Source organism: Pseudorca crassidens, chromosome 2, assembly GCF_039906515.1.
Source record: "Pseudorca crassidens isolate mPseCra1 chromosome 2, mPseCra1.hap1, whole genome shotgun sequence".
NCBI lineage: Eukaryota > Metazoa > Chordata > Mammalia > Artiodactyla > Delphinidae > Pseudorca > Pseudorca crassidens.
Window position 1 is genome coordinate 104,544,171 of NC_090297.1, and position 132,676 is coordinate 104,676,846.

The following is a 132,676-nucleotide window of genomic DNA, read 5'->3' on the forward strand; positions in this document are numbered from 1 at the left end:
AGTGTGAGGATGACGTGGCCATACATGCTGTTGCTCTCCAGACATGCGAGAGGAGTTGAAGTGCTGCTAGGGTTCCCGCAATCTTTCCTGGGATAAATATGGATGAAAAGGATATGGCGTAATGATGTATGCCTTATGTGTCTCTATGATGCTGCTTCCTGTAGCGCCTTCTGATGGCCAGCACTTTTTTTTTTAATCAAACTGAGTTTCCACGTGGTTCCAATGGCACCTGGTTCCTTGGAACTAAATCTTCGACCAAGTGTTGTTATTTCCTAATATTCCAGATTCACATCTGCTGATATGAGATTTCCCTGAATTCCACAGGTATACTGCATCGTGTAGCAGTGGGCTTCTGAACTTCTTTGGAGCATCAATACAGCCACCCTGATTACAATCACTGGTCCTCAGCTTATCCCATGTATGTGTGAAGCAGTCTTGCTTTAATCATCTATCATCACCTCCAGGAAGTCTTCTCTGAACTCTGGATTGAACCAACTACTTCTCTTCTGTGCTCCTGCAGCATCCACGTTTGTCTCTACCATAGCATTTCTACAATACACTACATTAATTGTTTCTGTTTATGGTCTGTCTCCATACTAGAACGTGAACTCCTAAATTGTAAGGACTATATATTACTGACATCTAGCACCATGTCCTGCACAAAATAGATTTTCAGTACATGTTGATGAGCCATTGTTGAAGGTTTAGTTGAATGAGTTTGGGTGAATATTATTTCCAGGCCTGTGAATGAATTCTACTCCAGAAATTCTTTTTTGCCAGTATCACTTTGTCAGGAAATGTTATATATGGCTTGTGTTGACACTCAAATAGAAGGACACACATCCAGCTAAAGTTATTACCACAGAAAGACTAAGTAGTTTTAACACTCAAAGGGTAACTGTATTTAGCAGGTCTTGTGGAGGCCATGTGGAGGGAGATGACTGACTACCCCCCATGCTTTCACCTTGTTAAGAGACAAGGAATTAGCAGCCACTTTGGATTGGCCTTTAGTTTGGTCTATAACTCAGTATCTTCTGACCGCATCTTCCTTAAATCCTCCCAAAAGACTCTCCTGGGATTCATACACATTATGAAATCCAACTGTCTGATATGACATATGGATGCCTCACCCTGTATATCAGATTTCCATCCACACACCCCACAAGTGTGTTCGTGTTCCTATATTAGATACAGACTGGGAACCCCAGAGATAATCTTCTTTCCCAATTTCAACAACTTCAGCTTGCTTGAGGGATAGTTCTGTTCAGCTACATAATAGAGAATGTCCTTGAGTGATTAAGTCTGGAGGAGTCTTGCATCCTGGTGGTTTGAGGGGAAACAAGTCTTTCCAACTCTGGATCCTCTGGTTTTTGCCCTGATATTTTACTAGGGCCTCAATATTCTCTAATTCTGAATGGTTAAGGAAGACCTTTCCAGGCCATGTTTCAGAAGAATTAACCCATGTTAGAGTGAGGCTTGGAGAGCTTTAAGGAAAAGATGTACGTAACCCCGTATCACAAAGAAACAAAATCAGCATTTAGGAAAAAGGCTCTACTGATGAAGCATGAAACCCTGCTCAGGCCAACAGACTCTGCAAGTGGGAAACGGATCTTGTGGCAGTTTGCCTACATGTTTCTGGGAACCATTTCTGGATGAAGGGATTGTTGAACCAGTTCTCCTTGGCAAAGAAGACTAATTGGACCAAGATGGTGGTTGGCTTGTTCTACTGGGTGCCTCACTCTCTGAGCTTCCTCTCTGAGGCTCATCACCAGCAACACTCTGAGCCCAAAAGCCTGGGTGTTGTCTCAGGGTCAGGCAGAGCCTAGTTCCAGAAACCCAGCTTGGGAGTCACGGAGAAAGATTTTACTGGGTCTTTGGCTATTGCACAGAACGTCACATGACAAGGCTCTCTGTGCTCCTACTTAGGGGTAGGAAGGGTCATTCCCCAGCCCTGCAGAATTACAGGCTGCAGAGAAAGTGATCCTGATACTCTAGAGCTGGCTTCCATATCTGTGTCTGTTTTGAGATGGTCTCAGCCTATGAATAGTGATGTTACTGGCTAGGAATGCCTGGGGGCGCTCACCTGGGCCCTACTACTGTGACTAATCCCCACAGACTTTTCCCCAGCCAGAACCAATGTTGTGATTGGACCAGCCCTTGTGGTTCTTATTATGATTGCAAGATGCACCTCAGCAACAACCATCAGGAAACTTTGAAAAAAAAAACGAGTTTTCTTCACAGGTCCTGAAAGGTACATGGCAAGCCCAGGGCCACACAGCCAGATCATGGAGAGAAAGAGAGAAAGAGAGAGCGTGGACCTGGGGTTCTGCCTTTGTCGGAATTGAGGGTAGGGTGCCTAGTGTTTTGTGGATTCACTAGTTACTGGTGAATTTAAAACATAAGAGCAGGAATTAAGGTACTGGAAGCGAGAAGCACAGTCAGTCAAGCCCTCAGTTATCTAGGTGACTGAGGATTTTTTAAAAGGAGAAATTTATGGATGGGGTGGCCTTTATCTGGTTGTATAGGTGACAATACGTTTATTGAAGATGGATGTCTTTGAAGTGGATCCCTTGGGAATCAAAAGCTTAATATCAGGCACTTACATTATAATCAAAAAAGCTAATCCTTAGGTACTTACACTACAATGTCCTATGTGGCATCTTTCTGGGTGAAACCAAATAAGAGTCTATTCCTAGGTATCCCATGCTCTTGAATTGGAAGAGTTAATATTGTTAAAATGGCCATATTACCCAAAGCAATCTACAGATTTACTGTTTTCCCTATCAAATTACCCATGACATTTTTCACAGAACTAGAACAAGTAATCCTAAAATTTATATGAAACTGTAAAAGACCCAGAATCGCCAAAGAACTCCTGAGAAGAAAAAGCAAAGTTGGAGGCATAACACCCCCACAAGACTTCAGACAATACTACAAAGCTACAGTAATCAAAACATCATGGTATTGGCACAAAAACAGACATATGGATTAACAGAACAGGACAGAGAGTCCAGAAATAAACCACACACCTATAGTCAATTAATATTCAACAAAGTAGGTAAGAATATACAATGGGAAAAAGACAGTCTCTTCGGCAAGTGGTGTTGGGAAAGCTGGACAGCTGCATGTAAACCAATGAAGTTAGAACACTCCCTCACACTATACACAAAAATAAACTCAAAATGGCTTAAAGACTTAAATATAAAACATGACACCATAAAATTTCTAGAAGAGAACATAGGCAAAACATTCTCTGACATAAATCATAGAAATGTTTTCTTAGGTCAGTCTCCCAAGGCAAAAGAAAATAAAAAATAAACAAATGGGACATACTCAAACTTAAAAGCTTTTGCACAGCAAAGGAAACCATAAACAAGATGAAAAGACAACTTACAGAATGGGAGAAAATATTTGCAAATGATGCAACCAACAAGCACTTAATTTCCAAAATATATGAAAAGCTCATACAACTCAATAACTAAAAAACCAAAACCCAATCAAAAAATGGTCAGAAGACCTAAATAGACACTTCTCCAAAGAAAACATACAGATGGCCAATAGGCACATGAAAAGATTCTCAACATTGTTAATTATTAGAGAAATTCAAGTAAAAACTATAGTGAGGTATCTCTTAACACCATTCAGAATGGCCATCACCAAAAAGTCTACAAATAATAAATACTGGAGAGGGTGTGGAGAAAAGGGAACCCTCTTGCACTGTTGGTGGGAATGTACATTGGTGCAGCCATTATGGAGGACAGTAGGGAGGTTCCTTAAACTAAAAAGAGATCTACCATCTACCATATGATCCAGCAATCCCACTTCTGGACATGTATCCAGAAAAGATGAAAACTCTAATTCAAAAAGATACATGCACCCCAATGTTCATAGCAGACTATTTACAGTAGCCAAGACATGGAAGCAACCTAAATGAACGTCCTTCAACAGATGAATGGATAAAGAAGATGTGGGGGGTGTGTGTGTGTGTATATATATATATATATATATATACACAGAGAGATATATGTATATGTATATATATGATGGAATATTATTCAGCCATAAAATGAATGAAATTCTGCCATTTGCAGCAACATGGATGGACCTAGAGATTACCATATTAAGTGAAGTAAGTCAGAAAGAGTGACAAATATCATATGATATCACTTACATGTGGAATCTAAAATATGACACAAATGACTTTATTTACAAAATAGAAACAGACTCGCGGACATAGAAAACAAACTTATGGTTACCAAAGGGGAAAGGCGGTGTTGGGGGGAATAAATGAGGAGTTTGGTATTAGTAGATACAAACTACTAATATGAAATAGATAAACAACAAGGTCCTACTGTATAGCACAGGGAACTGTATTCAATATCTTATAACAAACTATAATAGAAAAGAATCTGAAAAAGAATATATATATACATATATATATATATACACACACACATATATATATGACTGAATCACTTTGCTGTACACCAGAAAATACATTTTAAATCAACCATACTTCAATTAAAAAAGAAAAAAGAGGCTATTCCTTCTATACTATAAGCTCTCTAGGGCAGAGAACATGACTTATCTATAGCATTCTCAGCATTTTGCTCAAGTAAATAAATATAAAAACAAAGAAATGAAAAAGCCTGCTGTAATTAAGTAACATATTAATTAATAGTGCAGGTTCTGAATGGGACAGCTTGAGTGTGCCCTTGGGCAAGATTCTTAGCTTCTCTGTATATTTTCTCTTACCTACATTATGGGAATAATAATAATAGTATCTATCATGTAAGATTATTGTTCAGAATTAAATAAGATGATGTATGTAAAGCACTTAGCTGGCATGTAATAAGCACTTGATAAATATTTCTTGCTTTATAGTTATTACCACTTAAGAAAATCTCATTCTGCATTTTGTAAATCCTCAAGATGTTTTAGGAGAATGGGAAGGCACTCCTATTGAAAGATATATCTTAATGATGAACTGAACCCTAATGGGGTAAAGTCAACTTCTCCGGGTTGTTTTGCAAAACATTTGAGTAGCTGGGACCAGAAGCTAGCCCTCCCTTTATCTGCTGGGTTTATAGGAAAAGTAGATCTTAGAAAATAAGCCTAGACTGGCTCAGGGGCTTGCAGAGACTCCTAAGTCATACCTAACAAATCTGTTTCCCTTCCTTCCTACGTACTCAACTAGACTATATTTCCCAGGTTCTCCTGCAGTTAGGCGTGGTTAGAGTTCTAACCAAAAAATGGGGAGGAAGTCATGTAACCAATTCCAAGCCAGGCATATAAATATTTCCCATGTTCAAGTTTCCATTCTTCCTCCATCTGCTACCTGAATGGAAAGGTATCAAGCTATGTGTTGAAGATAGTGGAATTTGGAAGGAGCCTGGTTCTCAGAATCACTGCTTGGAGAAGAGCCACCTAACCAGGAAGCCCATGCAGATTGTGAGATGAGTGAGAAATAAACATTAACTTGTTAATATTTGGGGGTTTATCTGTTACATCATCTAGAGACAGCTTAAGGGGGATTTTACCTGCCCATGGGTGAAAGAGGAATGTACAGTGTGGCAAGACAGGGAGAGCTCCAAGATTCCTCTTCATGGCCAGGAACTTCTCCTAGAACGAGAATTGCAGGAGGGTTGCCTTGGCCATCCTTTGGCAGCTCACTTTATCTGTTTTGGCTTTATTGAATAAAAGTACTAAAAAGGACTCAAAATCTCTTTGGTTTTCTGTGCCTATACTGGGCCTGCATTAAAGTTTAATAAAAGCAAAAAGTATGAGTAGGAAGCATCTGAAGTAGGAAATGCCGTTAGGTTGACCCATAAAACATGAGTGCTAGGAGCAGTTGTAGGGATGGAAAATTTTCTCTTACCTTCTGGGTTCTTTAGCTGATTTAATAATTAAATTGACACAAGACAGATTAACAGAAGCAAAACAAATTTAATTCTGTCTGTACAGAAGCCCCCAGAGATATGAGACTAAAGGGCAAGTAGGGCAATTGAGGCTTACATGACTTCCTGAGCTAAAGAATGTACTAGGAGCCTGGAGCTTCAAAGGGGAGCAGGGCAAGAACAGCTGAAAGGTAAGAACAGCTGATGTCTGGTAGTTAGAAGTTTGCCCTGCCATGCAGGTAATCAGATAAAACAAGATGTCTCTGATAATGTTTTTGTTTTTTTTTCTTTCTGGTACAGGCCCCCTATTTAACTCATTTAGGTAATTAAGGGAGAGGTAAAAGTTTTTCCCAATCTGCTGGGTCTTGCTTGCCTTCAGCTGAAAATAATCCACACGCCAAAGTGCATGTTTTGGGTTGGCATATTCTGCTCCCCTTCACAGTAGAATAAGCTAAGAAGGAAGACATGATCTATGTTTTCTCAGCCTTAAGCAGCAAGTTTCACCTCTCTCCATCTCGTGTGGTACTGCTTTGCCTGGCCGAAGAAAGCAAAGGGCTCTGTGCAGAGCTGTATACAAGGAGCATGGCACCTGAACCTAACCCTGGGGACCTGGTGGGGTGGGGAGTGTTGGGGGGATGTAACTTGACTCCTCGATCACCCCCTAGTCCCCACTGGTCCTTTCCAGAGTGAAGGTTCCCACTGAGACACTGGATGGAATCCTGAACTGCCCAAGTTAGAGCGTTGGGCTGCACCCCACAGGCTTACAAGGCCTGTGCTTGCCCATCCTTAAGACCGAAGAAAGAGCCCGGAGTCAGCGACAGAGACATCAATGGTTCAACGGATGGGAGAGCTTACCTGTCTGAAGCAAGGTCCTGGCTTGACTGTGTGCGGTAGAGGGTCTGGCAAGTCATGGCGGCAGGCTTCGCTCCCCGGGGGAGGGGAGGGGTACTAGTTATAGGAGGAATTGATGTCAGGTGGGCTCATCGGTTACCAGGGAAACCAGCGGAGGAGCTCGCCCCTTAACAACCCTTTGATAAACATAGTGGAGGGTTCTGATCTAAAGCTAGAACAGTCCTTAGGTGGGGCCTGGGGCGAGTATGTAGGAGGTGTAGCAGGTACTGGTGAGGGGGTGGGGGAGGAGGAGGATGTTCAGAGAGCAAGAGAACAGCCATCTTGAGTGGCCTGACCACACACAGAGCTAGGACATCTCCTATCAGAAAAGGGAGTCCAGGAGTTTCCCTGGTGGCGCAGTGGTTGAGAGTTCGCCTGCCGATGCAGGGGACACGGCTTCGTGCCCCGGTCCGGGAAGATCCCACATGCCGCGGAGCGGCTGGGCCCGTGAGCCATGGCCGCTGAGCCTGTGCGTCCGGAGCCTGTGCTCCGCAACGGGAGAGGCCACAGCAGTGAGAGGCCCGCGTACGGCCAAAAAAAAAAAGGGGAATCCAGAGTCATCGTACTAGGAGCAGCAGGGAGAACATACGACTTAAGATTTTTGAGATTTGACTTAAGAGAGCGAACATCCTCTCCCCCAATCCCACTACCATAACTCATTGTCCCATACAGAGAACACCTGTCTTTGCCATGCTACTTCCCACCCTCGCATCTGGACGCCCTCCTTTCTCCTCAGTTTATGCGGTTTCCATGAATTCTGAAAGGACAATTCAAATTCAACCTTCTCCATGAACACCTCTCTTTATTATTGACCTTATAAATCTCATTTTGGGAAAAACACAGTAGTGGAAAGGCGTTGGTTGCAGCTCTTTGTTGCATACAAGCTGTGTTAATTTTGTGCACCTTACTAAACCTCTATAAGTTTCAGTTTCCCTATCTATAAAATAGGGAATGAAATACAAATCCTAGAGGGTAGTTGCAAGGATTATAGGATAACCTTGCATAATATGGAACACGTAATAAAGACTCAATGAAAATTTGCTTCATTCTAAAGTTCTGCCCCATATATGGTCTCTACCACCAATTTAATGCTTTTCTTATTCACTGTTTCATACACATATATCTTGACTCCTCGACCAGGCTGAAATCTTTTTGAAGGTAGAAATTTTTGCTATCTATTACACAGAATAGTTCTGAGAAAACTGTAGAATACGAAGCCATATTTAGTATTTTCTTATTATTATGAATATGATTATTAATTGGTTGCTTGATCACTTGTTGTAACCTTTTAATAAAGTCAGAGAGAAGGGATGACTCTCATCCTCTACCAAGTCATGAAAATAGAACTTCACTGGGACCATGTAGAAGACAGATTCAGATCTGAAGAGCCCCTAAATGGCCCTGGTCCCAGAAAGTCAGCAGCAGGGCTTTAGTAAATAAGTATCAGTGCTACAAAGCCTTTGGAAAGACAAAAATGCCTGGCTTCAGCTAATGCAAAACTAGCAGAGCACGTCTTCTAGTGAGGATATGGCTGCCCTTGTCATAAGCTGGAGTAAGCAAATTCTAAGAGAAGGTCTTCCTTTGCACTAACTCAAATGTCACCCACTTAGAGTAGCCCTCTTAGAAAACCCTGTCTAGATGAGCCTCATTCCCCAATCACTATCATCCTATTATTTTTAATTTCCTCAAAATGATGTTTGCAGTTTGAAATTATATTCTTCATTTTTTTGCTGTGTCACTCACACCAGACCATGAGCTCTTTGAAAGCAGGAGCAAGTTTAATTGTTCATTTCTATGTCTTCATGTCAAGGGAGGGCAGTGACTGATAGGCATTAAATAAGTATTTATTGAATTGAATGAATGAAGCCGGTCCCAGTCATGGCCCTCTCAGGAAATCAAATCTCCAGTTGACAATCATAAGCAGAAAAGCTTTGTGAAAATGTGTCTTTGTGACTGGTTTTCCTTGAGAGGACAACTCTCCTTTAGCTTATTGAATGCAAATTGGTACAGCAGAGCTTCTCTGAAATCCTAAGTACCTACCAATGAATCAAATATGTGTCATCAGACAAACAGCTCTGCCCTTCCATCTCAGCCCTCAAAACTTCCACTAATGATACAATATTTCATAGAAGAGGGTATTAGTCTGTAGGCTGCAAGAAGCTTCCGAGTACCTCCAATTTTATTAATTGCCAGGTTTCAATTGAGATGCTATCCTTTTCCCTCCAAAACTTACTTATTGTATCGACTTTTAAAATGTTATTTCATTCTTAACCCGTCATTCCTAACTTCCATAAAAATTCTGAGCATCCTTCAAATCTCAGTCAAGTTCTACCTCCCCAGTGAAAACACTCCCAACTTCACCTTCTTACACTGAATAACTTCTTTGAATTTTCAGAGCGTTTTATATCATTTGCCTCACATGCGCATGACTGCCTAAAAAGTGAACTCTTTTAAGGACAAAACTATGACATGTATTTTTTAAAAACCCCTATTATGTGTAATGGATGCTGCCAAGCTAGTTTCTAAAGTAAATTTTCATTAATCTGTCACAGAACGCTATGTGAAGAACAATAAATCTTTGATAAAGTGGGTCCCATTAATTTGGACTGAATTCGGCCACGTAACCATTTTGCACTATCCTTGAAAAGTGGGTTTGGCCAACAAATTCAACAGTAAGAATGACTATGTATTAGGATTCATATTGGGGCCTTGAGGATCAAAGGGGAACAAGACAGCCTTTCCTCAAAAACATGAGCATCTTAACTCAAAGAAGAATAATCTTTCAATAGCCCTTCGTATGCGATCATTGTGCCAATTGAAATAAAATTTCACCATTTCATTAAAGATAATTGGGTAGAGTATATTCTTGACAATTCTTTATCCAGTTTGTGTTAAAATAAATATTTTTATTACTTTCTCAGTTGCAGGTAGAAATGTATGCTACAATTCAAATGTAACCAGCTTAGATTGTTCTAATTCATCCAAATTATAGAAATTACCTATACTTAAAACTCTTAAATGATTATTGCTCTTTAATAGGAAATAATAAATAAAACAAGAAATTATTATTCTTACTGTTAAATGAAAATATGGAGGTTCTGTGTTGAGTTTGCTGCTCAACGTATCATGCTTATCTATTACCTAAAACCTCAAACACTGGTAGACCAGTGAACAATATTTGGTATGCTGCTAAGTCAGTAAGAATAACAATAAGCTTCATATGTAGTTGGTCTCGGTCTACCGTTATGAAGCGAAGTGTTGAATGCAAGGTTTTCAAATAGCAGTGTCGTTTTAAGTTTTGAGATGTCGCCCAGCGAGTTTACAATCCATGAAGATACTCGATCAGCTACTGTCCCGGCTATTTTAGCAACAATCTGATGGCTAATGGAATTAACTGGCATGCCACTCTTTGAAGTTATTCATAAAACCAAAGCAATGACTAATTAAAGTTTTTGCTTTCCCAACCCAAGTATGGTGGTCCAGCAGCCTCACTCTCCCCAAATCAAGCCCTGGTGAAATGGGTCAGTGGACTTCCAGTGTAACTGTCCACTGGGAAACAGTCTGAGGCAGGTGTAAGAGCAGGAGATTTTAAGTCCTGGCTCTGCTGCTTCCCAGCCACGTTTATGTATAGACAGGTCCCAGGTTTTATAACCCTAGTCTCCCATTTGCAAAACAATATGTCCTGCCTAACCACTGTGAAAATGCTTACAAATGGAATAGCCCTGGGCACTTTATTAGTCTCTTATATAAATCGTCATTCGATGCATGACAACTCAAAATCACTCCTCCTGCGCTGGGTGGCACATTCAAGGGGGAGAGTATATGTTTATGATTAAACATCCTAATCTGAGGTCCTAACCCAGCCTCAGAGACACTTTTGCCCCAGTCCCTTAGAATTCTTTCTTGATGGTCCGCGGGCGTCCTGAGACTGCTGGGGCTCCAGCAGAAAGGCATAATGTCGAATTACCAGCTCAATCACTTGCTACCTGAGGGCCTTGGTCCATTACTTTACCTTTTTAAAGTTGGTTTCCAAATCTATAAAAAATAAAAATAATACCTACCGCAGAATTGTGGGAGGATTCACGTAAGACACATGGTATGATATCTGGCACTTAGCGACGACGAGGATTGCTATTAGACTCACAGGTTTTTGCAGCTAACATGAAAGTGGGTATCCCACTGGAGTCACACCTGGTTTCAAGTCCTAGTTCCCTCTCTGACTGGCTGTGTGGACCTGGATAATTCACTCAGTCCCTCTGGAGCTTAGTAACTAATCATAACATGAGGACGATAATATATACTTCATGTGTTCTGAATAAAGATCATGTTACATAGTAGAGATGAGAGTGCTGTGCTTATTGTAAAGCACAATGTAAAGGCATCGGCTGCTGCTTGCTTTTTCCATATGAACGAACACACAGAAAACAATTGCAAAGATTTTATTTAGCGGCTTTCTGTGCTTGGCACTTAGAAACAGAGTTCCGTGCATAAGGGCAAATTTTTATACACCTTTTCTTCATACATATTTTACATACCCTTTTTATTGCCCCCTTTTTTAATATTCATAATACTGGATTCCCCACTAGGCACATAAATACATTTATCTACAACACCTCAAAACCAAAACTCTTAATAATATCTGTATTCTTTTACTTGGTATTATTTGCATTTCCACACCACTTAAAAAGTTTAGCTTGTACCAAACTTCGCTTGTTTTCTTATCATTAAAGGATTTGAAGGGGAAGGGAAAGATGAAGGAAAAAAATCCAAAACTTCAAAATTGCAATGAACTATTTGATTAAAAAAAAAATGGCGATCTAAGGGCAGGTCGAAGGATGCAGAAGACCCATCTGCAATTCTCTGGAACATGACAGGACTCCTCCTGCCACAGGGGTGATGGGCAGGTGATCCAGGTCAGGCGTCTGGACCTGGCATTCGGAAGGCCAGACCTCCATTTGTCACCTCTGTTCTTGGTATCATCTGTCGGGATTATAAAACCCTTCCTTCCTCACACTCCTTCTACTTCCTTTCCCCTGCCAGGCTGCATGCGCTGGAATCGGCACTTCCTGTGTGGCGTCCCTCTCTTCTGGATCACAATGGTCAGAACTGTGGCATGAAGACGCATTCCTTGCCCCGGTGCTTCTCACCAGTGCTCTGACCATGCAGTGTCCCAGAGAGGTTTACTCCTCAATGACTTCATGGTTCCTTCCATAACCTGTGGGGGAGAGGGGGAGAAACAAACCCAAACCACATTTCTTCGGTGAATTAAAACTCTCATCGTTGCTCTCACTTCATCATTCAGTCTTGCTCTCCACCTCTCTCTTGGTCTCTGTTCGTTCTTCTTTCTCTCTCTCTCTCTCTCTCTTTCATCTGCTCTTACTCCCCTTTTCACAGGCACCACTGGGAACATCAATGACCACACACCAATTGAAGAGAGCCAATGTTCAAAAGCAATCTTTCTCAGGAAGCCCGGTCCAGTTGTAGTACTGATGTCTTTCCACCCTCACTGACCGGAAGGGGTTCCAGGATACACGGTTCATTCCAGAAACAGGGTAAGCTGCAGAGGAGCAACGCTGGCAGCTACTGCTGGCCCAGTCCATCTACTGTTGTACCTAGACACATTTTTGGTGAAAGCACCCATGCTGGGCTTCCCTCCACAGAGTTCACCCAGTTCCGAGTCCGTGTGCATGTATGTTTGTGTATGGATGAGTTTGTGTATGAATATATATGTATGTGTGTATACATGCATGCACATATGATGTGTGTATGTATGTATGTATAGACCTGTATTCGTGTGTGGGTAATTTTCATGACTGCTACATGCTAGCATCTCCCTTAACATTATTATAAAATGATTATTCAGTTTCTTCAAAGGCCACTCTGGGGAGACGATGCTTTATAAAACTAAGATTTGGGAAGGCAAGAGAATGGCCACTGAGTCAGAGATGATTCCACCACAAGTATCCTTCAGTGGCTTAAATGTCTCTTGTTCTTGGGTATGTGCTTTCCTCCTCCAGTAAAAAAATAATAATAATAATAATACACAGTTCCTGTTTTTCAAAGGCGTTGGGCTCCCAAAGAGGAGGATCTGCCCATGGAGACCCTGGGGCCTTGGCTGCTGTAGGCTCGGTGGTGCTAGGACTGGCCACTAGACCATGTGAACGGACATCTGGGAGGAGGAGCCTGGGACGGCCCCATACTGCCGGCCATCACAGGTGTTAGTCGCCTGCTGATTATTGGCTGAGGGGCTAATCATGTGCATGCCATGCTCCATCCCTGTAGGCAGGTACTGCCTCTCTCCAAAGGCCCCATTGGAAGGAGAAGAACAGAGTAAAGTGCTTTGAGAGGTGCTCAGTTTTTCTGGGCTTGCAGCTAGCCTTGGGGAAGTGGGGAAATTGTATCCATATAGATTATAAGGGTTGTGGAGAGAGAAGGCATTGTAGGAGCTCTGCTGCATGTGGCTGCCCCCAAACATGTGTGGTGATGAGGAGCTGGACGCTGCATTGCCTGCCTGCATGACATACTGAAACTGGGAAGTGGGGAAGGACCCCAGCTGGCCACCGTAGGCTTCCATCTTGCTGTTGCTAGGCAACGAGGAAGGAGTAGGTATTCCTGAGATCAGGGATGGAGTCCTCTGGGGCATGAAGGTTTCGGAGGGCTGAGGGGCTGAAGCAGTGCCACTCTGGAGCCTGTTGTAGCCACTGTCACTCAGCCCTGGGTAGCTCTGCAAGGCAGCCATGTTGCTTCGGGCACATGGTGGGTAATCAGAGAGGTTTAGGTTACACAGCTGGCTCTCTCGGCAGCCCACGTTGAAAGTGTTGGGGGCCAGATGAAATGTTGGAGGAGAACAGGATGGAGATAAAAGATGAGAAGAAGCTGAAGGGGATGGTGTCCCAGTGCTGGAGGTGGTTGGGGAAGTACCTGTGCTGCCTCCTGAAAAATAAACCATAAAGACCGTTGAGACATGAGAATCACCTGAAGGGCTTGTTAAAACACAGATCGCTGATTCTACCCCAGAGTTTCGACTTCTGTAGGTCTGGGACAGGGCCCGAGAATTTGCAACAAGTTCTCAGATGATACTGAGGCTGCTGGTCCAAGGACCACTCTTTGGCTAGAGGATGTCCAGGTCCCTTTTATCTCCTAAAATACCTGAATTTGTATTTGAGAGAGTTGTTCTTATAACCTGGGGATATTAAAACTGGGTTGGTGGCCGATGCACCAACAGACAAAGGGCCAGTTCAACCCAGTCTACTTCAAATGTGTTCTCAGGTAACTTAAGAAGGTCAAAAATGACCTTTCCACGCCTCCCCTTTACTGGGCTGGGGAGCAGCAGTGCTGCACCCACTTCCTGTCTCATCTACTGGAAGTTGAAGGCAGTGGTGAGTGTCAGGGTTACTGGACCTTTCCTGTGAATTCCAGAATGGGCAGCTACTTTGTCTTCCACAGGGAATCTCCCATGATGGAATTTCTCTATCAGCACAAGGTTGGGACTTTCCCAGAATTGTTGAGCGCTGTGATTCTCAAGGAGCATCTTATCCTTTAGGTCACCCACAACTCATGCAGGGGGTCCTAGAACATGAGCTGCTATACAAGGGGAAAGGAACTTTTAAGTAGAAGGGAGCAGGAATAAGGTTTTTAACACTGAGAAAAAATGTGAATAAAATCATCAGGATTCCAGAAATATAGGGATACAAAGAAACCATCCACAGTGTACCAGGGAGGAAGGTCCAGGTGTGCAAGCTGAGAGGCAGATACCTCAAAGAGAAACCCAAAGCTAATTTTTAGCACAGGAAAAAAAAAACAAAAAGCCTTAGCCTACCTCCACAGATATCGTAGCAGTTTTGGCTGTAGAAATACAAATTTAGCTCTTGTTAATGGTTTTTTTCAGAGTTAAAGTTTTCACAAAGCCCAACCAATATCATCTCTTGCTTGGTCAAAAGAATTTCCCCAATGAACTTCCCAGGTAGAACTGGATTTAGATCTAAACAGCTCCTGATTTCAGAATCATTTCAGGAAATTCTCCTTCTCTGTTTCTTGTTTATATCTTAAATTCCCTTAAGAGAAGTAAAAAGATTTTTATTCCACAAATTGAGATATGGCCAACATTGTAAATGCCGTTGGAGAAGTAAGGCAGCACTGACCATGGAAGGAAGGGCATCAAGCCTGATTCTAGGTTCTCTGGCCTCCAGCCAGCTCCTGACCACAGGCAAGGCAGGCCACGTCTTAAATCTCCTCATCTGTGAAACAAGGGCTCCAACTGATAGGATTCAGTTTCTGTCCTTCTCAGAGTTTACGTCTGAGGATTAATTTCCGCTAAAGTGTGAATGGCCAGTAACAAGTACTTTCCGAGGAATCATTTAAGCACCAGGAAGTTCTTGAAGGGGAAAGCTAAGAAGGATGATGGAAAACACACTTCTTGTTTTTGTACCCCTGAGCAGCCTAGCCTACGGTGACTTAACGCGAAGCTCAGGGGTTCATTTTCTGCCAGCGTGGGGCTCCTCTCTGAGGCGTCCTCCACAGTTTCTCCCTCTTCCACCCTAAATGCCAGGCACGTCAGTGAAATAAGTGCTACGGCACAAATAGAGAAACTCAACTCCAGCTGTAAAGAGATTTGTGTTTTATGGGATGTGTATCTAGTCTCCTCTCTTTGAAAGTCCATCCTTGCCCTCCCAGATCTGGTGTTTATGTGGTCCTGGAGGAGACCCCCTGTTCAGCACGCTGTACCGTCCCGTGATAGGTATGCTCCATCAGGCCCGAGCCCTAGCCCTGCAGCAGGAAGTGCAAGATGGAGCAGATGACTTTTTACAACCCTAAATGGTTTTCTCGGATGGCCCAAGATGGAACGAATGGTACTGATTTAAGGCCTCAATTGGTTTCACTAGAAAAAAATAAGACGGGAACTATTAACAAGTTACAGGGATTTCTGCTGAGCAGATGAGAGGCACATGTTAAAAAGTTTGTAGTCAGCTTGCTTTGGCTTTCAAATGACACTCACTGGAAATGAGACTTGGTAGCCTGCTGAGCTTCAGGGGGAGAGAGTGCCCATACGAGCTAGTGTTTGAAGAGGGAGAGCAAGCCTGCCCAGGAGAAGGTCACATGGCTTCCATTCCCTTTGAAGAAGTGCTCTTGTGCACGTAAAATACTCAGTACAGATAACAGCCGTTTTTCAAAGTCCACACAGAGAGAGAAACTATGGCACTCGTTTATGCAGAGAAGCAAACCGAGATACTGAGAAGTCTTTACTCTCTTACGATCTAACAGCTTGTCAGCTGTTAAACAAGATTGGGCGTGCCGGCCAAGTGCTAAATAAGCAGAAGGAGGCAGGCTGCCCTCCCTGTGCATTTCAACACAGCTGTGTAGAGGCCTCTCGTCCTAGAAGAGCCAGGGCCGAGCGGGAGGCCAGGACACTCTGATACAGAGGGGTCAGAGCTGCCTCTCAAAGGAAAGCAGGCCTCCCTTTCCTGCGTGGCCTTCTCTTCTTTCCCTTATTCCCCTCTGTGCTCACTGGGTCCGGAAGGCTCTACGAGTCTTGATTTAAACTTCATTAAATGGATGACTGTGGACTACAGAGTCAGACAAGCCCAGTACTAATCCCAGCTGTCTTACTGATTACGGAACCTTAGCAAGTGAGCCTCTCCAAATAAATGGAATTTTGAATATTGACCTTGTAAGTATGTATTGAGAATCAGATGAAATAATACAGATTACAAAGTGCACACGGGCATAAAAATGTGTTTCCTTTTCTTTTCTCTTCTATCAGTGAAGAAGAAGTGAAGGAAGGGGAAAGGCATCTTAGGGCATTTGGGTCCTAATGGGGATGGCTGTGGGGTGTTGGCCTCTGTCCACAGAGATGAGCATCTCAGCCTCTCCACACTCTGGGCAGCATCATGTCACAGCCAACTGCCTGGTTGTAACAGGCTACAGGAGCCTTCAGAACTGTGAATGATGGAGAACTGGACACCCACCGGGCCCATATCCCCAAGGCTAATCCAACTCTGTTTCCTCTCCAAACTATCGGCCCCTGCCCCCTCACTCCCCACCTGGGATGGAAATCAGATGCCCCATGTCTCCACCTCTTCTCAGATCAGATCAAGCAAAGTGGAATTGAACACAGACAGGTAGGTTGGTGTCTTCCCCACTATCCTCAGAGGTCTTAATCCACATCTGAGAGGTGACTAAAATGTAATGCTCTAAGTAGCTGAAAACTCTCTGGCCTCTCAGGACCCATCCTCCACCACCGCACTTCCCTGCATCCTATTTTACCCACGGCCCAAAGTGAGAAGGTACCCGAAATTCGTACTCAACATTAACTTGCTCCAATATCCAAAGCTAACAGTCAAAGTGACCAAAAGGAATACATGTTTAGCAGCGATTCCATACAAGGGCAATAACCTAGAATAGACTTGTGTACCATGAAGACAAATTAAATGTGACCATGAAAATCCTGAATACCAAACCTGCTGACTTTTGCATCTTTAGATTGATCACTTCCAGACTGTAACATGGAGGCTTTCACGTACAGTTCCCTTTTGGGTTTATTTTGTTGTGCTTTCCGCCCCCTCACCAAAAAAAAAAAAAAAAATCGAAACACAGTGAAACACAACCCCATCTGGGCTAGCGAAGAATAAATCTCCGTGTAATTGCTCGGTGCCACGAACCGCACTCTTCTGTCATAGAACTTGATGGCATCTGTCCCTGAGGAGTGCTGATTCACTGTGTGTCCTTGAGTAGCCTTCTTCAAGGCTTTCAAACAGGTAAGAGGTGATATGTCAGCACCCTATGGACCGATCCCAGGGAATAAACCCAGAGACCATAAAGTTTAATGATCAGAACCCAGTTCATCCCAACTAAGGAATTCCCCTTCGTTGAAATAAGTGCCCTTCTCAAAATGCAAATGTGAAACATTATAGTGCTAATGGGAATTGCGTGCTTTCAATCCTAGAAAGATTCCTAGTGCATCCTTCTCCGTAAAATTTAAAGATATGCATAGATCCAAACCTCTTCCCTTTAGAATAGCTTTTAATATATTCACCCATTCTCATTTTTCACATTGGTTCTCTGGGTTCTGAGTCTCTCTGCTTTTTCAATGGCCCTATTTCACACCTATCACATTCCCTAGGTGGAATACCCCCCACTTTTTCACTTTCCATTAACTTGCTTGTTTTCTCTGCTACTTGTTTTACTGCCTTTCCTGCTGCGGTTTACATCTGTTGTTATTGTCATTTAGAACTAATCTGCCTCTCTCCTGGCAACAGTACCATTTTCCCACTGAGAGACACCCCCTTTCCCACTCTTACCCCTTCACCTGTACCTCCAGGGAAGGCATGTGACGCACGCCTGGACAATCTAAGCATCCCCACACCCTGCCACAGTAATTAATTCAATGGTATCCCAATTAGAGTCAGTGAGACTCAGTGAGATTGTGCTGGAAATCTTGAGAGAGAGGCACATGACCCTTGCCGTCCGATTTAAGCCTAAAAAGATGCAGGTGCCAGGGATGCTGGTAGCTATGTCACCACCCTGGGGAGCCCGAGAATGAAGTCAGGTGAGAGATGATAATGGCTTGGAGTGGGGTGGTAGCAAGGGAGACTAGAGACGTGGGCAGAATCAAGAACCTGGTAAAGGTTGGATATGGTGGGTAAGGCGGGAGGCAACCGTCTAAGGTGATTAATGGATAGTGGCGTCCTTCCCCCAGGAGAGGGCGCCAAGTCTGTGAGGTAAATCATGGACTCCATTTTGGACGCATTGAGCATAAGGGACTTCGGGCCCAAATAGAATATGTAACCAATAACCATTTGCCTTAATAGACTGAATTGAGATACTCTCCCCTCCTTGTCAAGACCTCCTCACAGGCATTATTGCTTGTCTCAGGGATAAACGAGATCAGCATAAGTTGGCTACCTTTGAAACATTATAATGATCACACAGTAGTTCAAAGACTCCATTCCCAATCTTTTTACTACTATGAATTTGCTCAGTATTTGCTATCTTTCACTGACCAACCTCTAATTAACACAAATCAAACTGATGAAAATCCCAACACCAACAGAGACCTTCAGGATCCTAATTTTTAACTGCCTGACAAACATTGAAAGACGCAAAGGTGTTGAAATCTAGTGACGTCTACCACCAGTTGAGAAGGGAGACCTTCTGTAAATGGCAGGTCTCCTTCTATCCACAGATGGAGACGTATGATCCGCTTTGGTGTTCTGGTCCAGGATGGCTCCTTTTCTCACAACAGTTGTCAGATCACTTGGAAATGCCACCCACAAAAACTCTCTCAGTTTTGGTTATGCAAATAGCTCCATTGTATGTGTATATATATATATATATATATATATATATCATCAGAACAACCTCACAGCAACATCAGGATATCATCAGAACAGCAGGATTGAACTTGGCTCTTATTTCTTTTTACGTCTTCGTCTGTGTCACCTCACTCCACTTCTGCCAACATAACTTACTTGTTTAGTTCATTTTGTCCTGCCACAAGGAGTGTTCAGGAAAAAGCCATTCCTGAAATATAATTCCTATCTCCAGACTCTCCGACAGTATAAACTCCTTGCTGATTCTAAATGAAGATGTCTGAAAATAAAACCATACCCTTGACTTCATAAAAATGAAATATGGACCTACTATTTAGAGTTCACAGTCAATTGCTGACACTAAGCCATCAACTGGATGAGTGAGCTAATTGTGTGTGTGCGTGTGTGTGTGTGTTAGTAAAAAGGAAGAAGGTGTGGTGGAAAGGAAAGTGCCCAGTAAGGCAGGAGGTCCTCTTTGGAGTTCTCAACTTAGTTCTGTCACCACTTAACTGCAGACATGTTACTAGGCTGCTCTACGCCTCAGTTTACTTTTGTGTTAAAGGCAGAGGATAATGAATCCCATGCATTCTTCTCCATCAGAAGGATGCTTTATAGAGCATCCATTCAATATGTTTTTGAAAATAGAAGGATCTGGACTTTTTTAAAACCATGGCTAATTCACCTAAGCACATTCCTTGAAATTTTATCAACAGATGGGTCTCAATGAAAGAGAAATTACAATGACAGCAAAGGCAAGAGGGGAAAAGCACCCTGAACTTCACTCAAGCAGAATGGCTGATCCAGTGTCCAGTAGCAGTAACAGCACAAAACTGTCCCAAGGCCACGTGTTTGACATCCAGATATTCATGTGCTTGAAGCAATGAGGTAATGTGGACACCTGGGTGGGTTGGTCACTTTGGATCTTCGGTTTGGTGCCAACACTGCCAATACTCTCTTCACCAAAAGGGAGTTACTACAAAATCAGTCTGCCACTGAAGCTTCCACTAGACGCTCACCACTCTTTACGTCTTCTAAGACACAAAACAGTTCAACACAGATGGCTGTGTCTCTTTTCTTCATTTTATGACTGATACCGTCCAGAGGTACTGGAACACTCAGTTTTTAAAGGAAGAGGGAATGCGTATTGTTACTTTTACATCCTTTGCTAACGTCAAGAAACCAAGCCACATATTTTTTAATAATGAGAATCTGGATCAAGTTCAGTGTATAGTTCAAAAATGTATTCCAATTAAACTATTTAATAGAGTCTTGGCTTTTCCTCTAGCCCCATTTCACCACCATATGTATCCAATAATTCCACACTCATTTCCCCCCATCAGCATAAAAAGGGACTCAGTGAATAAGAGTGACATTTTGGTCTGAAAGTTCAGTGTCTCTTAAACCATTGTTTCCCACATGTCAATAATAAGTCTTCAGATCAATAAATTTTCAATAGAAGCACCATGAAACCTGCTATGTTGTACACCTTAGCAAAGCAGGCTCCCCTGCAGCTTCCCCATGCATGCACCTGCCCAGTGGGTCCACATGCTGGTGAAATGCAGGTAGCCATCCACAACTATCACTCCACATCTGTATCCACGCACATTTCAGGTGGCTGTGCTCCAAGATTTAATCAGATAGTGACCCTGCCTACCTGAGCCACAGTGCCACCAAGTGACCTCATTCATTGTTCATTAAGTACTTCCTGGGTTCCGGGCCCTGGAGTAGATTTTGGGGACACAGCAGTGAACACAATGTCGCCACCAATGCTTGCTCTCAGGAACTGGCAATATCCCTGCCCACCGTCTCGTACCAGCCTCTGTGATACAAACTCCTGCTTAGCTAGAGCTTGGAAAGCCAACACATCAAGCAAAGGCAGATGAGCAAGAAGCCACCTCAGAAATAAATAGGGTCAAGTAAGTGTCTTTGCATGACACATTTTCATTTATAAAGCATGTTTATATATTAAATATATTAAATGCATTTACAAATGCATATATTGGGGCTTCCCTGGTGGCGCAGTGGTTGAGAGTCCGCCTGCCGATGCAGGGGACATGGGTTCGTGCCCCGGTCCGGGAGGATCCCACATGCCGCGGAGCAGCTGGGCCCGTGAGCCATGGCCGCTGAGCCTGCGCGTCCGGAGCCTGAGCTCCGCAGCGGGAGAGGCCACAACAGTGAGAGGCCCGCGTACCGCAAAAAATAATAATAATAATAAATGCATATATTAAATAAAGCATGTTATATATTAAATTCTTCACAAAAAAGAATCATCCCTCTTTGGGGTGAGGAAATGGACTCAAGAGTAGAAGTAACTCGCCAAGGGTACATAGAGGGTTAGTGGCCATCAAAGACGAAGGCCCAGATTTCCTGACTTCCATAAACCTCTGCCCTCTTAAGGGCCACGAGGGCATCAAAGCCACAGTGACACCCTGAATACATATGGACCCTGCTTCTATGACAGCATTATGAGGAGCAAGTCGCTTCATACGAAGGGCTTCCATTTCTCCTCCACTTATTAAAAAAAGAGATGGAAATCCTGGATCACTTGCCTCCCCGGATCCCTGTGAAGATGTATGGTCTAATCATGTTTTGAATAATTATTCATCAGAACAGCAATAGTTCCTGTCCCTGGTGCATTTTCTTCTCAGTTACATAAGGGGAATGAAGACAGTGATGATGTTGATGATGACAATGACAGTCAGCATGTACTGAGGGCTTACTATGTTTTTAAATGTATTATCTCATTTAATCCTCACAAGAATTTTATTATATCCTCCCACTATACAGATGAGAAAACTAAATGTCAGAAAGGATGAGGGACTTGGCCAAGGTCACCAAGCTAGGCCAGAACAGTGGTAAGAGCCTAACCCAAGTTGCCTCACTCCAGAGCCACTGCTTTTAATCACCATCTCCATCTTAAAACCCTGAGGGAGTTCAGTAATTTAGGTTACAAAACCTAATTTAGTGTGCAAACTGCTAGAACCTCCCTGAGAAGGGAATATACTATAATGTGTTATCAAGTCCCAGAAGGGGCTCCTACAACACAAAGCCCCAAATTCAAAAACTAGGACTCTATTAATGGCAATCATTTGACAGAACAGAAGGAGCTCCATCTGTAATTTTGATCCCTGTCACTTTGGGGCAAGAGGAGGGTGGAGAGGAAAACTCACAAAGTGTCTGACATTTTGGGAAGCTTTCACTTGGGTACCCAGGTGTATGGGTGCTGCGCCTTGGGAGAGCCAGTGGTTAGACTGAGAAAGGGAGTTGAAATCCGCCCATGAGCCATCTGTACACACGGCCACAGGCTTCCCAACCTGAGCTGCGAGAGAAGGGAGATTAGAAACTGGATGAAAAGCACAAAGCGATGGAAGGAAAAAGTCCACCTCGCCCATGCCCTTGAGATGGGTGTGGCTCCACGTCAGCAAAAAAGGAGAGAGCACAAGTTACAAGATTCAGAGGGGCTTGCGGCAGCTCCCTCCCCACTGTCAGACCTGAGCGACTTATCCCCATTGTCGGGAGCTACGTTGTTTCTCATCTACAAACTAGAATAAGAAAACCGATGAGGCTGCCATGAGTAATAAATGAAATTATTATGAAGATCTCCAAATCCCAAGGGCTACATGAACGCTTAGTGACAGAAATAATCATTTCACCACCATTACGTAACCTTGCTTTGGGAAGGGAGAGAGAATTTGGGGTGCCAGGTGAAACACTGCCTCTGAAACCTGCTTATTTGCACAAGTGGTGATGCCTTGGTTATTTACGGAGCTACCTAGTTCTCTTCATTCCAGGAGAGTCGGTGTAACTCGTGGCTTGGCTTGGGGCCAGATGTGCTATATTCAGTTCAGCTCCCATTCCCTCCCCAGCGCTGCCTCTAAGCAGAGGCCTTGCCCAGGGCTTTACCTTGCTGCTTCTGCATGGTGGTGAAATCTTCAAAGGTGAGCGTGCGCACAGGGGGTCTCCAGAATGCATAAGTCTCCATGATGGCTTCCAGTCCGGTTCTACACAGAGAAAAGCCAGCAAAGGAAGTTGTAAATAATCCCAGGAAATGCATGGACTTTAAAAAAAAAAATCCTTAAGTGGTTTGTCTGAGAAGCGGTATATGCACAGGCACTGAGAGATACCACCACCAGGGTAAATCAGTCTGGAAGAGCACAGGTACAGATGCCGCTGGATTGCAAGAAAAAGAAGAAATTAACCCAATTCAGATTATCTGCAAGCAAGTCAGAGCTATGACGGAATTTCACTTCAACCTTTCTTCAGAGAAGGTTTGGTCTGCTTGAAAAAAAATGTTAAGTGTGTTAAAGGTCAAGGTCACTGGTAGCATGAATAGAGTTGAGCAGAGACTAGCACTGACCATTTCTCTAGCACAGGATGCCGTGATCATCATTACCACAACACACTGACACAGCCCGTCCCAGAGTCAACTCCACCACCGGGTATGTGGAGTCCATGAAACTGTCATATTGCTGCGCCTTGAAAGGCTTCTTAAATCCTCTTAAACAGAGACAAGCACCGTAATAGAAATAGGAGAGGTAAGCACTCAAATATACTTGAGTTTCTGCTGCAACAAGAAATACCTACCTGAAGGCACAAAGAGGGTTTGGTCCCAGAAACTAGACCTCAAACAAAAAGACCAATACATTTCTGCAAATGTTTATCTGTATTTCGTAATATAATAACCAAACTGGTCTTTGAGAGTCATGTACTTGGGACTTTAGGAAACATCCCGTATTTTACCCATGTATTACTTTAAGGCTTCTGTTTCATTGACACTAGAAATCCCATTAATTGAACTATGTGCACACTGCCTAATTTATCCTTCAATAAATTCTCTCTATCATATATATGTGTATATATATATATATATGAGATGTTGACGAACATTGTTTTAACATAATTATCCAGGCTATCTGGATTATCTTAGACATATTCTTGCTGATACTCGGTATCCTCAAAACAGAATATTGGCTGGTGCCTTGTTTGAAGCTTTGAACACAGCTTCTGATTATTGCCTCCTCTTTAAAACTAATTGCTTCACTTCTAGCTAAGTGGAAAGAGGGGAAGTTAGGGTAGAGGAAGGTAGGAGAAGGAGGATGGAGAAGAGTAGGTGGCATAAGTCCTTTCATTGCAAAGTTGCTGGAAAGTAACATGGTGTCCCTTCCTGGAAAAGACAAGCTTTCCCTCTTGAGATGAAACTTAATGCTGCCTGTTCTTCTCCCTAGGTAATACATTTCCAGCATTCTCCTCAGTCTGGCACAGCAAGAATAAAGTGAGAAGCTTTACTTTAAGTGAGAACAAATAGCCCTTCCTTATAAATGACTATAAGGTCCCCTGAGGTTCTTCTGTGATGAGCTGCTGATACACTGATTGGCTCTTTGTGTTGGAAAATTTCCTCTCTGAACTGGCCTTACTTGCACAGTTAACTTTCTAACGTCTCCCCTGGAATCTTGGAGGCTTTAAATACACCAATGTTGGCAAATTAAACTCTGTATTTTTAGAAGAGGTTGAGAGGAGAGGGTGTTGCATGGTGTTTATTAGCTGTTAATCTGTTAAAAGTAGGAATAGAAGACATTTCCACATAGTCACCCTGCATTAACGCTGAATGCAGTACATGAAACTACTTGTGGGAAGAAAGAGTCCAGGCAATTAGGGAGCTCAGAATAATAAGAGGATAGGCAGATAAAGCCATGCTGAGCCTTGATGGATATAAAAAATAGATAGGCCAGGCTTAGCTCTTACTGCCCTGTTTTGGAATGTTGGGGGCTCACCAGAACATCTTAGGATTCCCTTTAATGGCACGGGAGGCTCACTGCAAATGGCAAGGTCTCTATTGTTCCACCTCCTATTCCATTCTTTCCAGCAACATGTACCAGTGATGAGGACAAAATATTAGCTCAAGGACAAAGAACAGTCCTTTCTCATTTCATAATAAAGTGATAGAAGACTGTGAGGTAGCTATAATACACCGATATACTTCCAATGTTATATTTATTAAGGGAATAAAAAAATCAATGTTGATTTTATTTTCATAACAGGCAAAAAGACTATGGCAAAGGTATTAATAATTTTATTTAAGTAGTCAACGCTGTATAGGATAGCGACCATTTATCCAAATCTAATGATACCATCTTAGATGGAGAGTTATCCAGCCTCTGTTTGAGTATTTCCCAAGGAAAATATTTTGTTTGGGGACAGATCTGTTAGAAAGTTTTCTTTGACCTTGTGCTGAAGTATCTGAGGTAACTATTTCCCTCTGGTTCCATTACCAACGGGTAAATGGTAAGAGTGCCAAACACTTTCCACATCCTCATCAGGAAGACCTTCCTTAACTGTTAAGAACACAATGTGTGACACACCACATATGGACACACCCATGGTCCATCCAGTCCAGGTGTCTTCACAAGAAGGGTCTTTTTGGTGATGAAGTTGGGTGAGGGAGATGACTACCAAAATCTAATGGCTAAGTCCACACATTCCTTATCATACTTTACTAATCTGTTGTGGATCTATCTTTCATAGATTCATCCTGGACCTTACTGAATCTATTTATATATTCAGGGTGGATCTCTTTTTTAGGGAATTAATCCTATTTGTTTACTATATGCCACATCTTATTTGTCCTCAAACTCCATTAAGCTTCCTTGGATAGATCTAATTGTTCAGTAGTACTAATTCTATTTATCAGGATTGGGTGGAGTGCCACAGCAAGACAAGTATTAGCTAATTCACTCTCCACCAGGTTTTCCACCTCCCAGTACTTAGCACAATGCCTATTACCTGACAAGGCTTCAATTGATAGGCATTAAATTAATAAGTAAAGGAATTATTTGTATTACTATTTTTATTTATTTAATATTTATTACTATTTTTATTACTGAGTCACAATTTCCTGAACTTTAACCAGCAATCATTTTTTCTAAGCCTAAATCTTAGGAAAACAACTTGATATCAAATCAAGAATCTGGGGCTTCCCTGGTGGCGCAGTGGTTGAGAGTCCGCCTGCCGATGCAGGGGACGCGGGTTCGTGCCCCGGTCCGGGAAGATCCCACATGCCGCGGAGCAGCTGCGCCCGTGAGCCATGGCCGCTGAGCCTGTGCGTCCGGAGCCTGTGCTCCGCAATGGGAGAGGCCACAGCAGTGAGAGGCCCGCGTACCGCCAAAAAAAAAAGAATCTGAAGACAGAGAGAGTCCTCTAGAACTGGTGACTTGGGAATTGCTTCTACGTATAGCTATTTGTGCCTTTCTTGACTCAGGTCCCAGAGAGGTTTCAGTTTTCCTTTGGTTTCTTCTTTTCTGGTCATGGAATTTCTGACCTTCAACAGAGTCTGAGTTCCCTAGCAGAGGACAGTCATTTATACTCTCATCTTCTCTTATAAGAATCCTTGCCAACCACCTGTTGACATCTTCAGCCACTTGGATGTCTATTCAAAGTTTATACTGAGCAACACGTTGTTTACTTATTCATCATCACTGTATCCCAGTTTTATAAAACTTTATCTCAAGGTTCTTAAAAGTGAATTCATTGTCTAACAGATAAAAAAAAGTGGTGTTAGGTAACCACATGTCATTAACATATTCCACATGGTGGGCCTCTCCGGGTCTGCTGAACACCAGAGACCTGATGTCATCTCTTAAGTTTCCAATCAAAGATGATCAAATTGGCAAGTGTCCCCCTCTTGCTTACTTTCCCCTGTTTGCTCCAGTGACAACAGAGACCATATCCAAACCCCCTTTGTTAAGTCATTTGGCTGTAATCACCTCTCTGATTTCCAGGCCTCTTCTCTTTAGACTTTTCAGTCTGCTCACTGGCCAAACCAACAGAATGTACTGAAGAGGAGAGAGAAAAGGAAGGAAAGGAAGCAAGCCAAAGAGGTCTTTTGCAAATTGATGATGCCTCGAGATCAACTGATTTGGAAAAATAGCCAAAGTGCAAAGAAATATTCTTCCAACCTTCTCATTCAAAAAAAAAGCTGGGACCATCCTTTTGAAGTTCAGCAAACATATGATAATTATAACAATTACAACTACATTCATGAACCTGTTAGGTAACACACCAATGCATAGTTTCTGCTTTTTATTTCTCTTGAGATAGAAAATTATTTTTTATGTTTCTTTCATTTATTTTCTTTGTAATCCTGACATCTGACTCTCTTTGCTGGTGATACCGTTAACAACAGGAACCTATGCTAGGGATTGATAAGATCACTGGTTATCTCTCAATAGAAGACAGTCAAGGACTAAAGGAAGTCTACTGAGATGGGGTCTTGAAGTCAAAAAGGGGTTATCCAATCAGGAAAACAATTATGTGCTAGGTTCAAGAGATATAAAGGCAAAAAAGACACAGGGTGTTTACCCTTAAGGAGAATCCTGCTCAACAAAAAGATAACAACATGTAAATGACTAATTTCTGAACTGTGTGATAGATGCTACACTGGAGATGTGTAGACAATGCCATGAGGCACTGAGCAAGATGTACTGAATATACCTGGAAAACCCAAGGGGGATTCCATAAAAGACCAGTTGTTTAAGGTTAATGTTACAGGGCACTCAGTAGTTTTCCACACAGACAAGAGGCAGAAAGAGCTTTCTTAGTAGAGTTAATAGTATATGCAAAGACGTGGAGGTATGGAAGAGAAGCCATGTTCTAGGAACTGAAAATAGTTCAGGGTGACTGGAGCTCCAGGTGTGAGATGGGGGCCGGGGGTGGGGGGAGGCAGGCGGACACCATGGGTATTTATTCCACGTGAGGCGCTTGGATTGTATCCCATGGGCGATACTATGCCCCTGAACTCCTTTTCTTTCTCCTCCTGTTCCAACATTTGAAAAGACACAAAACCAGAATATACTGTTCTTTCAAATCTAATCACCATGTGGCAACTTTCTAATCCTTTTCCTTAGACTGTCATTGGTCCACTGAGGTTAGGTCAAACCTTCCACACATCCCTCTCCTTCACTGGATCTGGAATTCGCTCCTATCTTTAGATTCCTCAGGGTTTTTATTGTCCAGAGATATTCTTAAAGACCTCCCAGTGGAGGTCTGCAAACTGGCAAAAGAGCCATCAATTCAAAACTTGGCTTTAGATGTACAATAAATATATCTACCTGATGAACTGGATGTCACTATGTGCTTTACAATGGTTTGGACGAACACGTGTCCAATGGACAGATGACTGGAGTTGAGTTAAAACTGTTCCTTGCCCAGTGATTCCCAACTTGGGAATCCTGTCCCCACTTGGAGTCTGAATAGGTAGCGATGGTGGTCCATAAGGAGTTTTCGCTGCCTCAAGAAGTACGAGAAAAATCCTTGATAACACAAAGCAGGCTGCCTAAAACGTTAAGTTTCTTTGCATTTGACTGGCATGGTCTCACTTTAACTTAGTAATACTAAATCACACAAGGGGCAGATTAGCATAGTGGTTAAGAGCACAAGGTCAGGAGCCAGACTGCCTGGGTTCCAACTGCAACCCTGCCGCTTACTAGTGCAGTGTTGCCTAGTTGTATAACCCTTTCACGCCTAAAGTCTCCCTACCTGTAAAATGGGGATAATGATATTATCCCCTCCTAATTGTAACTTAATAAATGCATATTGGTTAAAGACAAACTATTTCAAAACAAGAGAGAAAATACAATGAAAGCGTGAGGACCATTGGTCTAACTCAAGTAAAAGAAATCCCGCCATCTGCTCAGATTGTGATCTGTAACACGAGAAAACACTTTTCCTTCACTGGGATTCAAAGCTGTGTCAGCCCCCTGGCTCTGGATTGAATGTGGAAGGACCTCTACGTTACCTAATTTCATTTCTCATTCTCTCCTCTAAAAACAAAAAAACGTGTCCCTCAAGCCTCTTTAGGCCTCATTATCTTGCAGATATTTCAGATTCCAATATGTTAGCCATTAAACAGACGTCTATCTGTTAGATGACACCATCCCTGGGCAAGAGCCATAGATAATAAAACAACTGCCAACTTTCTCTGGCAAACCCACATGGCCAAGAGGACAATGGTGGAAAAGATTCATGACAGAGGAGGGAGAACAAATAACAAGGCAGAGAAAAATGTTAAATACTGGTTGAAAGACCGTAAGCCAGGGGACATGAAAAACAACTAATGCCTGGATGAATAGGAGGAGTCTGGCAGGATGCTGCTGCCAGAGTCCAGTATGGAGCCAGCTACCTTGAACTGCAGATGCGGCAAGGCCTGCAGGGGAGTCCAGCACTGATTACTTCCATAGATCTGCCGAATAGCACCCATGCCAGGGATAACAAGAGTATACACAGTCTACAGGGGCTAGTGAGACTGCCAGGAATGAGCAGGATGAGATTGGCTGGAAAAATACAGCCAATGGCTCTAGGGAGAACAAATGAAAATAGAGAAATTGAAAGTGAGAGAGATAGTTGGAAAGTTGTGCTGGTTGAAGGAAAGCGAGTGGTCAGCTCCTTGGCTCTAAGCTTGCCTTCAGGAGTGAGTGGGAAATGGAGGTGGACAAGGGCAAGCTATGCCTATCAGAGGAGTGAGACCTCATTCTCTGGATGTTGTCACTGGCTGGCTTTGCAAATTCTAAAAGGTAATACCTCACTGTACTCAGTCTTACCGTCAGTAAATGGGAAACGCTTTACCAATACCGATCAACTCAGAGGTAAAAATAGAAAACTTGGACCACAGATACTAAATGAAATGATTCTTACTATTATTTGTATGCGTATGATTTGATGCCTAGAAATAAATTTACAAGGTTGAACTATATGAAATTGCTAATATCTTCCTATTTTTGACCTACAACTAAGGAAATTTTGTATGTTCAGCTTAATAGCTAGATAAGGGTGTAGACAAGATTTGAGACACTTAGTTATACTAGAGAAATCTACCAACAGATTGATACTAGAGACCCACCCTGTACCTTGACTCCCAGAGAAAAGTTGTTTCTTTTGGATCTAAGCAAGGATGATCCGGCCCTGGGGCTAATCTTTTTTCCTCTTCCCTCCTGTTACCTTTCAGCACTCTAATTCCTCATCTCACAGTCCTCTTTCTGTCTGCATACTTGTCTTTGTGGGGTGTTGTGAGGAGGGGCTGGACCTTGACAGGAGTTCCCATCGTGCCAAGGAGGTGGCTCTTCACTCTGTGAACATGGCCTTGGGACAGCAGCTGCTTAAGAGGAGGCATCACAAACAAATCTTTACTCCCAAATACTTTCCCCACAACCAGTAGAGAGTCCTTCCTTTGGGTTAAGTCTTAGCCTCGTTAAGCATCCTCTTCCAGCAAGTAAATACATCCATTCCTGTGATGTACCGAATGGCTCCATTTTTAGATCACCATCCCCCGACACATGTAAGGGACACTAGGCACTGGAAAGACTGTCACCAGCCACATTCCCAGCAAACAGCAGTGCTTGCTGGAAACACTCTGAGAATTAGCTCAGACTCAGTGCCTCCTACACTTCAAGCTGCAAGCCCTATTGTTTTTTTAGTGAGGGGCAACCTATTAAAACTACTTTCCCATGTAAACCAACCTCCCCATAATACAGGGCCTGCCACTGGCCCTTTCTGACAGTCCCTGCCTTGTGGAACTTGAGTGTCCTTGTTCAAGCCTCCAGGGGAGAACTCCACAGAGACAAAGACACCCTCCAAAAAAGCTGCAGCAACTCCCTGGACTACAGAAGGGCCACTCCAAGGGGGAAACTGTCATGCAGCCATAGCAGTGGCTCCTGGAGCACCAGGCCAGTAAGGAGCATCTGGAGGAAACCATGTCACCTGGGACAATCCCCCTTGCCGTTGTTTTAGATACTATGGAAGCTGGAAGTACAGGTAAATCCCAAGGTCAAGACAGGATGAAGGTTGCTGACAGAGGAGAACCCAGGGTCACAGAGTCCACGGCACCTCTAAAACAAGTTCATAGAACCTTCACTCCACTTGACAGGTCATAACTTTAATCCTCCCCTCTTTACGTATGTGTTTTTGCTTCGGAGGAAGTCGCTGGGAATTATATAAAAGTTCCCAAGCTTACTCGGGCTTTCGGTAAAATCTCGGCAGCCGCTCCTCACAGGGACAAAGTTTTCACTTTAGATGTGGGCTGAGACCCACAGAGTCTTTCCTTATGCTCATCTGTCTATCCCCTTTCAAGTGCAAGGTCTCTGCAGCGGCAATTCTCCCTCTAGCTGAGCACAGTGGGCTCCCCAGGCACGTGGACAGATAGACATCCCGAGGCTGCTTCTCAACCGTGAGACTCAGTGCAGAGACGACTGCTTCTCTTCAGCCTCACGCCCTTCATCTTCTCTTTGTAAAGAACTGAACCATTGGGGTGGCCATCACCAAAGATGTCATTTGACCTCTCAGTTTGCTACTGAGTGACCTTTCTCAACCAAACCTCACTCTGCTTGGGCTCATCCTCTGCGAGCCCTTCTTTCCTGAGGCTCATGCCTCTGGAACTTGCTGGGTGTCTTCCTTCTCCAGGGAGCCAGGCAGCACAGACATGCACCCACTGTGCAGAGCCAGCTCAGATGGCCTGAAGGGTGTGCATGTCTAATCTACAGTTAAGCTAAATCAGTGTCTTCCAGCAGCAGTCCGTCTCAGATTTGAATCAAAATTGCCCTTAATCTTTCAAACAAAGACTATTTATAGATTCACTCTTTCTTCCTTTCTCGGTTAGTATCTAAAACTAGCTCCCCACTCTTTCTCTACCTGACTCACCCTTAGTTGGGGTAAGGCTTTCTCACTCCCGAGGTCCTGGTTTTTAACTTCTCTGCCACTCGTCAACTCTGTTCAATGTTTTGTAACTAAATGTATGATTATTATTTTACTTTATATACCTGGCACTACAGGAAAAGAAATCTAAGAACAGGAAGTTGAAAAAGGTAGACTTCTTTCTTCAAAGGTCTTCATTCTAGCAGGGGCCAGACAGAACCCAGGAACACAGACCACACGACAAAACTTATTGTCAGGCCGAGGGAATCTATTTTCCCCCAGGAACAAGAAGGTGTTACTGTCTCCTCCTTATAGGAGGAATCTCCCACAGGTAATGCTGGATATCGCACCATGGGGCTAGGCCTGTTAAAGGTAAATATATATTGACCCTTTCACCCAAAGCTATATTTGGGCCACATAATTTCTGAGAAGTCTAGAAGGAAGAACAATTTAGACATAAACAATTTCCCTCCCATTGCAGAGACAATGCCTGGAAGCAAAATCTGTCAGTGTTTCCACGCCAAAAGAACCATATGTCTACTACTCTTCTCCATAACATGAACACACACACACACACACACACACACACACACACACACACACACACACTTTGGTGGAGACTTCTAATGAGGGACACAATTACATGGGAATGAAAAGTAGCAGCTCCGTAAGTAAAGGCTGAAGGGTGGTGACCTTCTCACACTGCAGCGTGAGAATGACATTTCTTAAAGAATCAGGAGGAACTATCATGGGCTCCGATGACGGTGATATCACAGAGCTGACACAGTGAACTCACTAGGACTCCTGTTGGGGTTCTGCATGGCCCAATGGATATCATCCCTTGTCCTCATTTGAACTCAGAATAAATTTCCAAGAAAGACCTAGGAGACTGATGTAGTAGAGACCAAAATACCAGTTTTATTATTGATAAAAAGTGTCTGGAGACTATAACATAGGTGTGAAGGCTGAAGGAGTGAGCCAGAACTCCCTGAAATAAGCTGACTTCCCAGAGCTGCAGGCCTCCTCTGCTGGGCTTACCACACAGTGGGAAGAGCCCAGATGGTACACTTTCTGCAGACAAGCGGGTCCTAAAGAGTTCCAGACTCAGCAGTCACATCAGTCACCTTGGTTCCCACTGAGGGGAAGGAGAAAGTGATGGGGCTAGAAGCCAGGAATACTTCTCATGGATATCTCTTTTCATTCTAATAAGAATGGGGACTAAGTGTCCTGGCCACAGCTGCCTCAAGTTCTTCTCCACACTCAGAGGGCACTGTTGTGAACCCAGCCAGCTTCTGATTGCCCTGCAGTGAGAGGCTTGCAGGATGAGAGAGACTCATGAGAGGCATTTCAAGAGAGTGCAGTGGGCGGCTGTGTCCTCCCCAGCTTTCCTCTCACACTCCCTTCTGGAGCCTCGGGATCGCACTGGCATGGATTGAGATCGACAAACCTGAACGTGTTTTGGTTTGAGGTTTGGCAATTTCTGTAACTCCAAAGTATTCCACAAATGTTTTGTGTTCTACAAAACCAAAAAATATTGGCCAAGCACTTTCCCCCCTAATTTTTAAGCTCACGTGTTTTTCAAGGAAATGTAATCCGTATGTTTGGGGTACATTTCTATGCAACTCATCAAACCATGCTCGTCTGTACGAGTCATTTGATGTCTAAAATGCATGGGGAAAATCACAGATTGATGAGAAGCACTGTGTTAGCACAAGCAGGGCCAGCGATGGGGCACTGGTGGGCACTGCTGGGAAGGCGGTGAACTAACTGGATTCTGGTTTTGGCACAGGCCACCTCTTCCCAAAGATTTATAAATAATCCCCTATATCCTCAGCCATCAATTTTCGCATCTGCAAAATGGCATTAATAATTCTTGCCCTCATCCTTCAGGCAGCTAGTGAGAGTTAAAGTGTGATTATCAGGTAATTTTGAGCTTTTTAAAGAGAAAATATAAGGGCTTCAATACTTGTCCCAACAAGTTGATTTTAGTCTAGCTTCCCAGAGTGCTGGAGGATGAAATGGCTTCTACCTTCCCTAATTCATCCTTGTCCCTTCATGACACAGGTGACTTCAGTCTCCTCATATCACAGTTTCACCTGCTAGGGACGTTCAGCCTGACTTCCTGTCCTTGACTATGGAACCCTTTTTTGGGATATAGGAAGTAAATGACACAGTCATGGGGAAGAGTCTACACACACAGAGAATATAGGTTGATTTACGTGGAAAAGAGAAGGTTCTGGCTACTTGAGTAGGATCTTTAAGTGGATGAAGGGGGGTTAGAGAAAGAGCTCTATTCTCGGTATCTGTTGAAGATAAGTCAAGTTTAAACTGTTAGCATGATAAAGCACAAAGTGCACAGACTCTGACATCAGATGGACTTGGGTTTTCATCCCTTCTTCAATTTACTGTGTGACACTAGGAAAGCTGCTTAAACTCTCGGAGCCTGTTTCCTCATTTGTAAAATACAGGTTGCTTTAAAGATCAGAAAGAATGTAAGTAAAAGGTCTGGAACACAGTAAGTGTTCAATCACAAATAACTTCTATAATTACTGATATTACTTAAAACAGCCTGCAGATTTAATAGGACATAATGAAGAATTTCCATGCGATCAGAAATAAATAAATAAGGCACTGACATGGGCTAATGAAGATGCATAGTTTTGCTTTCCTGGAGTTCTTACAAAGAAGAGCAGCCCACCAGGCAGGACAGGCAAGTAACTGTCTGTCCTGAGCAGTAAGATATTCACCAGCCTTAAGGCAGACACAGGCCAGGGCCAAATGATGTGTCAAGGTCCTTTCTAGCCCAGTGAGAGGACAGAAGAACCTTGGGACTTTAACTGAGCTGTCATCACAATTTCCCAACCAGAGACAAATGCTTCAAGACACAAGGTCTTAATCTCAAGATTAAAGCGTGGCTCCAATTCCCAGCGCAAGCTCTAATGCTGGTCAATACAGCCACTCTATTCCAATTTTCTGTTCTAAGTCATGCCTCTGAAAAACAAGGAATCCAATGGGATGACAAAGCAAAGAAAAAAGAGACAAAAAGCAAGCAGTCTTTGGAGTGCCAAGAATAAAATAAACAAACACTAAATGCCACTGGAGATGCAGAAGGAAAGAAAAAGAAAGTAGTTGGATAACTGAAGTCAGTAGGGTTGGTCTCTGGAGACAGATGGTGATGTCTAGAGTGGAAATTCTTAACTTTTGGTCATAGACATTTTTGAAAATTTGAAGAAAGCTGTAAACCTCTCCCCAGAAAAATGCACACGGCTCATCCACACACACGTTTCCTTTCGATATCTGGGAACTCACAGAACTCCTGAAATGCATGCGTGGACCCCAAGCTAAAGATCTTAAACACCCTAGAGGCTTCTTTATGAAAGGCCAGCTTCTATTTGAGCTCCTTATCACTAACAAGTTCCTCAATAAGCCCAGAAGGCAGAGCCCTGAAAAGGAGGCAACAGGAAATGGCTCACAGGCATGTTTTGTGACCTGGACATGGAATAGAAACTAATTGGGAGGAAGAGCACTGTCTATCTGAAATGGAAGGAATAAGTATTGGCTTCTTCATTGGCTAAATTTTGAAAACAAAGGCCTCTTATTTTAAACAAAGAGTCATTAACTGGAAAGCATTCAGCCTGGAGTCCATATGCCTGAGGCTATACAACTAACCAGTTGCTTGACCTAGAAAATATTACTCAATTTTGTCATCTTCAAACCAGAAGTTCAAGTGAATTTTACTCAATAGATGTGACCTTAAAAAATTCTGAGGAAAATAAAATTTTAAAGAAATCTAAGTGTATTTTAAATATGATAAAAGTTTCATAAAAAGTGCTTTCATATTCATTTTGTAAAGAAAATGATCACTACACACATCTGATTTTTAGCATAAACTAGGTTCTAATATAATGTGCTACACAGTTCACGAGGTGATTCTAAATATAATATTAGATAGTTTATCTGAAAACTCTTGAAGAGAAAATAGCAAAGATAAATCCTGACAAACTGTGTCATTCAGATGTAAAAAAAAGGCCCCCAAATTAGGAAAATGTCTGAACATTAAAGTAAATAGTTATTGCAAGGTCTACACACTTACAGGACACATGTGTCATATTTGCTGTTTCAGTATAGTTCATATAAAATGAAATTTTCTGATTGAATAATCTTCGATGTATCTGCTTTCCCTGCCAATTTCAGCTCTCTCCTAACTCTCTGTGAATAACAGATTTTAATTTTATATATGAAGAATGAGACAGGAAGGATTTAGACAGAAGCAGAGTTAACCAGAAAAATACCACAGTCCCTAAGGCTCTTTACAACAGGCACAAATAGTCCTACAAACGTCACCAATTCCTAAGAGTTCCACAGTATAACAACCTAATCATAACGATGATGCTGGGTCATCAAGAAAGAGTGTTCTATAAACTCTCTTTACTAAAGCAGAAAACATCTAGTAGAGTTTGGAAACATTTCCTAGGAGAAAAATGGTCAATTTTTAAACGAAGTTTTAGCTCTTACAGGGAATACTTTTCTGAAAAATTTTATTTGTCCACAATTCCTTTTTCCTGATAATGAAAAATAAAGGAGATATTACTATAGTTGCTGTAGCCACCTATAGACACTTATCAGAAAAAGTTGCAATCTTTTAATGACAATAAATCACTGTCAAATTTGTTTTAAGTGACTAAATTACCAAGTAGGATGCAGGGAGAAAAACACCATGAGGGATTCAATCTGATGATTTACAGTGTGTTAACAAAGAATTTGGAGAGTTCAACCTTTGGGGGGCAGCTTTTTGATTCTTGCATTCATTTCTCTTTGCCTGTGGCAGCACAGTTGCCTAGCATGCAAACGTTCTCCAAAAAACCAGAGCCAGAAGCCACCAATGGGGCTTGGAGAAAAGAATGTCATATAGAAAAGAAAGGTCAGTGAGTCTCTTGCCCACTTTGCTCACCTGTTTCTTCCAGAATCTCTGAATCCTTTAGCAAAAGGGTTTCTGTCGATTTTTAATCTGGTGATCTGGAAACAAACAAAAAAAGCATGAATTGTATTTATATTAACTGACTTCTTTTTTGGTTGCTCCTAGAACGTTAGTAAAAATCACTCTGTCAACAACAGCTGTTGTTTTTATTTCGTTTCCTCTTAGTGTGAGATTTAGATTGAAGTTGATACAGGACTTGGTCCTGGCACACAGACGTCTGACCCATCGGACCCACATCTCCCTAAAAACCAAGGTTTTCCCAGTATGCGACTCTGTAAGCTCTCTTCTGCTCACCATCCTTGCCCCAAAATGGTGATAAATCACTTGCCCAGACAAGCAAAGGTGTCAAAATGGAAAATTGGACAGTGGTCAGATCCATAGTGCCTGACACACAGGAGACAGTTGAAACATGCTTGTTGAATGAATGAGTAAATGAATGAGTGAGCAAGTGAGTGAAGAACGAATGAATGGGTTCAGTCAATCCAATCAGTGCAATCAGGTCACCAGACAACATGCCTCAGCCTGAAAGAACCAAATAGTTGACTGCGTTTCCCATTTCACTTAAGTTGTGCCTTTCTTGCCGCTAGGGGTTGTTCATTTGATGACCTAAAATGGTCTTGTAAAAGACACAAAAAAGTAGCTGGACTTTTGTCAAGGTTGCATCCAAAGAAAAATCTACAAATGTGGGACGGGATGGGGCAGGACACAGTGCAACTCACCCAGTCTCCAAGTCCCACAAGCCAATCAGAAGAAACAAAGAAGCAGCTTCATAAGGCTAAGCAAATCCAGTGCAAACAGTTGTATGACCTGGGTTGGATGAGTCCTTAGTAGACATCTGGTTCGACCTCCACTCAGTGCAAGAGTCCCTCTCTATTGCATCCTATCTTAGTCCCCTCCCACTCTGCAACCGTATATATTACCCTCTCGCCTCCAGACTAGAATGGCCTGACCAACGAATTCCATCTGCGCTCTTGTGTTTCCGCCTTTAGCCTTTGTCATGGAAGCCATTTGGATACCTTCTGTCTGAACCTGATGTTAATGACTCGCTACATTCAAGCGATAGAGACTTAGAGGTGGGGGTTAAGGAGCTCAGGAAAGGAGGAAAGTCACTCTCAATAGAAGGTAATTCTGAAAGGAAGGGGATCTCATTTTCAAGACCCTCTTCCCATTTCTGATCACTGTAGAATTTATCACTAGGATGGCTGAAGTTGTTTCTTGGGTTGCAAATCTTTCCAAGTCCCTCTTCTGTCTCACTTCGTCAGAGTGGAATTTCCTAAAGCCACATTCTAAATAGGTCTTTAAAACGCAGTGTGAGATTCTGACAGACTCTGACTTGAAAGTACCAAAATTTTTTTTCCCCCTAAACGTCCTTTGCCTCTAGAGTGGCACACTAATAATGTAGTACTCATAATGAAGCAAAAGCAATTTTACATCTATTTCATAGACCAGAGCAGGAGCCTGAAGCGTTGGCTTTCTAAAGTCTAGCGTCTGCCCTGTGAGTATTGTATTGAGTTTAAAGATTGTCACTGCTTTTCTGTTGTTGACTTAAAATCAGTTCTTTCTTCCTCCATAATCCCCAGCAATAAACCACACACCATATTTTCTTTTCAAGTTGGGGTTATAATATTTTATTTTCTCCTTCAAGTTGGCTTATCCTGTCTGACTCCTTTATGATAGGGGTTTCTGATATATGATTGTGCTGCTATGTTTTGGGGGCACAGACCCCTGTAAATATAACGACCTTCTATTTCACGGTCCTGGGAGAAATGGTTGAAAACCAGTTCCCCAGAGCTCCCTGTATCACAGGCCAAGGAGTCTGCATGGAGATTTAATAGACAAATGACACCAAATGTTAGGAAACACAACACCTCTCTACTTGTTTCAAAGTTTTTATTGTGGGATTTGGACCGCTTTATGAAGAGTGTGATCGTGCTACTCGTTATTCATTTATTATCAAGTGCCTTTTGTGTGCAAAGCAATGTGACAGGTAGCACAGATGACAACGTGGCAGACAGTCAGTATACGGCTGTGTATCATCCCCCCCAAGAAATTTATAATTGAGGAGAAAAAAGAAGACATACATATTAATAATTACAATGTAAAACAGAAAGTGATAAGGTTTGAAATAAATGTAAAGTGCCCCAAGAGCTTAGAGGAAGCAGTAATTGCTCCGAGCTGAAAGGCTCTGGGGTTTCACTTTAGTGGAAGCACGTGAGCCAAGCTGGGAAGGATGCATAGGATTTTCATGAAAACTGCAAAAAGGGGAGAAAGGAACAAGGGAAGCATTTCAGAAAAAAGGTCCTATGTAAGCCATAGAATTGAAGTGGGAAGGAATGAAGCATTTTTGAGAAACACTGAAGATTCCAATTTGACCAGAGCACAGGGTACAGGAAGAGAAGCAGTGAGAAAGAAAGCTGAGATGCTGGCCTGAGGCCACATCATGAAAAGCCTTTACTACCCTGCAGACATTTAGATATCTTATAGGTAGAAGAGAGCAATTCTAGCTATCCAAACCAAATTATGATCCCAGTTAATGCTTGTGCTGACAACTTAGGCTCTATCTACAAATAGCAAGGGTAACAATGAGAGTATTTTGGAGGAATAAATCAATGTATTCACAACCTCAATAATCCTTAGTTTCTAATAGTCCCATGGTTTCCATATCAAGAAACTCCTGGTAGACTCAGTATAGAAAGGGATGCAAATGACAGCTTGCTGTCCTACAGGAGACAAGGATGTTGCATAAGGTGAATTCTCATCAGGTAGAAAAAGAAGTAAAAATCCTCCCCTTCCACTCCACTGGAACATGAGAAGAGAGGAGAGAGACAGAAGAGAAGCAATCAGTTAGACTTACATGTGCCTTAGCTTTCTACTCAAACCAAAAGCCAAGGGCGGTGGGGGAGACTCAGAGGAACACGGGCAGGGTCACCTCCATACACACATGGGGGTGGCTGCACCAGTATAAGTGCTGTAGGAAGAGGCCTGAGTTAGGATCCCCAAGCCTTCCATGGCCCTTCGGCAGTGGGTCAGGGACTCAGAGGTCCTCACATGCCATGACAGGGAAGGCAGGGTGACCCCGACATAGAGGTGCTACAGTGCAGACAGGAGTCAAACAGAGGCCCTGGATGAGAACTGAGGTGAGGCTGAGTCATTCAGGGAGGCCCAGGAGGTCCAACTGAGGCAAGAACACAAAAGCACAAGGTCAGCAGTCTCCTGCCAGTAAAACAAATCAACACAAGGAACCCCAGGACCAGCCCAGACCTGACCCCACTCCAGCAGAGGCCAGTGAGGCCCAGAGAACAGCACAGGGGTCCACAAGCAACCACAGTGAGGGCTCAGAAACCTCACTGCCTCCACCCCTGCCCATGCACCGTACATCTAGAGGCCGTCTGGAGGAGGAGGCGAGGCCCATTTGAATAGTTAATTTTCAACCCTCCCCTCAATTATATTTATCAACTAGGCTCAAATATGGCGGTCGATCTCCACCTCGTCACCTTAGACCAGGTCAGTGTCGTATTTTGACTAAACTACTCTAAATACTCTTCAAACTGATCTCCCTTCTTCCACTCTTTTCCCTGTCCAATCTCTTCATTCAGCAACCAAAGCGATCTTGGTTAACGCACCATAGTTGGACGATGTCATTCCTTCAGTGCCTACCACTATGCTCAGAATTCAATCCAAACTCCTTGCCTGGCCTTGCGGGGCCAGCATGCCCTGACCCCTGCCTATCTCTCCATCCCCACCCACCCTCCCCTGACTCTGGCCCCCAGGCTCCAGGCAACCTGAGCTGCTCTCAGTGCTGGCATGTGCCAAGCTCTTTTCCTGCTCAGATTCCTCACGTGCACTCTACCTCCAGACTGAAATGCTCTCTTCTGTACTCTTCATATAGCTGACTCCTCATTCTAAGTCTGAATCTAAATGTTATCTCCTGAGAGGCATCTTCCTTGACCCATCCCTCCAAAATAGGATATTTCTGCCACTCTCTTTAACTACACCCTCTTTAATTCCATCTTTACTCTTAACCCAGTTGGTAATTATACATTTATTTTGTTGTTTACATATTTACTATGTGTCTCTCCCCCTAGACTACAACTAGGAACCCTGTCTATTTGATATACCATTTTATGAAACAGAACCGAATATGACATGCTATTCATGCTCAATGAATATTTGTTCAGTGAATGCATGGAGTGAGGGAGTAAATGAATGAATGAGGATGCGGGAAACAGAAATCACCAGTCCCAAAGCCATCACAAGCCTTAGAGGATACAAATCAAACAACTCCCCCAATCCCATTTGCTTTCACTGTAGGCATTACAGACAAAAGTCTTGAATGTCTTTCCAGTCAGAACAAGGTCTATTAGTAACTTCCATCATAGCTAAAGCTATGCCACAGCAGTCATGCTCAAACTTGGTCTGATGATAATGAGGCAACATGGAAAATACAGAGGCTGTGGAAGCATTTTTCTTCCCTGATTTTCTTTCCATAACCTTATACTGATGTGTATAGTCTGAGTTATTGAAGACTATGGGATATAAGGGGGTAATTACTGGCTTGCCACCATTCATTTTAATCATTTTCCCTCACTATTTTGCCTAGTAACATAGAGGCAGTTAATAAATGAGGTATACCTCACCATGCACAGTGCAGACAGAAATAGCACAACCTACAAAGAAAATGAAACCTGAATATTCTCAGTATAATTTTACAGGACCAAGGCTCAAAGAGACTTCCCTTATTAACACTCTTATTCTTATTTTTTTTTACCATATTGCTTGAAAAGCATTCCATCAGGATAAAAAAAAAATTTTAAGCCAACATAAAAAAAAATTCTGCACTAATTTGATTGGAAAGTTAGAGCAAAACCGGCTCAATAGTTCAGGATCTAATGAGTGGCTCAGAAATCCTATTGAATTTGCTTATACAACCCTGGCTGTGGTTTCAGACTTCCTATGTAGTTCATGTAGCCAATTCTCATCAAGAAATAAGACTGTATTACCTGAGGAGAACATGGCTGTGTCATTTTGAAATCTAGTTTCCTGTTTGGAAAAAAGAAAAACAAATCAAGGTTCAGCAGTCTTTTTCCCTTAGAAAAGACAAAGACTCTGCAATGGAAATTTCCTGCTAATTCCATGAGGCCATATTGGCGTCAGCTTCTTCCAAGGAAAAGCATTAAGTGTAGGATCACCTTTATTCCCACTTCTACCACCTCGTTCTCCATGATGAGAGTCTGGGCATGGTGTACTTTCCTCTCTGCGATAAGCCTGCCAAGTTGGCACTCCAAGAGCAAATAATAGTAATAATAACTTCAGTATGCTAGCGGCCCTGGGAGTCTATGCATCAGTCAGCAAGGGTGAGAAGGAATGGGAAGGGGGGAAAGAAAAGCATAATCTATTTCATGAAAATAGAAACTCTTTCTTCATACTTCACTCCTACTTATATCCAAGGAAGCAGAACCATGGATACATAAGGAAACTGGTAGTAGAGGTATGCTGGCTAATTATTCAGTCATTTTCCAAGCATGTAGTCAGTACTATGCATAGACTATAACTATCTTAGAATTATGGAAATGGAAGGGTCCTTCCTCCTCATTAGTGGTTTTTGGGCTTCAAAATGTCATAGGCCAATTCTAATCCCCTCCCCTTCCAACATGTGAAGGATCAACAATGGCATTACAATTTTTTATTCTACCAGATAAAGAGAATTAACAGCTCTCTATTATCTCCTGCCATCATTATTCCATAAAATAAATGAGATTTTAGTAACAAACTGAAGCCCAGAAAGAGAAAATAGCTTGCTCAGAGTGACACAGGTAGCTAGTGGAGAATTTAGGACCAAAACCCAGGTCTCCAAATTCCTAACCCATTGCTATCTGTGGAACAGGACACTGTCTTTCCTTAGGAAGGCTAGGCAACAGCTCATTTCAGTTCCGTTCCCTCCATTGTCCTTCCTGACTTGTGCTCCTCCGAACAAGTCCCTGAGAGCAATGAGGATCTATCGCTGACTCTTCTCTCTTTCCTTTCTCATAGCTTTCCTAACCCTTCCCTTTAAAAAAAAAATGAAGTAAACAACTTTGCTTTAAAATATTATTTGTTCTCAATCTAGAAGGTTGAAGGAAATAAAAACACAGTAATCACTGAATATAGCTCACAAAAGAGAACAGTTTATGCTACCCAGCCTCTTCATGACAAGTCTGAAAATTATTGTTAGGTAACAGATCTGACTTACAGGATGCAGACCTCAAGACTCCTGGGGGAGAGACCTGAGGTTAGTTTGCTTTATTAGAAGGCACTGTATCCTATTAAATCATATCTACGCAGCTAAAGGGAATGTTAAACAATCACACTTGATTTACCCAGGGACTGGAGGCTTGTTAAACAGGCAAAAGCTGTTATCTAGATTTTAAAATGGGCAGAATTGAGAATGACTCATCTATTTTGAATGTCAGCACATCATGAATTCACTAACGTGACATGAGAACAGAGAGATCAAGGTAGTTACCTATTGAATATAATACCTTGGAGAGCCCACGTAGCTCCTCCAATTCCCAAGAATCTACTTTCTTCTTAATGAGCACTTTATTCTTTAAAATTGCCTCTATTCCCCACTAGCCTTCATGCCTGTGCAGGTGCAGGTATTTAGCAATGTAGGCTGACTACTGACAATTTGATGCCAGGTTTGTGTCAGTGACTTAATGCAGGTTCCCTCCTCTAGTCCTTATAATTCTATGAGGCCAGGACATTTTCAGACCAGGAAACACAAGTTGAAAGGGGTTAAGAAACTTGCTCAAGGTCACACAATTCACCAGTGAAAAGGTCAGAAACCAAACTAGATATGCCTACTACCAAGTCCCATGATCTTAGTCATGGCATCCTACCCCCACCAAACCACCACTGCCCCACTCAAGTCCAAATATAGACAAAATATTTATATGAATAGAATGTACTCAGGTGCAGGAACACTGTGAAATAATGCAGAGGAAGTGAAAGGGATTTCAGGTACCCATGTTTGGTCTTCACAGTGCGCTGTAGGTTTTTAGTTTTAGCTTGGGTTATACTGACCCTTCTTGGCCTCTAGAACCGATCTCAGTGAGGCAGTGGAATGGTCATTTATCAGTGTTCTAGTTTGCTCTACCAACTACGTTCTAGAGTCATATTTATTGCCACATCTGTCTGTCTTCATGAGAAAGTAACGATAAAAATGGCGGCTGGGGTAGTCTTGGAAAAAATCCAAACAATTTTCTGAAGAACTTAGACTTATATTCCCCCTTTCCTGTAACACAGTTAATCCCAGAGTTCCAGTTGCTCAAAAGCCATGTCTATATTGCTGCTCTGTCTAGCATCAGAGCTTAAAACATCTTGATTATTAAAGTTTTCTGTAAGGACTCCCCATGGTCTCTGCAATTTTACTATCTGAAGAGTTCGAGAGAGCTTAATAATTTTAAAATAGCGTCCATGGCAAACTAAAGCTCTTCTTCTACTTTAGATCAAATGCGGCATCTAAAAGGAAAGTCCAAAGTTGGGAACACTTTACAGCTGCTGAGAAAGCCCAGCAACCGTAGAGCACTTAACATTTATTGGACTAAAGGGTTGTTGTATATCAAATTCCCCTGAAGGTAAAAAGCATCTAAGGAATTTTATCAGGACGTGCCATGAAAGATAGAAAAATTCTTTCTACTGTATACGAACTAAAGATTGTATCACTCACCTCCATCTGCCTGTTACATACTAAGCCCTTGATAAATATTTAGTAAATCAATGTTTTTCCTCATTGCTTTCTTTGTCAGAGCACAGTATCCATTATAAAAGGTATTAAGTACGATAGTATACGTCCACTTTGCTCCAAGCAGGCCCAAAATAAAAGTAAGCAGACTTTCAAACTAAATAAACAAGCAAAAACTGTTTTAGAAAAGAATTCACTGCAGGATCCTACGAATTAGACAATTTACCAAAATAGGAAATACAATCTAACTTACAAAAATGAGATTCACACACAACTTTCAGAGAACTGCATAAAGTGAGATCACTTGTGAATCCAACCAGTCACCCTCCTCAGAAAAAGAACATTGTTTAGAAATGCCCACATTAATTCCAGACTTGGCCTCTCTCTTCCCCTCACCCACTCATTGTCTAAGTAGTGTCTCAATGTCAGAAAAAGCATCATTTCTTCCACACAATCTTCCCTCATTCCCCAAACCAAAACAAAAAAACAAACAAAAAACTGTGTCCACATCTCTGTTGTTAAGTTATTCCACTGTATTATCATTATGTATTTATGTGCCTTTCACTCAACTAAAACTCTTCTTTTCTTAGGGAGAAATGCCTTAATCTGCTAAGCTTAGAATATCGTAAATTCTCAATAAATATTAATGGAATGAATGAATATATTACTAACATAAAAACATACACATCTTAGGGTGTGGCTGGTGAGCACATGGAGGCCAATTTAGTCTGAAAGTGTAAATGGAAGCAGTGGGTCTGACATAGAGTTTGAGAGGCTTGATGACTTTGATGTAGCCTGATGGACGGCTCCACGGAGAGGATAAGAGGGAAGGAATGAATCAAACCTCAGGAATTTCAAGTGATGAGGAACATTTGCCAGGATATAGTAGAGATCATGAAACATGGGTACAAGTACAGAGAGACATGAAAATGACTTAGGAGGTTTGGTCCTCCTGGTCAAAGATCTTGCCTCTGATCTAAATCTAGACTCTGACAGCTGCTACTAGGCATTACCCCCTTGTCATCACCAGTGCCGCGTGTGCGCCGCCAGCCTGGTGTCTCTCATTCCAGCATTTCAGTGCCATGCAGAAGGACTAAGCACTTCTTACAAAAGGATGAGTAAACTCCTTTAAAAGCGGCTGCAGCAGGAGACTCTCCAAGGCAGCCTCTTACCTGCTGGTTCTGATAGGCTGTGACTGTGGTAAACACGGTCTCAGGAAAGTTGAATGTTTTCACTCCATCCCCAACAGGAACGGCTTTGGTGGGTGAAAGGTCGCTGCTGAAATCCTTGCGAATCACATGAACCCGAGGCTGGTATTTGTGCATAGAGTGAAGAATGATCTGAAATGAGAAGGGGAAACATTACTCCAGCGTTGTCTCTAAGGTCCCTACATCTTTTCCAGCTCTCATGCAAACAAAATTACAGGATAAAAGCGTTACAGGAAGAGCACAGTTTAGAGGTGGGATGTATGGGAAACTGGAAATCAGCGTACTTTCCCATGGCTGGAAGGACTAAGTGATCGGATAGCATCACATCACATGAAACCATGTAGCAAATATCCCAATCGTAGGTGGCGAGTGCAATATGTTTGCTTTAATTGGATAAATACTGAATGAATTGGTTCCAGTACCAGCAGACATCACTCCACTAAAAGGTCTCAGAACCTCTGCCATGTGACAGTTGTTCCCTCCTGCTTCAAATTTTCAGCACGAGTTCATCTGTCTTTAAATTCTACAAGCTATTATTTGCACTTTGTTATTGATTTTACGGACATTCTCTTATGTCATGTCAGAGTTAAGGGTATATGCGTCTTCTCTCTTCCTTGGAAAATTATCATTTCCCTAAAGATAGGAGCCATGGTTTTAGCTTCTTTCATCTCCCCATATCATCCAGTATGAATCCCAGCATTCAGTGAAAATTCAGTATGTGTTTTACTGCCAAAAATAAATTAATAACATCAGTTGCACCAATTATACCTGGCAAGCCTTACAACCTATTCTTCTCTTATAAATTCATAAATTTCTTGACCAATCAGCCAGAACTGTCCCCCCAACAGTTTCCCTGAGTTTACTGTCCTGTGAGTTATTCTATTAAATACTGTGATTTATTCACCATTTTAAAATGTGTCCTCTGTTTCTGTCGCTGAATTCTCCTGACTTGACCGTGAGTTCCTGGAGCACAAGAGCTCTGTCTGATAAACACAACCTGACTTACGGCAGATGTTTGCTAAATGTTAGATTTGTAATAAATGTAATTTCACAAAAGGAAAAAAAGACTTTTATGCTTACTTACTTAAAATGACTCAAAGATTCATTTGAGATTCTCAAAATCTCAAATGAATTTAAGAATCTCAAAAATATTCTTATTTTACATGTTTGAAAAAAGCCTGGGGCTAGTTATTTCTAGAGCAAAAGAGGGGGAAGAGGGAGGAAGAGGAAGATGGGATTATTTGACTCACATGTCCTTGATCATCCAATTCATTGTTGGTCAGCTTGAGTTTGTCGAAACTGACCACCTGTCTCATCCAAGTATCTCCAGAAGCTAGAGAATCAGGGTGTATATAAACTCTTGGGGGCACAGGGGAATCAGCATTGCCAGCCACCATCCACTTGGAGCTGTGATACACATATCTGAGACAGAGAGGGAGAGAGGAGAACTCAGACACAGATGCAGAGAGGGAATAGAGGCCCAGGAAACAATTAGGGACAGGAGGGAGGAGACACAAAGAGATGAGAAGAATGGAGTAGGATGGATTAAACAGAGAATACAGAGGAGAAAGAGAGAAGGGTGGATAACCAGGGAATATGAAATAGAGATGGAAATGGAAAACAAGATGGGTGGGGGAGGGCAGGAAAGTGTTGTAGTTAATGATCAAAGCTGCAGCTCTCACAAGGAAAACATTCTCACAGTCCTTTTTCTTTCTTCTTCCTCTCCTTGCCTTGCACCCCTGTGTGCACACAGGCATCCTGAACCCACGTGTTTAGCTATGGAAAAAGTATTTTACTGCAACCTTTCACCTTTCAAATGCAAACCATATAATCCATTGGCCACTTGTTCAGGATTTGGTTCCTTATTAAAAACATCTTCCATATTGTCCTATAAAACACAGCCATGTGCAGAGACCCTCCAAGCCTCTCACTTGTTAACCATTTCCTAGCTAAGAGTCTGAATTTAGAAGCATTTCAATGAAAACCTAGTTTTGAACATCATCATCTTCCACATTATTTTCCCACAAAGTCACTGGAAATGAGACTAGGTTAATCAAAGTCTTCCCAATAAGTGGGAAGACTTAGCAGTGTTTCTGGGAATGGCTGCACTAAGGCAGAGACCTCCATTTTCATTGAAATGGAGGATGTTTTTAAAGAAAAGAGCATCTCCCCTCCTAAGTCCTACATCAAGACCACTTCTTTCTTAGCCAGCTCGCCCTCTAAGATACAAGTAATGGTCTTCTCTATTCACCTCTCACCTCCAAATTCATGGGCTCAGGGCCAAGTTCTGAAATATCTCAAAAATGAGCCATGACTCACTGATTTGACTGAGAGCTCAGGAGATCAATTAAGCCACAACTCGTTTCAGACAAGAACTATGTGTAAGGCACATGGAGACTATGTTGGCTTTTAATGGCTTTGAAGGAAAGTTATTTAACAAACTTGTTCACAACCCATTTTAATGAACAAAAATTCCCCTTAACTAGATGTTCTTCTTGAGGTCTTACCCAATTCTCCCATTCTTCCCCTCCATCATCCACAGGATAATCCCTCAGATATATGATTGAAGGTACTGTACTAATCCACTTCTCCTCCCATTTTCCAAAATAAATCATCTCAACTCACTTAGTATTTCACAAACCAAATCATTCAATATGTTAATCACTTTCAGTGTTAAGTGAGTTCGTTTTAGACTTAAGATCCATTTGACTTTTGCTGCTCTGGCAGACCTTATCCAATCCCACTCTTTAGAGAGATGTAAGGAGGATTCCAAACCAAACCATTACTGGTCTAACTTCCTACCTCTAGTGACTACTTCCTGTCTGGTGTTCTGCCACAGGCCATTGGCATGTCCTCCATCCTTGTTCCTTATCCAGTACATTGTACGGTGCACTGTTAAAATGCTTCATCTAATGAGTTTATAGAACCATCCTGGGATACTGGTGATGCCCACAGTTCCACATCTCAGAGTCATCCTTACCTGTATCTTTTATTGTCCACAGGTACAATGTCCATTGCTATGTAGTACTGCTGGTGTGGATCCAGGCCAGTGATCTTCACTCTCATGGCAGGAAACATCCTCCTGTGGATGGGAATAATGTAGGAAGCTCAGCAGTCAGAGGGGGAGAAGTAGCAAGAGTAAAAGCTTGATGAGTCTCTTAATAGGAACGCTAAGCACACAAAGTCCCATATCCTCTAATTCTCAAAGTTGGCTGTTTTTTTTCACTTTGGAAATTATCACTGTCAAATATGCTGAGGATTTACATTGCTGAAATAGCACCTCTTCTTAACTTAAATTGAACTGTTTGATTATTCATACACTTAAAGACCTCATACCACAACTTGTTTTATAGTATTAGTTAATCTTTAACGTGAGATAGATGGATAGACAAGAGAGATACATAGATAGAATGTGTGTATATACATTTCCTATTAGACTATAACATTCTTAAATATACTTATACTCTTATACTTAATATACTTGAATAACTTATATTCTTCTTATTCCCCAAGTAGCTTGTCACAGTTGATTGTATTAATCATGAAATATTTTCTGATTGAGTCTATTTGAAAATGACCACTCTAAAAATAATATCTCAAGAAAAGAGGAAAAAAAGGAACGTGCTACCAGTTCCCAAATGAAGGACCACCAAAGTCTTTTTATTTTTATGCGTAAAACTGTAGAAAAATTTCTGCAATTTCTCAGGCTGTCAACGTGTCTGTCAGAGGAAGGACACCGCAGAATAGGGAGCAAATACCAAATGAATTCTAGTGGCCTCTGGGCAATACCTTGTTTCTACCACAATGGCTTGTTAAACTTGCCAAAGCAAGCGAGGTCAGGATATGACACTTTACAACTACTCTCATAATTGAAGAGGAGAAGAGGGAGCAGCCCCACAGAGGTATTGAGTTTCAAGGAGACTAAAACAAAATTCACCATTCTTCTTTAACCGTAAGAAAGAAGAAAAACATCAAACTCTTTTGCATGTCGTGAATTTAGGAACCAGACATAAGGAGTGCTTGGTTCAAAAATTTGGATTGCCCTGAATGTGCTCTAGAGTACTTGTACACAAAATGCTGCATTAAGCTTAACCATCTGGGGCCAGTTAGTTGAGCTGGGCAGAGGACGGTGCTAATGAGGTCAAGGTCACAGGCTTGATTCACATATGGCCTAATTGGCTTTGCTCCATTTCACGGCCATAGACCATACCCTGACCCCAGACAGCCATCTTGCAAGTGTGCACTGGTTGTTTACATGACAGGCTTTCTGTGCTAGTCACACACTCTACTACTCAACAGAAACAACTCAAAAAGCAAATATCCTCTGGCAATAGACTGGTGACATCATAATCATATTTGGGGGGAAAGCACAGAGGGACCACAGACCTTCAACAGGGATGATGGCTAATTCTTAAATATTTGCAAAGAATAATATATTACCAATTCTTTCCCACTTTATAACTTTTCAGAAGCTTCTATTGGTATATCATTTTAGATTTTCTTTCTCTACCCTCACAAGCTTAATTAGAAAGCCTTATATTTTATTTTATTTTAAATGTATTTATTTTTGGCTGCGTTGGGTCTTTGTTGCTGGGCACGGGCTTTCTCTAGTTGGTGCGAGTGGGGGCTACGCCTCATTTGCGGTGCGCAAGCTTCTCATGGTAGTGTCTTCTCTTGCTGCAGTTGCAGAGCACGGGCTCTAGGGCATGCAGGCTTCAGTAGTTGCAGCACATGGGCTCAGTAGCTGTGGCTCGCCGGCTCCAGAGCACAGGCTCAGTAGTTGCGGCGCACGGGCTTAGTTGCTCTGCTGCATGTGGGATCTTCCTGGACCAGGGATTGAACCTGTGTCCCCTGCACTGGCAGGCGGATTCTTAACCACTGTGCCACCAGGGAAGTCCCAAAAGCCTTATATTTTAGTCTTATGGTTGGCTAATGAAATTTGATGGTGTGTTGCTCATAATGACTAAATCTAACATTCACTATAGGTGAGGCACTTTGACTCACATGAACTCTTTCCAAAAACTTAGGAACCTTGGTCTATACATGTATATATAGATCATTAATTCCCGACTTAATAACAATGATTTATGATTGCCCTGTATATATAAATATTTGGAGAGCATCTTGCCCGGGATGGAAGTCCTCTCCCTTGCTATCTGAGATACGAAAATGTGGTTCCTCTCAGCCATGTAAAGAGGCTGCATTACATTGAAAGAGATAAATTTATTTTCTTGATGACCTTAAAAAAAGGGGTTAAGATGTTTTTAAAGTCAATACCTGTTTTGTCTGAAACACTTATATGACCTTGAGTAGAGAAGCTACCTGTCTCTTTTCAGAACTCAGGTTCTAAAATGAATGAGCTGTGTGGCTCTGGATAAGCCATTTAACCTCACCATCTAGAAAACAGAGGAAAGGAACTAAATAATCCTTAAGGTGACCTTTTGCTTTAACATTCTCTGACAATTCTTAAAATCTGACCAAAGGTGCTCTTTCTTTTTGTCAGTATTTTAGCACAGAATACCAGGTAATGTCATAACATCCTAGAGAAAAATTAATCTTTCATATTCATAAAATGAGATGTGTTTGGTTTTAATTTTATGCCTAAATTTAGGCCAATTCTTTTGACTTCCAAACCCGTTTATCCCTACAAACACCTCTGTCCATGGTGCTGACCATGCAGGTTTTGTTGGTGCATTCAAAGATTGAGGGCTCTGTAGACTACAGTAGTTCTGAATCAACGGGATTATACTTTGGGATGTGAGAAGAAGTAGGTGGTGACTAAGATCTTCTGAGAGGGAAAAAGAGCAGAGAGTCATACATAACTAACAGTAACTAAGAAAATGGATATTGGGGCTTCCCTGGTGGCGCAGTGGTTGAGAGTCCGCCTACCGATGCAGGGGACACGGGTTCATGCCCCGGTCCGGGAAGATCCCACATGCCGCGGAGCGGCTGGGCCCATGAGCCATGGCCGCTGAGCCTGCACGACCGGAGCCTGTGCTCCACAACGGGAGAGGCCACAACAGTGAAAGGCCCGCATACCACAAAAAAACAAAAAAGAAAGAAAGAAAGAAAATGGAAATTGGAGTTAAAACTGAAAAAGACACTACATAGGAAGAAAAATGAAGTGAAAAGGAAAGAATCAACTTGGAGGATGGGGAGGGAATGAAAAAAATTCACAGAAGAGGAAGACTTCTTTGCATGTTTCTGAGTGGTTCTGGAATTACTTGAGCAGAGTTACTGGTAGCAACAGCAACAGCTGAGGCACTCCAATATGGAAGCAATGAATGTAGTTTCTAAACCTAAATAAAGGGATATGATTAAAGAACAAACTGTTTGTCTGTGCTGGGAATCTCTGGATATATTCAGGTATCAACATGAATTTGTGAAGGCAGAGATATGGAAAAGTAAACATTGCAGAAAATCATGAAATGAGGTCACAGGAGAATTGTCAAGGAGGTGCTCAGGTAAACTGAATTCACTGAAGCGCAGGGAACAAGGGAATGATATCAGGAACAAAAGTGACTAAAATACATAGACATAATAGTAGTAAGTAAAGACCCAAAATAAAAACTGGAAAATCTTACAGACAAAAAAAGTAATATTTCCCCTCTCACCAAACCAATGCCCTTGCCAAAAACTAAGAAAAAGAGTAAACACTTTTTCCTTGAATTGCTGTTTCTTTCCAAGTCATATCTCAAAATGTAGACTCAAGATGTAGACTGAAACACAAGCAACAAAAAAGAGACGGTTTTTGAAAGTGATTCTGGATAAACAACAAGGTCCTACTGTATAGCACAGGGAACTATACTCACTATCCTGTGATAAACCATAATGAAAAAGAATATAAAAAATAATGTGTATATGTGTGTGTGTGTGTGTATAACTGAATTACTTTGCTGTACAGCAGAAATTAACACAACATTGTAAATCAACTATACTTCAATTTTAAAAACAAGAAATTCTGAAAAGTAATTTTGAAAGTAATTCTCCTTCAAAATTGTTCCTCCTAAGAAGCTTTTTAATGGTTTTATTCTCTACTAAAACTTAAAGAAGGAAGAGGGTTTACCGAGGAGGATGAAAATGAATAAGACTTCAGGTTCATTTTAAGCTCACCTTTTTGTGATATATTATTGTATTGAGAGGTTTCTCTATATGCGTTCAAGTGAACTAGACCCAACCAAACTATGCTTTTACTTTAAACGTCTATGTGCATGAAGACAGCTTATGATCAATGAGGTGAGTCTTTTTGGTCTCTGTGATGTGAGACAGTGGGTTGACTTTATAAATATGAAAGCACTATAATTATTTTAATTTCAGTGAACTATTCCTATATACTAATAAACTCAGTCCAAATTTATTTTGATTTAAATCATTTTCATTTTAAATCTAAGGGGCAAAAGCTATAACCATTTCTTAACAGTGCAGACTTACAAACAGTTGAGACAATTGTTTTGGAGCCAAACAGATTTGTGTAGAATTCTGGAGCTGCCCTTTACTACCTGTGTGGCCTTAGTCAAGTTAATTAACCTCTTCCAGCTTTTGCATCCTCATCCATATACGGAATTATCACATCCTACCTCACAGGATTCCTGTGAAGTTTAAATAATGAAATACATGTTGAATATCCAGCACAAAACAGATACCTAACCATGAAAAATTTAAAGATACCAATAAAGGAGTAGCTTAATTAACAGTGTTTATTTCAAGAGACGCTGTGTTTTTAAAACTTTTATCATCCTACATAAATCATTTTGCAAGAGTTTCCACCAGGTCCCATTAAAGTAATCACATTTCAAGCCAACTATAAAACACAATGGATCAATCCGCAGGGCTCCAAAAATGCACCAAGCCCAAATTTTACCAAAAACAAAATTCTTACAAAAATACCTGGCTGATTTAAATGCCTTAGAAGATGCAAGCTTTTTCTCTTGAAAACATTGGTTGGTGAAGTAACACTTGCTTTGGAAATCTATTGTTTGACTGTTATGCACCATGGATCTCCAGTATTAGCTGGAATACATTTGCAGGCAGAAAATGTTTGTGAGGGTAGAGGCGATTTAGGTTTGAGTGGTCCTTGGAGGAAAACAGCAAAATCACCGTAAACACAAGAAAAGCACTTTATCAAGACATCCAGATGCTGAAAAGTGAGTGTGAGTTGCTTTGGCTGCACCAATGCTACTACCACAAATAAGTGAAAAGAAAAATGTAACAGCTCCTACATTTGTTTTCCTGTTCTTCGAATGTGGCTCTGCAAAGGAACTCGTCCTTACCTGCCTGCTTTGGTGATGATCATCTCGGTTCCAATGTCATGGAACCTCTTCCAGAGGTCAGCACACTGCAGCTCCACCTGAATCTCCTCCATGGAAGACATGGCAGCAGGCACAGGGCCTGCAGCACCAGGGCCCAGGTCAGCGTGAGTGTCAAAGGAGCAGGAAGACCGCTCAGTGATCACCTCAGAGTCTGAACCAGTGCTCTGCTCGGAATCTGCAAAATAAACAGTCAAGACTTAGGTGAGAAACTGCTGAGCTCCCACCACACCCCTGGCCCTAAAAGATGGAGGCAGGGTAGGGAGCACGATGGGGTGGGGAGAGGGGTGAACAAAAGGAGACTTAAAGCTGGGAAGCTCCGGAGCACAGCACTCAGCGTATTTTATTATTTTTTCTTTATGGTTTGTTTTTGTGATTTACGACCTTCTTTCAGGTTTCGTGTTTCCAACATGACATCTGGCATTTTAGTAAGTTTTAGCAACAGCTGAAGAAAATTGGTCCACAATAGGCAACATAAAGAGTACTAATGTCACCATGTTGAAGGGAATGAAGCCAAACTGGAGCAACAAAATAGACAAATGCCAAATTTTAAAAATAATAATCATCACAGACTATAGCTGCAAATCTAGATTAGACCATTTAACTTGGGGTAAAAGATTCAATGCTAACAACAATGTGTTCTTTAATTCCATACCACTCAGCATCACTGTCCTTCAGTCAGTTATTTTTAAACACAGTGAGTTTTCCTCCATTTATATATCCTGGTCATCAAAAGTAATGAAAAGTTATTTGGGATCTTCAGAAACACTTTGTTGTGTACTTGAGTAAATGGCTTTTCCTAAGTCTAATCAGGCCATTTTGGATGAAAAAAAAAAAAGTCTGTTGTGAGGCAAGGATGTAAGCATATGGAAAAAGTTACCCAAGAAGGTGGTTGAAACAAAGGGAATAAATGAGTTTAGGAGACACCTTGATTGGTTTCTGAAGTATGGGCAGAGGGGAGGGTTGATCCAAACAGGAAGGTAGGATTGAGAGCAACCAAATAAAAAGCTGGCATGCTGGGCCAGATGGTCCTTTCCTCTTTCGTCTTCTGTTCTCATGAAGAGGGGGCTGGTGGGGGGCGGAGGCAGGGGGGATGTAGACCGATGGAGAAACCTAGAGTCAGATCTACTAGAGAATTTTCTGTAATTTTTCAGATTTTTTACTTTTAGAGGCCCTATGCCAAGAACTTTATCTCCTAATATTTTCCAAACTTGGATTAGCTAGTACAGTTTCCTTATGTCACACGATACTGCAAGCCAAGCCTAAGAACCTATTTCTCTAACTCACCCTTAACATCTAGGATTCCAATTGCTTCCCCCATAATTAAATACATACATAAAGAAAGGTTGAAAACAATGATGTCTTACTCTGACAACTGGCTTTTCAATGCTGTCAAAGGTCAGGACCTCTTGGGTACCAGTCCTTGACACTAGCAGGATGGAAGGAGGCTGGGACAGAAAGCCATATCATCTCGCTGCCATCCTCACTAACCGGAGCAGGTTTCTAGGCCTGTGAACAACCCCTCTCATGACACCTTTAATTTTCTTTTCTTCTAGCCCTAGCGTGCTCCTCTCTCAAACGCGGGCAGCATCACTGCTGAAGACATTCAGTACACTGCAGAAGTGAACCAAGCTCCTAAATAACCCGGAAGTCTCTGCCCCAAATCTTTAGTTTATCCACGATCACTGGTCCAGTCACCATCTTCATCAAAAACATTAAAAAGTTATATGACTAGATACTACATGTCTAAGCATATCATTTTATATCTTGGACTAAACTGGAGCTAATATTTGTCTCCTTCAAGTACAGAAAAGTGGAGCTGCTTTTCTAAGGTGAGAGCTGTTGAGTGACAATCAGGCTCTATCCCAGCCTGATGCTATCTGCTTTTCGGTAGCAGAGCCATGATATCCTCACACATTCTCCAAACACAGTAATCTGATCCCTTGAGACATGGATTCCCAAACCCCATTTTGTTTCTGCGATATGCCAAGAGCTCCTCACTTATCACTAAAATTGTGAATTTTTCAAGAACTTCTTGAAGCAAGATTTTTAAAAAATAGTCTTGTCCTACCTTTGGAAGCAAAGTGTTATGAAATCTCCTTACCATAAAGTGCTACGGTTATGAAACAGTTGTAAATAGGCAGGGCCCAGCAAAAATTCTGGACATATAATTTCTCCAATGTGTGTTTAGGAAGGGGGAAAGGAAAGATATCACTGCACTAAGTGATAATATTTTTAAGGTAGACAACTTGAGGTTAGGATTGGAATGGGAACTGTGGCTGGAGATTTAGGAAGTAAGAGACTGCTCTTAACTCTCTATGTCATCTGGAATAAAACAGGTACTCAGGGCTTCCCTGGTGGCGCTGTGGTTGAGAGTCCGCCTGCCGATTTTGCCGGGTTCGTGCCCCGGTCCGGGAAGATCCCACATGCCGCGGAGCGGCTAGGCCCGTGAGCCATGGCCGCTGAGCCTGCGCGTCCGGAGCCTGTGCTCCGCAACGGGAGCGGCCACAGCAGTGAGAGGTCTGCGTACCGCAAAAAAACAAACAAACAAACAGGTACTCAAAATGTAACATTAAATGGATTGATGAATAACCTTGGACAAGTCACTTAGCCACAATGGACCTATTTCTTCATAGTACAATTAAAAGGATTGAACTGAAATCTCTTATAATCTCTTCCACTTCCAATGGCTTAAAGAATGTAAGACTCCTTCCTAATGCAAGTTTCAGTGATAACCCAGGTGACCTCAATTAGAAGCATCAAAAATTTTTTTCTTCTACTTAAAAACTTTTATTTAGGAAAAAGTCCAAAATACATGTGAATAAGTCAAAAGAGATAATCCTTTTCAAAGATCATTATACAAATTGCTTAATTGGGACTTTAGTTCTACGTAACTCAATGGCCAATCATTTGTAATATAGATTGTTAGTTGTTCATGTTTTTTTTTAGGTAAAACACCAAAACCATGATTTGTGAAAGAAGAAATTGATAAGTTGGAGTTTAAAAAACTGTAGAAGCATCAAACTTAAAACCGTCTGGGAAAGACAAGTTAAATGAGAAAAAAGACTGAGAGCTCAAATTCACATTATCATAGGAGTTAAAGAATTGAGTTAGTATTCTGTTTACAGTTTCAATCAAACCCATCAATAAGCACCTATCAGCATGTGGCCCTATATGAGATACCATTCAGATAATTTGAAACAGAATCCAGACCTTGGGAAATTTCCCAGTTAGTGTTGATTAATTATGCATCTACTGAGTGCTTACTATGTGCCCAGCACTGTGCTGGATTCTGGGAAATATCTAAGTAAACAATGGGGCTCCTCTTAAAGGTATTTACAGTACAAGTGGAAACTGGGACCATTCACGAATAATCAGAGACCAAGACAAACACTACCATGCAGTTTTCCACACCATGACATACTTTCCTGTATGTCTCATAGGAATTCAGAAAACAGAGGGATCTGAGAGGGCTGGAACATTCCTGGGGAACCCATGGTTACTAATAAAGAAATGGACAAGATGTGGAGGCATAGGCAGTATTTTCCCATGAAGAGGATTTTCAGAGACAGTGATTTGTTTCCCTGGAAATACTCTGTGCTCCTCTACTCTCACTCCCTCACAAAATAGAGTCCAAGTGACTTTTATATACAGAATGCAGGCACCAGCCCTCATTTTCAGTCACATGAATGTATCATGTAATTTTCCATTCTTGATTGTTTCTTAACTTCCATAGGTTGGAAACAAAATTAGTATTATATTTTATATAGTTTGTTTTGAACCCCTAGAGTAATGAGGGTTACCTGTGATATAAACTACTCTACAATACCCTTCAAATAGTAATCTCAGAGTCCACGTCAACAGCCTAGGTAAAAATAAAGTTTAATTCTTTGTAAAATATATTTCTAAATCATAGTTATATAAAATATTTCGGCTAACCAGATCAATTATTTCAGCTATTAATCAGAATGTATAATCAAGTTACCTAAGTCATAAATGTAAGAAATGCATACAGAGCGGGTGGGTTATTTCAATCAGATCAGGTAATCCATTCAGAAATATAATCAGTCTTTTGAAGATCAGAAAACACCTCTGTGTTTTCAAGGTTTTTTCATTCTTGGCAATTTGTGACTTCCTGCCTTCAAAAAATAACCACTAGGAACTCATTTGAATGATCTGGAAAGATTTCTTGGCCATCAGACGTCTCTTGTGAGTAGTATTTTAACAAGGAACGTTTTAGTAAGTCAGAACATAAATGATAAAGTTATACATAACTAAGGAAGTTAAAGAAGAAAACTTTGGGAACCTGCGCTAAGCCAGTTACAAGTCACTGGAGAATATCATGTGACTGACTCATAGGGTCAAACTAACATATCTATTACCATCCAAAAAAAAAATCTCTAAGAAAGAGAATCTAACCATCCATTCGTTGTGTCACTCATTTTCTATCTCTGACCTATTTCATATTGAGAAAATGGATACGGTTAACGCTAAGTTCCCAGAGAAAGTTGAGTTTAGCTTAGAGAGAATTTCAGTTCTCAACTCATACAAAATAGTAGCAATAATAAAATAGTTTCTTAATTTATATTTTACATATTATCTAATATATCCTTCCATTGGATGAGCTAGACATGGCCTATATTTTTATGTCCATTTTGTGGATGAGGAAACTGAGACTAAGAAAAATTGAAAACCACATGGCCTACAAAGTAGGTCTTCTGCCTCCTGAATCAACAATCAGGGCTCCCCAAGATCCTACTACATTCATCCCTGGCCAAAGCAGTCAGCAATTCTGTAAGACCCTTCAACTGTTTGGGCCATCCTTACAACTGAAATAGCTTAACATGTTTGATCTTAGCCAAGTCACATAACTATTCTGGTCCCTATTTTCCTTGATCTTTATAGCACGGCACACGCACATTTAATTAGGGCCGCTATAAAGTCTCTTTTAGGTTTAATGTTTAATGGATGGATTCATAGTACAGCTTAAAGACCACCAAGTCTAACAGCAGGAACCCAACCACGATAAGCTGATTTGGTTGACATGTATAGAAAAAGCCTGAGTTATGTGTTCTCTGACTTCATTTCCACATTAGGGGACTTCCCTGGTGGTCCAGTGGGTAGGACTCCACGCTCCCAATGCAGGGGGCCTGGGTTCGATCCCTATTCAGGGAACTAGATCCCCCATGCATGCCTCACCTAAGAGTCCGCATGCTACAACTAAAAGATCCCACATGCCGCCACTAAAGGATCCTGCCTGCTGCAACTAAGACCCGGCGCACCAAAATAAATAATTGTTTTTTAAATTAGACGTTATTAGAACATATTTCACAGTCTGCCAGGTGATTTTCATCTCCACTTAACTAATAATTTTAAGGAATCATTTTTTACTACAGGTAACAAGGCACATTTACTTTTAGGGCTCTGCTACCCACCAAGAGTGGGGTCTTGGAAAGTCACCTCATTTCACCAAGCCTCAGTTTCCTTATCTTTAGTATTTCCTTATTTTACTATTAGGGTCAAGGAAAAGATACCTTCCTTCTCAAAAATTACATTTATATCTGTATGATAAAGACAGAATCTAATGGTTCTGCTGATAACAATGTTAGTGACTTTGGACAGTGAGACGACTATAAGCTCACAACAACTATCCCAACCAAACAGTTAAGTGCTCACCTATTGAGCACTTACTGGCACTCTGCTAAGACCTTACATACATACCATCATTTAATAGAACAACTCTAAGAGTTATTATTATTACCTCCATTTCAAATATTATTTACAGCCAAATCCTAATTGCATCGGTTCTACCTCCTAAGGATTGCAGGCATATGAAATTATATTTAATTCCTTTTTTTTAAGAAGATGTTGGGGGTAGGAGTTTATTAATTAATTTATTTATCTTTGCTGTGTTAGGTCTTCGTTTCTGTGCCAGGGCTTTCTCCAGTTGCGGCGAGCGGGGCCCACTCTTCATCGCGGTGAGTGGGCCTCTCACTATTGCGGCCTCCCTTGTTGTGGAGCACAGGCTCCAGACGTGCAGGCTCAGCAGTTGTGGCTCACAGGCCCAGTTGCTCCGCGGCATGTGGGATCCTCCCAGACCAGGGCTCAAACCCATGTCCCCTGCATTAGCAGGCAGATTCTCAAGCACTGCGCCACCAGGGAAGCCCCCCTTTAATTCCATTTTTATTCCACCAAACATTTCTGCTTTGTATAGACCAGGTTCTGTATTCATGTAGGAAGACAGACAAAACAGGTTCTTGCTCACAATCTGGTAGGAAGGATACAGAAACTGTTAAAGAAGATGGACTGTGATAGGTGCTCCGGCAGATGTATAGGAGCAAAGCGCTACCAGGAGCTTTGAAGAGCAAACAAGCCAATGCACAAGAGGATCGAGAAGACGTCATGAGGTGACATTTGAGAGTGGGCTTGAAATCTATATGCGCTTTATATGAGTTTAATATGAGCAAGCAAAGAAACTATGGGGACAGAATCTCAGGTACTGGGAATAGCATAAGTAAGAACTTGTCATTTTTAGAAAATTACAAGCACACAGATATGGCCAGAGCTTAAAATACATAAGGGAAGAGGGGAGGGGAGATAAGAGATAAGTTGGAAAATCAGGTTCAACGCAATTATACAACAACTTATTTAACATTTAGTATGCGCCAATCACTTTTCTAGATTCTTGAGACATCATCAGGGAAAAAACAAAAATCCCTGGCCACGTGGAGTTTATATTTTAGGAGAAACGTGTGTGTCATAATATGGAGTTTAGACTTTATTTTCTTTATACCAAAGTTTTCTTTTAAATGTAGGTGATGATGGTTTGGTCTTCCCTTCTAGACTATGAATTCCATAAACTGAGTTTCATGCTTTGCCACATCTCCTGAACGAATGATACACGATAGCCTGCTTTCAATGTGGAAGATGGGTGGTAGAAGACTACTGCAGAGTCAGATAAGAGACGTTGAATTTTCTGAGATTAGATGCACAAGCCACTTCCATGAGACTGGACCTCAGCTGTCATATTTTACCCAAGGGAGAAGATAGCTTGAAACAATTAAAAGAGAAAGACCCAAACCAGATGATAATCAAACAATCGTTCTTGTTTTTGTTTCTGCCAATAACTGGGACATGACTACATTGAGTGGTGCCCCCTAACTGATACTAGCAGGGCAACCACTCCTTGGCCTACTTCTTAAGTCCCAAAGTCTCTAAAACCAAGACCCACCCACAGTCATCTCAGGGCTCCCATTCACACCATAGGAGACATCAGAAGCTATAACCCAGGTAGCACTCTCTGTACCAGGCTCAAGTAAATTCTTATTCCCAGAGGACCTCTGCAGTGGAAATTGGTTCTGGGACATCAGATTTTATCAGATAGCTTAGCAAAATCTGGTGATGAAACTTTTCATAGAGTAATTCTAAATACAGCAGAAGCAGAGCATTTGGCACTGACCTGAGTACGCACTGAGCCCACATTTGATACCCAGTCCAGAGCTTCAAGGGAATGAACTATAACCCAGGTTGGATTAAACTAAAATTATGATGATAGCAAACACTCAAATGAGCCTGTTAGATGACTTTAGTAATGGAATGAAGTCTCTGAGCCCTCCATGCCCTCCAAGTTCTATTTGGGAAAAACGGGGGTGGTAACCTGAAGCCTGCAATTCCCATGCCAATAATCCAATTAGGGAGACTGAGAGCACATATCCTTCAGCTGCCTAAAGCACTCTCCACCTGACAACCAGCACCTCTCTCACTGACATACAGACCACAGGCAAGGACCCAACGTCATCCCTGAGATCTAAGCCTTTTAAAGGGGCTTTGCAAAGAAGTGGCGGCAGTCATTTCTACATCTATTTCTTGTTGATCAAACCAAGGCTCAACGTCATTAAAGGTTCAGCCTCTAGTGCTCCAGCTTGCTTTGAAGGTGGAAGCAAACCAAAGAAGAGAAATAACAGGCACTACACTAAATAGTCTCTATACCTTTATATTTAAGCCTCATGCAATTTTCACAGAAAACCCTATGAAGTAGGCATTATTGCTGCCCCTTTATAAGGGAGAAAGCTGAGGTCTGGCAGATGAAAAAGCTTTTCTCACATTATATAACTAGGAGGTGTCAGAGTGGGATTTGACTTAGTCTGACACTAGAGGTGATGCTCTTTCCACCATCAACTGTTGCCCAGGTTTTAGAACTAGACCTGCACAGTTCTGTGCTTCCCACTCTGAACTTGGAAATGCAGAACTCACATTCAGGCTGCTCGGTCAGAAGATAGCTCTATGGAAACTAAAACATTATCAGTTATTTGGGGAAAACAGAAAATTCAAAGCCAGGTCAGATGGGAATTTACCTTTCGCAGTAGCAGAGCAGTTATGTTCAGGAATATTTTAGGTCTCTTCACTAACTTAACATTATTTAACAAGTAAGAACAAATGTAAAAGGCCCTCTTTTGTTGTATTTCACTTCCTGTTCCCAGCACCCCCCATGTAAAAGATACAAATGTGACAGAGAGATCACTGAAGATCACTGTCAGCGTCAAATCACTCTTTTGCTTTAGCCTAGAGCATAAGAAAAATAATGTTAGAAAGTACTTGGAAGATGTCTGGACTTTGAGAAGTGTGTAATGACAGCATTGAGAGACAACAAAAGGCAGCTGAAGTAGTTCCTACTTGTACATAATTTGGTTTACACAGGCTTAAGTCAGAGTTCAGGGCACAGAAGTGTTTGATAGTATTAAATATATATCTGTAGTTGAGGAGAAATCAACTGATAATTATATATATGAAAGCACTTTATAAACAGTAAAGTGCCAAATTAGCAGATAAGATTATATGCCAATGATCAAGGTAGTCGGGAAGGCCAAGAAAAAATAAGGACAAATATGGGTCCTGGATTTTCTAGAACAATCCTAATTTCAAATATTTTATTTCATCCTCCCTAGAAAATTAAAAGTTTTGAGACCAACTTTTGGTTCAGAAAACATTCTTGATGAAAGCACAGAAAATGCATAAATGGAATAGTCAAAAATTGGTCAGAAGCCACGTGGCAATATTCAAATCTAAATACCTCTTGCCCCAGAGGTCCTCCAAAAGTTGATCCTGATGGACTGGGTGGTCTTCAAGATTTACCAGGCAATTTTAGGCCAGTAGCTGTCAACACAAGCCCCTTCACAAGGCTCTTGGCATTTTTTCTGAGTGAATTGACACATTAGCTCATTCCTGAGCCAGTGCTTATTTGCTCTTTGCAACCACAGCTACTCCCAACCTCCCACCCCCACCCCCATCATCACAGCAGCTACTACCATTAACACCGTCAGATGTTTGCCACAGTGGTCTTTTAATTTCCATGATGTGAAAAGGAGGCCTTCCCCCAAAGGCCCTGGAAGAACTTGCCTTATATCGTGTTAGGATATTCTCACTGAGCACCAATAAATAAATAAACCCATGCTAATATGCTAAAGGGGAAGAACTAAGCAGCCAGTTTCCAAGCAACAAGTGTAATTTAACTATGACTTCAGGAGACAGTGCCCTTGGAGGTGGCAATGTCAAACATGTAAGTAGGATAGACATTCGAGTACAGCCAGGAACATGCAATACCCTTCAAATTATGCTCAGGATACCACCAGCTACACTGAGTTTAAAATCTCCCCAACCACTTTGTTATAAAGCAGAAACTAACACACCATTGTAAAGCAATTACACTCCAATAAAAACGTTAAAAATAAATAAATAAAATAAAATCTCCCCTACCTATCAAGCCAAACATAAAGAACCATCTGTTTGATGAATAAAAGAGCTAAATGGCTGGCAAATATAACAACTTCTCCGGTAATTTTCTGAATTCATCCATTCAATCAATTATTTATTTTTTCAACAAATACTAGTTGATTATCTAGCCTGAGCCTGGCAATGTGTTAGGTAATGTGAGGGGCACAAAATTAAATAAGATACGTTCCTACATCCTCAGGAACTTACAAAATCACTTAGGAGACAGGACAGGTTAATAAGTAATCTAATAAAAGTAGAAGAGTCAAAATCCAGCATGGCATAGAGCATGCTGACGGACTGTAATTCAAAAGACCAAGTTCTAAAGTTCATCTCTTCTTTTTCCAACTGTCTAATCTTGAACAAGTCACTTAACCTCTTTGAGCCTTAGTTTTATCATTTGCAAAATGAGGATATCATTAGTACCTACTTTGTGAAATTTTTATGAATCACTAACAAAGTGTGTGTCTGTGTGTTTACGTAAATACTTTATCAGTAGTAAAAGGGATATATGAATGCTAATTTTCATGTATTATCTAAAAGGAGTATCAACAAAATGCTATGGGGGTTTAGAGGTGAGAAGAACTTCTTCCCACCTGGTGGTCTTTTCTGGACCTAATGGAGAGATGTGTGCAAGATGAAAAGGAAGAGATGGGGAAGGAGGAGAAAGATCTTCCAGGAAAAGGGAATTTTATGGCAGAGGCACAGGAGTAAAGTCTACCAAGCAGATCTAGAGAACAGCAAGTAATTGAGACCACATCTGTGTGATTCCTCTTGTATCCTCAGCACCTGGGACAGTGTCTGGCACCTATCATGCACTCAATAAAATGTCGGTTTTGTTGAATAAATGAATGAATGAATGAATAAAACGCTGTATGTTTAGCAAAGCAAGAGAAGAAACGTGGCCAGAGAAGAAGGCTGGAGCCACATCAAGAATCTTGAATGCTATTCTTCTGATCCTCTTCAGGAGACCACTATATCCCTAGTAATGAGGTGTTTTAATTGAACGCCATGTTCCCAACAAAATCCCAACAGGGTCACCTCTACACATAATCTAAGCTATTGGAATCCCACTAGTTTTCCTTCCATGACCGTGAGTTGGCAAGGTCTAACCCGAAATCTTTCAGGGGCATCAAATGAATTCAGTGACTTCGGTCACTTCTGTGAGTAGCAGTCACAGTCTATCATCTAGAAAATTCTCAATACTAACTCTCCTTCACATGAACCTAAGAAGAAAAGGTGCCTGTGATCACAAGGGTAAAATGAGGAAAGGAGCAAGCCCTTCTACAAGTGCTGGAGCTGGTGATGCTTGTGTGTGTGTGTATGTGTGTGTGTGTGTGTGTGACCTGGCAGGGGATGGGGTGCAGAGATGCCTTCTCCTTCAGGAACAGGATGACTCCTGCACACAGAGCTTCTGCACCCTATAGACCCCCACACAGCAAGCGTCCCTGCTATCTGCAATGAAGTGGGGTTTCCAGAGGAGCTGCCAGGAGGGGGAAAGAGCACGGTCCTTCTTTAGAATCACACAGACCCAGCTTTATGACTTTGGGCAAGTGATTTAACCTGCCTGAGCCAATTTCCTCAATAAAACAGATATGCCCATGGCTCTCAGTAAAGCCCCGGGCACACAGTAGGAGTATATTAAATGTTAGTTCTGTCCATAATTTGGAAAGGGAGGTGGCCACAGGGTTGGATCTTTTCCCAATCACTTGCCAATCCACATCTGAGAGGGAGAAAGAAGGTTTGTGTTCTTTCAAAAGGAGAAAAGCAAATCCTAACAAAGAAAATTTTAAATGTAGAATGGGAAAATATCACATAATGAAGAAAATAATTCAGGGCCTGAAGCAAAATTATCAGAATTGAATATGTTAGAAGGAGAAATTGTGGAAAGGCAGAAGGCGGTAAAAGCAAAGGAGTAGTAAAAATGCCAGCTAAGAAAGCCTGTTTTTGTGTAGGTCTACTCCAGGTTCATGATGGCTGCCATACTAGTTGAGAAGGAAAATGATTAGAATCTGAAAGAAGAGAAAACAGGTTAGACCACTGAGAAAAGATGTAGGCTGGATCTTCAGTTAGGAAATGGGGCCCCGAGAGCAAATTCTAGCCTTCAACAGAGAAGCAGAGAGATCAACCCTGGCTGAAGAAGCAGCCCAAGGGCATTGCTCCACAAGAGGTGGGAAAGACAGAAAAGAGCTGGGGGGCTGCAGGGTCCCCTGACTCCAAATTGACAACCTTGTCAAGAGCTCTCACCCTCTGGCTCAGGCTAAGGAAAATATACATTGAGGAGACAGAAAAGATCTAGTGCCTAAGGGAGTCTCCCAAGAGCCTCAAGGTGAGACCTGAGAGTTGTGCATTATAACCTATTTGACAGGTGAGATTACTGAGACTTAGTCAAGGTAACATGCCCAGTGCCACTCACCCAGAAGCATCAGAGAGAAGAAAAGGATCCAGGTCTTTCTTACCCCAAAGCTTGAATTAACCACCATCCACTCCACCTTCAGAAACCCTAAAATAAAATGCTTTAACAACAGAAATGAATCTACTTTTGGGGCAGGGGGCAAGCATTAAGAGTTAAACAAACACTCTGGATTCATTGTGTTCATAGCAGTGTCTGTGTACTTACAATACGCCATCCCCTGCTTAAGATGCTTGCCAACCTCAGAAACTTACCCTCATATCCCAAGTCCCCAGACTCCTCCAGGAAAAGTCCACCTGCCAGGTGTCTCTCCTGCCTTCTTTTTTTCCTACAAATCCCTCCCTGGAGGAGAGTGAGTTGTCAAAGGAGTCTAACCTGATGGGAATTTTGGTGATAGCCAAGAGAGTGGAGCAGGGTAAGACACAGCCTAACACTGTCTTCTATGTAAAAGCTGATTTGGGAATCCCGGAGTCAATATTCCTACCTCCATTCCTGACTCCTCGAACCGTCTTGACCAGGTCACTTAATTCCATTCATTCCTCAGCCAACCCCTTGGCCATAGCATGCCTCTGTTTCTCCCCAGGCCTACCTACCTTGAACGGTCCCAATGACCTCTGAAGAAAGAGTGTCCTCCAAGTGTGCTAGCAATTCAGAAACGGACAGCTTCTAAAATAGCTGGTATGTTGTTGGGTGTTGGTTGCCTTCTGAAGGAGTGGTGGTGTCGCAGAGGCAGCAGGATTTCCTTGCCAAAGTTGCTCCCACCCTGCTCCCCGTGAGGCTCTGCACTGCCTCTCCCAATCCCAGCCCATGAAGAGTTCAAGCCCAGGGGCCGCAGCATTTAAGCACTGTCAGAGTTCCCACTCCAGTCCTCATAGTGGTGCCAGTTCAGCATCTGTCATGATGACCCAGCCTGAACCGTATTTAGAAGTTCTGGACACGGCACCATGTCCTGGCCCATCTCAGAGTGACAGGAGATTTCCTGAGCACCTGGGCCTGTGATTCAAGGGCTCCTCCTCCCAGGGAATGGGGGTCAGAAGGACTTTCCTAACGGTCTGTTTCCTCCTCGGGAGGGGACCCATCTGTTGGAGAGTCGATCTCCATCAATATTATTATACAATGTTATTTTTTAAAAAATACATACTTTTTATAAAGCCTGTAAGACATGGCAGAGGAAAAAGAGAAAAGCAGTCAGAAAATGGGTTTAGTGCTCTGTTCACGGACTACTCTTACAAAGATAAATTTCCCTGGAATTACATCCTGGGAGTGCTCAGAATCTAGCAGATACTGCCAGTGAATAGAAAGGGCTAGCCTAGGACTCGGCCTCTAGGGACAGTGTGTAATAATTCACATCATCTTCTTGACAGGCTCTATGCCAGTCCTGAAAGTAGCCTACTGGAGTCCAAAAAAATTTATAAGTGATCCCTGGTTAGCGGTTAACAAAATAAAATTTAATTTATTTACAGTTTAACATAATCTCTGCCAGGCAGGAAGACTGATAATTAAATAACACTAATCGGGTGGGCTTTGAGGGTTACTACACACAGAGTGGGTGTGGGTCCTCAACTCTGCTAGACCACGGGAGAGAGAAAGGCTTTTTCCCAATTGACCCTCAACTCTCTGCCCCAGTGTCCCTGACCAGAGTCCCATGGAGATACCCTGTCATTTAAAAGGCATCAGTGTTTGTGGCCTCTCCTCATTTCTGGGCAAGGACCCAACATTCAGAGAATGTGGTTTTAGGATCAGGGCATCTAATCCATTCAAGGATTATTTTTCCCCCCTACTGCTCAAATGGGTGTGTTAATCATCACCTCCCTTTGTTCTGTAATAAATTCAGCCCTGGCTAATTCCAAGCCTCTATGCATCACTAAAGTTTAAAGATGGCGTTTTGACAGGTCAGATATTTAGAATCAATAGACCACCAACCAGTCAAAAATCTTAAGTAGTTTTAGGAACATGTGGAAGTAATTTCTTCCAAGAATTCACAAGTTTGGAGGATGAGATCTTATTGATGGTGTGTGGGCTGTTGTAGATATTAAAGTATTACTTTATATACCATATTCTACGTGTAATCAAAATTGATTTACAGTGAAGGCAGATTTTCCTTATTATACCAAATATTACACATTATCAGATATAAATTACAATGGAATGCACGCTATATAGCATCTTTAAAAGAAACCAATAAAAGACTGAGATAAAATTATAAGTGAATGTGCAATGATCACACATGTAAAATACAAATGTCATAGGCTAGGGAATTTCATAGAAATCAGAATATTTTGTGTGACACTGGCTATAGACCTACATTTTAATTACAATCATCTCAATTGCATGCAGTGAATCTGTTTGTAAAGGAAAAATTATTTCATAAAGTGTTAATTTCTAATTTTTTTACTTTTTAAGAGAAATATTGATTTTAATTCAACATAAGGTAAGTTCTAGTCATCTGTCATCTTTCAGCCTAAAAATTAGCAAAATTATTGAAACAAGGCACAATTTTCCCCGTACTTGCTACATGGCTCCAGTTATGATATATATATATATATATGAACATTTTAAAACAAAAATAGAAGTCTGAGGGTTTTTTTAAGTGTATAAAACTCCCACAAAACCTATCAGCACTGTTTCTTATTCTACAAAGTAGCACCAGTAAGAAGAGTAAAGGGTGTTAAAAACCGTTATGACAGCATTTCTGAAATTAGGGATACATTTCTAATTTTTTAAATGAAGAGGTTATTAACCTGAAGTCAATGGATGGGTTTTGGGGGTTTATAGGTGACCTAAAATTATAAGTTAAATTTGTAGAAGCTTTCATTTTTCTGGGAAGAGGATGTATGGTATTCATGGAATTCTCAAAGGAATCTATGACTTTAAAAGGACAAGGACCACTGGTTTAATAGGATTCCTTCAAATGGGAAAATTGTCTATGTTCCAAGCTCTCTTCTGCTGTAATGTAAAGCATTTCCCCTTAGCTGGATATTTCCAATGGGAGAAATATTCAAAAGAATATGACACAGAATACTAGTGGCGCATCCTAAGAGAAATATATTCTTTGTCTCCCTTACGAAGGCAAAGCGGTTTCATTTTCTGGGACTGTTAAATGGTCATATGGGACCGCCCCAACTTTCTCTGTATGGGCCCTTATTTCCTATCTGTCTTTATTTTAGCCACATATACATGCATGTGTAATTTTTTTACTGTAATTCATAACACATCATTTTGGGAAGTAGGGAGATTAGAAATTATCTTTAAGTGAACGAAAATGGGGCTTTTCCTTTAGCCTGGCTACTTCTATTCTTTCGTACTCTCTCAGTGTCCTTCTCCCTGCCCCTCAGAAAAACCTCAGTGGCGCAAGAATCCTGGGGTCCCCAGGCTGTTTCTCCTGCTGTGTGCCAAAACCAAGCAAGCTTGCTGCTGTGGGACACACAGTCCAGTCCCCACACCAGGGGTGTGCTCTCAATCCATGGTCTCCAAACCTCAGAAGAAATCTTCCTCTCCCTCCACATCCCCCACCCCTGCCCTGTGTCCTCTAGGGCAGCACCTGCTTCTGGCCCTGGAGCCAAGAGGCAGCTCCTCAGGGAAAGCTGGACGAGGTGAGTAGCTGACGCTGTCCTCAGCAGGACTGCCAAGGCTTTCCTAAAGGCCACGGCAACCAAGCCTGCCTGCGAGAACATTTTGATGAGCTCAGTTTGTTTGCTACCGCGAACCTCCTTGCCCTCACAGTCTATTTTTACCATGTTGTGACGCTGAAGACTCTGCTGTCATTAAAGCGAATGATAAATAGAGTAAACTGTCCATTATCTATTGTTCTATGGTGAAAGAAACCCCGGATTCAGAATCAGAAGGCAGGAGCTTGAGTCCTGGTTCTGACCTTGATGTGGCCTTGAGGACGCCACTGAACCCTGCTGAGTCTCAGTTGAAGCATCCGTGGAAAGTGGTTACGGAATCCTACGGCTTACCCAACTCCGTCAGTCCTCAGCAGGATAAAATAATGCAGATGAAAGCACTTTGTAAACTACAAAGTGACTTAGAAAAAGTGATCGGTACTACATTTAATCAATCAACTCATTCACAGAGATTTCTCCCTGTGCGCTAAACACAGGCTAAATCCTCACTTATCTTATAGAGCCATTAAAGATAGGAAACAGACTCAGAAGCAGAGCAGTGACATGAGAAGACCTGGATTCCCTCCTCTCATCCGTCTACACCTCCCCCGTGTTGCGCCCTTAATGTACTCTTACTGAGCAACTACTGCCTTGTCTTTAACATGTAGATGATAATCCCTAGCTCCTGTGAGGCAAAGATGTAGACAAAATGACCTCCCAGCATCTCATTCCATGACCTATGATTCCGCTAGATGTGACCAAAGTCAAAGGGTGCCTAGTGGTAGAGTGGGAACGAGCACCCAGGTCTGCTGACCTATGGACCCCATCATATCCTTGCTGCCATGTCCTCTGAACCATAGCACCTGCTCATCTCCCAAGTGATGACCCTGCAATATGACAAGATCCCAAATTATCAACGAGAAATCACAGTACAGTTAGATGCTAAGTACATCTTACTATAGTCTGATCCCCTGTTAATCAAAGTATGTTGCATCTTATCACCGATCAAGCAAAATAGCCCACCCTCTAGTGAGGCAAGCAGATTCCTTCTTTAAATGATCATTTATACTCCATTCCAGGAGATCAGCTCTATCACGTACCCCTTTATATGGAGGTCACGAGGCTGTAGGATAGTTATTATAGCCATACTGCTTTAATCATTACCAGTGACAGGAGGTTTTGTTCAATCCAATGGCGAAATGTCTTGTCCATAGGCCCATGGAATTCCCAGACCTGCATCAAAGCTGGCCTTCTGCTCCCTTCGTGTGAAATGAAGGCCAGTCCCAATGAAACCTCAGGTTTTCCATAAAGTTACTCTGCTTCTCCAGGGTCCATCATTCCTGTCTCTTTGCTCTCCAAGCCTCAGAGTAGCTCTTCTCTCAAAGCCTGCCTCACTTCTTTGCCCCACAGAGTCACTGTTGTGGCAGGACTCAACAATGTCTACAACCTTCTTTAAACTCTGCAAGGAAATGCTTAATGAAGGATCCTGCCTTGATTCTCATTTCTTTTTTTTTTTTTTGCGGTATGCGGGCCTCTCACTGTTGTGGCCTCTCCCGTTGCGGAGCACAGGCTCCGGACCCGCAGGCTCAGCGGCCATGGCTCACGGGCCCAGCCACTCCGCAACATGTGGGATCTTCCCGGACCAGGGCACGAACCCGTGTCCCCTGCATCGGCAGGCAGACTTTCAACCACTGCACCACCAGGGAAGCCCGATTCTCATTTCTTAAAAGGACCTTGTTCAGAGGAACTGACTTCCTTCCCCTCCAGAAAGATCCTACTGTGGTTTGGGTTAGGATTGCACATCTGGATTCAGTTCGCACAAAACTGTTTATCTCTGGCGTTAGATGTTCTGCTAACTTAGTCTTTAGAAGAAAGAATATGACATGTTTTTTGTCAGCACCTAAACTAAACTACCTGTGAAAGACTTCCTTCTTGTCATTATTTACAATTTAATGATAAGCCAAGATGGTCCATGATAAAATACATCCCCCTAGACAAAGCGGACAAATGAGTTTTAACTAACCTATGTCAACTCTGGTCATTTGATGGGAGATCACAAAATTGAGGAGTATGAGGCCCAATCCAAGCTTAGAAGAAGAGATTGATTAGTGATGTCTGCCATGGGCACAGAAGTAGGGAATAGCAGCCCACATGTTACATATTCACTATCATATTCTTTCCAAGGTTTCTACTGAAATGCTGCCATGCATGAATTGCAATGCTGTCCCTCTTATCTGTTTTAAGGGAATAAAGGCTATTGTATCATTGTTCGTACTTTGTGTCATTCTTTCCAAGTGGACCAGGTTTTCCAGAGGCAGCAGATAGGCCACTAATCTTTCTCCTTTACCAACAAGGTCATCATGTTAGCAAACGTCCTCTGCTCTGACACAGTTTTGGTTTTAATGGCGAACTAATGTCTTCATCAGTATCTGTGCTATTTCACACTTCATTTCCGTCCCTAACTCTTGGATGCAAACCATCCAGTCCTGGTGATTTACTTTGCGAGAGTTTCTTTCAAGTTAGTTTCCTTCTCTAGGGATGCCACGCAAGCATTTTCAGGGCTCCAGCGGGGGAGCACCCAGCCTTGAAACATCAGCATGTGATCAAGTCATTCAAGAAAGCCAAAGGCCTTGGCAGGGATCTGACAGTGAGGCCCTTAGCTGAGGCCTTCGAGTCTGAGGGTAACAGAAGCAGCTGCTAGTTGTTCTGCTTCTCAGTCAGCACAGTGGCTCAAGGTGGTCCAGATCATCAGAACCAGAGAACTGTGAGCAGATGGAAAGAACACAGATGCTTTGAAATTGTGATCCACAATTCAAGCTGTTTCCAGAGCTCTCAATGCATTTCGCAAAATCTCCAAACACTCTCAAGGTAAGAATGGTCTTAAACTTCTTTTCTATGTCCTATAGTTGCTGCAATCATCCAACCCAGACTTCTCTAAAATAGTCCTAATTTCAGATAGTTCATTCTGTGGTCCTTGAAATACATTTGCATTTAAAATGTAAAGATAGGAGATAATATCCTAATATCTTGCTTGAAAAACCATCCCTTAGCATAAGTACACAATAAATACTTTACCTTTGATTCAGTACATACTGGCCACAAGGCACAGCTGGGAGGAGTGAATAGGGAGGGTGAAGAAAGAAGTGTCCCGATTTCAAAAAGTCTGTAAAGGATGGCTCTTATGGAACAGAAACAGAAAGTATCCCTCTACGGTAAGAGTCACACAGCCCTGGGGGCTGTGCACACGTGGCTTGTGGAGAAGAGGTTTCTCTGCTGAGGTCTGAAGCTTCATCGGGGCAGGGCCATGTCTGACTTTTCTCTACAGGGAGGGAACACGAGGGGCTGAGGATGAAAGACCCAGGATGAAGCTGGCTAATGCCAAGACCCAGTGGCATAAAGAGGACCTCTCTCTTCACGCGTCCTTGGGGCAGAAGCCCTCATGATGTGGTCTCATTTGGGGCCATAAAGATAGATTAAATGAGGACCACCGAAGTACCTGTCAGTAGCAGCAGAAGTAAATATATAAGCACCTTCCTTCAGAGCACACTCCAAATATCCAAGGCAGAGCTGAGGCCTTCCAGACAAGCCTGAGCTGCGTGACCTCTGATGTGGCTTTGCTGTTACTGTTTTGTTTTTGTAAATGAATATCCAATACTTATACCTTGATAACTGTGAGACTACCCCTCACCATTCTACCAAAGGTAAGCTTTAATCAGAGCACCCGACAGAGCTCAAACAGCATTACCAAGAAAAATAAGAAAAGACAGCTTCAGTTTCTCAAAGCTTGCTGGTATGAAAGCACAATGTGCTTCATGTTTCTCATTGGAGGAGCAGGTGGGTCAGTCTCAACATCAGCCTGTGACCTTGGTTCTTTGCCAGATGAGGCAGTGAAGACGGACAGGAAGGCTGCGCGTGTCGCTCTGAATAGGTGCCGCTGTTTATGACCCCAGAAAGCAGCACACACGAGCAATTTTGATATGCAACAAATTTAAACTTTTAAGAACAGATAGACTCATGAATTCAGATGTCATCCAGCTATATGCAGTAAGGGCAGATTACTCCAGAAAACAAATGACTAGAAGTAAATTTCGTCAGTAATGTCACAAAACATTGGAATAAATTTCCTTGACAGCAAAGGTTCTCCTTAACCAGAGACTAACAATGTCCAAGTTGCAGCTGTCAGAGGATAACAAAATAATGAGGAAAAAGTTCATCTCCCAGCAGTAGGAGATACTGGCCCCAGTTGGCTTGGTATCCTAAGTTCTTAGCAGAATCCCACATTGAGTTCTGTGGAGTACCACACACAGGCTACTGCTAATGTGAAATTCCCCAGAATAAGAAGCAGGACGTCTCTCTGCTAAGGAATAGGAGTAGCCTGTGTCCTCCTACTTCTCCCAGCTGGAGAAGGGCCACTGGAGGAGTTTTGGGGTAACTGTAACAACAGTCATTGGCCCTGAGCCTGGGGCAGCAGATCTGTGGAATCCCAGGCCCTGGTCCTCCCCTTCTGGCTGGCAGGGTCTCCAAATGGCTCTTGAGCTCTCCTTGGCAGTCATTACAGTTCACCTGCTGCAACCGCAGGTGCCATTTTCTGCTCGGCCTCATGGACATTGTTGCAACATCCCATTGTCCCTGATCCCGTGTGCTGAAAACTGAAGGTCACCACTGACCTCAGCCAAAATTGCTTCCTGCTCCCACCCCTGCCAATCTGTACCACACATTCCAAAGGTCACCAGCCCGATGTCAGTGCCCCCTGTCCCAACATGGGCCTTGCTGCTTCTCCAGACTTACAGCCCCTACAAGGTCCTCTCTCTTCCCTGTGCCACCCCTGCTGCTGCAAGTGTGAGAAGGCCCTGTCCTCGCCAGTGTTAGAAATCTGAATGTGACTCTTCAGCAATGCATTCAGCTGGCAGGAACGTAGGGCTGGGGTGTAAGATGATACAAGTCTAAACAAGGAGTGCAATTTTTTTTAAGCGATATTACATGCCTAAAACCAACCATGCCTTCAAAACAAAACAAAAACAAAAACAAAAAACAAACAAAGGGGGTTTTCCTGGTGGCGCAGTTGTTGAGAGTCCGCCTGCCGATGCAGGGGACACAGGTTCGTGCCCCGGTCCGGGAAGATCCCACAAGCCGCGGAGTGGCTGGGCCTGTGAGCCATGGCCGCTGAGCCTGCATGTCCAGAGCCTGTGCTCCGCAATGGGACAGGCCACAGCAGTGAGAGGCCCACGTACCGCAAAAAACCAAAACAAAAACAAAAACAAAAACTAACCATGCCTTCACAGATTGAAACCAAAACTCAATTCTCAATTATTTTATGTGCAAGTTCCACTCTCACCCAGGGCTCTGAGAGGCAACAGTCTTAGGCCCACTGTTTTTAAAAGACCTTTTACAACCCTGGAGCCAACCATCAGTTCCAGGTGTTTAATCCCTCTGTCTCCTGGTAAGCCTGCCCTAACATAGGCTTAAACACCCACAAATGCCCAGACTGGGCACCCACATGAAGTATGGCTGAATTTCGCAAGTAGGCTAGCCCTAGGAAGCTCAGCAAACAGAATCACAGCTACACTTTGGCTCCCGGAAAGCTGACAAGGACTTTTTCCTTGGCTAAGAACCTGCACTAGAGCCCACAAAAGACAGAAATTGAGTACTTCTTTTACTTGAAATTCTGTCTCAGAAAACCAAGAGCAGGAAACCACCAGGAAAAGGCTGTTAGCACTTGAAGCAACGGTACATCTCATATTTAGATCTACCCTCAGCTCAGGCCTCTGAGCAGTATGAAATAGAGAAAGCAGCCACAAAAGAAGGCTGGAGAAAAGGGGGGCATTTCATTTTAAAAAAATATAGACCCAATACTGACATTTTTTCCATATTACAAAGGACTGGGTTCTGGCCTGTGGACAGCTGAGATAATACTCTTTAAAAGTGGATTTTATAAAAAAAATGAATTAAAGCCACTGATTCTAATTATAAAACACATTTTAAAATTCAGTTTCATTATTTCACAGTTCACACCAGAATATTTCAGATGGGAATGGATGACACACGAGAAATGCCGAGTGCTTATAACATGTATGATGTTACACATGTGGGAATTATCTGAAACCAATGTCTTCCTAACCCAGCACTAATGTTTTACACACAGGGTTGTTTCAGTTTTCTTTTCCTCCCTCCCTTCCTCTCTCCCTCCCTCCCTTCCTCCCTTCCTTTTTAAGTTTACTGACCTTCACACTCAAGAAAGTCAACAATTCTCCTCTTTCCTAAATGAAAACTTTTAATGAATTTTGGTGAATACTTTCTTGCCCCATACAAAGGTAGACATTATTTCAGCAGATCTGAATTTATTCTAAATAAACACTCTAAAATTAACGGGCCAAGCAGTTATCTTTATTTGCAGTGGGAGTGGACTTAACATGAATATTGTAAGCTGTCCATAGTGGCCCTTGCCTACCTTTCTAGGTTCTCATAACCAGGAAGACCAAATAAAGCCCGATGTCCTATTCCTCAAGAATTGTCCCATGACCGCCAGGTGATGACTGGGAGGAATGCTAATCCTCACATGGACGCTTGGAAAAGCATCAGTCTGAGCAGCTACTTCCCAGTAGACTGTCAAAGCTTTTTTTTCTCCTACCAGCCATCAAATCAATCTGTAATTTGAAGACTAAATGTCACAAATTCTCAAAGTCAGATGAATTTTGGGGGACCAAGGAAAGCTAAGGAGTTCCCCTACGTGGCTTGCCAAAGCAAGGATCAAAGGAAGCTTGGAGTGGGTGCAATATCACAGCCCTGGAACGGAGGTCAGGTATTTGGCCTTTCCCCGGCTTCCAATGATATTGAATACAACAGATAAATTAAGATCAAGGCACACGGCAGTTCTAAAAGCACCAGCCTGTCCCCAGGAGATCCCAAGGGAGAGTCATCATCTACCACAGGCCAGGTCTTTTCCTCACTTGGAAGAATGCCTGTTAACATGGGGACGGATTACATACAATAACGTGTAATCCAAAGCCCTACAACATGATCACAGAAGGGGGCAAACTCATCAAGAGCGTTCCCTTGACCAAGGAAGAGATTCTAACGCAGCACAGGACACAACCAACAAAATTCACTCTGCTCCGACTCCTGATGAAGCATATGTGTGTGGAGAGGTGACTACCCGAAATAGCAAGAGAGCTCAAGGGCTTACAGGAAAATCTGACCCTTTAACTTAAGGCAAGCATAGCCTACCACCAAATCTCAAAGACAGGAAATATTTCTGGGCTTAATAACTCAAGCCGATATTCATTTCAAGTTGGGGGATTTCCTTAATCCAACTGTTGGTTTCCACAGTTGATATACGCAGACATCCTAGCTGGGAGCGCTGCATGATTTAATAGGTTCTTACTCAGCACAGCCTTCAGGTTCCACCAGACCTACCCATACCAGTAAGACAGCAGAATCCTAAGCACCTCCTAGGTTGGAGGAATTACAGGATACCAAGCTTCAGGCTTCCTCAGGCTCAAGAGTAAGGCCCAAGAAGGGAGTATGAAGAATGTACGCCATCTTTCCAGAAGCCATCTTCACAGGCAATGTAGAAGTCACCTACATTTTAGGGTTGCCAGGAAGGCCTCTCTTGCTCTAAGTTTGCCTATAGCTCAATACTGGAGATCATCTAGGCCATGGTTTTGTTTTTATTTAAAAGAAATTTTTCAGTATATAGGAGCCTCCTTCTTTTAAAAGGCCAGCTGCATTTTAAATAAGGAAGAATATGTTAAAATATATATATGTATGTATATAAAAATATATATATACACATATATCTATATATAGATATATGTGTATGTGTATATATATATATATATATACACACACATATATTTTTTCCTTAGGAAAAGTGAGGTCTGGAACTGCTATGGTGATTTTGCTTCTGCAAGGGAAAATTTAGAGCCACTCCAGGGCCACAATGTTAAGCTAACACAGCAAAGGCTTTATATTTACAAGAGTCAACAAATTTCATCATTCTGTCTCCTATCACACATATCCCAAAGCAATCAGGGTTTTTCAGAAAACCAATCAATCAATGAATAATTCATGCAATGGGGGCACAGGCAATGGGGGATGCCAAAAAGTATAATGCAGGGCCCTGCCCCCAGAGCATTTACAGCCAGAGTGTAGACAGTATAGAAATATAAAATTGTTGGGTCAGAAAAAAAACCCTGTCATGCTTTTCTGCTAGGTAATATTCTTTCTGCGAGCGTCTGGAAACACAGCTCACAGAATAAGTTCACAGAAAGGAAGAGCTTCCTGCTCTAGGACAATCATGGAGTGAAAAAAAGGCAGAGAATCACATAGGTCATGCTCTCCTGCTTCAACTCCATGATCCTGTTCTAGGCTCCAAGGAATGCTTGTGTATGGAAATTTAGTGAGCCCCGAGGCTTAGTGACAGCAGCCCACTCTTCCCCATGTATGTCCTATTGAGATTTATAACCCCTGTGTAAAAGGTCACCTATAAAAGATCTCATCTTTCCAGGCAAGGTCAATGTGCAGAGTCCATCCTAGGTCTGTAAAGACCTCCTGTCCTGATGGCTGTGAGCTGTAGAATCTTGTCTGCCTTCTCCATCCTCATCCATAACCTCCTCTCAGAATTGGTACAGACTTACTGTTGGTACCCGTATAACACAGTGATGATTTATATACCTTAATGCAGTACTGGCCATGGCTTAGTATATGCTCTTCTTGTCCACCCTTTAAGAATATAAACTTCTTGGGAGGAGGAACCATGTTTTATGCTCTACAGAATCTATAAGGACTAGCAAAGAACCAACCACCACTAGACAAAAGCATATTAGTTAACTGAGGGGTTTATTGCAGTTCTCAACAAATATTCAAATAAATCAATTACCTAAACAAAAATTATACATCAATGCACCTGTGTGAATCACACCCAGGCTTGAAATGGTGAACCAAAGCAGATTCAAAGAAGACTAACTGATGACACCTTCTCACAGGAAATACTGATGACGTCACATAAAGAATATGCTGCATAGCACAGTGAACACAACAAATAACATCAAGTTGACTTTCCACATGGAATCAAAACTCCATCCTCAGTTAGAATAATCTCCTCAAAAATGAAAATAGTTAATGAACTAAAATTCAATCATATTATTCTAGGGCTTGGGCAGAAAACGTACAAGTCAAGCCCAGAACATCTTGTTTCATCAGAAAGTAAGAAAGTGCTCAAAGAATACGGGGAACATGTCAAAGCACACAGGAGCTAATTGGAAAGGACTTCCTCTGGCCAAGTCAGGAGTGATTGGAGTATCAAAGTGAATAATAATAACAGATTATAATCCATTAAATAAAATAGGAACTAAAGAGCCCAGAAGTTCATTTAAATCAAGTTAATTAATTAACCAACTAACTAATATAAAAGAAAAGCTCTTCCTTAGAGTAAAAGGTCAACTAATAAATATAGAAGGAATGATGGAGACAAAAACGTCATTATCAATAGACTTCCAGTTCCCATGCCAGCATGTAAGGAGCTTAGAAGTCATCACTCCACTTTAACAACAAGTAAAAACCTGAACAAACTGAAAAATCAACTACTCTTCTTAGATATGTCAGAGAAATGAGGTCACAGGCAAGTCCCTCTCCCAAATCAAAGAGACAGAGAGGGGGATACTTAGAATCACAACTTACCATAGCAGAAACCCATGAGCACAAACCTCTGCAGGAACTGGTGCCAGGGTAGGAAAACCTAAACCGTAATTGACCAACTGCTGGAGGCAACTCCAGGGAGACCCAGTTATAGGGGGAATCCCACACTTTTGTGAGTTTTACCTCTAGGAGATCTTTTTAGTGAATATCAGAGAAAAATACCGTCATACTTCCATCATGGAGAGGGAAAAGGGAACCATTTTGAAATACACCAGAGCATTCTCTTCTCAACAAGACCTCCCCTAAGAAACTATTTGCCAGAGCATAACATACCTGGGGGAAGGAAATTACCCAACTTCAGCACCCCTCTATCCATCCTGTACCACTCAAGGGGAAGGAAGGAGGAAACTGAGAATCACTGGTGAAGTTTACAGTCCAGGACGCAGGCTCACCTGTGCACTAATTATAGAACTATAGAACACTTTCTCTCCCTTCCACACCTTACCACCACACCACTAAAAGCCTATTTACTACAGTTCCTTTCACACAGTACAACATGTCCAGATTTCAACCAAAAATTACAAGGCATACTAAAAGGCAAAAAATACAGATTGAAGAGACTGAACAGCAGCAGAATCAGAGTCAGATGGCAGGGATGTTGGAATTATCAGACCAGGAATTTAAAACAACTATGATTACTAATGGAATTTAAAACGACTATGATTAGCAATGGCTCTAATGGAAAAAGTAGACAACATGCAATAATAGATGGATAATGTAAGCAGAGAGATGGAAATTCTAAGAAAGAGTCAAAAAGAAATGCTACAGATTAAAAATACTATAACAAAAATGGAAAATGGTTGTAATGAGCTCATTGGTATACTGGAGAAGGGTGGGGAAAGAATCTCTGAGATTGGAGATATAGAAATAGTAACTTCCAAAACTAAAAATTAAAGAGAAAAAGACTGAAAAAAACCAGAACAGAATATCCAAGAACTCTGGGACAACTATAAAAGGTGTAACATACACATAATGAGAATACCAAAAAAAAAAAAAAAAGGGTGATAGGAATGGAAGCAATATATGAAGCAATAATAACTCAGAATTTCCCCCAAATTAATGTCAGACACCAAGCTACAGATCCAGGAAGCTGAGAAAACACCAAAGAAGATAAATAAAAGAACAAAACAAACAAACAAAAAACTACCTGGGCACATCATATTCCAACTTCAGAAAATCAAAGATAAAGAAAAAAATCTTGAAAGAAGCCAGAGGGGAAAAAAACACATTACCTAAAGAGGAACAAAAATAAGAATTACTTCTGACCTTTTCTCAGAAACCATGCAAGAAAGTGGAGAGTGGAGTGAAATATTTAAAGAGTTGAGAGAAAAAAACAACCAACCCAGAAGTTTGAACCATCCAAAATTCTCCTTCAAAAGTGAAGGAAAGATAAAGACTTTCTCAGGTAAAAGTTGAGGAAACTTACTGCCAGTAGACCTGCCTTGTAAGAAATGTTGAAAAAAGTTCTTCACAGAGAAGAAAAATGATACAGGTCAGAAACCCGAGTCTACATAAAGGAAGGAAGAGCATCAAAGAATAAGTGAAGGTAAAATAAAAACTTTTATTTTCTTATTAGTTGATATAACAGAATAATGCTTATATATTTCTTTATGCTTATGTGTGTATATACATATTTGCATGTATATGCTTATTTATGTATGCTTATGTGTATATACATATGTGCAAAAGCATATATATATATGCAGACATACAAATAATATACTTATGTATAAGTGAAATGAATGACAGCAATGATTCAAGAATGGGAGGGAATAACCTATATGGGAAAAGAATCTGAAAAAGAATATATATATTCATATATATATTCATATATATTCATATATATATTCATATATATATATATATGAACCACTGTGCTGTATACCTGAAACATGACATTGTAAATCAATAGTACTTCAATTAAAAAATGAAGAATGGAAGGGAAGAATTAGGAATATTTGGTTATTATAGGAAATTATAAGGGAATTCCCTGGTGGTCCAGTGGTTAGGAATCAGCACTTTCACTGCAGGGGCCCAGGTTCAATCCCTGGCTGGGGAACTAAGATCCCACATGCCACGCAGTGTGGTCAAATTAAAAAAAAAAAAAAGAAAGAAATTATTACTCACACTACCCATGAAAATACACTTGGATTAGTTGTAAATGTATATTACAAACTCTAGAGCAACCACTAAAAAAAGTATTAAAAAAAAGAGTATAATTGATATTCTAAGAAAAGAGTGAAAGTGGAATCATATAAAATGCTCAATTAAAACCACAAAAGGCAGAAAAGTCAAAAGAAAGCAGAAGTAGCTATTAAGTTCAAACACAGCAGATTTCAGAGCAGGAAAATTATCAGCGATAAAGAGGGTAATTACATAATAATAAAGGGGTCAATACTCCAAGAAATCATAACACTATTTCATGTGCATGTGCCTAACAACAGAGCATCAAACGACATGAGACAAAAACTGACAGAACTACAAGGAGAAATAGGTGAATCTACTATTATGGTTGGAGACTTCAAATACCACTCTGTCAGAAACAGACAGATCCAGCAGGTAGAAAAATCAGTAAGGACATAGTTGAACTCAACGACACCATCAATCAACTTGATATAATTGACATCTATAGACTACTTCAGCTAACAACAGCAGAATACACATTTTTCCCAAGTTCACATGGAACAGTCACCAAGATAGACCGCATTCTGGGCCATAAAACACACCTTGATGAGTTTAAAAGAACAGAAATAATACAATATCTGCTTTCAGACCACAGTGGAACTAAACTAGAAATCAATAACAGAATGATAGCTAGAACATCCCATAATACTTGGAGATTAAGCAACACACTTATAAATAATGCATAGGTCAAAGAAGAAATATCAAGAGAAATTTTAAAATATTTTGAACGAAATAAAATGGAACAAAATCATCAATGTATGCTAAAACAAATGGGTGAAAGTTTGATTAGGAACAAGATACATAGTCTCAAAATATCTCTTCATAAATTATTTATTGATTTCAAAGTAGAACAAACTAACTTTACAGTGGAGAGAAATGGTTGACACCATCTTAACCAAGTGATCAGAGTTAACATCACCAAGATGGACTTACTGTGGTAATCATTTCACATTAAACGCATATATCAAATCATCAGATTGTACACCTTAAACTTATACAATGTTATACATTGATTATATCTTAATAATACTGGTCACAAAAAGACTGGGGGGAAATGCAGTTAGGTGATATCTTCTTTAAAAAAAAGTTAACATCACTAAAATTGGGAGAAACCAATATCATGTGCTCTTGATATGGTGGTGTACTTAGGACACACGTCTGTGGTATTCCTGCCAAAAATGTATAACCTGAATCTAAACATGAGGAAACATCAGACAAGCCCAAAATAGCTGGCGTATAAAATAACTGGCCTGTGCATTTCAAAAAATAACAAGGTCGAGAAAGATGGAGAAAGGCTGAGGAAACTGTGCTGCAGATTAAATGAGATTAAAGGAATTGGACAGTCAAATGCAATGCATGATCTTGGATTAGATCTTGAGTTGGCAAAAAAGAATATCTGTAATGAACATTAGGACAAATAACGAAAATTAAAAGACTTGATTATATAACAGATTGTATCAGTGAACGAGGTCTCCAATTTATTAACAAATGGTTCAGAAAACAGTTATATAAATGTGTGTGTACGTATACACACACAGACAGAAGCAAATGAAACAAAGTATACAATTAGTGAAACTGAATAAAAAGTATACAGACAGAAGTTCCTTGCACAGTTCCTATAACTTTTCTGTAAATTTAATATTATATCAAAACAAAAAGTTTAAAAAATGATTAATTTTAGGAAAATTTCAAAAATTTTTTGAAAAAAGTCACCTTAATATCAGATAGCTGAAGAGACATTTGTAGTCTTTAAAATTAGCTTAAATCTGCTGACACACCAAAATTGCAGAAGTCACTACAAAAGTTTGCCTAACAAAGCTGAACATTCAGAATGGGTTCTCTGGTTCCTGCCTACCTCCATTTATAGGAGAAATGTAAAAATTAGACTTGATTGTGGAATACTATATTTAATTAATTGCAGTGTTGGATGAAATGCAAAGTACTGTGAAACAATGAAAATAATTAAATGTTGAAAATGCAACCATACACTTGACAATAATCAAGGAAGAAATAGGAAATGAAGAATTTGGTCAGCACTGGACAATCCAATGAGTGATCAGACCCTGACCCTTTGGCTCAGGGTGATGCCTTGGCCCAATGCCCCCACCCCAGAACCAAGAGTAGGGGTTTCCCTAAGGCAGGGCCAGGACTGAAAATTTTAAGGAAGCACCAAAAAATTCAGCTATCAAGATAAACGATATTTTAATGCAATTTTTTTATGGGGACCATTTTTGAAGTCTTTATTGAATTTGTTACAATATTGTAACAAATATCTTTTATGTTTTGGTTTTTTGGCCACAAGGCATACAGGATCTTAGCTCCCCAACCAGGGATTGAACCTGTACCCCCTGCACTGGAAGGCCAAGTCTTAACCACTGGAAAACCAGGGAATGAACAAAATATCAAAATATTAAATAGAGACAGTGGTATGAACTGAATGTTTGTGTCCCTGCCAAAATTCGTATGTTAAAGCTCTAACCCCAATGTGATGGTATTTGGAAACGAGGTCTTTGGGAGGTAATTAGGGTTACATGAGGTCATGAGAATGGGGCCCTCATAATGGGATTAGTGCCCTTATAAGAAGAGACACTAGACCACTCTCACTCTCTCTCTCTCTCTCTCTTCCATGTCAAAACACAGTGAGAAGGCAGTCATCTGTAAGCCAGGAAAAGAGCCCTCACCAGAAACCAACCCTGCTGGACCTTGATCTGGCACTTCTCAGCCTCCAGAACTGTGAGAAATAAATTTCTGTCATTTAAGCCAGCAGTCCCCAACCTTTTAGCACCAGGGACTGGTTTTGTGGAAGACAATTTTTCCATGGACGGGGCGGGGGTGGTGGAGTGGTGGTGGGAGTTCAGGCAGTAATGCGAGCGATGGGGAGCGGCAGATGAAGCTTTGCTCACTCGCCCGCCACTCACCTCCTGCTGTGGGGCCTGATTCCTAACAGGCAGTGGACCAGTACTGGTCTGCAGCCTGGGGTTTGGGGACCCCTGATTTAACCACCCAGTCTATGATATTTTGTTATAGCAGCCCAAGCAAACTAATGCAAATAAGATCAGTACTACCAACTTTTCCTTTTGCCTCAGGCTCCAATATCACTCTAATATTTTGATATTTAGTTCACTATGGATTTTTTTTTTCACCTTAACTTTGATTTTTTAAATATTGCACTAAAGTATTATCTTGATTAGTGTAGTAAGCTTTTTCTCTCCCTAGTCCTAGCCCCACGATAGGAAACACAGTCTAGGACTTAACTCTGCTCCCACAATATCCTCATATATCGCCACCAGCCCACCCTCCCACAGCAAAGTAGCCAAATACCCATGGTTCCAGCCCATATTTTACCAATATCTTGCCTTCTTAGGCAATGTTGAGGTGCTCATCAATTCCCTAACAACTCTACTTGGCCAGCCCTGCCTCTTCTGTTTTCCAATGACCTAGCTCCAAACAAGGAAAATATTAAACAGATGTCTCACCCTAGGAAAGGCAAAGACAGAGATTAGGACAGTAAGTGAGATGTCAAAGGATCAGTAGAAGACCATGTTTAGTGTTCCAGTATTACAAATACTATTTAACAGAGAATCAAACTCAGAGAAAAGAAGCGTTACCAATCGTCAAAGAGTATAACATCTTTCATTATGTGTATACATATAATGGGAAATTAAATGCAAGTTCTGGTAACTTTCCTTGAGGGAGAAGGTAGGAAGAAAGCAGAAAAGGGAGGTGGAATAGAGGAAGGAACGTCAACAATTAAGTGCCTAGAGAAAGGCGAATACCATATAATATCACTTACATGTGGAATCTAAAATATGACACAAATGAACATATCTATGAAACAGAAACAGACGCAGGGACATAGAGAACAGACTTGTGGTTGCCAAGGGGGTTTGGGGTGGGGGAGTGAAGTATTGGAAGTTTGCGATTAGCAGGTGCAAACTATTACATATTGGGTGGATAAACAATAAGGTCCTACTGTAGGCACAGGGAACTATATTCAATATCCTGTGATAAACCATAATGGAAAAGAATATGAAAAAGAATATATATATGTATAAATGAGTCACTCTGCTGTACAGCAGAAATTAACACAACATTGTAAATCAACTATACTTTAATAAAACAAAATTTAAAAACCATTAAGTGCCTGATCTGCACTAGGGTCTGTGCTAGGTGCTTCCCAATTACCTCACTGAATCCTCCCAATTCTGAATGCTGGGCTGTGAGGGATACACTCTGCCCCTATGCCAGAAAGCTTTCAGGCAAGTAAGAGTATGTATTTATAGACATCTGCGAAAGAGACCATCGTCTCTCCCTGCTGGAAGGCAGAAAGCTGTGGTCTGCCAGGTGTGCAAGGCTTCTGTATCTGAATGTTAAATGTATGAGGTGTCTCGGGCTGGTGCCTGAGCCATGATGGTCCTGGTTATTGCCAGCACCTGACCTCTGTCAGCACTGCAGGGGCTCCAGTCTGTGGAGCACAGTCTGCCAAGCTGTGCTGAGCCCTCCCTGGAGTTACCGCTGCTACAGCACCTGTTTCATTACTATTATCTTTTACCCATCTCCCCAAATCACCTTAACACTCTGAGCAGTAGCAAAATATAGAGATTTGTTCTTCAGTGCCAGTCCTACTTCAGTCTCCTAATTCATTACTACCAAATAGAGAGCTACCCACAGACCAAATGAGAAAGAGATGAAATCTGACTTCCAAACGAGAGTACGCATAAATACCTGCCATAAATTCAACACATCCAAAAACACTCTGATGAAAACTTGAGTTAGGGGCTTCCCTGGTGGCGCAGTGGTTGAGAGTCCGCCTGCCGATGCAGGGGCCACGAGTTCGTGCCCTGGTCCGGGAAGATCCCACATGCCGCGGAGCGGCTGGGCCCATGAGCCATCGCTGCTGAGCCTGTGCGTCCGGAGCCTGTGCTCCACAACGGGAGAGGCCACAACAGTGAGAGGCCCGCGTACCACACACACACACACACACAAAAAAAAACTTGAGTTAGGAGTCAATTTCTCCTCCTTGTTCAGACACCTGGAATATATTGCCTTTGGCTAAGCAGAGAGGCATGTTTCCTATGGCTTCCCAGAGAGGAAGCCCTTGGGGAAGACCAGATTCTCTGCATCCCTCCTGCACACCAAGGAAAGACCCAGCAACTCAGAGACTGGCAAGACAACCATAGTCCTGTAGGCTAGCTGAAGAGACCCTGAAGCAAGTCAAAACTTGAAGAGACAAAGAAAAACCAAGAAGAAGGCAAAGCGAGGGAGAGGAATGTCTGGCAGGAGCTGGTGGGTTTGAATGAGGCAAGATGGGGACCCCTGAGCTATTTTTGCCTCTGCTTTTGGCGGCTTCTCCTGCTTGCTGTGTTTATGGGCCTGACGTGACTTTCCACCCAAGCACACTTGCTAGGCTTGCATTGGAAAACTTGCCACCTTCCACACAGCTCAGGTTTCATCTGATTCATACCAGCAAGCTCTAGTTTCAAAAGCCCGATGCGTGTTTTTGCAACTGGATGGAAACAGTGATGCAAATCAGACCCAGAGAACACCTGCAGCTCTTCACCACACTGGTAACTTCGTCCTTGCCACCAGCTCCCCCATCTTCGGGGTAACTGACTCGGTGGCCCGATTCAATGCCCAACCTTCTCAAGGCATTGTTGTCCACAGCTGCCAACTTCCCAGGACCCCAGAAGAAGGCGCTGGTCCCCCTAAGCACCAGAGTTTACACAACAAGGTAGGGTGACCAGGAGGCCAGATTGGAGGTTGAAAGGAAGGGCTTCTGGCATACAGGCCAGGGCCGGAGGCACAGGGCTGTAATTTATAGGACATGACACAGCCTCCCGAGCAGACTAGTGTGTGAACCGGCAGAGTTTCCCTCAGGATCAGGCCTTCGTGTTCCAAAGCTGAGCCGGTGTGAGGAAGTAGGGACAAGGGGCCACTGTGACTCAGTCATACCAAATTTTAGCTACTCATTGCTTGGAAGGGAGGAGGGAAGGCAGAAACCAAGACCTGGTCAACACAGAAGTGGCTGAGGTGCAATTTCATCATCCTGGGCTTGGCCCAACCCATCCTCTTGGGGTGAGGGAGGAAAGATTTGTTACTGCTGCTGTCATGGACACTGGGCAGCCACAGCCAGAGACCCGCAGGAAGCAGTAGGAGGAGAGGCTGAGAACAGACGAAGGGGAGTGGCTGTGGTACTGGACTATGAGTTCAGCAGGAGAGGGGTGACCACACAGGAACTGGGAATTCATGCAAGGTCTTCCTTCATCCAGGCCCTGCTTCTGGGAAACCTGGTGGGAACCAGGAAACTAAAAATTGCTTCCTGGCTCCTTCCCAACCCAGGCTAGGTCAGGCATTCCTGCTCTGTGCTCTGTACACAGCACATAGGCTGTCAGAGCGCTCATCGCCCTGCATTACATTTGTCTGTTTACATATCTGTCTCTGGGGAGCAGGGACGGTATGTATCCATCTTTCTGCCTTCCAGCACCTAGTAGCCTATCTGCCTAGGTTAATGCTTGGTGAACGAGTGAATGAACTACTGCTGTGATTAAAGTGTGACTCGTTCCCTGTACTGAAACGGCGGGGGTGCTGCTGTGTTGCAGAGCCTTCTCTACGGGTCCAGGGCACTAGCTGGGATAAGGCAGCCGTCTCGGCTAGGGCAAAGGAGCATCACTTGGGGCTTTCTCGTCACTGTCATGTGACCTCACCTATCCTGACTAAATTCTGACCTCCCCATTCTTCTCTCTCCCCATTCCACACTTTATCATCTCATTTCCTACTATCACACAGCTCTTCCTAAGGCATAGCCCTGATGAGAAAACATCTGCTGACATCAACTGATCACTAACTATGGATGCCTTTATGTAATTCTTATAACAGCCCTAAACAGATAAGGAAATTGAAGTCAAGAGGAATTAAGTAAGCTTGACTTGAGCAGTCAAGTTTTCAGAGCCAGTAAGGGCCAAAAAATAAAAAAAAAAATCACAGTTCAAACCCACCTGAAACTTATAACCGCTATCCTCAAAATCTTGCAGGGGCTCTAAATAACTTACTCATTTATCCTTTTTGTCTCGATTTTAAAGTCCTTAGGGCAGAGACTATTCCTCACTCATCAACATGTTGTAAGTGTTCAATAAATAGTTGTTGAATTTAATTGAATGCACCATTTGTCTTAGGCCTCTTGTAAAAACAACCTGAAGAGCTTGTGCATGGGTCAAAGACGCAGAAGCCCTGGGACTGAACAAGCAGCGTGGATCATAACGGCTCACAGCCATTCTTTGGAGAAAGGTGGGAATAGTCATGTAGGAAGCATCCTCTGGGTCCCCCTCCAGGCTTTTGCAGTGGTTCCAACTCTTTCTACTACAGGAAGAGATAAACACCCTTCATGTATTTCCTCTCACCCCCAACTGCAAGGAAAACAGTAACACTAATTAGTTGTAACAGGGTGTTCATTTCACACAGTTCTCAGCAGGTTGCCCTGCTGTTCTTTGAAATGGTCTGGAAACAGCCTTGATTTTAAACATCTGAAGATAATTGAACCAAAGTTGCACCCAGAAACCCTGAGTGACAGGCCTTTTATTCTCTCCCTCACTAACAAGAAATGTTTGCTGCCGTTTCTTATTGACTCAACACCTTGAAAGCCTCCGGCAGTGATGGCTTGCACCCCAGGATCCTAAAAGAATAAGTTAAAGTAACGATTGGTAATAAATGGAGGAGCAGGGACGCCTGAGCGATTAAACAAAACCCTATGCCTGTTTAAAGGGAAGAAGGAATTGCCCTACAGCCCCATAAACTTAAGGTCTGTACCTTGAAAAAATAGGGAAGTTGCGGGGAGAGCTGAAAAGAATTTATGACAAGATCAATTTGCAAACATTTTTCAAAGACAAGGATATTCGTTAGCAAATATGGAAACATTTTCTAATACATTGTTGGCAAGTGGGTGGGAAAATAGGCTGTCATGTCTTGTGGGTGGAAGTGTAAATTGCACAAACTTTTTTGGAACATCCATCAAAATTTTAAATGACATAACTTCAACTATACAACTCTACTTCTAGAATGTATTCTATAAATGCTATCACAAGAGTGCCCCCAAAGTAATCAAGGAGCTTTATTTATAGAAGCAAAAAACTGAAAACAACCTAAAGGTCCATTAAAATAGTTTGGATAAAAATTATGATAGATCCACACAATGGAATACTATGGGACTTTTAAAACAGTGGGAGGGGGGGGACCTGTAAGTATGTCTATTTAAAAATCTCCAGTATAACAGTTTGAAACTAACTTCATAAAGTCCAAAGTCCTGTGTGTATTATGCCACATTCTATGTTTTAATTTTAAAGGTTTGTATATATACACAATTAAATATGTACATATAATGATTCATATACGTCATACCTATATGATGCAAAACAAAGTAGTAACAGTGACTGATCCTGGAATGATAACCTAGGAGACTAGGGATGGGAGATTCATTTTCACTTTATGCTTTTCAGTGATTACTTTCTATCCTATCTGAATTTTTTTAATATGTGCACAAATTATTTGGGTTTTTTAAATTTGTAAGCAAAAGAGAAGAATAAGTAACAACTGTCACAGCCTATTAAGGAACAGAATCTTGCAGGACAAGTATGATCCTCTAAGACACAGAGGGGGGCCTGGTACTTTAAGAGGACAAGTACAAAACCTACCTTGTGATTTTGAGGCCTTGATTCAGTCTGTCAAGGAAAACCTACAAACGTACTTGCCAAGCAGACATTGATTGAACAGGTATACAGGTAACCAGAGGCCCATCCCCAGAAGGAGGTACCTAATGATCACTGTCACTCAGCAGGAATTTAACAAATAGTACAGAGCAGGTGCTCCTGGGCCTACTGGGCAGCAGCTGAGGAAACATACAGGTAGACATTCTGGGCCCAGAAACCCTGGCTCCTCAAGAAGAGTGAAGGAAACCGTCTACATCGCTACCACGTGCCTACAAGCCCAGCCCACGGACAGACCCCCGTAGAACCAGAGGAAAACCCACTGCACATTCAAAGGCCCCCAGACAGTAAAACAGTATTCTACCTGCCTCCAGCTCATCTTCCAACTCGGCACCCCATTTCCCAGGGTAAGGGAAGTGGGGGTACTGAGTCTGAGGGGAGGCTGTTAATGGGAAACCAACGGCTCCATCCCAGGGCTCTGCTCATACCTGGCTGTGATCTTGGGCAATTTGTCTTCATTCGTTTCCTCACCTCCAAAATAAGATGACTAGTAGCTCCCTTTTGTGTGGTTTTGAGAGAATCAAATGAGATTATCATGATTTTCCTGCTCTGAGAAAACAAACTACCATACAACTATAAAATATTAGCAATATTACCCTGGTGATCGGTTGCGTGAGAAGCCAGCAACTTGACTGAATTGTCTAGCCATTTGGTTTAGTCAAAACAGTCAATCAGACAAACAAAACCCAAAGTTAAGATCAGTTCATTAATTGCCACGCAGATATATTATTTTATTATTATTATATCATTATGTATTAGTGCAAGGCAGGGGTGGTGTGAGGACTGGAGACACAGAGATAAAGACAGATTCCTGACGTACAGGAAAGGCCAGGTCTAGTCAGGGGATATGTGAACAAATAACTGTACTCCAATATTGTCACTACCCTATTCTGTTAGAGGTACAGGAGAGGTGCCACTGGAGAAAAACAAAAGGATTTGTTTCTGTGATACTTACAGAATCAACCTCCAAATACTGACTCACCAAATACCAAGATATACAGACCAGTAACAATTGCTCACCAAATTACACATTTATTTGTTAAGGAATCTGCAAGTGATTCGGAGTAATTTTTGGTATCAGAATGTTAACCAACATATTTGTTTAATACTGTTTGGATTTAGTCAAGCCTCTCATTGAATAATTTCAAAACTAAAGGACAAAAAAAAATGACCCCATAATTGGTAGCCATTTCAGATTTCACAGTGGTAGGAACACTGGGTAAAAATTAAAGAAATGACCTGTAAGTAGCAGCACTATTAGGCAATATTTCAATCAAGATAACTTCAAATAATATCTTTACCACCATCGTGCTCAGGGCTATGTTCTCCAGATGCTTGACAGACATAGCTGTATTCCATCAAAACAGCAGTTCACCCACCAATTCAGTGGATCCCGTCCATCAGTTAAGTGAAGGAGAGGGACAAGTAGAAGATAAAATAGACAAAGCAGTTGTTTAAAGTCATGTAGACAAAAGAAATGGTTAACCAAATGTTTCACTTTCCAACATGTGTTATATTCAACTTGATGTTTCATTCAGGTCTAAATATCATTCTAAGAGTTGCAACTGTTGGGCAGAGCTCCCTGAGTTAACCTGCATAAAATTAAATTTAATTCTAATTTAATTCACTTCCAGAATGGTATTCTGTTGCCAATGTTAAAACCCTGAAGGAGTCTCCTTTTCCATGACCTCTATAAAATAACAAGTCGTAGTTCCCACAACCAGAAAAACATCCTGAGCCTCATTTGCCTAGGGAGCCTGTAATCAGATCTTACTTACTGCCCCACGTTATTTCAAGAGCCACGAGTCATTCCTATTAAAACAAAAAGTAATTTTCTGTCCTTGCTACAGTAATGAATGTTCTCGGTTATGACATTTATTTGGGTGCCGGCAGAACTAGTACAATTGCTTTTAAAATACAGGGTCCAGAGCACTCATTTAAGATGCCAAACATGCACTAACCAGTCCCTTGTCTCCTAGGCATTACCAATGAAAAGACAGTGGCAGAGAACACTAGTTTCCATACCTGTTGCCCATCAAAATCATCTGAGGACTTTTCTAAAACACAGACTTCACCCCCTCATCCCCATCCAGATCTTCTGAAAGGAGTATTTGGATTGGGGCCCTAGAATCTATCCCAGTAAAGTACCCTTCAGGTACATTGGACAGTCAGCCCTAGTGCAGAACCTTGTTTAGTGTGTGGTGTCATGAAAAGAACCAAGTAGGCGGGCTTCCCTGGTGGCGCAGTGGTTGAGAGTCTGCCTGCCGATGCGGGGGACACGGGTTCGTGCCCTGGTCCGGGAGGATCCCACATGCCGTGGAGCGGCTGGGCCTGTGAGCCATGGCTGCTGAGCCTGCGCGTCCGGAGCCTGTGCTCCGCAACGGGAGAGGCCACAACAGTGAGAGGCCCACGTACCGCAAAAAAAAAAGAAAGAAATTCCCTGAAAATAGACACTTTTATTTTCAGTTAGAAATACATTGGGGCTTCCCTGGTGGCACAGTGGTTAAGAATCCACCTCCCAGTGCAGGGGACGTGGGTTCGATGCCTGGTCAGGGAACTAGACCCCACATGCATGCCGCAACTAAGAGTTTGCATACCACAACTAAGGAGTCTGCCAGCTGCAACTAAGGAGCACACGTGCTGCAACTAAGGAGCCAGTGAGCCACAACTAAGGAGCTCGCCTGCCGCAACTAAGACTCAGCACAACCAAAAATAAATAAATAAAATTTAAAAAAATAAGAAAGCAGTACTGCATGTTTAAAAAAAAATCATGAAAAAAAACCAAAAAGAAATACACTGAATCTGTGAGCTTTGCAATGCAGAAGGTAAAATCCAAGTCATCAAGTATACAAAATGGGTCTATTTTCTTTTCTTTCTTTCTTTTTTTTTTTTTTGCGGTACGTGGGCCTCTCACTGCTGTGGCCTGTCCCGTTGCGGAGCACAGGCTCCGGACGCGCAGGCTCAGCGGTCATGGCTCACGGGCCCAGCCGCTCCACGGCATGTAGGATCCTCCCAGACCGGGGCACGAACCCGTGTCCCCTGCATCGGCAGGCGGACTCTCTCAACCACTGTGCCACCAGGGAAGCCCTGGGTCTATTTTCAAGGCCAAACAAAAAGTACAGAATCTGTTACAGGAAGATATGACTTACTTTTAGCAAATTTGGAATATGAAAATCTGGCATTACCAAAGTGATAGGAATTTGTCTTCATTTTATCAATGGATTTTTTTTTTGCCTTCATAGCATTTCATTCTCTATCACCAAAAATAACAAACATTCTTTGCACATTGAAAAGCTAGTTTATCATCCAAAGATTCTATGTACACATTTGGTGGAAAGTGAGGTATAGCAGGACCTAGCAATAAGTCCCACTGGGTAAAATTAAACATAAATTTATTTACAGAGACTATTCAGATATTAGAAAAGTTGGTGCTGATAATATTTTGCACTTCAGCGTCTGAAGACCCCAGCTGTCCTTCAGAGACAGGATACTTCATGACCGACAACTAGATCTTGGTGAGCTGTCATGTGCACCCCTCCTAAGTTTGAGTTCCTGGATCACATTCTCTTTCTAAACAGGATTCAGAATAAGCCTTAAGTTGGAATGGTGGACTCCCAAAAGACACCAGGACATTCAACACGTCCTATAATCTGTTGGCTATTAACATTTAGGGACCCACAAGCTCATCTTGAAGTATCCTCACAATTCAGGATCAAAGATATTCAATGAGAGAAAGACAGACTCAGAGTCATCCTGCTGTTTACATATAAACGGTGGAGAAGCTCTCTTTTCCCACAACTTGGAACTCAAGGCATCAACTCATCCCAGGTCTGTCAGCCTTCATGTAATTTTGTCTCCCTTCTGCTGTGTTTAGAATTGAGTGATGGCTTGAAAGCCACCAGTCCTGCGGAACCCACAGTGATACTGGGCTGGTCCCAGCAGTCAGCCACCAACGTGGGCATGGTAACCAAGAGCCCAAACAAAGACAAGCTTGAAGAGCCTTTTCCTCTAAAGTAAGTTCCAGCTACACACAGCAGTAAGGCAGAGCATAAGGAACGAAAGGAAATAGCAAAGTAAGGCTGTTTTTCTTCTTGACAATCTGAATCAGACCACTGATTTTATATGTAATTTGACAGGTACCAAAAAGTACCTGGCACTTTGGATCTCAGTCCCTGACTCTTCTTTTATGACCATGTCGGTTCTGAAAAGCATTCTCAGAGCTGCCACACATTCCTCAGCCCTCCATCTTCCTCAAAGATTACCTTGTGTTTCAGAGGGTTTTCTCTTTTTTCCTCATGACAGCTCACCTTCTTTCCCATCATGGGGCTGAGCCCTGAGCTGGGACCTCCTGCCAGTTCACTCACATATTCCTACGGCTCATAGGAAGAAACAGCCAGAAGAATTTCTATCATTCTGCTTCAGCTTAACACAACTCTACTTTCTCAGGCAAGCTTGTGCAATCTGTCTTTCATTTGGAGATATTTTTGTACTTCTGTTTGACACTGGGGATTTTCAGATTGCCTTTTATTCTCTTTCATTTTCCCTCTTGCTGGGCAGAAAACACAGGCTGCCATGGACATAAGGCCTGAAACAAACAGGGTAAGATGAGGCAGAGTTATTCCCACAAACTAATTGTGCTTCCAAATGCTAGTGCCTGGTCAGGAGAGAGCTCTGAAACAGACTCCATGCAGACAGCATTCGGCAAATCCCAGCTACAAAAACTTCTTGTTAATGGGGCAATTAGAGATTCTTTCCTTCTTAAAATCCAGTGGTCTTATCTCCATTAGAGATAGAGACTTCAGAGTATAGAGATATCAACTCACACGTGCAAGATCACATCTAGAGGCAACTGGCAAACACCTCATGCTGGGCCTCCAGGACCATCTGGAAGCCAAATCATTTGTAAAGTGGCTGTAGTGGTTACCATACCCCTCACTAAAGTTGGACAACTACCGATTCAGTTTAGCAAATGTTCATGAAGAGTTAACAGGGATTCGAAGAGGAGAGAGTCACAGTGCTCTGCAGGGTTTTCCAGTCTTACAAAACAAATATGCCCTCAAAAAGCTAACACTCAAGGCAAAATGTGTTAAGTGTCATAAGAAAGGTACAAAGGATTGACTTTTACAGGCTTCTACTTTGTCCCTTCTTCTGTGACCAATTTTAAAGCATAGAGAAGATCGATCAAAAGCACTGTGAGAGCGTGCGTGTGTGCATGTGCACAGAGATGGCCACAGAACCAAGAGAGACAGCCAAAGTCACTGCCTCCTTGGCTACAGACATCAATTGCCCGAGAGTCTACAGGTTAATCCAGTCTAATAGGACAACAAGAGGATAACACGTGTATATGCTGCCAAGAAAAGAAAGAACTAAATTCAAATTACTCTCCTGCTGGCAATGCGAAGTCTGCAGGGATTCTATGAAGCCAGAGGCAGGGCAGGAACCTTGCTCATAAATGGTCTAATCAGATTAGTCAGTGAAGACCTCCCCTCAGAGGAGCTTTACGGTGATGATGGCCAGTGGGGAACCTCTGTATTCTTACCATCTTGGCTTCACATTTGATAGTTGCAGTTTACCTAGCTGAGACTCCCTGATTACTATAAAGTCACAGATGCACACTGGCACCATTTTGAGAGGAAATTACAGAGAGGCCCCTAAAAGGGAGTTCCCAAGTGGGAAGCAGCCACATAGCACAGAGAGATCAGCTCGGTGCTTTGTGACCATCTAGAGGGATGGGATAGGGAGGGTGGGAGGGAGATGCAAGAGGGAGGAAATATGGGGATATATGTATATGCATAGCTGATTCACTTTACTATAAAGCAGAAAGTAACATACCATTGCAAAGCAATTATACTCCAATAAAGATGTTAAAAAAATAAAATAACATGAACACAGAACCCAAAAAAAAGAGGAGTTCCCTATAGCGGACTCCAAGTGAAGAAAATGTTGGTGACGTCTGAGAACTTTCTTCCCTATGGCAATATCCAAATTGGACTTAAGCTCTGCATGGATATATGTGGTTTTCTTCTGAGGTCATCCTATGTTTGAATGTGTACATCATGCCAATGAACGTTTATATCAAATTATTCTTTTTCATCTTGGAATAATTCTCTTATATTAGGTGCTTAAGATGAGTCTTGAAAGTAGGATAAACTTTCTTCAAAAGAAATTTTAGGGAAGGAGAAGGAGAAAAGTACTCGAGACAGGAAGAGCAGGAGCAACTGCATGGAGGACAATAAAAGTTAGCCTCTGGGGGCTTCCCTGGTGGCTCAGTGGTTGAGAGTCCGCCTGCCGATGCAGGGGACACGGGTTCGTGCCCCGGTCTGGGAAGATCCCACATGCCGCGGAGCGGCTGGGCCCGTGAGCCATGGCCGCGGAGCCTGCGCTCCGCAACGGGAGAGGCCACAACAGTGAGAGGCCCGCGAACCGCAAAAAAAAAAATAAAAAAAAAAAAGTTAGCCTCTGTCCAAAGGAAATGCAGTATCCCAAAAAGAGATCTGCACTCCATGTTTGTTGCAGTATCATTCACAACAGCTAAGATATAAACACACTACGTGCACAGGGAACTATATTCAATATCCTGTGATAAACCATAATGGAAAAGAACATGAAAAAGAATGTACATATATGTATAATTAAATCACTTTGCTGTATAGTAGAAATTAACACAACATTGTAAATCAACTATACTTCAATAAAATAAATTATAAAATAAAAAATAAAATAAAGTGACCATCCATGGGTGGATAAAGAAATGGATATATAAATATAAATATATATACATACATATATGTGTATATATATAAGTGTGTGTATGTGTGTGTGTGAATATTATTCAGCCAGGGGAAAGAAAGAAATCCTACCATTTGCCACAATGTGAACGGACCTTGCGGGCATTATGCTGAGAGAAATAAGTCAGAGAAAGACAAATACTGTATGATCTTACCTATATGTTGTATTTCTAAAAGCTGAACTCATAGGACAGAGTAGAATGGTAGTTACTAGGGTGTGAGGTGGGGGGATTAAAGAGATGTTAGTCAAAGGGTACAAACTTGCAGTTAGAAGATAATTGAGTTCTGGAGATCTAAAGCACAGCAGTGTGATTATCGTCAGCAAACTGTACTATATACCTTAAAGTTGCTGAGACCACAAAAGGTGGTAATCATATTTCAGTATATTAATGTATCAAATCAACACACTGTATACCTTAAACTTACACAATATGTATGTCAATTTTTTTTTTTTAAGTCAGCCTGTGTAAAGGGAATTGGACAAGCAGTGGAGATAAGCTAAGAAGGGTAGGTTGGGACAACCCTATCTGACACTCACCAAAAGGTTTCTCATAAGAACACTGAAGTGTTTCTGAGTTCCAAAATTTACCAAAAATATCATTATGAGCATGGTAATACGGAGCACTTTCCATGGGCCTGGCACTGTGTCAAGCACTTTGCATTTGTTATCTCACTTAATTCTCACAACAGCTCTGCAGCAGGTATCCTTACCCTCATTTTACACGGACGCACCGGAGGCACAGAAGTCAGTCACTTGCCCGAGGTCACACAGCCAGAACCATGTGCAGGGGTCTGGTCTCCCCGACCCGCCCTCCATGCTCTTCACTGTTGCGCAAGGCTGCCTCTTTGGCCTCCACCTGTTGTCTTAGTTGCCCACACCAGCCAGTTTCTTCTGCTTCTAGGATATGAAGGACCGTCTGCTTTCTTTAGAATTTCATGCTCATTCCCCAACAGAGGCCATCCAAGGCAACACAGGGTTGGTACCCAGCTGGCAAGATGATGGACCAAAAATTATCCTCAAAATTTAGGAAAGACGTTGGATGAGAACGCCTCAAAATCTACCTATACACATGCCCCCAAATTGCCCTTGCGTTAAAGCCAGATCTGTCATTCTCAACACTCACCAGCGATGAGCCACGCAGCTGTGGAGGCCTAACAGACAGGCAGGAAAACAGGCAAAGAAAGAGAAGAATGTAGTCAAGCCCCAAAGAAAAAATGTTAACATCCGGAACAAACTCACCCACACAGGCTGGGGAACCGTTACACTGAGCTCTCCGTAACATCCCCCAGGCACCGTCCCGCCCAGCCCTCCCTACACACACGCGCGCACTCACACACGGATACACACACACTCTCCAGGGCTTGGTTTACTATTTGCTCACCCGCACAGCAGTCAGGTTGTCCTGTGTCTGTAGGAGGTGCCTTCTGCCGTACCTACCACCCAGTCAGGATATCACAGAGATGCCTTAAATCTCTGTGATGTCACAGTCTAATCTGGGTAACGCACAGTTGCAGCAGATGGCATCTAATGTTCCCAGGACTAATGCTGGTCATACAACCAGTGCTCTGAACACTAAAGGAACATTGAACTGGCCAAGGCCTGGCTGGTTTCATATCTTGCAGCGGTTCTAAATGGACAGATCTCATGGATGAGATCCAGTAAATCACCTAAGACTGCAGCATTCATCTCATCCTCTGTCACACTCTACACTTCAAGAGTCTGGCTCCACATGGGTTCCTCGAGCAAGGAAACGGGCCCAGAGATTCATATGCTTCTGTTGCTGCAAGAACATATCAAATCCCATCAGTCGCTGCCTGCCCCGAGTGAGGTGGGCAATAGGAGAAAGTAAAGCTTTAAAACAGAGATTGACTTTACATCTTTCTCTTTTTAGCTTCTAAAAGCCATTTTCCTATCACTGTGTACAACAGACAAGAATATGATAGACCTTACAGTTAAACAGCAAAGAAATACAGTAATACTAAAGTCCACACACTGAAAGCGGGGGTTGAGGTGGGGGTAGCTTTTCTACAAATCCCTGTTGGAGGCATGAGACTTCCTAAGTGGGGAAGGTTACTCAGAGTGGAGGAGAGGGTGGGAAATGATGGAAAGACAGTGAACAGGTCCACCAAAAACTTGAAACCCATTGTTAATTTCCCTGAAACTCACTGCTGAGATCACAACCACTTAAAGCGGGTCAGAGGAGTAAAGGAGCTCAGAGTGTAAGTGTTTATCGGAATGCGAGATTTCTGCAAATCACTGATCTCATACGGAACTAGGCTGCTCTAATAGAGCTGTTACAAAATAAATGAATCAGAGCAGTCACTCAGAGGTTAAAGTTAAAGCCATGACTCTGAGAGTGAGTGTACTTGCTGTGGGTCCTCAAGGCAGTTTCCTAATCCTTAGGCATTAGAAAGAAGCCACTGTGGAAATCAGAATCTCCTCCTTTGTAAATTCAATCCACGGCAAAGGGATTTCAGCTGAGATTGCTGAGTTCGAAAAAATCAGCAGTACTTAGAAATGCACGAATTGCTCGTCACTGCAACTGATACGTTCCTAAGCCGTTCCATTTTGAATCAATTACCAGTGAGATGCCATCCATCCCGTTGTGAATGGAAAAGGGAATGGGTGAAACAGAGCGGTTAACGTTTCCCCTTTATTTCACTGCATGAGGGGATTTAGGATGAGGAGGCTTTAGGTCGAAATCAATATTTCAGACACTAAGATTTCTGTGCATGAAACTCAAAGAAAAGCAAGTCACATTGGGAAGGCTGCACTCGCCCCGTTCCAAAAACCAGGGTGTAGAAACTCAACCCTGTGATCACTGTCACAGCGGCTTCTACCAGCAGGTATGAAGAAGGCACCTTAGGGCTAGAGGGACTAACAACCATAGGAAAGAAAGAGACCCAGAAACTGTAAATGAGCTCTCTCTCATTTATGATTTAAGAATTGGTTTGGGGGGACAGCATGGAGAGCAAGCATAAATTTCCATCTACGAAAGTTCAAAGTTCTCTCCATAGCACTGAAGAGTCATCCGCCGCGGGGAGCAGTACAGTCTAGTGGTTAAGACATTGACTGGAGCCACATGGAGCTGGGTTTAAATTCTGGCCACACCAGCTAAAGTGAACGGGAGGTGTGTGTCTGTGGGCAAGTTATTTGAGTCTCAATATCCTCATGTGTAAATGGGGAAACAATTACCTCCCTTGAAGGACTATTGGGTGCATACAATGAAAGAATGTACGACCATCAGCACAGTGCCTGGTACCCTCTAGGCATGAAAGCTCTTATGGTTAGCAGCTGTGGGGACACTGAGATAATATGATGCTTGTAAGATTGGAAGTATGGAAACATCTGATAAAATGTGGAGCAGAGAGTCTATTTTGAAGACTGAGACCTGCCTTCCAGCCAGGACAAAGCAGCTCCCTCCTCTGAATGGTCAGGCAGGACCTGAGTGCTACTGGTGAAGGGCCCTGGGCTCCTTGAAGGAGGGAGGGCTTGGGAGAGATCCTTTCTCTGTTCCTCTTCCCTGGGAATGCACCTTCTCCCTCTGTGGTGGAGAATCAATATAAACAGAGTCTGGGGTGTGACTATTTAAAAAAAAAAAAAAGTGATCAAATCCAGCCTTCCGTTTTCTGGAAGGAAGAAAACGGTGCAAAACTGTGCAGCCAGATGTGAGTTCTAACAGAATGGCTGGAGCTTCTGCTGTTTCCCTGGAAAAAGACTTCCCAGTGTCTTCTTCCTGAACAGTCAGCTTGGTTATAGGTTTTCCTTTCATTTAGTCCCTTCCCCTCCACCTCCATTTCTTTGAACTCAACCAAGGGCACCTAAAACTCCTTCACTGCAGCCTCAGCTAATCGGTGCAACTGGCTCATTTTGCCCAGAATCCTGGGGGGGGGTGGTCCATCAGAATACAGGCTTTACAAACAAAGCCTTAGGAAAATGAATGTTCTTTATTTCCTATACGATAAAACCTGAATTTGGGGGGATTTCTAGGCTCCAAAAACTAACCAAAGAGAAACACGCTCATGTTATTCCACTTTCCTGCATCCAGAAAGGCCCCTCTGTCTGCTGCCAGAGCTGAGTTCCTGAAGAGCCGGTAAGGCTGAGGCTCCGTAGCTCCACCCTCTGCCCACCCCCGTACGCCAGGGGGCTGACCCCCACCCTTGGAAGCCCTCTCCCCCTCCCGTCAGTGCTCACTCAGGTGCTGGCTCTTTGCCTCAGTGGGACCCTAAATAGCAATGGCTCTCAAAGTTTAATTTGATTTGATTAAGCCATGCCTGCTTCAAAGCCTGTACTCTGTTTCCAGCCACACGCTATCCACCAAGTACAGATCCCACTCCAAGTCCCAAACATCCCATTTAAAGCAAAAAACTGGGGGAGAGGGGCGGTGGCTACAATTGATTACGATTTGCAACAATTTCTTATTTAAACTGGTCACTAAGGTAAGTAATTACTGTCAATTCAATTGATAGGAATAACAGGCACCGTGCTAAATCCTTTGTTCCTTCAACACGCGCTATCTCATTTAATCCTCACAACCATCTGTTGATGAATACATTTATTATTACCAATGCAGAAACTGGGGTTGACAGAGATTAAGTAACTTGCCCAAGGTCATACAACTAGCAAGTGCTGGAAGTAGGGCTCAGACACAAGCTGTTTAACCCCAGAAACCTGAGTTTTTAACCATTCTACAATCCATTCATTGTAACAAATAGTAATGATAATAGGAGTAATTATCTCATTAGAGTGTTCTGGGAAATCATACATATATATACAATTGTTATATATTATTATTTGGAATATATATATAATTGTTACATATTACATTTGGAATCTATGTATATATATAAAACTTAGCACAGTGGCTGGTACATAGTGTTCAATAAATTTGTTTTCATTGTTCTTGTTGTGTTATCATTATCATTATACTTTTATCATTTACTAAGTATTTCCTCTGTGTCAGCCACTTGTGTCAGGCTCTAAAGATACAAAAGCAATGAAGACAACATCCCTGCCCCACAGCAGTTTATAGGGCAGTAGTGAGAGAGGATGACCAGTAAATCTACAAGCTCCATGATGACAGAGGTCTGCACAGGGGCTGGGGCTGCAGAGAATGGGGCATCAACTGAGGGTGGGGAACTGTCACCGGGCTTTGAAGCCCAGCTGTACCAGTCTGTAAGGAAATAAGGTCCCACAAGACAGAAACATGAGAAACCCTCTTAGGTGTGTCCTGGGCCCAGTTTTTTGTCTGACCCTGCCCTCAAGTTCAGCAGCTATGAATAGAGAGGTCTTGAACGCTAAGCTGTCTTCTGATCTATCTTGTTGACAAGCGTTTTGCCTGTTACTAAGTCATCCTTTTAGCATTCTCACAACTCTGCCAGATGAAGATCTCGGCTTAGCAGACTGGACATGGAAAATAGTCACTAGTGCTTTCCATTAGGCTCAAATAGAAATGAGGGGCAACTGATTTGGGGGGGATGGAGGCAGGTGGGAAGGGTGGTCCACCAATTCAGTTTACCAGCGATGAAGTTTTTCTCATTCTTCAAATCCATAGAGTTTTTCCAGCTATTTCTGAGAATGGCACAAAAAAGTGTTCAAAGCATAAATAACTTATATTTCCTTTAAATTCACTAATGCCATAGAACTCTTTTAGTAGGAGGGTCCTGGGCATTCACACAAACAATAGATTACATCAGACACAAAAGACTAGAAATCACTGATCCAGGACTTCTGAACATGTGATATTAATCTAAAAACTTTTCAAGAGCTTTATGGAAGCTCTTAATTCTAGCTGTAAAAATCTTTTTTTTTTTTTTTTTTGGCCTTGTGTTGCTATTACTATTACTTTCTACAACTGCAGTAAAACTTCCCTCATTCAAACAAAGTAAGGGATGAGTCAAGTGATAGCCACAGTGCATCAGGAGAAAAAAATTTTTTTTTTTTTACGATAACAAGATCACAGAATCTTATAGCTAATGGGCTTCAGGTGTTATTTAAGCCTCTCTTGCATCTCACAAGCCAGGAACTATGGCCTCATCAGTTACTATAAAACAACTTTAAAACATTTTTTTCAACATTTATATGTCCTCCTTTAAAACAAATATCCCTGGTTCCAACATTAATGACAAAACTAGCACTACATTCTAGGTCTAATTTAAGCGAGTATAGCCCTCTTCCTACTTTAATACATGGATATAATCTAGAATACGAGGGCCTGTGTTGAAAGCTCTGTAGCAGAGTGAAGACTCATAGATATCCACATAAGCAATTAAGGCTTCCGAAACGTTTTACAATTCAGTATTCCTCTGCAAGCTTGCATATACGATTAATTTTCTAAGTCCTTTTTTCCTATATAGCACATAGGTATATAGATATATATACACCTAGCCCCTCCCCAGCTTTGCTGCAAACAAATAAAGAAATCAAAGTATTAGACTTCTGAATTAAGGAAGATTTGTCACATCCAGGGAAAGCATTGCTGCGTTCACAATCATTTATTGGCCCAAGTGCTTGCCTCTCCCCACTGTGAAAAGCAAGTATTTATTTTTCAGAAGCAAAAACATAAGGCCTGAACCACCCAAGTCACCTAACCCCTAGGTTAAAATTCTGGGCCCTTGGGGCCTGGTGTGATTGATGCTTTGGGGCCAGGATGCCTCGAGGCGGGACTTCCCTCTCAGCTAACGCTGAGCTCTTGAAGGGAAGCCGTCTGGCCGGCTTCTTACAGAATATAGTCATTTCTCAATCTGCTTGGTAAAGATGGGTGGCTTCTTTGTTTTTTTTTAAGAAAAGAATTACTTCATTGTTTTAAATCTCCAAGAACAATGCAAAGAACAATTGCCTGCTGTCCCTTTGTCTCGGTGGGCAATGCCGGGTTTCTGGGAGGGGGACATCTCTGCGGTTATGAGCCCTACACCCTCGGGGATCATGTGTGTCTCGAACCGACAAAATTACCTTCCTTTTTAATGGACTGCCTGTGATATTGACTGACCCTAGAATTACCCATTTGGAAATGGTTAGAGATTAAAAATCCTACAAGCCGAGGGATTCTTGGTTTCTAATTGCTAATGTTTGAAGTGAGTTTGATTCCTCAAAAATTTGTTCAGTCTGATAAAAGCAAAAGCTCAAACTCCCCTCAGGGCGCGAAGTGTAAGATCCTTGGGTGCTGTCTGATTTGAGGTTGGTTTGGGGTTTTTTCCCCCTGATTTTTTTTGTGGGAGGGGGGACGGCAATCTTTCACCAAAGCCTTCCTAATTAGCCCCATAGTCCCCGCATTTCTCCAAGATGTAAACAGAGCTGAGAAAAGCACCCACATCCCTCAAGATGCCGGCACTGGTTTCAAAGGCCCCGCGCTAACCCTGGACCCACGCATGCGGCCCTGCGGATCGGCCAGGCGGAGCCCCGAGCGCCGGAGCAGGAACGCGGGCCGCGCTCCCCGAGGCCCGGCCGCCGCTCCCGCCCGGCGAGGCGGCCGAGACCCGAGCGAGGGACGGAAAGCGGGCAGCCCCAGCCGCGGCCCAATTCGCCGACTCGTGAAGGTCACCCGAGCGGCCCTGGTTTCCCAGGGATGGTTTCACGAAAAGAGATGCAATCCCAATGCCTTCCTCGGTGAAACGTCATCTGAAAATTTTTTAAGGGGGTGAAAAAATGAGCTACCAAGGTGTGTGTAGGAGATTGGAGGAGGGGACCAGGTCGGGGTGAGGGGAAGTGAGGAGGGAGGGGAAATACAGGGGGGCGAACTGCACTCCGAGCCCTTGTCTGGGGCTTTGACATCACGTTCTGGGCTGTGGGACAGTAAAGAAAGGCAGGGGGTTCAGGGTCAGAATTTCGGTTCACCCGGTGGAGAACTAGGCGTTAAAACTCTAAGGATCCGTCTAGGTGTGTAATGACCTCCAGTGATCCTTGTAAAGGGAACTCTACTGTTATCTGTAGCATTTTGGTTTTTAAACGAAGGCTATATTAGGAGATTAGTTCTGCAATCCACAATTAGGGGTTGGTGTTTTGTTTGCTGTAATCCTCTAAAGTGTGTGGCAATTTGGAAACAGCTAATTTGAACCTCAGCAACTATATTGTAGAAAATATAAGAGGACAAATAGGGACAAGATGTTGAATATATTTCCTATCTTCTTAAATTATTTCCCCCAAATCACACTGTTTCTCTCACTATTTCTATTAACCATTATTATTATCCAGATTCCTCTTAGTTGTTCCGTTAGCTCTCTTCATGGAAGAACATGAAATTACTCTTCAGAATACAAGGCAGCTTCTGTCCATCCAAAATGAAGATGGCATTATTCACAAAATTAAAAGCCAAATTTAGAAAAATTTCCACTCTCCTCGTTCTTTTAAATTGCATCTGCACAGTCTCATTTTCTGCTGTTTTCTCTTAGGCGTTAGTCAAAATCATCAATTTGAGAGTTAAATAAAAACACCAATAGCTAGAAGTTTCAGGTCTGGGGATACTCTTGAATTGTCAAGTGATACCTAGAGATGACAAAGTTTCTTGCCCCCCAGATTTTAGGTGTTCCCTATTTGTTAAACTGGCTCCACACACACACACACACACAAAAGCAGTTTATTTTCTCTGCAACTTCATCTATGTCTCATTCAGAACTTAAAGCTCACACATAAATTTGTGTATAAAACACATACACTTGTGTAAATACTTTTTAAATATCCTGTATATACTTATGTATAAAGGGCAGAACTAGACATTGGCTGATTTAAAAAGTACAGAATAAAAAGTAGTGATTACAAGGCCTATTTTCACCTCCGGTATCAAAAGCTCATCATCAGTTTGTAGTCAGCAAAAAACGTCCTGCCCTGCCTCAAAGTGAAGCCATTAATGGCAGGGAATAAACGTTGATTTGTCGTCACCAGTTGCTTTAATTCCCCACCTCTTCCCATTTCACCTCCAGTCCTCCCTACTGAGTCTCATTTTCCACCCTGACACTTAGAGTGAGGGCCTCACTTAAATTAACTAATAATTATCCTTGCCCAAAGAAGTGTAAACAGACCTTAATTTCAAAATTTGCTAATTGCTGTTCCCAGTACAGACCCCTGAGTATCCCTGTCATGCACATATAAAATTCAAAGCTCACTAGAAACCAGAAAAGGCAAAGCAAAAATAAACCATAGGGATGAGAGAAAGAAGGGGGAAAGATTCCATGTTCCACCAGCTCCCTACTTTCCGCTGTGGAAAAATATCCCAAAAGGTTAAAACTAGAAAACCACTTAAATATTCTCCCCATGCTTAACTACTTTATCTTTTGGGAGTAAGAAAGCAATAACCAGCTACACCCCTGGAATAATCATTGGACAGATTTCTGCATTTCCAAAAAGGAAAGTGAAATGCCAATCTGCTCTTTATCCCTGTGGAATTTGCACAGTTCAGCCTGGCTTTTTTTTTTTTTTTTTTAATCTACAGTCACCTAGAGAAGAAACTCCCAGATTTAAGAAGTAATCATTTTTCTCCCAGGTGTGAGAAATAAACTCCTACTAGAGTCCACAATAAGAATCTTAAAAAAAGTGCTCTCATCTTATTAATATTATAATTTTGGCAATAGAGAAAAGGATTGTCACAGACCTGGAATATTTCACTCCTTAATACTAGCAATGCCCTTGGAGAGGTTTAGACGAACAAAATAGTTGTCTTCTGAGCCAAAATGTATTTGTCCCTCCCTCTTTGTGGCCCAACATGAAGGATTAATGATGAGGGACTTGCTTCCATTAAACTCTCATCCACACAAGGAATTATACAAATAAACGGGGGAACACAAACCACCAATACCCAATCATTTTAGTACTGGCTCCCAGGTCAGACATTTCCTACCATTCTTCACTTACTCCTCACGTGCCGAGTATATGAACTAAATATGTTAAACAAATTTTCTTTAATAATTAAAAGATGTTCATGATACCATTTGAAGTAATGGGGTGGAGGTGCACAGGAAAACGGCAGCGGGTATGCGTCAATATAATTTCAATCCGAGCCCCACCATAAGAAATTTAATTCCCCCTTCCCCCTGCATGAACGTCACCTCGTAAACTTTTCTTTCTGGAAGTTTTATCTATAAAATCAGGAAACCTAAAGTGGCTAGCTCTGAAACCAAATAAAGTATTCAATAAAGAAAGAGCGTTGGGTGGGCCGTAGAAGACGCGAATTCAGAATCGCTGCGCACCGAGGCTGGAAGCTGATCTGTCCAGGAAAGCCTTCGCCGCCCTTTAGGCTTGTGCTCTTCGGAACGGTCTCCGAGGGGTAGGGGTGGCTGTGAAGCCAGCCGGGCAAAGGGGCAGCCCTGCACCGAGTAGCGAAGAAACGAGAGCAACCCGTCCCACCCGCGCGCACGGCTTCCACACGCTTCACGTGGGTTTCTGAACCCCCCGGGGGAGGTGGAGGGGGGTATGGGAGCGACCTGCAGAGGTGCAAACCACAGCCCACTCCATTTCTTCCAACACAGTCCAAACTCTGGGCACCAGTGTTTTCCGCATTCGCCGTCCTCCCCACTGCCCTCGAGCAGTTTGCTCCATCTATGGGACAGAATGGGTTGGAATTATCTCCTTTTTCCGAGTGGCTTCTATCGTGCCACCACTCCAGGACCGGAGCTTTATGCAGAATGTCTCCATAACCCTCCCCACCGCGCGGGGGACATTGTGGCGCGCTCTCCCAGCCCCGTACATTCAGAAGGCACTAATTTAGCCACTGTCGAAGCAGAGCGCGAAAAAGGCATTTGGCAGTCATGCCCCAGCAAACCACCATCCTTAACCGGCCTACAAGGCATTCAGATCTTGCCTACCCCTTCACTCCCTTTCAGAATCGTGACACAAGGTCACTGACCAAAGAGGCAGCCACCGCGGAAGGCCGTTTTGACCTGGCAACCGGGAGGTTTGGGCACGTTCATCAGGTCCTACACTTGGCTTATTCGCAGGGCGCAGACCCGACACTTCGAGGCCTGCATCGGTGCCGGGACGCACGTACCGCCGAGGAGCCGGAGTTCTACCCGAGAAAGACCCTTGGCGTCTTGCCCAGAGCGCCGCATACCCATACACGGCGGTCCACGCCCCAGCCTGCGCCCTGGCTGGTGCTTGCCTCGCACAAGTACGTTCTCCCCACTGGCTTCAAACTCATCGCCTTTTCTCCATTACTTAAACATCAGTGAAGAGTCACTTCTTCCGTTTTGACCCTAACGTTCCCGTATTGGGGGGTTGGGAGTGGGTAGAGGGGTGATGTCAGGATTAAAATCTTGGAGTTCTACTCTGAGCAAACAAGCCGTAAACCGGCAGATTAATTCCTGTGACCGGTTGGTCTCGCTAACTCGAAGGAAGCAAGTGCCTGGGGCACTGCGAGGAATTTTCTTGTCTCATTTCACTAGGGGTTGCGCAGCCGGGTGCCTGGGAGAAGGCGAGCGCCTGACGTGTGTGCACGTGTGCGCGGAGTGCGTGACTCCCTCGCGTTATTGTGTGTGCCTGCTCTGTGTGCCCACCCGCGTGCGTCGCCACCTCCTTAGGCCGCCGAGCGCCTTGGCTGCGAAGCTCAGGCCCGCGGGCTCCGGAGGGGGAAAATCCCATCGCAGAAGGTTTAAATCATTTTTCTCCGCGGGGGATCGGGCCTCGGCCGCTCTCGGCTGTGGGTTTGGGCGGGAAAGACCCAAACCCGAGCTGGGGAAGCCGGGTGGAGCCGGGGCTGCGGTCCTAGCGCAGATGGCGCCGCCGCGTGCCTGAAATATACTTCCAAGGCCGCAGCCGGAGCAGCTGTTCCCGGCGATCCTGGCTCGAAAGTTTCCTCCGTTGCTGCTGTGTGAGAGGCGGGGGCAAGCCGACCCGAGAGCCAGGCTTTTCAGAGACCGGTTTTGAGACCCTCCGCAGCCCGCAGAGGCTGAGTGCTGGCGGCTTCTCCAAAAGACTGGAGCGCTGGCCCGGGTGTAAAAATGACGGTACCTTACAGGCCCTTCTCAGGGCCTTCTCCAAGGCCCGGAGGGCCTCAGGGTTTTTTGGGCCCACCAGGCTCGGTGGAAATCTTTGAAATACATACTGTGTGTCCTCTGATGTGTGAGGGCCTACAGCGAGCAGGCCAGGCTGGTCCCCCCGCTTATGCAGGTTGGAGCCCCAGGCTGCGGGCGCTCGGCGCCAACTAAAGCCAGCTCTGTCCAGACGTCGAAAGGAAAACGGGCTGTGAAAAAGCAAAAAGCCACGTCTTTGAAAAAAACTTAAGCATTAAAATCGGACCCTTCGGTTGTCTGAGGATCCCGGAATTTTGAGGGAGGGCTGAAAACGATGGTACCAGTCAGGGAGGGTATGGTGAGAATGATAAATACGGCTGCTCTAAGGCGGGTGGCCTGTGTATGTGGGTGTTTGTTTAATCCTTCCCCAGCCCCTTGGCAATATTTTTCTTGTCGCTGTGGGTTTTTTTCTGTTCCTGACTTCTTTTCGGCCTAGGGCCGGCGAGCCACGCAGTGGGTCCAGCCCCCTCTTCTCCTAATCGGGAGAAGAAAGTTTAATGATAATTCTGAGGCCCAGCCGGCTAGAGACTCGGCCCTGGGCATAATGGAGTCGCCCGCACCCCCTTTCCCGCCTCCAACACCATGCACACACCATTAAATGTGGCTCTGCCTTTGTATTTGTTAGGGCGCTGTATTAAAGACAAAAAGAAAGGCCTATAGGGAACTCCAAGCCCTGGCGTGCCTTCTACTACCCCGCTCAAAGCCCAAAGCTCTGTCTGCTCCACTCTCCTGACTGCCAAGTCTCCACATCAGAGCACGCTTTTTCTGAAAGATATTTTTTCATCCTACATCCTGTTCGTCCTGTTCAAAAGAAAGTCTTGGCCACTACGGGAACTCCAACTTGGAGATCCCCTCGGCCCACAACGGGACGGCCCAGCTGCACGCAGCCTGGCTCCGCAGAGGGCCCGCGAGTGCTTTTGACTTCCGGCTTCTTCCTCCTACCAGACCTTTGCCCCACAAACATATTTCGTTTTCTCTAACCCAAACGCCCATCTTTTTCTTTAAAAAAAAAAAAAGTGACAAAGGTAATGAGAACTGGTCAACTGACCTCTCTATTATGTAAAGTTCTATGTTAGGTCCTCACCCCCTACCCTCATCCCGCGGGAGCCAGGAAAGAGCATTCTGGATGCCAGGTTCTCGTGTTCACATCCCTGGACTGGTCTCTCCTTGTCCCCAATCCTCGTTTTTTTCTCCCCATTATTTTCTGAGAAGGACGGCGGAAAGAAAACTGCCAGTTGAGTCTCATTATGATCCCACATGTTGGTCCTTTTGAACATAAGACCCTACACGGGCTCCCTACGACCTGTACCCCCCTCCCAGAGAAAAGTACCCGTGGACAGGACAGGGCGTCTGCCATACTCAGTTAGATAACTTCTGCCTTTTCCACCATCGGGAAAATAAAATAAACTACATCGCCAATCGTGAGTTGTCATAAGGCCTGAGAAAACTTCCACTAAACTGTGTGAAGGCCCAAACGAGATTCTGACAACAAATAAGTACGGTGAGGAAGTAGGGTCTGGCCAGAGATGGGAAACACACATTAGCCATGCGTTCCTTTCTGGATTGCCCACACAGGGGTCCGCGTGGACAGGCACCCGCATCCAAATACAACGAAAGGCTTGAGCAGACGAAATAAATCTCCTTTTAATTTTCTTTTCATCGACTAATAAAAATAATTCCCCAGCACGAAACCCAAATACCGTAACCGGCCGCAAGAACACGGAGAATTCATCAAACTCTGTCTCTGCAGGTCACCCGCTAATCGCGTTATTATTAGCCTCAGGAGCATGGAAATTGAACTGTCACTGCCGAAAGAGAAAATGTAAGCGACAGCTGTCTCTCCTTGGGTCGGCCAGCTTTCCAGCCCCCAAGCTCCTGGGCCCCAAGCTGGGTCCCCAAGCTCCTGGGCCTGCGGCCAGCCCCATCCCTTTGCGGGCAGCCCTTCCCTTCCGACTTGCCGGCGCTCTGACCCAAATCTACTCTCCAGCCCTAGCTGGTCAGCAGGAGCACCTCCAGAAAAGTTTTAGAAATCCTGCACGGAAACTTTCTGAAGCGCTAAACCGAGCCGCTGCGAGCGTTGAGTGTGTGCGCGCTCGCGCTCGCGCGCGCGCGCGGGCAAAATTCTTCCGACAACAGCTGTTCCCCCTGTGTTTTGCACAGTTGAAATCTTGGCACTTAATACAAAACGTTGTTTTCCCCCCTTCCTAGGGTTCTGTTAAAGTACTGATGTAGACACCCGCCCGCTGTTTTACGTGTTGTGTGTATATAACGTGCATAGAAGGCGCACAGATCCGAGACACGTTGCTGCACTGATCCCCACAAATACGCAGAGATGTGGGCCCTGAAGAGTGGCCCAGGGCGCAGGGTAAGCGGGCTAAAATCCATTCCTCTTTCCACAAATGCCAACTAAGTAGAAATATAATTATGCTCCCTCGTCACGGGCATTAGGAGAAACACAACTTGAGTCCCAGAAAAGTTGGTGTGGAAAGGGAAAGGACCGAGGTTGAAGGCTAAATGGGACAAACTGGGCAATTCCCACAGGGGTGTCGGACCGAGAACTCCGTGCCAGTCCTCGGACCTCTCAGAAGTGAGTCCCAGCTCCTCTCCGCTCCCGCCACTGCCTTGCATCGGCGCCCCTCTTAACCCCAGGGGCCTGCAGCCCCAGCAGCTGCGGGCACCGTGAACACTGCATTCTGCTCCCAGAAGGAGAAGGGGATGCGAGCAAGAAGGCCTCCCGGCTTGAGGTTGGCGACGAAACTGCAAGGCTCAGGCCAGTTTCCCCAAATTGGTTCCGGCGAATTTGGGGAAGGCTCAAGGCATTTGCGCAAAGAAAAAGAAACCCGGGTTGGAGCAAGACGTCGTCACCGCCAGGGCCTTCCTCTTCGCCACTCTCCCCGCCCGCTGGCCGCCCGGCGTCCCTTCTCCGCCCGCCTCCCGTGTTCTGGCCCTACGCACTCACCCGGGTGAGGCTCCAGGCCGTGCGCGGCCGCGTCCTCCGTGTCTCCGAGTGGGCCCGCGGGGCTCAGCGCCTCCATGGACAGGTCCAGCCCCTTCTCCTCCCAGTCTCGCAGCTTCCGCTTTTTATTTGAGCCGATCAAGGCTTCAACGGAGAAGGCATGTGCTCGCGAGCTCAGGGCGACTGCAGATCTTCTCCTTTCACTCATCTTAGCCGCCCGCACCCCGGCCCCCGCTCGCCCCCGCTACAGAGGGAGCAGCCCGAGCCCTCACGCTCCGAGCGCCCGCCGGGCCGGGCCCGGGAGAGGCGGCGGCGAGGCGGCCGAGACTGAGGCGGCGGTTTTGCGGGTCCTCGGCACCCTCCCCTGCGCCCTCCGCCGCCGGCTCGGACCGACGTCCCTGGCTGCCCCAGCCCCTAGGAAAGAGCGCCCCGAGCGCTACCCGCTCGCTGCATGAGCGCCCGAGTCCTGCTTCCCACCCACCCGGGCAGGCGCTCACAGGCTGTGCAGACTGGACTTCATCTTTTTTTTATTCTCTCTCCCTCCTCCCTCTCCCTTTCTCTCCTCCCTCTCCCTCTTCCTCCCGTGGTCTTCCCGTCCTTCCTCTGATCCAAACTTCTGGGAAACCTTTTTTTCTAAATTCCTCCCTTCTCGAGGAGCTGGGGGCAGGCGGTGCGCTCCTGTCCGAGGGGCGAGGGAGAGGGAGGGGGGAGGAAGAGAAAGACTGAGGGGAAAAAAAAAAGCCCCCGACCAATGGCGAAGAGGGAACAGGAGAAACCCTGAGAGCGCCGGCCAATGAGAGGAGGGGAGAGACTGAGGCTCGGGCCAAGGCTCCGCGCGGATTGTCCCCGGGATGTTCCTGGGCCGACTTTAACTCCTGGCTTCCCAGTCCCCCACGGTTCCTCGTGGGGCGGGGGGGTGGGGGGGGGGAAGGGAGGGGAGCTGAAAGTCGAGGTCTGATCTGTGCCGTTACAAACTCCTGCAAGTCCCACATCCATACCTTTTCCTCCCAAATCTGCTAGGTCTTACAGACGCTGCAAGCGCAGAGTCATTTAAATTACGGATCTGGAATTGGGAGGCTCTGACAAAAGGTCAACCTGTCCAAATACGCCAGAAAAAGATTCTGACAATCTCGCGCTTGCCCCCCAGATGCTATTAGATCTGCTAGTTCCGCCGGGGTTTCGCTACACAGGTTCTTATTTTCCTGTTGAACGATTTCTAAGCGACTCTGGTTAAGGCAAAACGAAAGAAACAACAAGAAAGCCTCGTTACTATCCGAGGTCTTGTAATTGAAAATACAAAAATCGCTTCGTCCTTCCAGCTCTACCTGGTAGAGAAGGAGACTAGGCGCCCTCAAAGCGAGAGGGCTGCGGTGGGACACCCGGCTTACCGCGCGCTCCTCAGGCGGATCCCGACTGGGCCCGCACGCAGCAAATGCTCTCCTGCTGTTCGGCGTGGATGCTAAGCCGGGCTTCGCCTGCTTGGGGCGCTTGCTCTGGAGAACCCGCCGAGAGGGGCTGGGAGAGGGCAGCCAGGAACTTTGACAGTGGAGAAGGAGCTTTTTCAAAATTCCCTTTAAATCCGATCACCTCGGGAGCCCGGCTCTCCCCGCCCCACTGATCCTCCCTCCACCCTTCAAAAAAAAAAAAAAAATCTTTCAGGACAGTGTGGTCGTCAGGGATTTCTAAGGAACTTAAACCCAACACTTCTGGCCATTCTGATTCCCCACACCCGCTACCGGTTTCGGGCCGCTGGAGACCCCGAGCTTAGCCCAGCACAGAGCAAGTTCAGAGGGGCCAAGAAGTTGATCCTGCCAAGCTGGAAAAAGGTCTCGGATTTCGCGGACGATGGGCCGAGCCACAGCCCTATCGCCCCAACGCCCTGGTCCAGACGCTTCTATCCCAGCGCGAAGAGGCAGGAAAGAGCCAGCTCCCAGATGCCAACGACAGACCGAGAGGCCCCTGCAGACAAGCCTTGCCGACACCCAGGCTCTGAGCAGGGTCTAAACCCGAAAGCCTAGGGCAGAGGAGCACACGGTGTGTCACAGACCCCCCAAGAACGAACACCCATTGGTCCTTCCACCTTGGGGTGAGAAGGGAGGGCCTGTTGGACCTCTGAAAGGCCACATTCCCCGCCTGACCACCGAGAAATCCATCATAGTTCTTGCTATTACGGTTGGATGTGCTCTGGTGCTGGAGACAACTGCAGGGTGTCCTGAATGTACCTTGGGCCTCTTAGGAGGAGAGCAAGAAAGGCCAGTGTGGGAGCCCCCTCAGATGGGCCTCCAGCCTGGAGGAGAGGAAGCTATCCGCGCTGCAAATGCATTAAGAATAACGAAAAGCCGCCGGATGAGTATGATTCAGCCAGGCTTGGCCTCCCAGGCCTTCCAGGAGCCTGAGTCTCAGGCTTGGGGGTCCCCTAGCAGCACCCCAAGAACCCTAGGATCCGGCACTGAGCTCTTCAGCCTCTCCCACCGTGCTGCCGGGCAGAAGCCTGGGTGGCAAGGTGCAGGGTCTCCCACCTCAGTCACCACTCAGGGTTGCTTTCAGGCGACCTTGCTGAAAGTGATGGCGCATTCACCACTGCCAGGCTTCAGCAAAGGAGCTGGAGACAAGGCAGGTCAGGAAGGTGCAGTTACCTTCCCCCCTGGCTCAGACCTCTCTTTCGGCTCCCAATTCTGATATTACCACCCTTGGCCGGAGCCTGCCAGGACCAGGCCCGATGGAGTAACAATGGGGCAGGCCTCCTCTATCCTTTCCCAGCATTTCCCTCCTCCCCCAGCACCTGTATGTCCCATCTCCCTCTGGTAGACTCTTGCCTTCCTTTCTCTCACAGACCTTCCTGGGTTTGAGAAGTAGATGCATCATAGGCCACACACCCTCCCTGAGGTCATGAAAGTTTCTCAGAAAGAAGACATTTTGGTTACCCACCACCTAGATGCAGCTCCTGAAGGCCTGCCTGATGTAAGTGTCACTACCCAGGTGTCCACGAGTCATACGTAGAAAAATCCTGAGCAGTGCCTTCAACATCCTGCATCTGCTCCTCACCCCAAAACCTATGCTCTGCACAGAGTTCTCAGAGGAGCTCCTACGCCCTTCCTTCAGGTTGCACATAGGTTGCCGCCACCCCCATCCCACGTACACATACATCCTAGAATTGTGGGTTAGTCCATTAAAACAAACCAGATGATAACGAAGCCAGACTGGTTTAGAACAGTCATGAAAATAGGAGTTTTCCTCTAGGTAAATGGAGGGGCAGGGAAGTTTTCTTTCTGTCACTATAGGGATCAATTTAAGTTTTTCGGTGTGTGACCTTGTGCTGACAGAGAAGAAGGTCTGGAGAAAGATTCCTCAGGATGGTTTAACGTCCGTGACTTAGATACATAATTTTATGCAACTGGAGAGAAGAAGAAAAAGAGGGTTCGGGGGATTAAATGTGATTATCTGGGAGTACAGTATGCATTTTCCTTCTCCTCATTGCATCAAGGGGCTTTCAAAATTTCCTCTCATTACCACAGTTTCTCTCTCCTTTAACCTTCAGGAATGAGAGTGGGGTCTCCAATGTCTGAGGCCAATTCCTGAGGCAATCCCCAGGTTTCCCCGCCGTAGGCTCCACCCTTGGGTCCTGGGTGGAATCTACAGGTGGTAAGTCCAGTTCAGGTCTATTTCAGGCTTGAAGATGACTGACAAGGACCAAGCTGGAAACCCTACTCTACACCCTGCAGGGCCCCCAAAAGGATGAAAAGGTTGTTAAGCACCTGAGATGTCAGAGCGGTGGGGGAGGGGGAAGGAGAACTCACTAACCCCCTCAATAAGGGAAGTGGATGTCCAGGCCTAGCCTTGACCAGAGGAAAGCCAAGAAGAGAAGGGCAGCATAGTGACTGCTCACCTAAAGCTGACTGTGTCCAGATAATTTGATTTTCCAAAGGAACATCAGAGTTCTGCAGGATAGGGACAAGAATCCTAGAAATGGAGCCCTGCATCCTCCACATAGCTGTCCTTTCCTCTTGTTTCTCCACACTAAATACCCCTAAATACCACCACGGCTAATGCCCCAATACCAAGGTGACCCGCCAGATGCTGTGACTTTGCAGTTTTGAGTAAGTAACTGAAAACAAAATTTAAAAAACAGGTGGTGGGGCTTCCCTGGTGGCGCAGTGGTTGAGAGTCCGCCTGCCGATGCAGGGGACACGGGTTCGTGCCCCGGTCCGGGAAGATCCCACATGCCGCGGAGCGGCTGGGCCCGTGAGCCATGGCCGCTGAGCCTGCGCGTCCGGAGCCTGTGCTCCGCAATGGGAGAGGCCACAGCAGTGAGAGGCCCGCGTACCGCAAAAATAACAAAACCAAAAACAGGTGGCCAGCAGGACATGTTAGGCTGCCCTTACATGCCTAGGAGGACACCCTATAGAGGTGGGAAAATTACAATGAATTCGGCCTCTCAAGCGGGTTTGACACATTATAAGGCGGCGGTGGGGTGCGAGGAAATTATCAGGACTCCAAGGCAGGTGGAGCCTAGCGACCAGGTCCCATTCAGCTCTAAACTATGGGAGCTTAGGCAAATCGATGAATGGCCCCGAGCCTCAGTTTCCCTGTCCGCAGAGTGAAGGGGTCCTAAATACTTTACAGCTAAGCAAAGCAGGCAAGATAATCGGTGGGAGACTGGACAGACCTGAGGTTTTGTTATTGCTGTGATAGAATCTTCCGGGAACGTGAGGCCAATGGACCCACTTTTCACTTCTTTTCCTAAATTGGCGCCCAGCTATGGGGTGGCACAACTGGCCTGGAGCCCTCGTGTGAGCGTAGGCTGGGAATTGGTTACTGGAAAGGCCTGCCCGGTGCCGGTCCCGCGAACCAGCGCGGGCTCACTCCTGTGGGCCGCATCTCCAGTCTTTCGGCTGCGTCCAAGTTGCCGGGAGCTGTGGGTCCGTCGCGCGTCTTTGACTACTCAACCAACCCCTCTCACTTTTAAAAAAACAAAAGTCCGTGGGGGCGAAAGGGTCTTTAATGATGTGTTTTTGTTTGCGCGAAATAAAATCTTTTGTTTTTATTTTCAACCAGCAGCGTGCCCACCTCTCGGTCCTTCCAGATGTTTGCAATAAAATCGCAGGTTTTGCCTTTGGGACTGGAAATAAAATTTAACGGCCTTTACCCTGTAATTATTCTCTTAGCTCGCCCTTCATAAATTTATCTGCTTTATATCGGACTTGAGGTAGGGGGTGAGCGTAAAGGGAGAAAACCCCAATTTTATATTGGCGACTATAAAAAAGCGCCACCCGGTTTCCTCGCCTTCGGCGGCCGTGGTGTAGCCGGGAGAGCCTGGCCCGGCGGGCGGCAACATTGCGCTATTGTTCGCCGCCTTCGGTACGCGCCGGAGCCGGGCCCCTCCACAAAGGGGTCCTTGTGCGGCGGGGCCGAGCAGCCGCGCCCAGGAGGCGAGGAAATCGTGTTCCCCCAGGCCGGGCTCCTCTGTCCCCAGGGCGTCCCGTGCGAGCCGCAGCCGGCCCTCGGCCTTCGGTGTGCGCCCGCCGCGCCGAGCGCCGGCTTCGGCCCTGACAGACTTCGCAAGAAGCGAAACCCCGAGCCTGCGCTGAGCCCCCTGAGCGCGAGGGAGGAGCCAGCCTCTGTACCGAGGCCCTACTGAAGGCGGGCCTGGGGCTCCAGGGAAGGGGGCTTTCTGGAAGGCCCTCCAGCCTCTATCCTTCGCCTTGCTTGGTTTGGCCTGGAAGGTAGCGTTCCGCACCCTCAGGAGCTCAGGGTTGTTTGGCCACCCTAGGTAACCCAAACCAAAGAGGATTTTGAGGCCGCCAGCGAAATTTCTTGCACCCCGAAATAAACGCGGGCACATCAGTAACTGCTTCATACTTTTATAGGAATCTAGTAAATACAAGGTTCGTGCATTACGTTGCGTGACAACACAAAGCCGTGGTTACAGCTGTCTGGCAGCACACACATGCCCGTACACACAGTGTACAGCTACACGTGTGTAGCCACATGCCTTTCTAGGATCAAACATGCATGTAGGAACAACACGTGCTTGGGTACGCAGGTCACACACAGGCAAACGGGGAAACATCTTACCCACACACTCAACTGACCCCAAAGGCTGCAAAAATCTACAAGCCTTTGGCCCTTGGGCAGTTCTTTCCACAGCAGTTCCCCACTCCACAGCTCCCCGGGGCTCTCCCTTGCCTCCTGAAGTTTAATTCAGGTGGCTGTTCCCCGACCCCCTCTTTTACATCTGCCCAGAGATACCTTCGTGGTCAAGGTCTCTCAGGCAAGGAAAGAAGTTGGAAAAATGAGGAGTACCCAGTGTCAACCCCTGAGAGAGCCACGGAACGCCTGGGTGAGACCAGGGCACTCTCCAAAGCCCAGGAGCCCCAGCAGGGACTGAGAGACGGCAGCAAGAAGCAGTGGGACCAAGCAGCAATAGGGTTTAGTCTCGTTTGGTTTTAATTGTGCGCACTCCCTTACACCTTTCAGCCAGCCGGCCTCCAGCCAGCCTCCCCAAACCCGGGGAGCCAGACGCTTCCTAGGCAGAGAGAGCATTTTTCAGGGTTCTTTCCGACCTGCCGACTCCCAGGTCTGCCCCCTGACTGTGACTGCATCTCCCCCTTCCTGCTGAGTTTGCTGGTGCTTGGCTAAGCAAGGTTAAGAGTTCTCTTTGGTCTTTCCACTGAGAGGAAGGATGAGCTAAAGCTTGTGGGGGCGACGAGGCGAGAAGTGCCAGGCCCGACAGTCTATCACTGCCGGCAGGGACCCTGGAATCTAGAGAGGTTCCCTGGGATTCCTGGGTGGGGTGGGGTGGGGGAGCTGAGGTTGTCAATAGCGAGGCAGGGGAGAGGGGCGCCTGGAACACTGAAATGGGGCCGCCCATGAGGACCAGCAGCTAAAAGCAAACGATCTGAGGCATTAGGGGCTTGATGGGATGGCTTTTTTGCCAGAATTGTTTGGATTTCACGTTTTACTAATAAAAATCGGCCACCCAGGAGCAAAACGTCCTCGATAGAGCTATGTGAGCCGGCTGCGGGACCCTGAGCCATTACCCATAAAGGAGGAAAAGTAGATTTTTCAGCCTCCTTACAGATCAATTTCTCCCTCTCCACAAGGGGAGAACGAATTGTCCATCATACAAGGAAGAGTGGAAAACAGTGATCTGACTGCGAAGCTACAAGGAGGGGCTGGGGAATTAGATTCTCAGGTGTATGGAGGTCGGGGTAGCTGGGGTGGCCAGAGGGGTGCTTGCCTCTGTCCTCAGAGTGCAGGAGGAGGAGCTGGGGAAAGGCATTAGCTAGATCATGAGAGGCTTTTCCTTAGTTTTGGTCCATAAGTCATAGGCCACCTCACTGACCCTTCTTGGACAAAACCAAACCACTAGAAGAGAATCTGGAACTCCTAGGTTATATGCATTGAGTCCCTGGTGACCCCAAAGTGGGTACGGAGATTACCAATGAGGAAAACCCTATTGTTTGGACAAATGAGCCTTCAAAATTGTTTTTTATATATTTAAAAAAACCCATTTGATATGCATATAGTATATGCCATATTATACATAGGGTATATATTATATGCATCATATTATATATAATACACCATATAATATAAAACCATATAATATATACATATATTATAAAACCAATTGTGTATATTGTTTTATAACTAAACAAACTATGTGCTTTTTAAAATAACTCAAAAGGTCTTTTGGAACAAAGACACACGTTGGGTGTCTGTAGAGAGCCAGACGTGGCCAGAGTTCCAGGGCCTGCCGCTGGGGAAGAGGTGGGGGGACGGGGGCAGTCCCACTGCTGGCTGCATTCAAACAACTGCAGGAGGCATTGCTTTCTGGCCCACAGCCGCCTACTCCAGAGAGCCAGGGGTGAGGAAAGTTGTCTATCCCTACTTAGGAAAAATATTCACTTAACCTCACATGCCTTCCAAGGACCTCACAGGACAGTCAACAAATTCAGGTAAATGAAAGCATTCTCAGGACAGAACAACCCATGAATCCACATTCTCCTAATTCTCAATGGTGTCTGCAGCACCAGGGGCGCAGGAGGTTTGAGGTTTTTAAGGGGCAAAGGCCAGAGGCACCAGGGTGGGCTGGAACTGCACCACTGACACCTGCTCCCAGTACTGCTCTCCTTGGCTGCCTTCACTGGAAAAGAGAACTTTTGGCCCAGCTCAATAAAACAGCAGAAGGCAATACCATCCATAGACCCCTGCTCTCAGGAAAAACAGAGAGAAAAAATGAGAGGTGCTGCAGCCTTCCTCTCTTGCCACCATGTCTCATTCTGTACCTCCTCTCTTTCTGGTCTGCACCGCTGATGAAGAGCTAATATTTATTGACCCTTTCACTCTGTGCCAGGCCCTGTGCTAAGTGTTTTACATGCACTAACTCATTCTACCCATTTCAAGCTCTATGAACCAAGAATAGTGTTATCAGTCCCATTTTACAGATCAGAAAACTGAGGTATGGAGGGGTTATATAACTTGGCAGGGGTTTCACAGCTTTTAGTGCAGGTAATCTAACTCTAGAGCTAGAATTCTTAATCTCTATACCCCCAAGCCTTTATAGGTGCAAACACACATAAATACACCTTGTGCACCTAGGTTCCCTCTTCCTGCGACTCGGAGGTGGGGGTGGGTTCAAGAAAGGGACTTTGATGGAATTGTCTTCTACTAGTCAAAAAAAAAGTATATACTCTCATTTAAAATACAATTAGGAGGCTTTTCTGGCTAGAGAACAGCATCCTTTCCAGCAAGCAGATAAAAGGGCAGGAGGGCCCCTTGTGCTGAGCAGAACCGGAAAGCTGTCACCCCCAGCAGGGCTCAGTCAACTAAGGTCAGGTTAGGCTCCGGTGGCTCCACGGTACCAGCCTCAGCCGGCCTTTGCCGGGGCAGGCTTGCCAGCCCTGGGCCAGCTCTCCCGGCGCCTCCCAAATCAGTCTGGGCTGCTTTACTAAAGTGTTGGTTTCCCTGGCTCCAACCCATTTTTGGTTCAAGTCCCCAACCACCTACTCCTTAATGGCTTCCTGCATGCGCTGCCCCACTCCTCCCGCCCGCCTGCCCGCCCGCCCGAGTAGTCTCTAGACTGCCGATCCTCCACCCACTTCTGGGCTGGTAACTGAGCGATTAGGAGGCAACCTTGGAGCCCCCAACTCAGTTCCAAGCGTCTGTCTTTCTCCAGTGGAACCTGGTCCACGCCATCCATCGTGGACGGTAGCCAGTGCCATGCAGACGGGCTCTGCCCTCAGACTGGGAGCTTCTTGAGCACAGGGTGTGTTAATCCAGCGTGGAAACCATCTCCAGGACTCCATGGTCACTAGAGAAATCCTGCTCCCCACGGTGGCCTGTCAAATGTCTCCAAACTGAATTTCCCTCCGTCCTGCCGTCTGCCATACACACATCCACAGGGCTCAACTCCGAGGGGATCGAGGTCCTCCGTATATGGTAGTCGTTATTTCTAAGGCTCAGATCCAGATGAAATGCAGGTAAGGAACAGGTCCTGTGGCTTGAGCACTGAGTGGTATCAGTCATTTATTCCTCAGAATAACTGAGGACTCAGAAATCAGATTTGTCAGGGAAGCGGGGCTAGAGAGGGAAAACTCCTAGGCTCTTGGGGCCACAACTCCGGAGTTCCCAAGAAAAACCTCAGTTTGGGAGAGAAAGCTTTTGGCTTAATTTGGCGGGAGAGGGGAGTACAGCAGAGGTCTTCGGTGCCCAAGGAGGGCCACCTGTGCTGGGAAGGAGACACCAACTCCCCATCAGAGTCCTCACATCAGAAGTGGTGCCCCGGAAGTCCCTTGTGACCTTTGAGCTCCCAGGCGGCTCAAACTGAGTTGGGTCATATTTTTCAGCGCCTGTGGCTTCAGCCACCTCCCCTCGTCCAGGCTGCAGGCCTAGGTCCTCCCTCCCACTCCCAGCATAAGGCTGGCCTGGGGAACTGGGGCTGCAGGTGCTAAGGGAGCTGCAGGGGAAGACAGTCCCTAGGAAGGCCCAGCCAGCCATTTCCTGCGGGACCCAGAGAGAGGGAAGTGGGTGAAACGCAAGAAGACCTTCCCTCCTCCTTCTCCCCTTTTCCCGATTTCAATTTCTCGGTGGAATGTTGGCGGCCTCTCTTCTTAGGCTATTTTTTTTCTCTCCCCCTGATGGCAAATCCAGTCTCGCTGGCGAACTTGCTCTGAGCAAACACTGCTTTAAAACTCCTGTGCAGGCAATGGAGCGCTGTGCCGGTTTCCTTGGTGTGCGTACAACGCAAGGCTTGAGCTCTCCCTGTTCTTTAACCTCCCTCCTGCCCTCACCAGTAATCTTTACCCATGTCCCACCCACCAGGGAATTTCCCTCGATGCCACAGAAGCATTTTTCCACCCAACAAGCTGGCCTGGCCACTCTCCTACCTGCCTGGGAAAACTCCTAGCCGTCTTTCCATCTATTTTCCCTGAACTATTACATGATAACTGGAAGCTGATCTCCCATGTATCTTGTGGGGAAGACTGTGGGGAGAAAGGTGGGTGAGTGGGAGTGCTGGTCAAACAAGTGAGAGGAAAGGTGTGTACAAGGAGGGCCCGGCAGGCCCCTCTCCTGCGTCCTCCAGACGGTTGGCTTCTGTCGTGCTCCCAGTTTCTCACGCCACCCCCCTGAAGGCTCTATCTGGGTGTAACAGTCCGGGTGGGCAGGCTGGCCATTGGCCTCCTTAGAGCCTGAAAAACATGGACTGGGGATTTTAAGACAGAGAGGCTGGATAAAGTAAAAGCCAGAGAAACATGAGAGGGAAAGGAAGGATAGAAGGAAAAGATAAAACTTAAAGAAGAAAAAGAGAAAGGAAAGGGAAAATAACGAAAGGAAAGAAAAGGGGAAAGAAAAAGTGGGAAGAAAGAGGCTAGGACTGCTTCAGCTTCTGAAAACCTAGCCCCAATAGTGGTCTGGCCATAAAATCAGGGTCCTGCACCCTGACCCATCTTCACAAGGTAGGATTTGGGGTGAGTTAGGGCAGAGCATTAGGGAAGGGGCCTGGAAAATCAGTCTTTCCAGCAAGCACACCGTGCACTGCAGAGCCCTGATGGCCTAGGTTTTGAAGCCCTCAGGTAAGGGTTCTTAAACCAGACTCCTGCAGAGAACCTGGTGGCCTAGCAGGACCAGCTTGCAGATTGAAGGGCAGGGTGACCCCCCACACACACACACCAAAAAACACACACAGCCCTCTTCCTCAAGTACCGGATGGAGAGTCTCCTGGGACAAGAGAGAGGGAAGAGAAGAGATTTCAGGTAGAGTACAGAGAGCGCAGTGATGGGGAGACAGGGCTGAAGACCGCATGCAATCAGAGACACCAAACAGACACTAGAGCTTTGGGAATTTGGCCAGGTCTGCCCAGTCAGAGGAGGCAGGGCTCTCCAGATGCGTGTGAGGATGGGGGGACTCGGTGGGAAGCCCGCCGCGGCGTTTGATTGGCGCTTTCAGTAGTTGAATATTCTCCCGAATCTTAATCCAGTTTGAAGTTATTAGGCAAAATGCCGGGAAAGGTTGCGTTGTTTTATTTCAGTAAATCCCCACGGCGGGAAAGACCTATGGGAACGGATTGGTATTGGCCCTCCACCCACTGAGTCTGCAGCTGCCCCCACTCCCTCCTTTCCTGGCAGGGAAGAGGGTGGAGGGCAGCGGGCACCGAGTTCTCCCCTGGAAGGCAGGAGGTACTTTTTCCTCTGAGCTCCTCCTTCCCTCCCTCCCAATTCAAGTCACCTAAGTGGACCCTCCGTCTTAGCTTTTCCGACAGCACCTCCCCGCCCCGCACCGCCCCCCACACACACACACACTCGCAGCTTCTCTCTCAGCTTCTCTAGGTCGAAGACAAATAAAGCCCAGCTGCCCGCCTGGGGTGAGTCACAGGGACCGGTTCGCCGAGGAGGGGAAGAAGAAACTCTGGCGGAGAGGAATGCGCTGCAAAGCCGAGCGAACAGATGTGTGCCTGGCGCCTCGGGCCCAGCCCTGGCCCGGCCCAGAAAGACTCTCCTCAGCCCTGCGCCCGCGGAATTACATTATTTTCTCCCGGGTCCAATCATCTTTTTACAGGAAAAAAAATAAAGAAATATAAATTGCTGCTTTGCAAGATCAAAGCACCGCTTTCTGGTGCATCTGGCCGAGCGGGGAGCTGGGGGAGGGAGAGTGGCGCAGTCACAGATACCCAACTTCAAAGTGTTCTCAACAGCGAATTTCGACCAGTGTACTTGAGATTCTCTGCCCCTTCAACTTGAGGGGTGCCCAGCGGGGTATCGGGTAAGCTGGTCCTGGGCGCTTGGAGAAACCTCTCCTTGACCAGCTCCACACCCGCGCTAGAATCAGAGCCCTGAGGCTCCTGCCAAGACACTGACTCCGAACAGCACGTGGGGGTGTGATGAGCGGGAGGGCGAGGGTAGCTAATCACCGACAGGGCGTCGGGTCATCAAATATCCGAGTAAACCGCGGAGACACCACCAAATCGCCTTGTCCCTCCCCAGGTAGCTACCGGAGGCTCCTCGTCAGCCTCCTCTGCGCTCCGGCTGCAGGTCGCTTCTGCTCTGCCGGAAGGACTGGAGTGAACCAGGATAGGATTCGGATTATTCGGGGTACCCGGGTCAATCCCAGGCTCTCCGGGCAGAGAGGAGCGAGGATCTTGACTGTGGATTTGTTTCTTTGTGACAGGCCACCTGAGAGACTACACAGGCCTGGTAGATTCGACTGGAGCTCCCTCGGGCCCTCAAGCGCTTTCCTTAAGCGAAGCGTGGGGCTGGCGCCCGCTTCGCGGGCAGCTCGGAAGTGTGGCCCGGGTGCCCGCGCCGCAAGGCGCGCGGGGTGCACCGCGGGTTCTCCGGGCTTGGGAGTTTGGGCGGCCGAAGAAGCTGAATCCAGGTTGGGCTGAGTCTCGGGGAGGGGCAGACCGTCTCTCAGCTTTTGCTGCACGGTTATTGTGCAGCCAAGCGGCAGAGGGTTTTTTTCTCGCGCGTCTGCGGGACCTAGTTCCCAAGCAAGAAGCGTAGGGGCACAACCACGTACCCAGTGGGCTCCCTGCGCCCTTTGGGGCGGGCCCTGGGGGCAGGCCGGAAGACTCGGCTTCTCCCAAACCGCCAAAGTCTTTCCTTTGCTGGAAAGACCAAGAGTGCAATATCACCTCGATTGCACTTGACTTCAATTGTTCCTGCACGGCCATTTCTGATGTTTCAAATTTCAGATTTTCGTGCCACGGCAGGAAGGGTTAAAACAGTCGAGAGCGCGCCTGCTCTCTCCAGCTCTGGGTTCCGTGTCTCCCCAGTCGCCCGAGGGACCGCATCTCAGAAAAGAGAACTGTCATCCCCCCCCGGGTGGGTGGGCAACACAGTGTTATTCTCATTTCTCTCTGAGAAAACCAAGGTCCCTAAAACTTCGTTGACTTTTTCTAGGCTCCTGAGTGGCAAAGTTAGGACCCGTTACCAGGTCACATAAAAATTCTTGTTCTTCCCGCTCCCTTGGGGGTGATTCCACCCGCCTCGCACTCCCTTCTCCCGCCCGTCACTCGAGGTCATCGCCCCAGCGGCTTGAGCAGCTCTGCGCGGGCTTGTGCGCACCGCCCTGACCTCGCGCCGGGCATCTCACCTCAGCCAGGCAGGTGCAGAGGTGGCGGCGCGGCAGCCGTGGCTCGTCCGGCCGAAGGGCAGGAGTAGGCTGGCCGCCTCTTTCTGCTGCCCCGTGGCTAAGGGGGGCAGAGAAGGGGGGGGACAGGGCTGGGGAAACCGCCGTCAGCGGGTCCCGGCCCCGCCTCCGGAACACAACGCCCAGGAAACCTCGGAACTTTCCACTGTCTAAAGAGCTTTACTAAACACATTGTCCCTATAATTGTGGGGCCACTCAGGAGAGTGGATAACTGAGAGGTTAAGGAGGGGAGCGGGCCTGGGCTGGCCCTGGAGGAGCCCAGCGCCCGGAGCCTGCCTGCTGGGCTGTGTGACACAAGCCCTCCACCACCTCGGGCCCCGCGAGGAGGGAAGCCCGCAGCACCTCAGTGCTTCCCCACGCTGCAGTCGGGGAGCTGAACACCTGGCGTCGAGGCCCGGGGAGTTCGGGGCATCCAGGCCTGGCCTCCTGGGCTCCGGGTGGGCAAGGGGCCAGAGTCAGGCGGCGACAGGCTTCTGGGAGAGCCAGGGCACTTGTTGCTTGCAAGACACGGTGCCCAATAGCCGATTTCGAGCGCCAGGCTTTCCAGATATTGAATTTGTAATCACTCCCACCCCGGAGGGTGGCGGGTGGTGAAGCTTCCCCTTCCTTTCCTGCAGAGAAGTTTCACTCTCCACCTTCAGAACACATGCTTTCCTATCTCTTCAAATCTCTAGTCCCACTTTTCCTGGCACACGCCTTCCCGCAGTGCACTACCCTTAACCCCACCCCACCTTTGGAGGTGGATTCCTAAGAGGGACTCTCCGAACGCAAATCTTCGATTCTTCTCACCACACCGGGGAAAACATCGTCAGCCTTCTCTCAGGAAACAGCCGCGTGCGGGCGCAGACCTGGCTCATTGGGCCGATGAGCCGTGAGCTAATCTTGCACAAGTCTCTAGATTACCAAGTCCACATTTCCCATTTGTAAAATTAGGATGATTGGGGCAGCTAAAAGAGCGTTACGGTTTCCCCGAGACGCGTCAGCTGTGGCGCCCATTCCCAGTACATCCGACACGCGTGCACGTCTACGTTTGAATCCCGCCGCCTGAGCCCGCTGAACACCAGCGCACAGACCCACACTTTCTTTCTGTCCCTCTAGCTACTTTTCCTGCTTGCCGGGCTGGTTTCTGCTGGGTGATTAACGACCCCAGATAGTGTAAGGAATTTGGCTTCTCAAGCTCAGCATTTTCAATTCCTTAATTTGTCCCTAGGTGACCGTTAGCGATCACGGCTGTAGATCACATGGGGGCAGGTCAGGTAGAGTGAGCAGCTGATTCAACACTGTTGAGTTGGGGTTTGGTTTCGATTTTTAAAAGCGGTTCAGAAAGCAGCCCCTGGAGAACTTCAAGAAGGTGGCAGGCAGCAGGCTGCGGAGGTCCCTGACTAGCCTTTGGGTTGTCACCACTCTCATTCTTTATAAACTGTAAAGTGCCAGCAAAGAGCAAACTCCCCTTGGGCCTTAGTCTCTGATGTGGGTGGGGCAGACACGTGAGCAAAGGGGAGATCACCAGTGTCCTGCCCCATATCCAAGGCCTCACTGGGAGAACTGTGCTCTAGGTCAGGGCTGTTTCCGGAACCTACTCACCACAGAGCTGCTCCAGATGCAACCTCAGTCTGACATTCAGGATAGAAACAAGTTAGACTCCTCTCCACTTCTATAGCGCCCCCTCTTCCTCCACTCCGAGTCCAGATTGCTGTCATCTCATTTAAAGAAGGGATACTGTCGCTCCTGAGGGGCTGGGAGTGGGTCTGAAACATACCAGGTTGTCCCAAAGAGCTGCCACAGTTTCTCTGGCAGTTTGGCTTTAGAGAAGCTTTAAAAATACTCCTTTCCTACCCCTGTCCCCCACTCCTTCCTGAAGAAGCAGGCAGCTGCCCTGGGGGCAGAGCCTTTAGAGACAGCTCCCTTCAAGGACCTCCTGGACTCCCCAATGCTAGGGGCCGTGTGAGGAGAGAGGTGGGAGATGAGGAAGGGGAAAGGGAATGGGAAGAGTCTCTGTTCTTGTTTTCCTGGGCCTTTCAGGCTGGGGCAGACTATTTCTGTTCAGAGGGGTCAGAAATTAGCTCCTTGCCTCCCCCGTGGTGACTAGGGCACGGGTTGGCCGCTCCTTCCAGTCTGCTATCCCTCTGAAAGGGTCTGGGGGCAGTGGGAAGAAGAGGGTATCCGCACCCTCTAGGTGGTAGCAGGCTGCCACAGGGCAAGAGTGTGACCCACTGGACTCTCTTCTCCGAGGTACCAGGTTTGTAATATCTGAAGTCACACACCATGGTGATTAAATACATGTTTTTGTAAAACAAACCCAGAACATTAGACTAGCCTCAGCCAGATTGGGAACAGTGGCTTTCTTCTACCCTTCCTGGAACTGACAATCCTCTCCCAAATGAAGACCCCAAGCTTTCCTGAGAACTTCAGCCAGTCTGTGAAAATGCTGACTGAGCCTGGGTGGGTTAACAGGGACGACCGGTCTGTCTGCAGGCCTGTGAAACCCAAGCAGTATACCACCTAGAGAGGGTATAAAGGAATGTGGGTGTGTGCGGGGGTGAAATCAGTCAAAGAACCTTTATAGAAACATGAGTGTGACCTGTAAGGGAAGTAAGGATGTGACCAAAGTAATGCATTTGCTTTTACTGGTTGACTGACAGGCTTTGGTGGGGGTCGGATAAGTTTACCAACTGGTTGCAGAGACCTGCGCCTCAGGCAGGGACACAGGGAAGGGGACTGCTCAGGAGAACTGGACGGGAAAAGAGGCAGATACCAAAAAACGTTATCCTACATCCTGGGATATGTGACACAATTCTTTGTCACATATGTATTACATACACATATACAAGCTCATTTAGTTTAAAAAAAAACAAACCTTAACTTGAAAATAATAATTAGTCACGAGTTCATTCATTCACTCAGCAAAAATATCATTGAATGTCTACAGTGTGCAGGGCATTTTACTATGCTCTCCTTTGTAAAAATGAGTGTGTGTCTGAGTACAAATTCATCCAGCAAACTCTGAGCTGGCTTCATGGAAGGTTTCAGCTCAACAATCAGAGTGATGGGGCTCAGACTTCAGGACACACACACTTTGGGTCAATGCCAGAGGTGGTAACCAGTCTGCTGGCGCCCTCGGAGTTCACACTTTTCCTCCTGTGCAGTTGTGGAAGCGGGGGAGCTCCAACTTCCAGTCCTACTACCTTGGGGGGAAATGCTGAGAAGCAGAGTACGCTAAACACCTTTTAAATAATGCTTTCCATTCCTAAAGCCTGTTCTCCTTCTAGGAGCGAGCGAGGAGCGGTCTAAGGGGCTTGGGAATCACAAACCCTGCAACCAAAGAAATTCTTTTCGATGCATATGCCATTGAAAAGGAGAGACTGATTTAGGGTAATTTCCACAGGTGCACACTTCAATAGCACGCTCACACACCCAAACACATGTATACACAAATACACACATTACTATACAAGTTCCTTTACACAGCGTATAATCATACCTACAAAAAAAGCAAAATGGGAGAAGAGTGCCTTCAGTTTCCCTGCTTCCCAAATTCAGAAACTCTACAAGTAGGTTCAAAATATCACTTAGCTTTTTAACCATCTTTTCCATAAATTCTTATCACCTTATCTGCTTTATCGGTGCGTGACCAGCCCAGCAAACACTATCCTGAAAGGGCAGCAATAAATGGGCCAGTGGCTCGTGACTTCATGGCATAGTCGGTGAAAATCAGATCTACACTCCTTGGTATCAATGCTCAGACCCTCTGATATCTAACGGAGCTGGTGAATGAGGCTTAGCAGCCTTGGCGCAGGTTTCTGCTTGTACAAGCATATTCCAGGCTGTGACTTTGAATTCTATGATCCAAGCCAAGCGGAGAGATACCAGGGTACGGATTCTGTCTCCAAATGCCTTTTTTGGGGGGTGGGGGTCCAGCTGGGGAAGAGTGTGACAAAGGGGTGGAGAGGAAGGTAAGATGACCCCAAAATAGAAAAGCTGGCCACAAGCCGCAGTAGAAAATAATGCTGCTGGAGGGACTGGGGTCAAAGGCGGGGGTGGGAACCATACGCCGCCACGGGAACTCGTCCAGATCCTGCTGCGTTCAAGCACACGCCGCACCAACGGCCGAGGCGGGTACAATTCCCCCAACGCGAAGGTAGGGAGGTGAGGGTCCTGCGAACCGAGCTTTTCCTTTTACGGATTCAGAGGACAGTGTAAACTGCACACGACCTCCCTAAATGTCCATTCGCCTTAGCTGTGTCTAGTGAAGTAGACAACGGAGAAAAACATCCAGCCCCATCAAGCTGAAAACATTTTCACTTTCACCCTAAACAAGTGAAATAAACGGCTTTTCCTTTTCTGAACATCGCTCTTACTTTGCCATCTAGATTTTGGAAATGCAGACTCGGAATTAAACGCGCACAATCACTTCCACTGCACCTGTACAGGTGAGACACGCGCACACCCCTGCGACGTCGGATCTCTAAATGACCGAGCCGGGCGGCTACCACCCAGAAGGAGTCCTGGCCACGAGCTTCCCCCCCCCCCCCCCCGCGGCCCGGGTTCAGGGGCAGTGGTGCGGGCCGCTTGGGAGAGGCAGCGAGGCTGCCTGCGGGCCCGGACTTCCACCGGCGCCGGAGCCAGGCGGGAAGAGTCCAGCCCCAGCCGCTCGGCGCAGGAAGCGGGCGGTGCCCTTAGCGGCTCTGCGCTTTCTCCCCGTCGCGGGGGCGAGTGCAGGCTTCTTCGACTCCGGCGTATCTGCGATATTCAGACGCAGGCCAGGCTGCTGCGCCTGCCTTTGTTCCAGGAGGGAAGCCGCAGCGCGGAGCTCGGGTGTGGCTGGGGGGTGGGGGGGAAACAAAAAGAAAAAAGGGGAGGGGGGAGCGGCCAGGACCCTCTAGGAAGCCTGCTCTGCAATCCACTGAGCCTGTCGGTCCCGCGGGCTACTTGTACCGGACGCTACACCGGGTTTCACACGCGTAGGGACCTCGAGGAACTTGGATCCGGGCGCCCTGGCGCCCTGTGACCCCTCGGGAGGTTTCCTAGCGCCCCCCACCCAGCCTCGCCGCCCACCGATCCCCTCCCCCCCGCCCCCAAGCGAGCGGGCAGCGAGGGCGTGTACGGCAGTCCGCGAGGGGGCAAAAAGGCACCCCCGCCTTATTTCTAGGAGCTAGAGATGGGGAGGGCTGCAGCTCCTAATCTACCTCAACCCGGCACTGCCCTCTTCTCCGTCTTCAGAAGGAAAAAAAAAATGCCGTTTGGAGCTTTCACACACCGCCCCCACCCCCCCACCCCGATTTTGAAAAGAGACTGCCTCTCCCTCTTTCCCAACAAGGGTCTGCCCCGCGGGGCACAACTTCCGGAGAAATGGGCCCACGCGGTGAATTCCGTGGAGCCGGCGGGGAGGCCCCGACCGGTCAGTTGGCGCCGCGAGGCCCGGCATGGGGCCTGGGCCGGAGGAGGCCTCGGAGCGGGCTCGCGGTGAAAGCCGAGGCCCCAGCGCTCGCGGAGCCCATTTGCTCCGAGTTCCCGGCCTGACATTTTGTCCCTCAGGAAACGTGACCCCTTCTTCTGCACGGTGGGCCCGCGGGGGAAGGAGGTAAAGCCTCGAGGAAGTCCTCGCTCATAAACCCCGAATCCCCGCCGCGGTTTTGTGGAGCGGGAGTCTGGCTTTGTTTCGGGCTCGGTGCTCTGGGCTTGTATTTCACACTCTCGCGGCCCCCACGGTCGACTGCGCTCGTGCTCAGCCGGTTCTCGGGCCGCCCCAGACGCTGCACAGAGAGCCAAGCCCCCCAGGCCCAGGCGCTGGCCCGTGGCTCCGCTTCCCTTTCACGGACTTTACCCTCTGGCGCAGGAAGGTCTTAGGGGCTCTTGATGCTAAGACATTAACCCCCTTGCGTTGCGCACAGCACGAAGGTTGCAGACAGTCTTGTGCCCCTGCTGCGAAGGGTGCGGCCGGTGAGCCTGGATCTCGCCCCGCCGCCCGCAGCCCCCGGCCTGGCGCTGGCGGGAGGCGGGCGACCTGGGCCGGCTCTGCGTCCCGGGGGCCGGCTGCGGATGGCCAGGTTCGGGCCGAGAAACGCCCCCGGAGCGAACCGAGGAACGCACTCGCTTGTGAACCGGAACTTCCGACTTATGTGGCTGCAGCTCAACTTCAGGGCAGGCCTGGGGGCCGGAGCCGGTGTTTCCACGGTTGGAGTCCGCGAGCACCTCGCAGGGTCCGCGCCCCGCTCCTCCCTTTGCTAACAAGTCCCCGCGCAGTTGTGGGCTGGAGCCGGGGGTCTCGGAACCTGAGGGGCTAGCCCGGCGAGGAGGGGCGGGGGCGCAGGTGCGGGCTCCGGGGTCGGGGGGTCTCGGGAAACGCCCCGAATCGGGCCTTTCGCCCTCGCCGTCCGCGCTGAGGTCGTTAGCATCCCAGGACCCGCTGTCTGCGCCCCCGCCCCGCCGCGTCCTCAGCTTCTGAGGCCTTTCCATTTCAAGGAACCAAAGGAAAACTGTTGTGACTCTTCTGCACATTCTCGTGGAATCATCTCCTGTCTGAGGAGGGTGGAATGCTCAGTTCCTAAGCTGTCTCCCCCATTGCCCTTTTTTCTCACTCCTCAACCTCGGATAAAGAATCTGAGCACGTCGAGGGGAAAAATTAGTAAAATCCATACTGGAGTGAAACAGAGGAAATTTAAGTCACAAGACTGCCACCAGGTGATGGTTTTCAGCAACAGCATTTCTGGGCGACTTTAGGTCGCTTTATCTCTCTGCTGAGCTGATGTCATTTGTGGTAGAAAAGTTATTGAATCCAAACGTTTACGTTAATCCCCCAAGAAAAGGAGAAATGGCCCCGAGAAACCTCTTTCCCACAGACGCTGAGAAATTGTTCAATTTGTCTTTCTAG

General features: G+C 44.6%; 1 protein-coding gene across 3 annotated transcripts; it reads right to left on the minus strand.

Moving 5' to 3' along the window:
- Window positions 1–11,211: 11,211 nt before the first annotated feature.
- TBX15 (T-box transcription factor 15) lies at window positions 11,212–113,691 on the minus strand. 3 transcript variants are annotated; one of them, XM_067727433.1, is made up of 8 exons: window positions 113,541–113,691; window positions 53,954–54,167; window positions 48,664–48,765; window positions 46,934–47,105; window positions 45,648–45,815; window positions 36,726–36,790; window positions 23,000–23,097; window positions 11,212–13,721 (listed from the first exon to the last, which is right to left on the minus strand). In XM_067727433.1, the coding sequence occupies exons 2-8, from the start codon at window positions 54,052–54,054 to the stop codon at window positions 12,937–12,939; spliced, it is 1,491 nt and encodes a 496-aa protein (XP_067583534.1). In that variant the 5' UTR covers window positions 54,055–54,167; window positions 113,541–113,691; the 3' UTR covers window positions 11,212–12,936. The 3 variants fall into 3 exon arrangements, with proteins under 3 accessions (XP_067583534.1, XP_067583532.1, XP_067583533.1); XM_067727431.1 differs by lacking the exon at window positions 113,541–113,691 and adding an exon at window positions 112,156–112,901; XM_067727432.1 differs by lacking the exon at window positions 113,541–113,691 and adding an exon at window positions 66,764–66,994.
- Between the last annotated feature and the right edge of the window lie 18,985 nt (window positions 113,692–132,676).

Coding starts and splice junctions, on each gene's coding strand:
- TBX15 (XM_067727431.1), bottom strand. CDS start 112,360: ATGAGTGAAAGGAGAAGATCTGCAGTCGCCCTGAGCTCGCGAGCACAT. Junction 36,791..45,647: donor CAGCCTATCAGAACCAGCAG/GTAAGAGGCTGC, acceptor GTTTGTTTCCAG/ATCACCAGATTAAAAATCGA. Junction 23,098..36,725: donor AGAGATTCTGGAAGAAACAG/GTGAGCAAAGTG, acceptor TTCTCTGTGTAG/AACCGGACTGGAAGCCATCA.